A 121896-nucleotide genomic window follows, 5' to 3' on the forward strand; every position below is an offset into this window, starting at 1 on the left:
ATTGCGCAATATACGGGAGTCATATACTTTAACTACTGGTGGCCATAATAATTAAATAATACTCACGAACAGTGGAGCTTTTCAGTGCTTTTTTCGAAAATCTAAATCCGTCCTCCCTGCCTAGATTACCCTTCACAAATATAATTGAGACTTGTATAAAGTTCTACCATACATATTTACAAACAAATTGACCTATCCATAATATTAGATAGATGATAATTATAGATTACAACCCGACGATTAAATAATGGACGTGAAGTGCGGTTAAGAAGGAATTTACAGGTTTTGCTACGAAAATGTTTTTCTTGAAAGATATTTTACGGGGTTTTATTAAATATCGTTTACTGGTCGATTATTGAGTCATCTCCTATAATAACTGCTGGTCAAAACAAACCGTATCAAGACTAACGAGTCGCGCCGCACAGTGAGCAATGCCGTCGTCTCCATTCTGCAAGGCGATTATTTTTTTGCATAAGTGTTGATTGTAATAGTTATAAATGGTAATAATATAGCCATTATCATAAAGTACATTCGACGTTGATCTTCAAGTGTGATCATCCTTATTTATAGAATCATTTCTAAAGCATGTATTTCCGCCTTTTGTTTTTACTGGTAATGTTATAGTGCCTCAACAATCTGTACCGTTATCGTTTAAAGTCATTCTCACGTGAGAATGGAGATTTATTTAGTAATTTGCCAGACGAACACACGGTGAAAGAGTGCACTACATTTAGGTAATTTGTGGGGCTATAACATGAAAGTAAAGTTGGGCGGTACATAACTTTACAAAATATTTCAATCATTTTTAAAATATTATACATTGCATCTACATGGCCTTTAATATTAACTTAAATACCGCTTTTAATTTCAAACTGAATAATGAGGTCATTTATGATTGAAACAACATTTATCAGCGGAATCACTGAAGTTGAGGTCTCTACTCTACCAGATCTAGATTATACATTAAGTTCAATGAGTAATACAAAGCATTACGGTACATCTAGCAAAGCAAGAAATGGGTTAGTCTGGCTCTACAAGCACTATCACTTACCATTTAAACCTACTCTTACATTTACACCTTTTCTATGTTCTAATGATACACAATAACGATTGTTTACTGGCTACAGTTATATGTATCTGGTTGACAATTCTAGATATAGGTGCCATTGTTTTGTATGACTACGGAGTTTGGGCTGTCAGTTTTGACAGTTCGTGCTAGTTTTCCGCGTAGTTTATAAAACTTTTCCATGGTGCAGTGCTAGAGAAGTTAGAGAAGTGATGTGGGCCGGGGCTGGGCGATCGGATCGTGTTGGGTAACGGCACCCAGCTAATTACCTATTAGAGCCAACAATGGTCTCACGTCGTCGGTGGCGCGCGCGGTCACGTCGCACGCACCGCGCTGCGCGAGCGCAGACCGCTGCCCGATCGCGTCATTTTATGAATTTGCAACTACTGCTACTAAATGTTGTATACTTATCTATGATTACTGAAAATAAAACAAGTAAGAAATAAGATAATTCACTTTTATGCGATGGGTCAGATTAAAATTTTGACTGATGTAATTAAATGTAACTAATTACAGGTATCATTATGTTTTCTTAATAAGTACGATTGAGTCAACTGAAAATTATTTTGTTATTTAGAATACTATTGAGGTGACGTGTAATACTTTATGTATCTAAAAGCTCGTGATGTGCCTCCAGGTCACAATGTAATTATCAACATGTCAGTCGCAGCCGATCATTTTTCCATGTCACCAATGGCCATTATAAAAAGAATCAATCAAACTCATATTAGATGTCAACCGTCGACGCTCGTAGGTCTGGTTATTCTTGTTTATACTTCGATACATCGGCTCATTGCATCGTTATAAGGTGCTAAGTATGCGAAAAGTGTGGTAAGTACATATGTATCGAATGTGAAGTTTAAAATTGTAATGTATATTAATTTATTATAATAATGTCCTAACTGGTTGTGATTGGCTACAAGATTTGCAGTGGTGGGAACGAGGAGTGGAAATAGTCACTAACGTACGAGTATTTTACAATTATGCAGATGTACCGAGTATATTAATAAAATCATATAAAAACGTGTTTCATGTTATTATCCAACAAATAGCTTTGGTACAGTCAACCGCATATATCAAACTATCAATTTTCATCAGAAATATTTTTTGCAATGCAGCGCTTAATACAACAGTATGAGATGCCACGGTGTAGTTTTATGTGCGGTCATCCGTACAAAAATATCTTCTATATTATCATCTATTAATAAGTACAATAAACATTCACACAGTATAGGTACTTACTTACAATTTAAATGGTAAGCCAAGCAACAAAAAGTAGACCGCGACTCCCACAAAAGTATTCAGCATTCGTTATAAGTTGATAAATAGATAGGTTCGAATGATAGTAAGTGTATCCGTGGCGGCCGCAGCCGTACAAAAAGCAATTTGGCCAATCATCCGTGCCAACAATGAAGCCATCAGCATACTAGATCAGTCTTTCTATTGCCATTCGCGGAATTAAAAAGAATATTTTATGTGGAGTAATTTTATTCCTATCTATGTAAATCGGTGCCCGCATAGTTTTTAAAATGCATGACTTTATTCGTAGTTGCAAAGCGTTGCGCGTAAAAATGCTAAGGTTTTCCCTGGGTAAATGAGAGCACTATCTGAGTTGCTATTCCCAGGCTACATAAACAAATTCTGATCACAAGCGCGGCGCCGCGGCTTCGGCAGCCGGCCGGCCGTCCGGTTCTCAGCCGGCTCTGGGTAACTGTTACATGTGCTCGGACTGTATCCGGGCCGGGCGTGCTGGTCCGGATTAGGCAGAGTCCCTTGGAGTCCGTGCTGGTACACAAAACAATAGAACGCTAATAACAAGTCACATAATCTATGAGAAGTTATTATTAGGTATCTTTAGGTAGAGGTCCAAAGTTTTATTGAAGATAGTACTCATATAGCTCTTACACGAGTATAAACTTTTAAAATTATCGAGCCTGACACAGCGGCGATAAACTCTTCACACGATATTATAAACTTATCAAACGCTCACAAAATCACCGAAGTGGAAAACTACTCTTACATCACTCTTACGCTCTTACACAAAATTGGTCATGCTCACATAAAATAAACGAGACAATTTCACACTTGATGATTTTAGACGTTGGCGTCTTTTGATACATGCGACTCAATTTTGTGTCGTTTACACCCTTGTTGATTATAGCTATTGAAACGAAACCAATCCGTATGGGTATATCTTACACAGGAGTACAAACGTATTATGCCAAGCTTATAATTCCACAAAATACACACGACTCTACATTATCACCACACCCGCACCTTTTCGCCAAGTCACTTCGGCGTTGCCGAGCCTTTTGCCAAGGAAGCACCGCTATGAATGAATGAGATGATCTTTGTGTGAATTCACACTTCACAATGCATTGTTAAGCAGTTTAATTACTGGAACAAAATTCTCAGAACATTAAATAATAAGTATCGAAGACAATCATATTCAAGTTGATCATAAGACGACTAATGGAAGCATAGAATAGATAATGTAGTTTTTAGAGCTAAATGCTAATATTGCATTTATTTACCAACCAGTTTGACTTACAGAATTTAAATTAAGGCATTATTTAGTGAGTATCCTTATCTATCGATTGCAAGATGGAAGATGTGACATTATGAGACTACTGCTGATATCGGCGAGTGGGCTTGAGATTCAGGCGCTGCTAACGGGACCTCGTTGGCGGCTCTGCACACAAATTAATAGTTGCCGCTCAAGGCCGCCTACAAGCAATCGACATAGATACATCGGTTTGTCGACTATGAGAGCACGGCGCCTTCCGACTCACGGTCAAGAATGAGGCCGAGAAAGCGGTCTCAGCGGACCACTCGACGGCCGAAGCAGTCCCGGCCACCACGAAATTGCCTTTAATTGTTTGAACACTCCAAAGAAAGCTGAATATTTCCCACTCATCACAAAAAATATTGTCAAATAGATACACTCGTTAATTAAATAGAGCTTTGTCATTCATATTCAATCTACGTAGAACTTTCTCCGTTGACAAAAAAATGTGCGAAATCATCGCGCACCAGTGAACGTTCAGCTGGTACACGATAACTAATTGAATCCTTATCGCTGCGAGTATATGGGACACGATATTTGCACTCCATTCACAAGTGTAAAGTAATTAATTTGAATGGCTGCAGCACAAAGGTGGCGTCCGCGGTGGCAGTCGGCCTGGGTGCGCGGTTTTTGTGTCGCCTGTGGGTGTACTGTTACTGTTAGCCGAGTTTCGGCCGCCCCGCCAACGGCTAACCTTGATACTTTCAGTTACGACGTCCATTTTGCACTCCTCTTGTTGCCGCTGTCATCTTATTGTGGCCGAGTTAACTGACAAAAAATATCAATCAAAATTCTAGCACAAGAGCCCGCGGCGCTCGCGCTGTCTCTTGCCCAACAGATAAATGAGAAGAACATAGCTGCGTCGCTTTTACGTTATAAGACATGCCGTGATCACCACAAATTGAGGGCTTTATTTGGATTTATGGTACACACGTATTTTTTGCTACATTGCGTGACTGTAATGCATACATTTCTAGTTACATTAATTGCATTTTGAGTACTCTCTGCGTACTTACACGCACTTGAACTTCGGACATTAGAATTAGAAAGTGTGTTTCTTGATACCAAGTCTTAAGTAAATTGTATACCTACTTAGGTACTTATTAATTTCTCACATGGAACAATATAAAATATCACTAAAGGAAAACTCGGAAAAGAAAGGGAAAAGAAAACGAAAATTCTGTTTATTTTTAAATCCCAATCAAATAGGACCTACATTCAGACGAAACATTTTCCGGAATAAACGATTTATTTAATAAATCCAACAATGTATACGTTATTTATTACTACACCTACTTGCATTACCAATAACAATATGTTATGGAAATATCTCTAAAATGGCTATTTAGTTTATATTCAAACAAAAAGTTTATTTATTACCCCTAAGTAGAGGGGTAATAAATGGTCCAGTCAACCGTGTTAAGATCAATCGGTATTCAGGAAAAATATTTAGAGTAATAAAGAATCTTTACTGATGCACTAATGTTTTAATCATGATAGCACTAATTATTGTCCATTCAGATATAATTATTGCCATCCTTGTGCTAAATAGTGTCTCGTTATTACATATGGTTCTTTAATAATATTATATTATTATTAATTCTTAGATTTAAACGGCTGGATATTAAAAAACATACTTATAAAACACAGTGGATTATGAAGTAGGTACTTCTCAGAGTGTTAGGATACTTACGGTAAATGTTTAATTCACTTAAACTTCACAATGGAGTCAAAGGTGATTTTCCCAAAGTTACCATCAGAAACAATTTAAAACTGTCTCATCAAACTTTATAATTAGCGATCGCAAAATATTAGCTCTACATTATTAGATGCGGACAAACCTTGGTCGAAACCGGACAAAAAGAACTTGGTCAAAATCTTGGACAAAAAGAATTTTTGAAACCATATTGTCATACACCGTTATAGTACAGTAAATAAATCACCTAGCACATTATGTTTCTGAAAAAAACGTCATGAAATGCAAAATAATCCCAAGACAAGTTTGATAGAGATCAGTCGGTCACCGCTATTTTCCAAAAAAAAGTATGCGTCTACTCGCATCTAACTTCTCCATTAAAAAGCTCGTTAGTAAACTCCAAAGGATAGATATTATTACAAGTAAGAAATTCTCCAAATGCTATTACTTCATAAAACCCAACTTTATAATAACAGCATCTCACAAAGAGTAATTTTACAATCACAAGAACTATGAGGTAAGGAACGAGATATAGCTTGCGAAGTGCAAGTTCAGTGACTTTAACTTCCCTTCAGTGTTGGCAAGAAGCTGCATTCGCTCGAAACCTGTTTGTGCATCCCAATATCGCTGGAGAGAAGATTTTGGTGGCTTGTTGGGCAATTAAATGTACTTGTGGGTTGTAAGATGGGAAATTGGCATGTATTGGGTATTTTGGTGCCTCGCAGGAGGGTTCGCCGTGTGTTACATAAGGATAAGAGCGCGGGGGGAGGCGCGCGGGCGGCGGTGCGCGGGGTCATTGGCAACGCGGCCGCGAGCTGCCACTTAGGTTCAAGGGTATGGCGGGAAGGCTCACATCAAACTGCACTTGCAATAATACCTCCCACAGACTAGTAGAAACAGCAGTTTCACAGACGCTTATAAACAAAGTTTGGGAGAGCATTGAAGCGAAGAGTCGCTAGAGTAGAGACACGAATTTACAAACTACAAAATCAGATCATGTAGAATTCACAATAAAATCCACTTTCAACTGTTTATCGTGTCTTAATGTTAACTAAGACAGTTTCACTCAAGCGGTTCCCCGTTTAAGCTTTGTGTGAGCTTTTTGTGTCATAATAGGTACTCCATGTGTTTATTAGTTATGACAGTAATTAACGATATTATATCAATCAGTTAATAATACACACGTTCTTTCTTTGCTATACTACAATATCAGTATCATTATTACAAAATATTGAGTCATGTTATAGCATTTGCAAAATAATATTTGGCGGCATGTAACCCCTCCGCGGCTTCACAGTTCTGTCATTAGCGGGCCCCTTGCGTCTAGTGCATTGGCTAATTTGTCATCACTCGGAGAGGCGCACGCTGCACTCAGAAACTAGCTAATCGGCTTTGCATCATTACGCACTGCGCCTTAATTGCACCTTCTTCTAATACATATTTCAAAAATATTATCAAAAAAAAATCTTCAAAGCTTCGAGGACAATCATTAAAAGTTTTATTTCACCGAATATTTAACTACTGCGCAGCATTAATATGCTCACATGAATATTTATCACAAACAAAAATATATTACCTAATTAGATCTTAAAATAACTTTTCCGTGTTGATAAAAATATTACATCTCAGTATTACTGGCATTACAGTCATTCTTAAGATGATTTAGATTAAAACTTGAAGGATCAATTGTTTTTTTCGTGGGAAATTAATCTACGCAAAATTTTGTTTCTTTATCTTTAAATGCTTCATTCAAGTCGTTTGAGTGTTTATTCTGCAATTAAAATTCTCAAAAAACATTAAATTTACCTAATCTTTGATAACCTGTACCATTTTGTAATATCACATGTACAATATTTAATTATCGTATTTGAAAATTATACCTATTTCATCAGTAAAGAAGAATAGGTATCTAATAAAGTTATGTATTTTAAATAAATACCCGGAAATTCTTATCAAATTAAATTAATACTAGCTTTTGAGCGCGACTTCGTCTGTGTGAATTTTGATAAAAAATATCAGAGAAATCTTGCTATTTTGAAGAATAAGCTTTAAAAGCACATTTAAAAACTTCATTCAGCCCAGTAGTTTTTCGTTATGTAGGTAATTAACAAACATCCTTACCTACTTTTCGCGTGTATAATGCTAATACGTATTATTCTTATGTAACAACAAAAATAAGTGATACCATCATTCTTATATTAGAAACAAGCGTCAGTATAAATAAATCATCGTATTTTTTTCGCCAATTAATTTATTTACAAAAAGCAATCGCTAACGCTTCTATAATTGTCCATAAAATTCGAAATTACAAAAATGGTAACATTATGCAAATTAAAATGCTTTTCGTATTCCAAATGCTATAAGTTTTGTGTGCCTTGACGCCTGTGGTCTGAATTAATTTATGTATATAAAAATATGTATAAGAATAATATTCGAGTTGCTTGGTTAAACGAGTGAACATAAATGCCTATACATTTTCCAGCTTACAAGTTCTCTAAAGAATTAGAGAAGCTCGAAAGCTTTCCTCGGCTTCCTGCGTGCCTGGCTGGGTGCGCATAACAGCCTTAGATATTTACGATATACTTTATAGTTGTGTAAAGTACGTTTATAATAATTATATAATTTAATCTCAGTTGGTAGGTTGTTTAATAAATTACCTTCGCGGAGCGTTGTATCTTTGACAGTCGTTTTATTGCAATATGTGTGAACCTTTTGACGATCAGGTTGTACGTGTGTTACCTACTTGCATGATGCAGATGAAGACCTGTCTGTCACGATGCCATAGGTTTTAAAATTTATCAAAACCAAACTAGTTAAATTGTATATTTATCAAGTTAACCTGTAAGATACGATGTTAATCTGAATTAAAAACTACATCACGTAAAATAATAATTTTATACAAAAATATGACTTGATAATGTCGCACTGTATAATTAATATAACTATGCAATGAGGAAATAAATGAAACGTTGAATTGGCTATAAAATCAATAATATTAAAATTAATCGTGAATTAACTGCAAAATCAGGGAATTAATTGCTGCTGCACGTTTTGTTTTTATGGCTTGTTTCTAAACAACGAATGCAGTTGCTAAAAAAAACGTAGACAGACGTATTGAACTACACAAAATTTGAGGCTTAAAGTCTGGTAGTGGAAGGTAACCCTAAAAGCACGAGCCATACTCGTGCGGCGCGATTCTTTGTTTCACCTATAAATAACTATTAATAGACGCCGCCCGCGAAAAGCAATCTCGCTGGATGGCAGCTAAGGACCCTCGACTTACTTTATAACGAAGCTCATTAATGCGCAGTACTTAGGAAAAACGCATCCCGCGCCAGCAGGGAACTATAAAACAGGAACGCATAGAAAGCTCGCCTGTGTACGCCCTAAACTAAATTATGAGTGCATCAAGCAATTCCAGAATGTATAGAGCAAAAATCATGGTGGCATGAGAACAGAGTAGACCTACCCAAGATATATTTTTTTATCAAAATATGCGACGCCCAAAATCTAGGCATAAAAGGATTTGTCACACTGGATGCTATCAGCGGTCAGGTTAAATCAAAGTGAACGCAGCCCGCATCATGTACGTATGATTACTTTGACCTGACTGCAGACCACATCCAGTGTGACAAAGTCCTTAAACAAAGTAAATGACCTTACTACGCCATATACATACCGTAGCATTAATGTTGCACTAGTCGTCAATTTCACGTCAAAATTTTCACGTCGTAGTTTATTTATATCTACTTACGCTCTGAAACAGAGATGTAGTAAACTTGCTTATGGTTTATTTGGCAATGAACCTACTGTTCCTACTGGATCATAAGCAGGGGTACCTTGCACGCTCGCCACAGCAACATTGTATAATTACTACTTAATTGTATAATCGATTGTAATAACAGAGTAGACAATTCATTTAGCGTTGCTGAATAGCTTCTTACTCTGCATCGACAGTCGACGACTGTTATTAGCAACAATAAACGCCGGTAGCGTAATCGCTGATATCAATAAAGCCGAGTAAATACATGAATTGTATCTTCAGCAGTACATAATTGAACGTGCTTATTGGCTCGTTAAGCTTCTTAATATTATACCTATGGTTACGGGCGTACGGCGTCTTTATCGTTATAACATAATTAAAACTCTGTCGTTTACTTTTCTGGTCTTTTATTTTTTTCTTAAAAATGAATCGTTAATAATAAGTTAAAACGTTATCACGTCATGAAGTGAAGTGAAGATAGGTACTCTACCTAGTACTGAAATGGAAAATTACCTACTATAATATAATTATTACATTAGTACATTTACAGGACAGAATTGCGATAGAAGACATAAACGTTGAAGAATACATTTTGCCTTGACTTAATCAAGAGTATTATGCTATATCTATAAATAGGAACACAGTCATCTGATGAGTTTTTGTTGATAAAAATTAATACTTTACAACGAATGGACTGAAAGAACGCGTAGTAACCACGCGACGCGTAACGAGCGGCTGCGCAAGCGTTGATGTCTAATACAAAGCGCGTCGCGCGTGCGCGTCATTCAGACACATGTATGAATGAATTTTAACTGTCACAAAAACAATCTTCAATGGGCTCCGCTAATATTATGTTTGACTAACATTTGACAGTGTTGAGAAACTCTATCAAAATAAACGTAAACACAGATCGAGTACGTTTTTGTAGCCGTTAAAATATACACAATACAGTTTTTATACGTAACGGATGTTTTTCCCGCTTCGAAAAAAGGCTATAAGTGAGTTTTTTATTGCCCTCTGTTTGTTTATAATATAATTCAAGATGAATATGAAACAATATTAATAAAACTGTATTTTAATGATATGTGGTTATAATTTGAAATATAAACTTTTATGGTGTAATTCATACGTTCATCTTTAGTAGATATCACTAGTCTTCAGTTCCATGATTGAATTGAATTTTAATTACAGTTGCATACAAGAGTAATATTCAATTTGCTACTATTATAGGCCACCTTTCACTTCTCATCAGATTCAACGTTTAGTACCGACTTGGGCTACATAAAGCATGCAAGTAAATATATTTTTCTATGTATTAAGTACATAGAATGTTAATGTTACCAATGTTAATTTGACCCGCCTTCGTAAGTGCAGGTTCGCAATTGACTCGTAATTAGACTGGCATATAATTTTACTGCAATTAGACTTCCGGGTTAATCTTTATCGATTTTTCGATCTCATCTCAATTCGCCATAGAAAGTACTGTTATTGGAGTTTAAACACCGTCCATTAATAATTTGAATGAAGGCCGAATTAAATAATATACAGGTTTGTTCATTAAAGTTGGCACAGATCGATCGAACGAGTATACATATAAGACACATTGTATAAATGCGAGCTTTCGTTATTTCATTCATAATGAACACCGTTAAGTGTCTTCTATCCAAAGCATATCCTGCGACGATATAATTTCACAATTTATTGCAAAATGGGTATGATTTCCAGAACACAATAAATTAATCTTCATAAACTGAAATATTCTGAGTAAATCTTAATTAAAATATCTTCCTATAACGTGTTACATTGTATTCTTCTGTATAAAAATATTTGCGTAATTTAAAATTCAAAGCATGTTATTTGCTTAATTTATGATGACTTTTATGAATGTGTAAAAAACCTAGGTTTGTGTAAAATAGCGCTTAAAGGGAAAAGCTGAACGTTACTGGTCGGTGGAGCATGCCGTCATTTGTTGGAGTCGTGTCCGCCGGGGCCTTCTCGTGCGCCGGCGCAGCAAAAACTACCAAAATACTTGGAGGATGAGCTAACCCGCCCGTCCTACCGCACGACTCATTGATTAACTATAAAAAAATCAATCATCATCTAAAATTAATATTTCCAACGAAATTACCAAAACTTTTAACCGCTTTGTCTTGGCGCGTAATGGTGCCTCCGCGGAACTAATAGCAGGTAGCAAAACTGCGCAGTTTGCGAACATCCTAGACGTGTTATTAGTACTTATCTGTCTAACTGTTTCCGTATAGCACGAGCCACGAACCCGTCGCACACTCGCCTGCACGTATGGATTATCTCGCGAATGCAAAACAAACGAACAAAATTGTTCGCCAACTTTCGTAGATTCGTGATTAACTTTACAAAAAGTATGCAAAGACTGTAGACGCTGGCCCTTAACAGGTTTTAATTACACAATATTTGCCTGCAGAAATAAACGCATGAGTTGAGTGTGTTACGTAACACAAAGGGGAGAAGGATTTATTCACTTGTAGAAATGAGATGATTTATCTAGAATAAAAATAATTATTTTAGTTTTTTTACTACTTACTTATTTATTACATTTTCGTTATTCTAGTTATATAACTGACTTAATAAGGTACCGGCGCGGTGGCCATCAATCACGTCCAATATTTCCCGTCAATTGGCAAGTTCTTCCAAGAACAACGTTCAATTCTAATCTAACTTCCGATCAAAAGCTCGGAACTCCTAATTTCTTTTATAATTTTCTTTTATAACCAACTGCCTCACGCTGTGAAGTTTGCAAAACAAATCAAAAGTTAATAAATCGCGATCTTAGCTATTCATTCATACATGTAACTACCTTGTTCTCAATCAATCAGCCTTTGAGCTGTTCAGTAAACCAGTCACACAGGCGTTGCTTGGAAGACATATTTCCAATTTATAATACCACGTTACTAGAAAAAATAAGAATTGCGTTATTATATACTTACTCATAAAACTATAAAAAATAAGCCGATGGTGATTCAGATATCAGCATACAGGCATCGGATTGAACACAAACCGGATGCTCTTCGTAATGCCGCTTGGTAATGTCAACGAGATGACGTATCCAGCTTAATCTGCGATAAAAACTGCTAGAGGCATGATGCGCGTGAATTTCAAGCGCTGTAGTAAAGTCTAACTCAGTTGTAAACTGCATCTAAAGAATTCTGGTCAAATCTTGACAATAACGTGATAAGCTAGCGACGCGGGGTGCCTCGATTTTCTATTGGGTCTGAAAACATTGCAAAACAGAAATAATATCTTTCATAGGTTAGTGTTGATCAATATATTTTACAGGAGTAATCTTTACAAAAAAAAAAGTTTCTTTACAAAAAAGATTATACTAAATATATTCCATTCAATAATACTTAATTAATACAATGCTAATTATGAATAAGTATTTGTTAAAGATAAACCAGAAAAATATCAAGTTACAAAAAAAATCCATCAAGTTAGTTTTATTAATTATACACTTCTTGTACTAAAGATAAAAAACTGATTAGTAGTAAACTGTTCACGTAATCGAGAAGAACATATCATGATTAACTTCAAACCCCAACATAAGAAAAAATACAGCTAGCTAACAGTATTTTGTCTGACAACAGTGATAATAAGCCTCAGGAAAATCACTGTGGGATATCGTGCTAAAGCTTGGATCGTCTCACGTTCGAGGTGTCAAAGGTTCATAATTGTTATGGTATTGTTCTGAATCTATTTGATTTATTCAGTGTACTGAGCGTACATGATGCTATAGTAACACAGCAATCTAGGACTTTGGCTTTCTCGCTTCTCAAACTTTTGTTCATAGAGCTAGTTACTCGTAAGTTCATTTCATTCTAAAACGGATTCTATTTTAGAAGCGGAATGAATGAACACAATTTTAACGGTTCGCATTCATGATAGATACTGGGTGTATTTAAAGACATACTTTCCAGTTGAAAGTCCCACCATTTTATCGTGCAATCGTTTTTACATGCAACCTTCAATTAAACATTTACTAGATTTTCTTATTGCCATTTTCAATAAGTTGCGAACGGAATGAATATGATGAGCCAACTCAGACTCCCATTATAGCACATAGTGGCAAGGGCAAAATCAAACCTGTTTGTTCAACATTACCTGTATGTAATACCTACGTAATGGTTATATTAATCTTTACGTACATGAAATATTTAATCAATGTTTTCATACATGATGGCCAATATAAAATAGTAGGTAATAGTGCAGCTATTAATTTCATTACAACTAGTTAGGTAAATCCAAATCCAAATAATATTATTGCACGTCACATGGGTAGTTAAGTACCTAAGTATGTAAATCAATAAATAGTTCAGCATCATGTGTAAAGATTAATGAAATATTCACATTTAAATAATAATTATTCACCTTCAATTATTTTAATTGGAAAACTAACTATAAAATACCAGATATTTCATTAAAACACCTCTATATTAAAAAAAACAGCTTTGTCAACCTGCACAATTCTCTGCAGCTCAAACGGTAGATACGCCTCGTTATTGTCGCATTCATTATTCATATCGAAAATATATCTTGATTGATGAGCAGATATTCATAATAACCAATAGATATCGACTCAATTAAAGTCTAAAGACATTTTTTTCTTCTCCTACCTACGTATGTTGGCGTCGCTATTAAAATTTAAATCAAACAACTTTAGTCAAATGACTTAATAACAGAACTCGGACAATCCAGTTACAATGTCAATTGGTCATATAATGGATTAACAGCTTAACATGCCGTTATGTGCTGTAAAATTTACTTAATTAATGCACACGTAGTAGCTTATATTCGGCTGAATTTCATCAACGTTAATTAGCCAGTTTGCGTTCTAACTTTTCTTGGGCGGTTGACATTAAAATCATCGTAAATAGTTAATACTTAGGCCATCACAATGTTGTCTAGGGCAACGGACTCGAGCCAGCAGAGGACATAAGGTAGGAAAACCATAAATTCCTAGTGGTTAGAGTAGAAGAAGCCTCTTAAGGTTTAGTAGACCAGTGGCTGAGACCGGCTGAGTAGATACTCTCAATAACGTATTTTGTCTACTACTTGATAAAAATTCAAAATAAAATAACGAGGAAAGCTCTAAAATGATTCATAAACATTGCTACTTGCATTGCTAACTGTCTGAACACACGGCAGACTAAAAAAGGTGAACTATTTACAAATGAAGTCTGCACAGGCGGAGTATTTATGAGTCGTATGAATTCTAAAAAATGAAGCTCTCGAGCTTAACTCGAAGAATGTCTGCAGCACATTAAAAACTTCGGCCGGGTCAGGTTTAAACACGAATATCTTGCTAATAGACTTGCTAATTTTACGCAGACTTAAAACCATCGATGAATATTGAGGCATGAAGTGTGTTACCTACTTCGTTTATTGGATAATAAAATGGCAGTTTAAGCGAATTTAATAACTAAATAACGTATAACAATCGACGATCGATTAAGCATAATTATCACAACCCACGCGTATAGTTCACACATCCGATTCTGGGGCAAAGACCTCTTCCATAATGCACCATTACATAATGGCATTTTAGGCCTTGGACTTCATGGATCCAGTCTCAGCTCGGATCATGCGGATCATTCACACGAAATTATGCTTAAACAACGATCGCGCGTTTCCTCCATGAAAGCCTTACAATATTTAACAATAAAACTATTAAATACTTATTAAAAATGTTTAAGCAGATAAAATTACTGTTAATAAAGTTTAGCTAATAGTGGTAATCATTTAATTAGTGAGTGAAAACATCCAAAAGCAAGTTCCTAAAGTAGGAATTCCATTAGGCAAGCTATTATTTAGCAGGATGAGAGCTCTTGGCCTACGAGAATAAGTGGAAATTATTTGAAAGCATCGCTCTACCTAATGAAGAAACAACAAAATGGCAGACATATCCCATTCTTAGCGTACCATCGTTCATCGTTATTACCTCTTCAGTGCTACGGGAAGGTTAATTAATAATGAATGTTTTGGGCCGAAATATGAGACTTGTAGGAGCCCTATTATATGTACATATTTATTAACTTATCTATTACCTATCTACTTTCTGACATGTTCCGTTGAGTTTAGCTATATTTACTTACTTATTACTTGAGCGTGGTCTACACTTATTCATTACAATCAAAAGTGTGGTGATCTCATCAGCATATTATACTAATTTAAGGAGATAACTAATTGCATACACTACATTTAACTTTTTTGTTTCTTTGGAAACGTTTTTAATAGGTAGGTACACAGAAAATACTTAACTGTTAAGAATGCTTAAATGCAAAACTAAATATCCAATTAATTATCCTCGGTTGATATAAAGCTAATTATTAATAACAATAATATTGACATTTACGTAGTGAGTCGTAACTTTACACGCGAGTAAACAGCGTACTATGCACGTTATTATTACTCCGATGGTCATGTGAAGAAGTCACTGCATAATATTCCGCCATTCATAAAAGGCAGTAGGTATTTCATTATGGTTCTGAAAAATTACGCAATTATAAAAGAATTTTGCTCGTGCAATCTTGTAGGACTGGCCAATGCAGAGATGACATTATGAATAGTAATATAACGCCATTTGATTTATTAATTACCTAAATAATCAAATTTTATTATTAAATCAGTCATCGCTTTGTATTTGTCCCATTAAAGCTTATGTTAGAAATACAGGCAAATATTATTCTAATATCTGTTTTCAATAATTATAAACATAATAAAATATGTGACTAGACTCATCTTCTGACATGACCTCATTCAATGCGAAGTATAACATGGCAGGCACGTTTAAATTTTCCATAATAATGTGTTGTTCGTGACGCCATCCTAGATATAAAATGCATTACCTGAATTGCTATAAACTATTTCATGTTACCAACTATTAATGGGTCATTCCATAAAAATGTGTATATTTTCGACGTCATTTTGTCCTAAACTTTTTAAAGATTCTTTTGAATACTTTATTAGTGTAAATTATAGTTTATTTATTAATTATGTTACACATTAATATACTTAATGTAGTTGTTTTGTTATTATCACTAGATAAAAAACGTCATTCCCTAACTAGTAACTTAGTCCCTAGCGCCGTTTAAAGCTAGGGCCTGACGGTCTAGGGACTGACGATTTGGAGTAAAACTTAACACAAATGCAGATTAACTTTATATTATAAGATGCTTAATACGATGTGCCGAAAATAGCCGAAAAACCACACGTAAATACTATTAAATTATATACAATTTCCTATTGTAATCAATAAAGCTACTCAACTAGGGACTGACGAAGTGACTGAATCAACACATGTTTCTGCAACAACTGTCACGTTTGCACTAATTCAAAAACGGTTGCCGCAAAGCCAGTATGGTCTGAGGATAACTTCGTATCGTACTTTAAACTCAACTAAATGTCATTCACTCTAAATACATATTAAAGCGCAAAATTATAAAATCTGTGCGTGGTGAGGGAATGACGCTAAAAGCTGTGGACTCTTTTTCAACTAAAGAAAATCAAATTATTGTTTATTGAAACCGCTAAATATTAACAGAATTTGGTGTAATATACGTTTAAATAGATTATTCGTTAAGTAAAACAAAGGATCAAGTTGATGTTTCTATAAATATGGGTTTCAAAACACAAACTTTTGGAGTACGGACATGCCTAGGGAATGACGTTTTGGGTAATTTAAAAGGAATTTAAGATGAAAATAGTTTAAGAAAATATAAATGGGTGATAAATAAAACACATTGCGAGCTGTTATTTAACAATTTTGGAATAAAATATTAACAAATATTCCATGTGAAATGTGGCGCGGACTAAGAGTTGACATATTTTTGTGGAATGACCCTAATACATACAAAAATATGCTGTTCACAACTAAGTACTTACTACTATATGTATTTATTTATAACACGAGTAGGAATAACTCGGTTTTCTAAGATACTAAGTAAATTCGTTAGCCCGATTTGGGGTTGATTTCCCGGTAGGATGCTATTTTTTTTTAAACAAACATTTCAGTAATTTCGCAGTTTCGAATTTATTGTGTAAACGTGATAGTAATACATATTAAGTATATATTCTATGTAGGAAATACAATCATCGTCAATCAATTCATAATATTTTCCGATGTTCCTCTAACAGTGTAAGTTCCTCCGATGTAACTCCAATTTAAAATTTAATTATGCGAAGATTCAAGACTTGTAATATGCTCTATGAATGTTAAGTAATGCCCCTCTTAGGATGGTAAAGTGCAATAAAACTTAACACTGGTCATTATTGAGTAAATGCTGAGTATAGCGTAAATAGAATAAGCAAGCCGTTAACTATGACTGGAAACTTTATAAATGCCACTGCTATTTATGCTCGTTATTATTAACAATTTGTTAATTAATATCGCTTATTTTCTCACGACCTTATGCAATAATAATAACGAAGAGTAGACGTGCCTGCATTCTTAAATTGCATTTTTTCTTCAGCTGCCAACAACGCATTGCCTGGTATGCATCTTCTTACCCAAAGTTAACATGATAAATATTCATTATGGTTCATACCCATGATGTATTTTTCTTGTGACTTTCATCCAATATAAAATGTAGTTTCTTTTTGTTTTATATAAAACATGAAATAAAATAGAAAAGGCTATCTAGGAGGTAATATTTATGGCAAAAATTTGCATAACCCATATTTATATCAAACACAAAAAGAGCAATTTGTAAAAAGGCAAGTTACTGGAAAACGTACTATTACTAGGAACGAGCGTTTCATATAAAATATTGCAAGTAAATGTCAGTATCAATTACATTCTATTGCACAGATGGCAGCTTGAAAAACTGAGCAGACAGCATTCCAAAGACGCGGTAAGATAACAGGCGACTTTTATTCAAGTACCAATTACTTACACCTACCACAGTCGTAAAGGTCTAACACTGTACGATTACCTACTCTATCAAGTTGCCGATTTCCTTATTAGCCACCAATTGATTTATGTTTATAAGCTTTTCCCAGTCAGAATTGTGATAATGTTTCATTCATTGCAAGTTTATGGGGTAGTTCCATTTTCAAAGTCGGTTTTATGAAGGTGGAATCCGTTGGTAACCATACTCCATGCATTTTCACAATGGATGGCGATCCGTGTTCAGGCCACCTGAGCGGCCCTTCAGGCACAAGCCAAGCCAAGCAGTAGAACCTTATTGCTACGATCACGATGTTACTGATGACGCGCATGAAAATCAAAACGTGACGGAAACTGAAAAGAAAATTGTGAAGTTAAAAACATTTCTTGCATAGCAATCGTTAGTACCAAAATATAAACCGCCATCACGGAACCACTAGCGCCATCTGTCCAACATCTTTTAAATTTCAAATAGAAATATCGATGACCTTTCACATGCAGATTGCACCAAATTAACATTTATTCACTAGATTTATCAGTCATTTATTACTCGATCGTCTGTTGTAACTACTACAATGATGTTAAATAAATAAATAAATTAATTACCATTTTATCAAAATGTCTCATCCAATTGATAGATAAACACATAATCCAACGGGTTATAAGTTTAAATCAATCATTATAATTATTTAATAGTAAACAAATGGGAGTTGTCCAGTAAGCGTTTTCCTCTCAAAGGTAAATTGGTAAATAAGCTAACGCAGCGCCTAAAGCGAGATGCGCTACACGGCAAATAAGTATAACGGGACTTTTACAGCCTCCGAAGCGGTGCGCCCGGTCGCGCCTCGGAACTTTGCCAATTCCCATTGCCCAAGTCTTAACGTCGGAATTTCTCACTTGTGTGACCGTTAATAGATTTACCATTCATACGTGTATAATGCTTATTCAATATAGCAAAGCATCTGAAACAACCTTAGCCTCATTGCTTTGCGGATTACCCTCTCGCCCGTGGTGAATATCCTCAACTAACGATAATTCGATACACACTTTGTAATCAATACACGAACGATTTTAGTCAATGCAAAAAATTTGGCCTTCTATAAATTATTATGATTTATTTTTAATTAGGAGTAGAAATCATAACATGATTGTCATCATATTTCTAAATAAATAAAAACAGTTTCGAAGTAATTCAATGTTTATTAAAACGTCATGATTAAGACAAAAGTAACAGCATCAAATTCGTTCCAAAAATTAAAATAAAAACTCGTTATAATTATTAATAATTATAATAGGAGTCTATATTTATTATATTCTGTTTTATACAACACCCTTTTTTTCTACAATAACCTGTTTTAGAAATTTAAACACGATGATGTGTGAACACAAGTAGGTCGAATAACATGTAATTTTTATTTATATAACTCTGTACTTACTCAGCATTATAGTTTTATCTTGTTAGTTAATGTTTGTTGTACTAAAATTCAGAAATACTCTGGTCATGCTCGCGATACATGTAATTTTAAGCAATAACACACTGCTAATCGTAAAGTAATTATGTATACAAAACTAAAATTAGTTTCCAAAAGTAAAATTGGTTCTGCTGTTTGATATAACTACTTTTTAATCTTAACTATACAAACGCAAATCTGTGAAATGTATATTATTTCATTAAATGTATAACTTTTATATAAAAAAAATCACGTAGTGTAATTGTTATGATAAACTATAGTTTTTAATAGCACACGATGATCAACGAGATGTAGTTTCCCAATGCATGTATAAAAGATATTAGGTGAACGAAGTCTAAGTCATGCTAAAGTTGATGATTGAATATAATTAATTGAAGTATTCTTACACTAAACATTGCATTCAATAATTCACGCTAAATAAATTTAAGATGGGCGAATGGCACAAGACACATCGCTGCACACATGCAAATTCATTAATAACATTATTTGCTTTAAAATATTTGCGTCTAAAATTTATTAAAAATAACTTCATTAGATAATGATGATTTAATCTTATTAAAGTGCAGTCGATTTATTCTGTACGAGTAATAATAGTCGATTGACAATAATCTATAAGTGAAAAAGATTCTACGCAAGCTGTACTTGACGTTATAGATAGGTAATACAGTATATTTTATTACTATTACCTAACTACAAATTAATAAAAATATACTTAACTTGTAAAAAAAAGTTAATATAAAATAATAGCTCAGCAACTCTAAATTTACGATTTATCTAATACCTCGAAAATATATTGAAAAAAGTAAAGATAACAAAGTAAATGTAGCCTAGAAAGAGGAATCCTAAGGCTCTTAACAAAAGATTATTAACATTTAAACCGTCTATTGGTGTGTTCATTTTACTTAATCTATTCAATTCCTATTCTATTACAGAGCGCCGCACGGGGCGTCACAGCTAGCTACTGACTGTTGGCGGCGTGCTTGTAGATCTTATAATTATCACTTTCCACAAAATTAAGTCCCGCATTATCATTATCAATTAAGTTCATTATACAGTATGATCTAGTAAGTTATCGGCTTGCGCGTCAGTTATGTTCGCCATTTTTCTCATCGGTTGTCGGAGCCTGTGGGTTATTCTGTAACAATAGATAATACTTATTTTTACAATCGACGTTATCGAAAAAGGTTTTGAAGAAGTATGTTCCAGATTTGTAATAATCTAATGAGTACTTCGAAATCAAATGAAGCGATGGTATAACACCGTCCACTCAATAAACAATTTACCACTTTTGCCTTTAATCTGTCATTATATGACGTCACGGCTGCTACGGCCCGTTACGGAGTAATCCAGCGTAGGAGCGAAACAGTTTACACGTGCCATTCGCTACGTCACGCTTCGCGAATACGTAACATTGGTAATATGATCATTATAGTTTTCTCATTACGTGACGAATAACGTAAACAGACGTGTCATTTTGAACACAATACATTATTTATAGCCTCGCTAATATAAAACTTTGTAAATAACATACATTGAAATTGAAAGTAAATGAGTATTGGTTTGTATAGAGATAATAACAGTTATTAATTTAAAATGACAATAAAATCACAGCTTAGTAAATATTAAGGGAAGTTTTTCTCTCTATTTAATATTTCTAGCCGCAAAGGGAAAATAATTAATCGTTGATATAGTATTAATAATTCAGTTCATAAGTGCTCCTGCATAAAAAAAGAAAAGTATTCCAAATAGTTTCCGGTGCCATCAAGAGATGGCGCTGCCTGTAATAAAAATCACAGTAACGGATCACCAAAAAAATCCATCTTTAACTCTGAGCAGTGGAATTTGTCTTAATGTTTAGGTTGATTATAAATCGCCTCTGTGTCCAAGCTAAGTCACCCAATGATGCACACGACAGCTCAAAGTAAATACTGAGTCATGTAATTGCAATAAGTGTAAGGGCTCTTTAGTGCCATGCGGATTTGCTCAAACGGTATAAAAATACACATTTATGGTGCAGTCCTGTTGTCCCCCCAGCTTGGCCCCCCTGGGGGAGCCAACAGGATTTCGAAATCCTGTTGTCCCCCCTGATTAGGGGAGACAACAGGACTGGATTTTTAATCAAAGATTTGAGGAATGTTGGCCCCCCTGGCAAACATTATTTAAAAGCCATATATTTTTATAAAATTTAAGGACTGGAGTACCTGAATGAATGCCAAATTGCCAAACTGAATACCTAAACGTATGTCATTTTGATAACGAAAAAAATATAAGTTCTTGGTACCGGCCTACTATTTTTTGAATATTTCAAAATCTGCTTTACTTGCTTTTAACAGATCGTTATGAATTATCCCTATTAAATAATATTATAAATGCGAAAGTAACTTTACTTATCTGTCTGTTTGTTACGAATTCACGGCTAAACCATTGAACCGATTTTGATATTTGGTTAAGAGATAGTTTTGACTCCTGGGAAAGGGATGCGCTCTATATTTTTTTCTGTGACACAAAATTTTAAGCGGACAAAGCCGTGGGCAAAAGCTAAGTAAAAAAGCTTAATATGCTATTCTCATGTATAAAAAATATTATCTACTGTAAAGTTAATCAACTGTAATTAAAAATACGTTTAGTAGTTTTTACGTGAAAGAGTATCAAACATCCATACAAAGTTCCGCATTTATAGCATTAGTAGGTAGGATGCTAAAACTGCATTATTTTAAATTAATCATAATATTCAACAAATTACTTGCTCAGTGATTCAAGTAGCGGCCGCTCGCGACTTCGTACGCATGGAGTCCGTTTTACACCCTTAACATCCTTCGTATTATTTCCTATCCTTAAATAAATAAATTCTGTTCTTAGCGGATGTCTACACCCTATAAGGAACCTACCTGCCAAAAGGTGTTAATGCCGGCACCAACACCTATCAAAATAGTAATTATTATTTGACAAACGTTTAGGTACCTATTCAGTTTGGCAATTTGGCATTCAGTCAAGTAGTTAGGTACTTCTGTTTTTCATAAAATTATGCTATAAAATTAATTTGCTTTTAAATAATACTTGCCAGGGGGGACGACAGTCCTCAAAACATTTGAATAAAATTCCAGTCCTTGGGGGACAACAGGACTGCACCACATTTAGTAACATTGTTCTTTGCAAGTACAACGCATGCCATTCCCGCGTGCGTGATCAAATCCACATGGGACTAAATTTGGAATAAAATTATAGATTTTGATGTCGACTGTTCATTTGTTATTACTACTACTTACTTAGTACTTTCCCCCGGGACAAACTTGACCTTCAACGGTTTGGTTTTAATTGGCGGTCAAGCTGTAGATCCTGGCTACACAGGAGTTGCAGCGGTGGGAACGAGAGGTGGGAATGGTCCCGTGTTCAATTGTTATTAGCTTACCGGGGGTGTAGCGTGGGTGACGCCGGCCCACTGCACAAAGGATGGCAGGTCTCGCGCGGGCATGTCGGCCGCTAACGCCTTTACTCGCAAGTTGCGGTCGTCCGTCAGTAGCACCACCTCCCTCACGCGGCGCACGCACTTCGTCTCGCCGTTGTCTTCGTTCCGAGCGTCTGTAACGTAGGAGTTGGTTAAAGAAAGCTTCCTTGTTGTTCTCTTGTGTGGTCACCTAACCTGCTCTGGGGAAACGAACTCAACAATTATTCTTCATGCCAATGGCGAATCAAGGGATCACATGGAAGTTTAAGTGAGCAAATAACACCCGTGGGTTGATTGTCATTCGTCAAATGGTCCCACATAACTTGCAGCCCCCAGCACAGCAGGCATGCTTTTAACGCGTATTGCTCCCTTCAAACTCTGATGCGCTTTAGTCCACCACAGCACAGAACCAGTCACCAGTTAATAGCGTCAGCGGCGATATTCTCATGCTGACTGAGCGAAATAGCTAGTAGTAAGCGATCATTATTGGTAGCTGGTAGTTGATCTCCCTCGGCGGAAAACGCGCGTAATGTGAGCAGCGAGTCGCGCGTGGTTGCCAACCAGAGCAGCTCCTAAACCAAACATGCTACTCTTTTTTTCTTTAGACACTTACTGGCCTCAGCGGCGAGGTTCTTTATGCAGACTGAGCGCAGTGGCCAGCACGCGGTCATCATTGGTCGCTCGTGATTGGTCACGTTCAGCAGTGAAAGCCAGCAGCGAGCCTCTAGAGGTGGCCAGCCAGAGGAACTTCTAAATTAAACCTACTATTCATTTTTTCTTTAGATACTTACCGGCTTCAGCGGCAAAGTTTTCATGCAGACTGAGCGCAGTGGCCAGCACGCGATCATCATTTGTCGCTCGTGATTGGTCACGTTCAGCAGTGAAAGCCAGCAGCGAGCCTCTAGAGGTGGCCAGCCAGAGGTACTCCTAAACCAAACCTACTTTTCTTTTTTTCCTTAGACACTCACCGGCTTCAGCGGCGAGATTCTCGTGTAGACTGAGCGCAGTGGCCAGCACGCGATCGTCATTGGTCGCTCGTGGTTGATCGCGCTCGGCAGTAAACGCGCGCGAAGCCAGCAAGGAGCCTCGCGTGGTGGCCAACCGAACCGCAGCGGCCGAGGCGTCTTCGCGCACCCACGTCAGCGCCGCCAGTGCGTGTGCACCGACGCGGGAACACTTCTTCAGGCCTTCTAACTCCGTCATCACTGATAAGGGAGACTTTATATTAGTGTATGTAGCATTCAGTCGAGCTTATTTATAACCCAAACAGCTGCACTGCTATTAAGCTTAATTCGTACTAAAATGCAGCCTCCGGCCAGTCGATGTCCATTCACAAAGATGTCAGTCACGACGTAATGTCAAAGATACAAAATATAATAACGTTTTTTTTTTTCGTTTTGTTCAGTTCAATTTATTTACTGTAAAATAAACAAACGATATATAAGCCCTAGAAGAGTGACTCAAATCAATACACCCCAATTTTGCCAAAATACTGGGTACACCAAGAACTCACCCACTAAAGGTACCGCCAGGGTATAGGGCTGCGCGGGCGCGGCGGCCACGGCCTGCAGCAGCGGCAGGTGGTCGATGAAGCAGTTGGTGTCCGGCACCAGCCAGCGCGGCCGGATCTCCACCTCCACGCTCACCCAGCCGCCGCGGAGTATCTCCTAAGGACAAACAACCCATATAATCAATTATGGTCTAAAGCCCGGTCTGTGAGCACGTAGAATTTTGTCCAATGACCCCTAGCTACCCATCCTTATCGCTCGCGCGTAATTATATTGCTGTCGCGACTGTGCGACTGGCACCCGCAGTAATTGTGCGAGCGCGATAGCAACATAATTACGCGCGCGCGAGCGATAAGGTTGGGTAGCTTGGGGTCATCCAGACAAAATTCTACGTGCTCACAGACCAGACTATAGTTGTTGCAGTTCACGAAGGCGAGTGAGCTTTACATGTTCTGACATGGCTCACTACTGTTAGTTTTTCAAAAGTTTTGATAGACATTACACTTATTATGTGCATGTACACGTACACACACAAGTAAAGCTCACTCGCCTTTGTGAGTTGCAAGAACTATACCGACACTTGAATTATTCTCGTAAGAATAACAAGTCTGCAACTTAAAATAGATAACTTTTTTTTACGCCTAGTTAGCCTAGATATGGACTTCAAAACTAGTACAGGGACATTACTGCTCCATCGATTATGCACTAATGTATCTACTGACTCATGCCTTTGGTACACAGTCGACTTGACAATACAATTTGACAAGCCTCGCTGCAAGTCGAACCATCCTACTACATACACGCATAGCTTACAATACGTTCAATTTGTATGAAAATGTCACACCGTGTTCACATTGCATCGCGCTAGTTATATCACCTGTGTGGCAGAGGCATTAATGCAATTCTCACCCTTTCAACGTCAATACCATGCAATCTTAATGATAAGACAATTATAATTATTACAAGTTCCCATATTTATAATAATTATATTTTTTATACTACAGTAGTAAATAACTATGTTAGTGGATCCTCAAGTTTCTGTAATGGCTTTTTTAAATGAAAAGTAACAACCCGTTAATACATGTGAACCACTTTAAAGACCATTGAACCAAAACTCAGACATTAAAAATATAAGATATGGAAAGATATTCCAAAAATCTGCTAAGCAATTCAAACATTAAGGTGTAAGGAGCAAGCTCCGTATATTTAATAACTTTTTAATAGCTTTAAGTGCGATCCGTTTGTACAGTCTCGCAATCGGCGCGTGTGAAATGCAAACATGAATACCATTTGACGGTCCAACGCGCGCCTAATGCGAGCGATATTAATAACACCAAATTATCAGACGCTTCAATCAAATACGCTTATTATAACAAACGCTTTTGATTTATTAAATAATTGAAGCTTTTGAATCCAATGGGCACCGGCGCATGAAATGAAAACTTAACGTCTAAAAAAAGCAAAATAATTGTATGATTGAACCATTTAAATTAAACGCCGTGCATTGAAGAATTGATACCGACTGCCATAAGAAGCTTCTATATTTTTATTTTTATTTTCATTGATTGCGCGTAATTTGTCTGCAGTCTGAGAATTTTCTCAGACGTATAAATAACTTTAACTACTTTATTATTTGTTGGTAGGCATCATAAAATTATAGAAACAAAATATTAAAAACGAAACCAATGGATTAATTCTGCTTGAATTTGACGCGACTTTTGTTTTATATTTTTAAAGTTCTAAAATACACCTGTAATACCTAATTGGTTAAAGCTAGACTAGTCTCGACTCGAGTATTGACATAGACCGATTACGAATTCCTTTAACATAGACATAATACTATGGTTCACATTCTAATGATTGATGACATGCAAATATTTTAAAAGATATTTTGAGTTACGTTTCTGATAATATATTTAACCGTAATAACGGTATTCCTGGAGCTATGATATGAAAAAGGACCGCGGTGTCCTGTGTGTAAAAAAAATATTGTAAGCGTACAAACCTGCATTCGCTCTCTGCGGCGTTCGAAATTAGCTTTCCTAGACTCCAGCTGTTCCTTGCGGCGCAGGAGTTTCTTGGTCGCCTCGTCAGCGCCTTCAGGACTCGTCTCCACCCCTTCCACCAGGCTCGTCGGCCCACTTGCTGTGCCGCTCACACTTTCTTCATCTTCTGAATCTTCCGACTGGAATAATAACCAAGGTAAAAAATACGTTCCATACTTAAAATCTGATTTTCCTTGCGAGTAGATTGGTGGGAGACTTGGCTGTCAACAAATTGTTTACATCATTACAGATAAACTCGCAACACGACGCGTGTTTTCACTTTATATGCATGGCTGCCATTTGTCGATGTTGTATGCAGCGATGTTTGGTGATAAGAAAAACGCGGTGAGCGTCATGTTATGTGGTTAAAGCTAACTCAGCTGTGTAAAAAATATTCACATGTTCATAGTGACTGTTATAAATTAAATCATAAAATGTAAAGCAATTCCGTTTAACTTATTAAATCTCTGGTTGTTTCAAAGGTTGAAATAGGCAATAATAAATATCTCGCACGTGTATAAGTGTAATTCAGAAGTGTAAGAGGCTCGGGGTCAAGCTCGCTGCTCGCCACTGCGCAGCGACGGGTTAAATTCCTCTTAAATTACAAGACACGACCACGACAACGCTTTATCTAATGTTAAAGCTTATAAAACCGAATCTTATGTAATTACCGGACAGTTGCATAAATTTATTCTACGCCATAGCTAATTCTGTTGATTTTGCATTAAATTCAAAACGTTCATATCGCATTAAACCTTCCATTAAACCCGATGAGAGTCGAAGTAACTACGTTTTATGCCTTTATACTAGCAGCATAAATCTCGACGTAAAGTTCATCTTTACATACAATTAAACGATTCAGCTCGGTAGGAGACTTAAAACGTTAACGGCGGAAAATAATTTCAGTGCGAGCGAGGCACTCACGCCGTAATTAGTATATAAAATAGGAAGGAGAAATATGTGCCATAAAATCTTAGTGCGATAGTGCAACGATTTTCATGTGTTGTTAACAACCGATATAGCTTAGCATAAAGATGAGCTCCCATGATACCTTATTCATGCATAAACTCGTTATGTGGAAGAGGAAATCAGGCATTTAGGGAAATAGACAAACGAGTATTATTTGCCCTATTAGCCAGGTGCTGGTAATACTCGGCACACATGGGTGATAATGGGTATTCCGCATTTAATAAACAAAAAAATAAATAGTTCACTTCCTACATAGAAAATTATAGCAAGAAGGTTCATTGTAATGGTGCATGTATAGAATATATTATCTATTCAGATTGATGAGCCATAAACGCAATATTATTGACTATTGTAAAAAAATCGCCAACATTCCTGTGACCATAACATAGAAAATAAATTAAGCCTAGCATTATTCCTTATAAATACTTAAACATACGTTTATTTGCATATCAATTACTAGAAACTGCTAAAAGAGAGGCTTATCTGCAAACGATTCACGTAAGATTAAAATTAACATAGAAACGGTTCAAAAGCCAGGATTAACACATAGGATCTATTTTAATGCTAAAGTGATGAGAGTGAACCGCCGCAGGGCGCTGTACTAGTCTGACTAGTTTAAACACAAGTTGCACCTAGAACCGATTAGAGTGGTTAATTTTAGTTACAAATCATTTTTCTGCCTTTATTTATGAGTTACACAGTAAGCGTCGGTGACAACACGCTACTACACTTTCGTAGCATCACTCTAACAACATGATTATCGAGTACGTAAACTGTGTTCATTACATGAACTATTTATACGTAACCAGATTATTGTTGTCAAAGTAGTGAACTCGTGAGGTTATTTTAGTCATAATAATCATATTATATTTGAGTACCGGCCAATTATGAGTGTCAGATTACAATCAGGTTATGTTATTTACTAAGGACTTGGGGCTATGTACCTTTACAAAGTAACTTTATCGCGTGTTAATTAATAATGATGGTGAGCCAAGTCTGTTTAGTTAGCCTGAAATGTGGATAGTATAGTTATAAAAGAAAACATTAAGAACATGTCTTGATTTTTTAACGATTAAGAGATTGATAAAGGTGACTGAGTTTCTTCCGCCAATTCTTTTCAGCACCAGCCAAAATATTATCCCGAAATGACGGTATGATAAGTAATAGTACGTGTTCCGAAATGGGGTTAATTAATAGTAACAAAGAATTTGAATTTAAAATTATTAATTACAATATTTAAATAAACAAACTAAAAAGTTAATTGACTTGACACTGGCTATCCGTAAGCCAAGTCATAATGAAAAGAAAAAATAACAAATGAGTGCGAACTCATTTGGTCTTAACCTAGCTGTAGACTACCGACTTTCAGTTGGCCGATAGTTAGGTGGAGCTGCAATGTTAATCAGTGCGCGCATTACACCGATTTGGTATCATACAAATTCGAAACCGATGTAACTATCGGCCAACTAATAACGCCCGTTTTCCATGTAGGAATTGAATATTCAATCTTTGTCCAAATCCGGATTTCAACTGTCAAAATTAAATTTAATTCAGTTTTAGATTGAATATCCACAATTTTCGATGCGTTTACGCTTTAATATTGTTTAAATAGTCTTATAAACAATATGAAAATGTAAAAACATCGAAAAACGAACATATTTTGACTAAAAAACATATTGAAATTTGACAGTCAACTGCCGTTGACGGATTTGGATTAGGATTGAAAGAAATCCAGCATAAAAGTCTATAGTTTGCGGGATGTCATATCGGTAAAAAAGTGAGTGCATCATACCAAGTGCTGCAGCGGGGGGTGTAGCGGCTGCGCGCGCTGCACGGCGCTCACGTAGCGCGGCGCGGCGCCCGCGGGGTACTCCAGCCGCAGCACGGCCGGCTCCACGCCCACCAGGTACCTGCGCCCAAACCATACCATACAATCGCTGACCCATTGCACGTGATTTACACCGCTCCGATGTTGCCGATTGCCGATGGTGTTACGTCTTTGTTACGTGTACAGGGTGATTTATATCTATGAGAATGTGATACTTTTGTTGCAACAACCTTTCGTCAAAATTGACGCTCCACCAGCATTGAAAAACCAATTGTATTTTTACTTACAAAAATTTGACATTGAAAGTGTGGGTGGGGCACACTAATGCCCGTTTTCACCATCAATCTCTAATTTTTAAGTGACCCTTTTAGACAAAATTCCTGTTATGTGTTTCCTGGTTTGATGGTGAAAACGGGCGTTGATAACACACACTTTTTAAGTGTAGAATCCAAATGTGTATCATGTTACCTGATAAATTTGCGTTATGGTGGTAGATGTGCAAATACCACAGAAAACTTTTCTGCGTATTTCATATTTGCGTCATAGACGACGCTCATGATGATGCTAATGTCCTCTAGGTATAGTCGAGTTGTGATAAGTGCAAACATAAAAAAGACCACACCCACCTCACTCTTAATACCATTCTAAATATACATTTATTCATAAATAGCTTTATTCGCAAGAAAATTAATAGCTAGAGCTATCTTTTTGCAAAACAATATTCAAGTACACGCACAACCTTCCCATTATGAAAATAAATACATACAGATTACAGGTATTTAATAAGTTTTTATGAAACACAATTCATTATTAATGGGTTGGGAGGATGAGAAAATAATTAGATACGATCATTACTGGTCGGCATATCATCATTCAAGAATTTACTTTCGTTTAAATGGATAAACGTACAGGCTAAGTTAGCACATAATGCAGTCGGGCAGCAACAAAAGTACTTAGTAAGCTTAATTTATAGTATTCAACGAGTTAACTGACTGCAGCAGTATTTAATGGTGAGTACACACCGGGCAGACGTGTACAGCCTAATAAAGGTAGGATCAAATATTCATTGGCTCGCTGTGTGTGTACGCGGGGTAAGATTTGCAAGCGACAGTTATGTATCAGCGTGGACGCGCAACGGTCTCATGTCGCACGACTGAGTAACGTGCTGTGTTTAACCAACATGCTCTCCCTCTATGTGAATGTTACGCTCATTCACACATGTCTTAATAGATTTCTGTTAACTGGGTGGAACAACGGGACACGGCGCTCTGAAGACTATTATTATATTCTCACATACTATTACGGTTATTAGTCTATAAAGGTATTATTATATTTATTAAAATCAAATATAATTAATTAATACAAAATACTGTATCGTTGTGAAGCAGTGTTCGAGTCTTTTTGTCGCCAATTAAAAGTTTTAACGAGTGTGTAATACCTGGCATACCTACGGTGTCGAGACGAGAACACTCACGGTACATCTAGTAATACATCAATTTCAAACAAGAAATAAAGTTACCACTGCAGGTAGCGTTGCGTCATCCTCCGATCCCGACTCACTTAGTCACAAAGAACAGCAAACTGCTGGTTCTCAGCGAGTCATCATAAGGCATAATTAGACCAGCTGGCTATAAATCAGAAAAACAGGACTTGCTTGTCAATCGCGTGCACTATGCAGCGGGGCGCGACAAAGACAGCTATACTGGTAGCGACAGCTAGTTAAACATGGCGTCCTAAAATGCCTACGGTCTTCTTCCAGTGGTCCTAAAAGCCCTACGGATCGGAACCTGACTCACTCAGTGCTGAAGAACAGCAGCTTGTTGGTCCTTAGCGCGAGCTCGGGGCGTGGTGCGACAAAGACGGCTATACATCACGTCTTCTTCCATCCAGTGGTCCTAAAAGCCCTACGGATCTGAACCTGACTCACTCAGTGCCGAAGAACAGCAGCTTGTTGGTCCTTAGTGCGTGCTCGGCAGCGTAGTGCGACTAAAAGTGACATTATGTTCTATCACCAGCGAGGGGCTACACAATCTTGCGTCCTTCCTCACTGTTCCTAAAAGCCCTACGGATCTGAACCTGACTCACTCAGTGCCGAATAACAGTAACTTGCTGGTCCTTAGCGCGTGCTCGGCAGCGTGGTGTGACAAAAACTGACATGCTTCATCACCAGGGAGGGCCTGCTCAGTCTTGTGTCTTTCCTCAGTGTTCCTAAAAGCCCTACGGATCGGAACCTGACTCACTCAGTGCTGAAGAACAGCAGCTTGTTGGTCCTTAGTACGTGCTCGGCAGCGTAGTGCGACAAAAAGTGATCACCAGCGAGGGGCTACACAATCTTGCATCTTTCCTCAGTGTTCCTAAAAGGCCTACGGATCTGAACCTGACTCACTCAGTGCCGAAGAACAGCAGCTTGTTGGTCCTTAGTGCGTGCTCGGCAGCGTAGTGCGACTAAAAGTGACATTATGTTCTATCACCAGCGAGGGGCTACACAATCTTGCGTCCTTCCTCACTGTTCCTAAAAGCTCTACGGATCTGAACCTGACTCACTCAGTGCCGAAGAATAGTAACTTGCTGGTCCTTAGCGCGTGCTCGGCAGCGTGGTGTGACAAAAACTGACATGCTTCATCACCAGGGAGGGCCTGCCCAGTCTTGCGTCTTTCCTCAGTGTTCCTAAAAGCCCTACGGATCTGAACCTGACTCACTCAGTGCCGAAGAACAGCAGCTTGCTGGTCCTTAGCGCGTGCTCGGCGGCGTGGTGCGAGGCGTTCGGGTCGGCGCGCACCCACGCCGTCGCCGCCTCCATATACATCAGCGGCGTGAAACCGCCCAACGAAGCGTCTTCAGGTAGACGTACAGATACGTATCCTACACAAAGAGAATTAAAAAGCTTGTTAGATACAAACTAGCTAATAAATAAACATATTTTATGTAATAAAGCATAATCTTGGAAAAAGAGCTTTTATTAGGTAATGTCATGTTTTCGATTAAGGCTGCGCGAGAATCCAACTTCTTGGCGAAGTCGTGCACATAACGCACAGATTTTTTTTTGGTATGATTTACGAGAAGTAACTTCAGAATCATAATCGAGGATAACGCTAAACAACAATATGAAAATGTTAGTACTTTACTACATCGGTTCCCAGTAATGGACCCATGGAGGTGCAATGAATCAGACCCGATGTAAAATACCTATGCCAATGTCAGGAGTGGAATTCCTGATCATCGTTTGCAACGCAAATAATGAGTCAGGCTCATCGGATTCAGTTGAAAAACCACAATTTATCTGATGCAATCCTTATCTTTTTACTGCTAATATCTGTTATTTTTATTCTTCCAATCACCATTTTTCATTAAATGAAAATATTGCAACAGATATGAAATGTGATCATATTAATGAGTCGATTTAAAAAATATAATTCTCACATATAATAAAACATAAATTTTAACATTGCATACAAATGAATCAATCAACGATCGTGTGTAGTAAAGTCTATCATATGTATTATCATTGTGTAGATGTGAAATTAGATCCCCGCCAGGTTTGGATGGGCGTTAAGCAAAAAGCAGTGAGACGACTTTAAATGATGGGATATTTAGCGTCGGAATCAAACCGCGCGGCCTTCAAGGTCGCATAACGGGCGGGCGAGATCACTGCGAAACGTGATAATTTACGAATTCCATGGGCATCTGCTACAGTTACCTAATTATTTATTTATTAAGAGATAACGGTTTTTTCTAAGACAACACTACATCACAAAGCTTTTGGTACCGAAATGTTAGACGGCATAAATTGTATCGTGTTCTTTATTGGTGTACCTCTCAAATTAATTAATTAAACATTAGTATTCATAAATCGAGAGTGTTAATAATGATCGAGTCTTTACTGGCCACCTCGGTGATTTTTTGCGAGGTCTTCCCATAAAATTGTAACTTGATATACAAATGAACACAACACAGATTCCTGCTGTTAACACTGTTTAATAATATCGGCTCGAATACTGGTTTGTTTGTTACATTTATAAAATACTAGCTTTCCGCCCGCGGCTTCGCGCGCGTGGACTACATTATCTACATATTTTACGGAACCCTATTTTTTTCCAAAATAAAATTTAACCTATGTTACTCGTGGATAATGTAGCTTTCGAATGGTGAAAGAATTTTTAAAAACGGTCCAGTAGTTTTTGAGCCTATTCATTACAACCAAACAAACGAAAGTTTTCCTCTTTATAATATTAGTGTAGAAATATGGACTAACCTTCTTTTGGTTCGTTTTCAAGTTCTATTGACTTGTCATCTAGAGCTTCAAGGATGTTCATGAGCTTTGCAAGCCAATCCCAAGGGTCGTTGTCGCTTCTGAAAATAAAAACACGTACAGGTACACGCTCCAAACGACATAATAACGCGCGTTCCGATAAAAACCGCATACTTACTCCATCTCGAAATTGTCGAAAGTTGGTGGTGGATTCCATATACTGCTGTGGCATAACATCCAGTCGGACCACACCTGGGAATAAACATTTTTATTAAATACAATTGTAGAGGAAATTCAAACTTCAGATTTTCAGATTTCGTAATAGAATAGCTGGCAAGCATGATCGAGGTTCGATATCTTCATTTAACATTAAGCTAGATTAAAATGAGCTAATCATGATTAAAGTTTCATTTGGACTTTTTGAACTGACAATATCACTTTTTGATATTCTCGACATTTTTGTTAAAAGATTTTTTTGTTTTAAAATAAACGGCAGGTTAATAAAAGGCATAGATAGAAGCCAAAAAGTACAGTCAAATTACACGTCCGTACAAAGCCGGAAAAAAAATATTCCGATTATGTCCGGAAAATTCAGGACAGTTGGTAACCCCAATCACGATAACACACGCTCGCTTATTGAGCTTACTACCTATACCCCTACCTTTCCATGATCTTTATTGCTGTAATACCTTTATCGCAGGCAAGAGCAGTAACGCGTCGGCGTGTTGCTGCGTGTGCGGAGGCTCCGGTAGCAGCGCACAGCAGCGCTCCAGCAGCGCGCCGAACATCAGCAGCGACACCCCCAGTGAGCATTCCAGCCACGCTGTGCGCTCGCCGTTGTTGCCCCCATCTGATGCCAAATAATATACGCTTCAGCAAATAGTTTAATACACAGAAACATTGTAGTAACATTGTATAACAGGGGGCAGTAGCGCTCCAGCAGCGACACTCCCAGTGAGTACTCTAGCCACGCAGTGCGCTCGCCATTGTTACTCACAACCGTTGCTGCCAAACATTAGAGGGCTCAGCAAATAGTTTAATACATAAACAAAGACACAGATTTAGGTGAAAAATGTTTCACTAAGCACACCTTTTTTAGGCGTCGCAAACGCTAGGCGCCACAATAAAATTTTGCCCCGGTTAAAAAAATCGTAGATCCGAGGCTGCTTATACGCACTACAGATATATCCTATAGATTACGTAGTTAAATTGGTTAGTCAGGTTGTGGGGACGTTTTATGATATTGCGTTTATAACAATCAACTCCCAAGCAGAAACCGAACTCACGACCCTCCGCTATTCTATTAGCTATAGAAAATTATATGGCATTTTTAGCTGAGTGGCGTTCAAGCATTTGTATTGCCAAAAATATTGAAAAAGACACGCCACGTTGCGTCAGGTCTCCATTACATTCGTTTACGATATCATGTTGTATTATGTACAGACACTTGATCTGTAATCACAGCAATTGAACCCGGTGCGTCATACATTAATATAAATATTATTGAGGTATAAAAATCTTATAGCTTTACCGGTAGCAGTGTTTGGCTGTTAAATATTTGCACAGATCGCGTGATGCCAGATTTCTCACCAAGAGTGGTGGCAATAATCAACAAACAATAAGTACGATGGCCGCAACACATCCTCCTGAATTATTAATTACTCGGCTTCACATGATTATGTAAACTATACTGTATAATCGAGCATGTATTCACAATGTTAACTTTTGATAATGAAAAGTGTATTCCCTTCAAAGTTTGAAAAAAAACTGTTGATGAACTGACAATTATTTTTTTGCATGCATTGAATACGATTCGTCACGTGTAGTTACTAAGAATTTTTTACCCTCATTTGTTATTCAAATGGTGCTTTACATTAAACTTGAGAGTATTAAGCAACATACGCAAGGCGTGGCGGGGATGCTAAGTGAATAGCGATGGGGATCCACGGTCACCTTCGGTGGATGATGACCGACACGTAAGTCCTGCTAAGCCGGTCGGGTATAAATAGAGTGGGCTAAAAATATACAGCACGGATTGCACTGACAAAGCTACTACGCTGGCATATTCAACATAATACATGTACACCTATCTTTTTATCCATGAGCATGACGATGACGATAATAACAAAATTGATTGAATAAAAACAATTATTTATTTTAAAGCAGAATATTGAAATGTTAATCTCAAGATCTTTAAAGTACCTGTCGTTACTTCAAAAAATCTTGTCCTGTACTTTTACACAACCGAAAAATACTTATCGCAGAATCTTTCCTGGAACTTCCCGAACAACACGCTCCGCCAAAGGGCATCGCCTTGCCGAACGGCGTAATTAAGGTGGTCGTCCACCATAATTTTTCTATAATAATTCAAAACATCATTACAAGTAATGGCGTAAAAGAGCGGCCGTCACAGTGCCGTCGCCAAGTCAGTTTGTTGAACCTGTCGCCGTCAAATGTGTGCATTTGTGCGGTGCGCGGGCGCAGGCGGCCGCGACGGGAGCGCAGTGCATCAACCTCCGATAACTTGTAATTTGTAATTACAAACCTTTACTGCGCCCGGACGGAGCCGCAGGAAATAGCCGCATTTACAAGCCCACGTTATATATTAATTTCGTAAATCGAATACGTGGGGGTTATTACAATTCAATTACAAAACGGTTTTATCTTACTCCCTCAGCGCGGAGTCGTCGATGAAACGCAACGTGCAATAAATCGTGTTTAAAAAATAGAATATAAAGATAATGTGTCGCGTATCATGTAGAACACAAACTGGTCCCCACTCATAATAACCGTAACACTTAACATTAATATTTTATGATCATATAATAAAGTACATAAAGTTTATTTTAAGCCGAAATGCCGCTTATTATTTTTCTATTATAATAATAAGCACTAGTTTGGTATCCTATTATATTAATGCAAAAATTACATGATTCAATTATAGGTACGTGTAGAGAGTTAGAGAATCAGTTGGTTAGCTTGGCAATAAATGGATGCATTATTATCTTATATTTGGTAATACAGATTATGTATTAGTTATGTGTGTTTCGACATCGTGGGAATGAAATAATGTGCAGTGAAATAAGCAAAAGCACGTATACAAGCTACGCCTGATTTAGGCGTTGAGGTGAGCAGAGGCTGAGCAGCTTTGTTTTTGTTTTAGGCAGCTGTCATAAAGGAACGAGTTTTAATTATATTTTATTGCGGTTTACAATACTTAAGTTTTTATATGAATTTATTTGATATTGTTCTAAACGAAAATAAACTTAGGTACACGTAGCTAAAAATTAAGTAATAAATATGGTACTAACGGTTTTAAATATGCAAACGTTCGTAAAATCCATGTGGCTTAAAATGATCTATTCTAGTTATTATTAAAGGCGGTATTCAGTTCAGCGAGTTATTCATAAATGGGAACGCCTCCATCAAGTCCAATACAAATCCCGCAGCTGTAACATTTCTCTTAAATAATTTCGGTGTGCAAAAGAATAAGAGCTTTTTGCATCTTGACATTCGGCTAATTCAGAAGAACTATTATACGTTAAGTATGTGTTTAAGTGTTAACTGGCAAGGTCTCTAAAATGTTCGAAACTTTTAAAGGAAATTATACTCATTTAAAATAAACCAAGGTTGGTTAACCAAGTCCAAAGACTTGGCTGTTCCTGTGTAGAGCTCATATTAAGGCGCAATTAGAATTATTGGAGCTATTAAAGGGAGAAATAACGTACAATATAAATGCGTAAACAATTAAGTATGTTATGTTAGGAATTTACGAGGAAGCCAACCATCTAAAGAAACCTGGCATAATAATAGATTAATTTTACACTATCTATTAAAACTGTCTACCGCCTAGCTCTATGCGTCCAGCTATAAAGTGTATAATCAATCATTCCGTTTGACAGACTGATTGTCGACTGGTCGACTGGGCTCCCGTTTAAGTAGCTGCTTGTTGACACAACTAATACATGTTCTTTGCACGCATGCACTGTTACATTGTAACTCGTAAGCGTATCGATAAAATAAATAAATCGACACTATCAAGCAAAATCTTAATAAAATGGATTGAATGGAAATTCTATATGGGTAATATAAATAGTATCAATGAAGTTTATGAATAAACAGTTAATTATTATTGTTGCTTTTATTATTTACTCAGGACAAGCAACATTACACATAAGATATTAGGTGGCCTAGAATTGGTTTGACCAATAGACACGTTTTAGAGGATCAGTAGGATCGCGGCCTACTGTTCAAAATGAAGTGATCTCCATTCTGCGCTCTTCACTTGGAACATAACAAGAGTAACTGCATTCAGCATATTATGTATAATCTATGGAGCAACGGTTACACGGCCGTAGTCTCCATTTCCTTGTATCATCGTGAATTGGCTACACAAGTAGTAGGCATACGTTCCACCATCTTACTATAACTATAACAAACGGCAAAAGCCTGTCAAATTCCATACAAATAATACAAAAACACCGGTTATAGTTACGGTTAAAGTTTAGATGGTGCAATTGAGGCTTAATTCTCCATTACCCATTTACGGACCTAGTCTCATTTTCCAGTCTATATCGAGCGAGGTGGCTGTATCACAACAGGTGCTATAAAGGATATGTGGTCTAATTTAGAGCGTGGTGTCTGTGGTCAAACATTTTTCAGTCGATTTAGCTGTGTGTGTGGAACTATTCTGCACTCTCCTCTATGAGACTCGCTGCATTTTATCAGGAGATGTAAGATATCTGGGGTTACCTTTGAGCGAGGCGGCCGTGGTTTCTACGGCGAACATGTTGAGAGCTGTCAGTTGCAGCAGCCTCGCAGCAGGCGTGGGCAGCGGCTGACGGTTCAAAAGCGCGCGGAACTGTCGCAGCATAGCCGATGCGCATTCGTGGAACGTCTCCATGCTAGGGCAAAGAAACAATGTAAAATTGTTGATATGGTTTACCTTGGAACGGAAACACGGAATATTTTTGTCTTATAGGAACATCCGGTTAAAAGACTGTAAGTAATTTAACTAAATTGAGAAATATAAGTCGCTAAGTATTGATACAGTACGCCTGTCTAACCACAGGACCATGGTAATTCTCATTGTCAGAGTTCGAAAGATTATTTTTATAATGGAATATTAAGTGATGTATGTAATTAATGTATTATTCAACTTACCCAATTTTAGTGATAAGCTTTCCATGGACGTGCAAGTAACTGGTGATGAAGCTTTTATTCAACTGAAACAAACATATAAACTTAATAAAATTAACTTGAGGTAAACTTGATTAAACCTTACATGCCGAAAATGCTTGGTTTTAAAATTACAGAGAGAGCCGAGCCATCTACCGCTGCCGAGATGGTGACGTCATCACTCGGTATGATATTAAATTAATAACAAAAGATCAGCACCAAAAATAAAACAGGAAGAATACGATGCTTCGCACAGCTATAAAGAAAAAATATGAAATATTGATTTGGACGATGCGATGGTGGTGCGATAGCCACGTGTTGCTACACTGTCCTGCGTCACTGGTCTCTAAGTTGTGAGCACCTTCTTGGACTTTCTTCAACCACTTTATACTTCTAGGGCCTGAAGGTTTCTTCCTGAACTCGACCGATGTCATGGTGGCCAGGTGCTCGTCTTATTTGCGAGCGCCTTCCAACGCTGAGCGCCGCTTTCTTTCAGCTGCTTTATACTTTTAAGAACACTAGAGTCCATTTTTTACCTCGACCGAAGTCATGGTGGCCAGGTGCTCGTCTCTGGTGTCGTGCTGGACGGTGGTGGTGCGGTGTCCGCTCGGCCGCACCCACACCTCGCGCCGCAGCCCGTGGCCCGAGTTGCCGCATTGTCCCGCGTCGCTGGTCTCGCCGATCCGAGCGCCTTCTAATGCTGCGCGCCGCTTTCGTTCTGCCGCTTCGTACTTTTAGGAATAGAAAAAAAAGACAATCGTTCAGCTGAATCGTATGACATGGATCCTTAAATAGCTCTCATGCCCGTCACAGGCAGGCGTCAAGATTTTTTGTACACATGTTTCGAAGTCAATATCGCGACTTCCATACTATTTTTGCAAAGATAGCGTGCACCAAATGAACGACAGTTTAGTTGGTAAGTACAATTATATCGCAATAAAATATTTCAATTAAACCAATCCCAATGACCTCCCACAAAATCTTTGCATCTTCAGAAACATCTTAATACATGTATTAAGTGACTGAAATTAGAATTAATAATGGAAAGCGGCTATCAAATGTCAAATTACTGACTGAAAAATTTTGTTCCTAATAAAATGATTGAGAAGATTTATGTACTTACTTTTTTCCTATTCTCGTCAAATAGTGATAACAAACTTTCACGTGCCGAATGAAACGGGTTTGATGACATTAAACTTCGCATATAATAATATACTGCGTCTAATTTTCTCCTCTAAAATAAAAATAAATCATTAGTAGTTAAAGATATTTTTAACCATTTTGAAAAATTATGAATTTGATTAAACTTACAGCGTAAATGGCTAATATTGCCAATTGGTTATATGGCCGTCCGTTCTTAGGGTTGATTTGTTGTGCTTTTGTATACCAAAACTTGCTTTTAGCAAAATTATTTGTCTCATTTACTTGCTCTTTATACCTTGCTAAATCTCCGAGGAATACATATAATTTTTGAACTGAGATCAAGGCTAAACCCACATAACCAAGTCCTTTGGGGGGCACCACATGATTGTCGTTTATGTAATCATCTACATTGAATTTGTAACACTTTTCTAACATCTGAATCAGACTTTCAAAGAAACTATTGCCTTCTTCAATTATTATATTGATTAACTTCACTATCTTAGGCTTATCATCAGGTGAGACTTGTGGAAAACTTTTCCTTAATAATTCTATAAAATTATAGTACAATATTTTCCAGAAGTGGTGTTCAATGTTATCAGCTTGGCAATATTTGAGATCAGACATTAATAGTCGCTGTAGGGCACTTTGTAGGAATTTTCTGTAAAAGAAGATAAAACATAATCATTAAAAATATGACTATGATCATGTTGCAGTTGTTTTCTTATGACTTGAACATCAATTGACATAAATTGAATAACAAAGTTTTAATCGAAACATGCTCAAAACACGTGAATCACAATGTTGAATCACCTGGTTTCGGTGACGTCATCCCAATGGGCGGCCAAACCAAGCGGGCCGCGTACTATGCGCGCCTGTAATAAGGCGTCCGCTCTGTCTACCTCCTGCAATAGTGCGCGGTGGCGCGCCGCTCGCGCCGCGTCTCCTGCTTCGTATCCCGACGCCACGCGGGTAGATGTGTCTTTCATTGCTGGAATAATCACAGCGAATTAATGGATGTATGAAGCAAAATTTAACACACAAAAGTACTGTCCTAGTAGTACCTACGTTTGGATATCTATGTATTTGACTTTGATAACAAATTAATGAAGATCATCTCTAGTAAAATTAAGGAAAGGATAAGAGCATAAATTGTTTTACCTCGCTCCATTCTGGTGTCCACTTTGGAGGGACTATTTTGAACAATAATTGGTCTGGATGGATTATGGTGATCATACAATGTTTTTTGGGGTTCCATGGAGCCTCCTCGTCTGCAAAAATGTAATTTCATTATGGGTATGATTATACCAAATCATAATTTATGATTGATTCATGAGTACAGATACACATATGTACATCGTCAGTGGAAAGGAAAAAATGCTAAAGCGCCATTTTGGCCAAAATGAGTTATATACATTGTTGGATAGGATTTTTTTTTCTGCGTCGATCTATCGAGGTTTCAACTCAATCCCATGACTTTTTTGGCGCTTTAGCACTTTGAAAATTTTAAGTATTTCTAAAATCACCGCCCTCGTCGCTGCTAAAACGACGTGTTTTCAGTGTTTTTGCAACAAGTGTCGCGTAAGGGTTTTTTTGCTGGCAAAATATTTTTGCTTTCACAACATTAAGTATTTTTTTGTTATTTAAGAACTCGAATGACTTGTTACTTTAGCAATTCGAGCTCAAAAGTTTTATAGTTCATTGGTATATTAGTAGTTATTCATGGTTGTAGTTCAAAATGATTTGGCGTGTAAGCAAAAGTAAGTGAACAAGATTCGATTAATTTTGGCGCTTTAGCAAAAAGTAGCCTTTTTTTAATAAGCTTTAAAGTATTTTAGCGAAAATGAGAGCATTAATCAAAGCAAAAACTATAGTCGTTAAGTATTATTAACAAAGACATCTCAAACACACTTGTGACTATAAGCACACACTACGCACTCGGGTCACTCACAAGTGCCTGCAAAGATGCAAGATTGTTGCAACTATCCAAATAAATAATTTGCTCCCTGGGCACACATTTATGCCGGTGGATTCAATGCACTCAGTCATTGAAAAAAAGTGTTCGTTCGTTTCAGCCCGAACGATATCCACTGCTGGATCCCCCAAGGCCAGGCCTCCCCCAAGGATTTTCACAAAGACCGGGCCCGCGCTCGCATCCAGGCACCTCCTGCAACCACCACCTCCAGATCGTCGGTCCACCTAGTGGGAGGCCTCCTGCCCACACCACGTCTACCGGCTCGTGGTTGCTACTCTTTTTCCAGAAATTTTCTACCCCTGCAGCCATCAGCTCTGCAAGCTATGTGCCCCGCCCACTGCCACTAGATTTTAGCGATTCTGCGGGCTATGTCAGTCACATGTGGTCTAAACTGAATAAATATTTTTGATTTGATTTGATTTGATTCACTTTAGTTCCCCTGCGGATCTCCTCATTTCTGATTCGATCACCCAGGGAAACTCCGAGCATAGCACACTCCATCGCTCTTTGGGCGACCTTGAGCCTTCTTATGAGGCCCATATAAGCGACCACGTCTCAGATCCACAAGCCAAGAGAAAAGGGTAGGTAACAAACACTATTGTATGGGCGCCGCGCCGTCTAATTGGCCTGCCTGCAGTATATGCTGCTCTATCAAGAAAAGTTTCCAAACTAATGGCAAGATAAGTCTTTCCCTGGCTTCTTGAGGATGAAGTGAGCCGTCTTCCATTGTTTGGGGAAATACGCTATAGATAGGCATTTGTTTGCAATTTCCATGAATATCTCCCTTTCGCTACGAATAGCTCTGGTACATAAATATCGGCGGGAAACCATCCGGTCCCGGGGCTTTCTTTGGATTTTGCACGTTAAGCACGGCCTCCACTCCTGCCTCGGTAAAAGGGGGATCGTTTGCTGTTTGCTCTTCTAAAGTTTCGCTCTCTATCAGTTGTCGGAGACGCGTGTGGTGTGGTTTATCTATTGTCACGGAATCATCTGGATCAGCCGATTGTTCTGGGCACTCTGCCCAGTCTTGCCGTTAAAACCATTCAGGAGCATGTCCTCTTGTCTCTGGAGCTTTCCCGATGACTCCATAGATTCCATCCCACATGTTTTCTCTCTAAGTGTGTCGAGCAGAACTCATTCCAACTCTTTGTTTGCGCCTCGCTGGTCTTCTGTGCGTATTCTTGTTGCCGCACTTTCACCCAGACAGAGAGAATAGGTTATGGCGTTGTGGTCTGAAGTGACTAGCGTTCTGTCCACTTTCTCTTTAATCCTACCCAGTAGTGGCTTACTGCACGCTGACACATCCACTTTGCTTGTGCGCAATCTGCCCTGTCGATATTTTTTGAAAGAAGAAACTGTAAGCTTCACCTAAGCTTTCGGAAACGCTGCCCCACCATTGGTTCTAGGCGTTCACGTCTCCCCCTATAATGATGTTTTGGGTGTTTAGCTTTTTCATACCGCTTTGTGCGTTATATCTAAAGCTCAATTGGATTGTCTCCCTCATAATACACGGACAAAATTCCTAGTTTTAGCCTGCCTGCCTCCAGTGTTACCGCGGCCTCCGTGACCAGTTAGGGGTCGTGAATGACTCAATCGGTCACCGAAGACTGAGTGAATGGTTTCTGCCGATTGAGTGCTAAGGTTATGTCCTTGTCCTCGGCTGCTTGCAGCAGTTCGGCAGTGGCTGGCTTGGAGCGTCTCAGGTTAGCTCAGATGATGTTGAGCTTTCACAAATCAAATCAAATCTCCCAAAAGACCACGGACACGGTCTTTTAGGAGATTTGAACTCTGCATGTTTAGGGTGTTCTTAGCAGTATGCTGTTCTGGAAAGGGCTAAGTAAGTAGTCCTACTTTTGTTTTTCTGGGCATTCATCACTTTATCACTGAATGCCATGTAGTGGTGGATGTTGGATGTGTCAGTTCTCGCCCTCGCATTTTTTCCACGATAGTGGTGTGCCTTATTTTCAGGCTGGACAATTTAGCCATGAGTAAGTTCCTCTGCAGTTCCTCTTCCTCTTTGCATAGGGCTTTTGTATGTCCAAAACAGAGGCATTTGGCGCATTTCACTAGTGGGGTCTTCTACCGGTCTTATCTGCAGACCTATGTGGACTGCCCCCGCCTCGAACAAGCGTTTGTAGAGAATGGGCGACACTTCCATCCATAGCATTGTAGAGTTTCTTATTTTGGGCCTTTAGATTGTCATCCTTTTCCACCTTTAGACCTTTGATTTTGAAGTGAAAAGTGGTTCTGAAGGTCTTATGACATTGTCGCCGGTTATGCTCGAGTCCGTCGATGAGACTATCAGTGTGTGGTTTGGCTTTTTTGGTGGGATGGACATGGTGGTGGCCGCGTAAGTCACCACCCACCATGTCCATCCCACCAAAGGTTCCCACCAGTGGTTAGTGGTGGTCATTAAAATTGTTAAGTGTCCCTACGTTTGTTCACTATAATTCAAAACCTACCACTCCCGTACCCGGTTAGAAGTAATGACAATCAATTATGCATGATGTTAGGATAAATTAAGCATTTTTTGTCATAAAAAATAATACCTATTCAAGCTTTAAGCATTACTTTTGCTTAAAACGTTTAATGTAGTAAGAGTTTAGTAACATTTGCTTATATTCGTTCTATAGGGTCTGCGTAAGTAAGCAAATATTTATGTAAGCTCCATTCCAGATAATATCGCTTTTACGCATTTTTTCGCTGGCGCATGCGACTATCTTATTTTGTAGTTTAGTAATTTATCTTCGACTTACTTATTAAGCTGTATCTCACTAAGTATTTTTTCTCTTTTATCAAAAAGGTTGTTCAAACTATTTAGCACTTATTGGTTGCTGGATATTTGATTATAAATGGAGGTTAGCAGTTTTACCCTGACTAACATTTAATGAATTTTCATAACTCTTTTTCTAAAGCGACACCTATTTTACGATCTAAAAGAGCTACAAACCTGGTATTTTCATTAAAATATAGGCAAAAAATCAAGAACACGATTGCATTTTAAAAGAACTGTTTAACATTAATATCAAAAGAGATACGAATTTTTTTCGTAAAAAAAAAACTTTGATCCTCATTTCCCACAAGTACGGTTTTGGCGCTTTAGTCTTTTTTCCTTTCCACTGACGACATATTTATGAACTACACTTACCCTTGGTTATTTTGCATGTGTGATATAGAACTTTGTGGCAGTATAATTAAGCCTGGTTGAGATGTCGAAGACTCCGAAACTGATTTGTCTGACATTGTACTATTCTTTCTAACACGTTGATTATTTTCAGCAGGTCTAAAAAATTAAACAAATAGATAGCTTTTCAATCAATATACACTTTTTAAGTAGAAGTAAATATGCAATTGTTTATATTGATCCGATCTTTTGAAACAGTCCCATCATAGAACTAAGCTCTGTATAAAGATACGAGCAATTAGTTAAAATAGTACTATGCCTATTCAGGGTGACAGTCAAACTCGGCTTATTCCTTGAAAGGGGTTATAATACAAGAGGTCATTAGCAACAAAAGTACCCCCCCTTTCAAAGAATAGGTCTATTTTCTTTATCATCCTCATCACCCAAAAACATGTTAAGAATCAAACTTACTTGTCATGAGAATTGTGCTTTTTAGATTCGAGGATCTCCTCCCTCCAGTTGAGAGTGCCGGAAGAGGAGACAGGGGCAGCGGGCGCTGCGGCGTGATGCGCCGCTTGAGCCGCCTCCGCGTTCCTGCCGCGGCCGCGGGAAGACCGCTTGCGGGACCTACGGCTCCCTCCGCCACCCTCGCCATTCTTCCCGCTGGCACTCGCCACACTGGGCGCGGGCGAATGGCGACCGGCTTCGATGCTCGGCGCTCGACCGCTCGCCCACGATCCGTTGTTTCTCTTCTAGGGATAAATTGAATATTGTTATCTATCTTTAGGCAATCTAAATATTTAAAAAAAACTTAAATATGCAACTGAATTCTTAAATTATAATAATTATTTTTTTGTAGATATCAAAACTAAGACACACTCAAGACTAAAGAAAATTAAAAAAAAATTACAGTCATCAAGTAAAACTGAAAACTTGTAGCATTTTTCAGTGCAAGTATTTAGATCAGTAATATTTTTTTTATTAGGTACTAGAGGATTTTGTAAATTATGGAAGTGGAAGAAATGAGTGGCAAAGCCTACCTGGTTATTAGATGTTGATTTGGAAACGGGACATGGAACTCTAAAGCCGTCATTATCCCTGGGACTTAATGCTCGATTTCCTGAAGTGTCTCTACTATTACACTGTGACACGATCCTCCTAGAAGAAAAAAGTTTTTGATTATCAGCACAATATTTCTAAAGGCAAGAAATATAAAAGCATTATAAAAATAATCCACACACCCGTCTGTACTTTGTTCCCTGCTATAGGACCGTAATGATCTCCAGCGATCTAAGTCATCTCCGCTATTTCCAATTGTAGAAGAGCGATTACTCTTGTGGCTGTCTCTTCTTTCTCTGTCTCGGTGTTTCAGGTTTGTGAATATCGATTCATGTTGCACGCTCACGTTGCTGTCTCTTCTGTTTCTGTCTGAGTCATGCTGTATACTTGCATTACTATCCTTCCTGACACGTTCTTGTTTCTTTTCAGAATTTTTTTGGCCTCTGCTTGAACTTCTACATGATTAAAAAATACTTTTAAATGAAAAAGTTAATAAAAGTTCAATGAAGTAAAGGATTTCAACAATGACTCATTTACATTGAAATGTAACTAATAATTATTGTGAATGAATGAGTAACAAAGAGGCATTTTTGAAAAAATATCTAAACTACTGAGGAAAAATTTTATGTCTGTATTACCTTCGGTCCTTGCGTTTAGACCTTCCACTTCTTTTAGATTCACGGGGCTCTACTGGTTTATTTTCTTGTGAAACAGCAGATTTCATATTTTGTGAGAAACTAGTAGAAGTATCACATACTTCATCTAATTTAATATTTTTTTCTACTTCTTCTGTCCAGTCCTGCAAAACATGATTTAGAATTAAATATCAATAAGCTAAATGTGGATTTTGTGTGAAGTGGAAAATATGACTAAGCTTAAGCTAATCTATAGTGTGCCTGAATGCAAAACAAAGATTAAAAGTAAATATGAAGTATGATTTTTTTTAATAAACTTAATAAAAAGGAAGTCAATCAGATACCTTCCTTTTCATTAAGTTTATTAAAAGGCAGCATTGTGTAACCACAATTCATTATGAGAATTATCATAATAATAATGTTTCCTGTGATAATAATGTATCCTGATATTAACTGATGCAATATTGTAATTACAAGTACTTTAACTTACAAGATTAGTCATATCCTGAAGACTTGTTGTTATTTGTGATATTGTCTCATTCTCATGTTCAATATCATTTTCCAGTGTTTGGGGTTCTATGTGGTTATTGGACACATCATTTAGTTTATTCATGCCATTCTTAGATGCTGAAACATTATAATCACTATTATAATTAAGTTCATACATTTCTTTACTCACAGTAACTGCCCACAACTCCATTACTAAAAGTCAGTTAAGCCTTTTTCTTTCCTTAGAAAATGAAAAAGTTTATTTGATCACTGCCATTAAATAAATCTCACATAATATTAAATTAAGGTGAAAATCAGTGGTTTGATATTCTTATGTACCTATACTAACTACTTTGTTAATGTAATGTCTGCCACTACTGGTTTGTCCTGAATATTTTCATTTACTAAAAATACAGGGATGACTGACTTTTTGTCTAGAGATAGTGGACAGAGTATTTGATTCATATTCAGTTACATGGCATTATTAGCCTGCAAATTATGACTATTTTTTGTTACTTACTACTATCATAAAAGTCTTTCTCAGTTTCAACACTGCTAGTCATATCTGGCGGGTCACTTTTATTATCTAAAGTATTTGGATCATACAAGTTCATGTATGAGTTGCTGGGGGTAGATCGCCTAGAGTTTTGTACTTCATAGTTTTTCAAATATGAATTTATAAACTTTTCTCTATCAAAAGTTTCATTATCTCGGAGGCGACCTCTACCTCTTGAAGGTAAAGTTTGCGACCAGTTCAAATTAGAATTATAAAATTGACTTTGATTATAAGTAGGTGCAATAGAACTATTGGAACCATGTCTGTCTCTGTTTAAATGATCCATGCTTTCAAAACTGTGGTGCCCAGATTGCTCCAAAAATCTTTTCCTAAATCTTGGGGGTATATTGTCTAAATTCACCATGTACTTAGGTCTTGATGAGTCAGAGCTATAGCCAGCAGAATTTCTACGACCTGAGGGAGGCTTACCTCCAGCACCAGTCAAATGTCGACCTGTAGAAGTTTCCATACTTCGACTGTCACGGTTTCTATCAACATGATTTTTTTCTTGGACACAATGTGTGGGAGATATTGACCTTGTTTCTGAGGCCTGTCTATGCTGTCTATTAGAATTGATATCATTATTCGATCCTTCTTTGTATTGGTCACCATATGACCTGTCCCTTCTTGGACCCCCTCTTGAATAGGATCCTGCACCACTATTAAATCCTGATTTGTCTTGTCTTTTGTACATTTTTCTATTGAACTGACTAGAATTATCAGACCTCATAGATGCTTTAGCTTGTCTATCAACATCGGAATTTGAATCTCCAGATCTTGGTACGTACAATAGTTGTTCAGGTTTCTTGTTACGTGAATTAAATTGCTCCTTAGAAGGTTCACTTAAATCATCGTTTACAGAATTCTGCGACCCGTAATGGTCAACTTTAGCATCCAAACCATAGCCAGATCGCCTTAGAGGCCCACTGCCAGGTTTGTAGAACTTTTGTTGTGGTTTGTTTCTTCTTTGATCTCTGCAGTCATCATCCATAGTATTTATTCACTATATCGGGCAAAGTATTTAAGAAAATAACATATTGTTGAGATGGCAATCTATTTACGATTTCTTCAAAAATAATATGCGATAAAACACTTTAGGTTATGACAAAATTATCGCTTGATTTTACAAAATCTGCATATAATAAATAAATTCGGCTAAATTAATTCCACTTATTTTAGTATTGATAGCAAAATAAATTAATTCTTATCACAATTTATTGAGGACAAAATAATGTTGCATTTATTTTCAGTTTTCAATACATAGTTTTCATTTTATCTATCAGCCACAGCCACAGACAAATAAACATGAGCAATTTGCAAAAGTTTGACCAATTGGACCCTATAGTTTCGAATACTGTCAAATTTCTATTGGTTCATATGCCAAACAGCTGACCAATAAAATTCGTTCTCTGCACCGATGAAGGTTTGATTCTCTTTGGTTGTAATGGCGCAAGTACACTATGCGTGAAATTAGCCAAGACGTAATAGTGTGAACATCCATCTCGGTTACTTTTCTCCTCTCTCCTCGTGTGTGTCGCCCATACTTCGGTCTGTTCGACTTGGACATTTTCCCGCTTAACCACCTGACTGTGGCTGTACTTTCCACCATAATGTGCTCTCATAAGTGTGGCCAAGTGTGGCGGACAATGCAAAAAAAATCTCATCTGTGGCTACTACTAACTAGCTGTCAAAATGATACCGCGATACGAACAATGGATACGAATTTGTCAAAAAGCTGATTTTCGTTCGTCGCCCAATTGCGTTGCAGTTGATTTTCAGCGTAATCGGGGCACTAGTCCCATAATTTGTCATGTCTCCATTTCATTCGCAATAAGCTCTAATCCATATCTGTGGCAATATAGTTCCAAAATACTGGACTGTCCTGTCGATGACATTGACAGTGGGGCGCCACCGTCAATACCGGATCGCTGGTTCAGATTTTTGCCATGTTGGAAACCATATAGTTGAACGATGGTAGCGCCCCCCTGTCATTGAGTTTGGCGGGACAGTTCAGCGTGGGTCATCTATACCTAATTCGCATTTCATCTCTAGTCCACACTCCAATTATTATTACACTCCGTTTTCGTCTTAGCTGAATGGCAATTCGGTATCGCGGTTTCATGTGCAAACAAAGACGGAACCACGCATTTGAGCACATTCCATTAAAAGTCCGAATACCTTATTTTTTCACTAAAACATAGCAAACTTTCGTGTAGCGTTTGAATTGCGTTTAATATAAAGTAGCTTTTTGAAAGCTTTTACCGTTGCAGTTGCCGTTTACGTTTCAAGTTTCAACTTCGTTTGAGCTAGCTGTCAAAACGACACCGCGATACGGATTCGTCAAAACAGCTGATGTTCGTTCGTCCCTTCTATGCCCCAGGCTTAATACGCATAAGGCCTAAGCCGGGTCTCCAGCGCGTGTGTAGCCCTGGGTGGATCCGCCGATTTGATTCCGCGAGATTTATTTTACGTTTTTTGAAAAACTTTACAGGAATGCGTGCAAACTAGCTTAAACTGAAAGGTTAAGCAATGAGCTTTTTAGATCAGTGTGAGGCCCTTAGATTCAATCGTTATTTTAGAAGTAACAAGCGTCCAAATATTTTTTCACAAAATGGTAATGACGTTTTCCCAATGGTAATGATTTTATTAAAATGGTAATGATCTTATGTTAATGGTGATGACGAAATATAATTTTATAGTAATACATAAAATTAAAATAACTTGAAAACTAAAATTTAGATATAATTGTTCAGCTAAACACCAATTTTATCTATGTTATTTTCCTAGCTAAGCACGTACCTATTAAAGAATGGGTTGGAAATAAAAGTAAATGTATTCAATAATTTAATGAATTTATTGAATTTGGAACAATACGGACATTAGTTAAAAAATTTTTACGTTCCTAATATTATTCAGAATCAGAAAAAATATATATTTACACCAATGAGGATTTTGATTGAAAAATATGCCAAGCTACTCTTACTTAGACTTACACAATAGTCAACATACAAGAAATGAATAAAAAAACGTCTTTTCGTAAACTAATAAAAAACCTTCTCATTTAAAAACAAAGCTTAAAGAACAATGGGACAATACGTCCCCAGAACTGTAGCACTTTAATACCTACCTTATATGATAGACCATGCTAATACCCGACCGATCTCTCTAGCTACAATCACGGCAAAGGTCCTTGACAGTGTGCTTGACTCTCTACTAGATAAATATTTAAAATCACATGATGCTCAATTCGGGTTTAAGCCTGGACTGTCGACCGAGAGTGCCATCCTTAGTCTTAAGCACACTGTCAGGTACTACACGGATCAGGGGACTCTCATTTACGCATGCTTCCTCGACCTCTCCAAGGCGTTCGATCTTGTGTCTTATGACATCCTTTGGGATAAGATGAGGAGGCAGGGCATCCCGTCAGAAGTATCACAAATATTCCATTATTGGTATGCTAACCAGATTAACAGCGTAAGATGGGCTAACGTTTTTTCTGAGGAGTATGGGTTGCAGTGCGGGGTGAGACAGGGTGGGCTGACGTCTCCCAGGCTTTTCAACCTATACGTAAATGACCTCATTGTTGCCCTTAGCAGTATGCGTATCGGATGCTGGGTAGATGGTGTTTGTATCAACAACATATTAAGCTACGCTGATGATATGATACTGCTGGCGCCAACAATGGGGGCTCTCAGAAAGATGGTGGGTGTGTGTGAAGTGTATGCTAAATGCCATGGCTTATTGTATATTGTGAAGAAGAGCGAATACATGGTATTTAAGGCCACCAGTAAATGTCCAAACGTGGTACCCGACCTCTTGCTTAATGGGGTAAAGTTAAACAGAGCCACTAAATTTAAATATCTCGGACACTACGTTACTGATGACCTTAAAGATCATGTTGATATCGAGAGGGAACGAAGGGCGCTGGCAGTAAGGTGTAATATGTTGGCTCGCAGGTTTGCCCGATGTAATGACCATGTCAAGATCACTCTGTTTAAAGCATACTGTCAGAGTCTATACACGGGAAACCTGTGGACCACGTACTCGCAGAAATCGCTTAGCGTCCTTCGGGTCCAATATAACAACGGTTTCAGGATGCTGTTGGGCTTGCCTCGCTTCAAATGTTTGCTCAGTCGCACACTGACGGCTTCTTTGCTGTCCTATGCAAGAAGACTGCCTCGTTGCTCAGTAGGATACGGGCGAGCCCCAACAGTATCCTGAAGACCGTGGCGGAGAGGTACGACTCTCCTATTATCCGACATTTCCTTCGGCTACTTCTTACCGAACGGGTTGGATAATTAGTGGTATGTTATAATAAGTAAATTACTAACATAGTTGTATAAGGCACCCATTTACTAACCATGTGGATCATTGTTATCTTTAAATGAATAAATTGAATGGAATACTATAATTTTATTATAATTATGACAGCTCAAGTGTGACATGTCTCAGAAAAGTTATATCAAAAATAAAAATTCATAAGCAACCCTGAAAAAATACATACAAATCACTTTTGACCAACTTCAAAGGGCACGACAGCTTGACCCAGGGACAATTCGACCCCTGCTACAACTCAAACCCTGCGACAACTTGATTTTTTTCAAAACTCAACACTTTTAACTTACTTCAAATGGTTTCACGACTGCTGGACAGTGGCGGCGTAGCATGGGTTGGCACCCGGGGCATAGCACAGCACAGCACCCCCCGTCATAAGTCCTTAATGTAAGTAAGTTGGGTATACATATAGCGGGGAGGTAAGACACCCCAAAATGGTCCTCCCTTACGCCGCTGGTGGCTGGACCCTACGACTGCTTAACCCTACGACCACTCGAACCCTCCGACAACTTACACTTGTGACCCTGTGACAAGTCGAACACTGCGACACGTCAACCCCTGCGACTACTCTGAGCATTTATTGTAGATACAGTTCAGGCATTGATTGATGGAGCTAAATGGTTTACAATAAGTATCATAGTTGAATATTTTGGACTTGTCGTAGGGTTCGAGTTGTCCGGGTCAAGTTTTTGTAGGGTCGACCTTCGTTTAAAGTAGGTTAAAATTAATTTAATCGAGTTATCACAGGGGTCGAGTTGTCACAGAGGTCCAGTTGACCCCGATGACAACTATGATACTTATTGTAAACCATTTAGCTCCATCAATCAATGCCTGAACAGAATCTACAATAAATGCTCAGAGTAGTCGCAGGGGTTGACGTGTCGCAGTGTTCGACTTGTCACAGGGTCACAAGTATAAGTTGTCGGAGGGTTCGAGTGGTCGTAGGGTTAAGCAGTCGTAGGGTCCAGCCATCAGCGGCGTAAGGGAGGACCATTTTGGGGTGTCTTACCTCCCCGCTATATGTATACCCAACTTACTTACATTAAGGACTTATGACGGGGGGGTGCTGTGCTGTGCTATGCCCCGGGTGCCAACCCATGCTACGCCGCCACTGTCCAGCAGTCGTGAAACCATTTGAAGTAAGTCAAAAGTGTTGAGTGTTGAAAAAAATCAAGTTGTCGCAGGGTTTGAGTTGTCGCAGGGGTCGAGTTGTCACAGGAGTCGAATTGTCCCGGGGTTAAGCTGTCGTGATACCCATTGAAGTTGGTCAAAAGTGATTTTGTATGTATTTTTTCAGGGTTGCTTATGGATTTTTATTTTAGATATAACTTTTTCTGAGACACGCATGTCACACTTGAGCTGTCATATAATAAAATTATAGTATTATAAGGTAGGTATTAAAGTGCTACAGTTCTGGGGACGTTTTGTTACATTGTTCTTTTAGGAAACCATTCATAGTCATCATTACCATATACAAAGTGTCATCACCATAAGCCTAAATGATATGGTAATGATGTTAATGGTAATGACGAAAACGATTTTAAATTTTTTTAAAAATAATTGTCACCACTATTGGGACACCTCAATATCGCCATTTTTTTATTGTAATCACATGCTACAAAGTGCTAATTATTAGAAAAATATCGATATATTAAACTTACTAAATCGCACAAAATGGGAATGACGCGAGCCGATGACAAACTGCGAGTGTCTCTCGTTTTCGGAGTTTAAAAAGTCTCGGAGCTGCGTAAATTTTACGTGCATTCTGTTCTGTTACGAGCAACGAATTGAAGAGTGGGACGCGCGGACACAAGCGGGGATAAGTCGCGTCGCAGCCGCATTAAAGAACCTTTGATGCTGCCGCGATGGCTATAACGATTTCTCGTGACAATATTTCAATTCATGATTCCATTTTATTGGCTAATACGATTTCAATATAATTTTGTTATTTTGTCACGGTAAATATGTACATTTTAAATTTATAATCAAAATCTGGTCTGTGTATAGGTAAAGTAAAAAAAATTTAAAGACAACGGCAAAGGTCAGTACTTTTACTGTGATGGTAATGACGTTTAGTGCGTGTTTTCTTGATTATCGAAATAACTTGAAGTATTTAATCAATATGGATCATGGCGCCTTATGTGGAAACTTGTATGAATCGTTATTCAGAAGTTTAATTTACCAGAACTACAACAGTTTTTTTTTTATCGATCGGAACATAAGTTTTTTACTGTTTCGCGGATTTACCCCCCTACACAATGAATGTTGACATGTTTTTGTTGATTGTGTAGGGCAAAACCACTGTACACGAGCTACAGGGCGAACGCGGAGAGATGTGCGGGTAAGTGGGAGGGAGAGTCGCATTTCAGCGAGGTGCGTAACTCGAGGTTTTTTTTTAATAGTGTTTTATTTTCCGATTCCGGTTCCGGTTTTCATCATCATCCGCCTTCGAATTCGGTTCCGTTATTATAACCACTTCAATAACATCCTTTATAGGGTCTTTTTAACATTACCTCAATCCTTTCCTTTTCCTTGTAAATATTCAAATTAACGTGTTGGTTTAGCAACTATGCTCAAATCGGTGCTCACCCATTCTGGTGGGTGAAAACAAAAATAGCGTTTTTTTAAAGTGAGAAGTGGTATTTGTTGCTAAGGGGGCGTTCTAGTGTTACGTAATGCAATCTGGGGGGAGAGGAGGTCTTGAAAAACGTTACAATGCGTTACAGTGGCGGAAGGGCGGTCGAGTTCAAGTTTTTAAGCAGAAGTACTTTGTAGTTGGTGTTGTTACTTGTAACTTTATACCGTAATGTCATCAAAGAGAGAGTTTGGCATCTTTGGCATCCCCCCCTCCATGTCCTTGCCATGATCACAAATTATTGTGTTCCTACTAAATTTCTTTTAAATCGGTTCAACGATTCTTGAAATAACACCATTTTATAAAATAATTGGTCACATCATCATAACGTGATCAATTTTACGATTTGGCCACGATATAAATGCATATTAGTGTTAAATTTGACTTATTACTTATTAATCAATAAACTTAAATGAGAAAAATTCAATAAAAATAAAGAAAAGATACCAATTGAAATAATTATAAAATTATTTGTTTTCACCCGGTGTAAACACCCACGGGTGGAATGAAACGGGTTTTTATTGGGTTTTTACCCTCATGTGGGTTTTTACCCGGGTGGAAACCCATCTCTAGGTACCTAGTGCCTACACAAAAGAAAGATTTTATATCTATTCCTTCAAAAAATATTTCACTCACAAAGGACATCATCCATTTTGGTCCAAAATCAAAAGTGCCGGCCAAAAAATAAAAGTGCTGTATTCTGATAGAATACGTCCGCCTTAGCATTTATTACTATGGCACCAAAGCTGTAGCACCACTGTGCATCGTAGTATTTGAGTTCTAAAAATATATGAAAACGACTGACTTTGATCTCAAATACTACGACGCACAGTGGTGCTACAGCTTTGGTGTCATAGTAACAAATGCTAAGGCGGACGTATTCTGTCAGAATACAGCACTTTTTTTTTATTGGCCGACTTTTTTGATTTTGAACAAAAAATGTATGAATCGTCGATGAATTTTAGGTTTAGGTTTAGGTTTAAAGAACATTTATTTCTCATTAAAAACATTACAGTCACTTACATGAGAAATTAACAAATTTTATGTAGGTAGATAATTTACAAGTTGTCCAATAGCCAGAACAAGCAGATGTACTTCTGCGGGAACCGTCCTAACAAACCTGTACTTACTTGAACTTTGTTGTACATACGTTTACACTCAGTTTTCTAGGTTGACATTACTGTGAATAAAACTAAGTTGTACATTACTGTACATACATACAATGCGCGCGGCTGCCAGGCGGCGACTGGCACAGATTAGAGAGTATGTCTAAAGACAGATAGGAAACGGCCCTAGTATTGGTTAAACGATAAACAAACTGGTACCGAGCTAGATTGTCCAGTAGGTGGCGCTGAATACAATATGGCGTCTGCCGCCCACAGATTAAATATACCTGTCATACTTTTTTATGATCCGTTCCTTTTCATGTATTGCGGTTAAAAATAAAACTATTGAAGTATCAAATGAAACTTTATTGATGAAATATAACATGAAATATTTTGTTTACGAAAATCAATAAGCATTAAAACTATTGGATTTTAAAAGATTACAGTTACTGTTGTGATTACAGTAGGTACATTGTTTTAGTTTTTACATAATGTACTCACGGCTTGACATTTGTATGTAACTCATACAAAATAAGTTGCGTTATGACTTATAGTAAAATAGTTTTTAATGTTCTCCATAAATTCACATGTTCACTCTCACTTTGGTTCTGTCCAATCCAATAGCCACTGTAAGCAGGCCAGATCTACACGTTTCTCACCACCTGTAAAATATATGAAATATTTGTAAATTAAGAGCAAAAAGATGCGCATGTCACCGTAAGACTGTAATCTCCTACATCATCTACATTCTACACTAATATTATAAAGAGTACAGCAGATGAACAAGTGATCTGTCTTATCTACCATACCTATCTTACTGTCTGTTTTGTTTCTAGATTTGCACTACTTTGTTAAATAAAATTAATTTACCTTGTCAAATGTGTACTTGTCAATCAATTACATGTACATTCACAGAATCTGGATTCCACCAATCTGTAATTAAATAATTAACTTTTATTTGATCCTAGTCGAAAAGCGTCAGAGGATAGTGTTAGAATCATTTTGAGGGTGTTTTAAATTTTAAAGGTACTTACCAAATGTTCTTATCAACAGAAGTTAATATTCATCTAATACAAATCTTCCTAATTTAATGCATTTATGTCATGGCATAACTTGCAAATGAAATGAGTTCATCGTTTGTAATCAAGCATTCTTGGTCTGGTTTTATTGCTTATATAGGTTTCTTCTAAACTTATTTGAATAGGAAGTAAAGGTTGGTTCATCTGGATTTTAAGTAACAGTTGACAATAATGATCAGCACCGGTGATTCCATAGCAAGCACTTTTATTGTAATTGCAGCTTAACACCTTATAAGTTCGATATTAACCTGAAACAAATAGGTACTTAGATTCACTGTATAAAACACGTATCATCATTCACTGTGTCCTGCAAATCTATGCCTGCAATGTACCTACGTGTATTGTATTTTGGGTCCAAACTCCAAACTCCAAAGTATGTTGTTACTCCATGAAACGATCCATATTTAGTTTCCATTGATTTAAATGGAGTTATGAATGATATTGTAATGAAGATTTAATCCTTTGTGTGGTTCAATACTTGATAAAACATGATGTTGCTGCAAGCTGCAATAACCTTTCTATGAGTGGAGTGGATATCTTACTTGAGAGAAATTTCTTCTTAAAACAAACATCAATCCAACTGGCAATCCATGCACATGTAGTTCTAATTAATATTGATTGAGAAATTATTGATTTTAGATAAAATTTGTTTAAAGAAAAACACGTTTTTTCGATGAAAATTTTTGACGTTTTTTTTTTTTAATAATGTCACAGTTGTAGACTTGAGACGGAACTAAATTGATTAAAGTGAAAATTACGACTTTGAATTAATATACTTTTAAATAAACATTTCATTTATAGAATGCAAATAGATTCAATAAAATAATTTATAAATAAAAGTTGAAGTTGTAATTCGAAAATGTTTACTAACTTGATTCCAGACACGCAAAAGACCATTGCCATTGTCGCATAAAGGACAACTATAAAAAAAGTCACTTCCTCTCGGAACTGTCAAAAAAATTCACTCTCTATGGAGCTGTCAAACTCTATGGCGTTTCCACCCCGTGGCGACTGGCGCTCTGACTGCGCAGGAGCCGACGTCGACCGGCTAGCGTGATTTGGAAGGCCATTCCCGCAAAAGGACGTACATGAATTTTTCTAAATATAATTTATGTTAGTTTGTTTTACTTTTTAAAGAGCTTAATTTTTAAATATTTAAATAGATGTTTTATTAAGACACTAAAGGGGGGTAAAGAATGAAATTGCCATCTTTATTTTTGTTCAATATTCATTAGTTTTTTTCTTTTTTTTTTTTTTTCTAAGATATCTATATTTTAAATTTATTGAAAGTTAAACATAATCACAAAACATTATTTAAAGATAAAACTTTATAAAATTTGGTTTCTGTTTTCACAAAAAAAAAAAAAATTTTTTTCGTAATAAAGTTTGTAAGAAATGATTTTTTGTAATACTCACTCTCCAAAACGGCAATTTCATACTTCAACACCTGATATTATTATACCGGTCTTAGCGTGAGTGCATCCTCCAAAATATGGTCCCTGAGTCTATGTTTGAAAACGTTTAATGATTCTGATTTTTTTATAAGGTCGGGCAATTTATTAAATAATAGTGCTCCCTCAGAGGTCAAAACCTTCCGACCGTAATTTGTTCTTGAGCCCGGTATCAGGAAGAATTTTTTGGGTCTTCGTTGACTGTATTTTGGAGTTTCATGATTGATTTTTAGTTTTATTTTAGAATGTATTTTTTTATGTAGGATTTTGTAGATGAGTATGAGTGTTTGGAATCGATATAGTTGGCTTATGTTCATAAGTTTGGTTTCTTTGTAAATTTTGTCAGTATTTGTTCGATAATGAAAGTTATATAGACACTTAATTATTTTGTTCTGCAGGATTTCAAATACTCAGGATAGATAAGAATTTTAATAGATAAGAATTTTAGATCTCAAATACTCGACGCACAGTGGTGCTACAGCTTTGGTGCCATAGTAACAAATGCTAAGGCGGACGTATTCTGTCAGAATACAGCACTTTTTTTTTTATTGGCCTACACTTTTGATTTTGAACAAAAAATGTATGAATAGTCGATGACTTTTAGATCTCAAATACTCGACGCACAGTGGAGCTACGGCTTTGGTGCCATAGTAACAAATGCTAAGGCAGACGTATTCTGTCAGAATACAGCACTTTTTTTTGTTGGCCGGCACTTTTGATTTTGGACCAAAAATATATGAAACGTGGATGATGTCCTTTATTGTTCTTCCCCCTTAGATTAATTCCCCCGAAATACTCAATGATATGGATAAACGCGGAAAAACGTTTCATTTTTACACATTTTTATTTCATTTTATTTATTGACAAAGATCTACCAATTTGCTTATTTTATAGAAGAGAGAAATAAGCATTACCACTGCCACTAAATGTAAAAAATAATTTTCTGTTACTTACTTACTTTAGGACTGTGACCAATGTTAATAAATTTGAATTATGCTACCTAAATTTTTAAGTTCATCGCCTTTTAGGAGTAAACGAATATGAAACAAATAATCTTTTCTTAGAAAGATTACGTAATTCGGCATTTTTTAAGCTGCGTGGCGTTTTTTTTTTAACATAAATTAATTGGTAACCCTGATGATGTAAAATGTCAATTTTAGAAAGTTGTCTATTAATATAGTACGATCACATTTAATTGATACTTGGCGTCTAATAAAAATCTACAAAATCCCTGAAGAAAATGTATTAAGTCTAGTTGGTCATACTATGTTTTCAACCTGCAAAATTGCAATGGGTACATAACCCGTGGCTGACGTTTAATTTTATTTATTTATGATATGAAATAAAAATTGTACATTTGTATAGTGTTTTAAGAATAATATCCGTGTTTATTTTTATCGACTTTTAATAATTATATAGTTCATGAATAAGAAATAATGTCCTTCGAGTACTTGCCCGTGGCTGAAGACGAAAACGAAGAACCCATAGAATTGCCTATCGAAGAAGATGGAACATTAATGCTAACTACTGTGTCAGCACAGTTCCCTGGCTGCTGTGGTCTGAAGTATCGACACCCAGAAACGAAAAACATCAGAGGGATAAGGTTAAGAGATGGCAGATTGTATCCTCCCCCTGAAGGATGGGGCAACCAATTATACATTTGTAGCTTCCCTAAAGAAAATAAAAGAAAATCTGGTGAAAACTCCGAAACCTCTTTAAACAAGAATAAGAGGAATGATAATTTGTGTTCTGATTTGATTGTCCTTGGCCTACCTTGGAAAGCGACTGAGCAAACTGTACGTGAGTATTTTGAAAAATTTGGAGAAGTTTTAATGGCTCAACTGAAAAGAGATCCTAAAACTGGAATGTCTAAGGGTTTTGCTTTCATACGATTTGCCTCCTACACTTCCCAAATGAGAGTTTTAGCGCAGAGGCACATGATAGATGGTCGGTGGTGTGATGTTCGGATACCAAATTCTAAAGAAGGCTCAGTTGCATCAATGCCCTGTAAAGTGTTTGTGGGACGCTGTACAGAAGAACTGACTGCTAATGACTTGAGAGAATACTTTTCACAGTTTGGTGAAGTAACTGATGTATTTATTCCAAAGCCATTCAGAGCTTTTAGTTTTATAACATTTTTGGATCCAGAAGTAGCGCAAAGCTTGTGTGGGCAAGATCATATAATTAAAGGTGTATCTGTAAATGTTTCTAATGCATCACCCAAACAAAACAAGAGTGGTGCTAACCAAAGGAATTTACCAAGTAGAAATTATGAAGAGGGGCACCCGCACAGCGTGTCAAACAACAATTCTTGGAGCAGCCGTAATATGGATATGGTAAATATGCAAGCTCTTGGTATGTCAGGTCAACATGGACAGACAGCCGTGGCAGGTGGAGGTGGGCAGGCTCAAGGGGGCAGCATGCCGATAGGGATGGGTGGGTTGCCCGTGAACCAAGCTCTGGTTGCAGCAGCTCTAAACCAGGCAGGCTGGGGCCTCATTAACAACATACCGTCAGGTGGCTCCGAGCAAGGTGCCTTCGCTGGTCCCGCTTCATCTGCTCCTCCCGGTCCACCAAACTTCCTCTCCTGGATGCAACAAGGTACTTCAGCACAAGGACCTTCTAGTCAATGGGGACAAAGACACCAGTCCCAAGGCCACTCCGTTTGATCCAATATCTGATTCAACAAGCTCATGATAATCACTGTGATTGTAGCAACAATTAGATAAAATGTCATTTGTTTTTAAATACTTACTACAAATGGGTTGTTCTGTTGGTGAAGAGTGGTACCTTGCGTGCTACTGATGTTATTTATTTATTATGGATTTGCTTGTGTTTTGTTGATTTTCTTAAACCTATAAAATATAATACCTAAATAAGGTTGGTGTAGTAATACCCCACCCTTACTTTGAGTGGTAGATAAATTGTGTATGTTTATTAATTAATATTTAATATAAATGTTGGTGTGCTTTTATAATTTATCATATTCATTATTACTTGATGGCCTCTTTCACTTTGATTATAATTTTTTGCTTATCATGATCATTGCTGTTAGCCAGATTTATTTTTCTTCAAAATATGCAATGACTAATTCATAAAAGATAAATCATTGAATTTATTAGGTTTGTATGGAAACAAAAACTTCAAAAATGAAAAAATGCTTAGTTAAAAAAAATAGTTGCCACAATTCAAATACTTTTAATAAATAACTACCTACTTTTACTTGAAAGCAAGCAACAATGTGCTTGGAGTTGTACCATACAATACATAAAAAATTTGTTTGCTTGTTGAAAGATTTCAACTTCAAATAATGTAAAAAGGGGCTATTTCTAGGTGTATAATGTGCCTACCACACATAATAATTTATTTGTTTTTAATGAGTATCAGGTTTTTTTTCTCACAAATTGTGTAATTTAAATTATATTTTAATTTCACCAATTATATTCAATGAAGAATACAGGGTGGGCCAAAAACTTTTGCAAATAGCAACGCTTGATTTCTCGATAACGGTCCGAGGTTGGGAACTTGGGACGCGTGGCGTGGGTGATGTTAAACTGTGCATAATTTCATGAATTTTTAGTCACTATTATATGGAGCGTTTCACGGGACAACAGTGCTTTTTGTGTATTTTTTTTACCAATGTAATGATTCCTGTGGAACTGTTTAGAACTGGCAGAATACGCCGTGTGTTCAATTGTTAATTAATCAGAGCTTGGGTTGAGAAGTTCGAGCAAACGGGATCGATAACCAACATTAAAAAAACATTTTGGATACGGTATAATCTGTTTACTTAGGATGACAAAAAATTCATGAAATTGCAGTTTCCCTCCACCCACGCGTCCCTACCTCGAACCGTTTTCGAAAAATCAAGTGCATTGCTATTTGCAAAAAATTTTGGCCCACCCTGCACTTTCTTCTAACCTGCTAGTACTATTCACATTAATTGGATTGACAAGGTAGGGTCCTGTAATGGCTTAGAGTTAACAGAAAAAATAAGTAATGGCATTTTTATCAGTCGAAAGATTTATCATTAGTTTATTTTTTGCCCGATTGCGACGCGAATTATAAATTGGCATTAATTTTTATTATAGAGAGTGTCCCAAAATGGGTGACCCAAATTGCTATGGGATGGGATTACGTTTTATTTATTTTCTTAAGTTTAAGCTTATAATTAATCCGTTTTGAGTTTATTTGCACCCATTTTATGTTTATTTTCATACTAATAATAATTGAAAGTGATTGTTTTGTTTCACTGTAATAAAACTTTTAAAAATAATGACTAGACTGGGAGTTCAGAGCACTTTATTATTTTTTCTGTTCTATTATACAGTGTGAGTCACGTTAAAGTGTACATATGAAAATAGATGAAACTAGACCTATTTTTATCGACAATTTCGCGCCCGGAGAGGCTTAGTTCAAACGGTCATAGCAAATGTTGTGATAGGGATAGAGACATGCGATTTTTGGTTTTACAAAGATAATACGATAGAGAATAATACAAAGTAATAAAAACCACCTGTTATAGGGGCATTTTTTGGAGAAATTTATCAAATAACCAAAAAAACACGAATTTAAAAGCAGATTTTTTTCAAAAAGTATCATTTTTTATTATTTGTTGGCATTTTTTGTGTATTTTATGAATTTTTTTAGTATTGCCTATTATTTAGCATTATTACTGTTTTTATTTTATCAGGATATACCGCTTAGTTTAAAAGTTATTACGTTTTCTTTAAGTAATTGGAAGAAAAAAAATCTATAAAAAATTTAAAAAAATATCAAAAAAATTTTGACGTCTTTTTGTCGATAAAAATAGGTCTAGTTTCATCTATTTTCATATGTACACTTTAACGTGACTCACACTGTATTACGGGTAGAGATGTGCCGCTGAGAAAGTTCTCGTTCCCGGCAATATTCCCAGTGAGAATATTCTCGAGAACCGAGAACGCTCCCGGGAATATTCTCAGTGTTCTCGACAGAACACATTTAGTTTTATTTTTAATTTGTTGTTTATATGTGATATTATTTGTAATGTTTCGATGTTTTATTAACTGGGCGTTAAGACTAGTCGTTATAAACAAGGCATGAAACGAGTGAGTGAGATATTGCTGTCTTGCTCACTCTTTTCGTGGCGAACGCGTACCGTGGCTTTAGGACTCGGCTACGGTATTTGAACATCAGTGTGCCTCTGAGTTTTAAGGCCCTTGCCACCCTGGCGGATTGCAAGCGGATTCAAAGTGGATTTAAAGCGGAGTGGCGACGCGACGGAGAAACCGCGTGAAAATATCGTAAAGCTCTCCAAAGGCTCGGCCGTTTGGTGTAGTGGTTCGAAACGGACTACTATTCCGGAGGTAGCGGGTTCGATTCCCGCACAGTACAAACATTTGTGTGCATGAACATATTTGTTTGTATTGGACTGGGTGTTTTCTATGTATAATAAGTATGTATTTACAAAAAAAATATATTTAAGTATGTTTATATCCGTTGTCTAGTACCCATAGTACAAGCTTTGCTTAGTTTGGGACTAGAAGCGCAGTGTAAAATGTCTAAGGATATTTATATTATTTATAATTTATATAAAGGCTGCCCACCCGAGCTGGATTCGATGATTGACCTTTTTATCGAAGTTGGACCTACCTAACTGACTGTTTGTCCCAGGTATACATTATTGTTAACAACCTCGAGTGTAGAGTCTCAAACATTTAGAGGAGTGGGTGCAACACGGTCTTTAGACATGATTTTTAAATCTTGTCTATGTTCATTTTGAGACCCACTTGTTGAGAGACTATTGAGGCCATCGAGCATTGTGCCTAGATCTTCCACGATCTCAGCCATGACTACGATATCGTCTGCTGTCTGGGTGATGTACTCGCCGTTGATATTTATGCTGAATCTGCTCCAGCCCAGAAGCTTGAAAACATCTTCCAGGGCGGTGGTGATGACGTCTCCCTGTCTCACCCCTCGCTGCAACTGGATAGGTTTCGGGTCCTGATCTTAAAACGGACTGTCACTGTGGCGTGTTTGTACAAGCCTTTCAACACTTTAATGTATCAATAGTCAATTTGGCACAGTTGAAGAGACTGAAGCACTGCCCATGTTTCAAACGAATCGAAGGCTTTCTCATAGTTCACAAACGCAAAGTGGCTGATTATACTCCTTGATCTTCCGTATAATCTGCCGTTGCGTATATTATTATGGTATATGGTACTAAAGCCTTTTCGGAAACCGGCTTGTTCGGGGGGCTGAAAGTCGTCGAGCCTGCTAGCGTGACGTGAATCGAACAGCTTGTAGACATGGTTCAGAAGCGAAATGGGTCTATAATTCTTCAACAAGATTTTGTCACCTTTTTTGAAGAGGAGTATTACCATTCTTCTAAGGGCAGAAACTGCGTTAAGCGGGCCCCGACGCGGTTTCATACAAAGTGCTCCGTCGCGGGCACCCACGCGGGGGACTTTCGTATGAAACCGCGCCGGGGCCCGCTTAACGCAGTTTCGGGCTTAAGTGTCGGATCAATCTAGCTAGCACGTATTTTCTCTAAAAATGTGTCAAATGATCCGTCAGACAGGCTATCCACAACTTATCCAGAAGTGGCGAAACAGGCCCTTACTAAGCGATTGTGAAATATGCCCTTAATGTCAAATAAGAATAGTTTAAAAAACTAAAAACACGCTTTTAATTACTAACAGCACTAAAAAGCTAAAAATCATCAGGACCCTGGACATCATCTAGCATTAAAGTGCTCGAAAAGACAAATCCAACGAATCCAAACTCGATGAGTTTCCGCCGTTTCGTTTAGGAGTTCCTATGGCTACCTTCTGACTCCATCATTAGGACCCTGGACATTATCTAGCACTTAAAGATCTCGAAAAGACATCCAATGAACCCAAACTCGATATGATTCCGCCGTTTCGTTTAGGAGTTCTTTTGGCCACCTTCCAGTCCCATCATCAGACCAGCTGGTACCACAATATTGTATTGTCATTTCTAATCTACATATAATTGCCAAGTTTCATGATCATACAAGACTTAGAAGTGCGTGTAATTCAGATTCTAAGATTCCATTACATAGTTAGTTACGTACACGACGACCTAATAAGAGCGTGTTAAAAACGAAAAATGGACAGTTACATTATTTAATTACGTATAAAAAGAAATTTCTGCCATCTTACATATCATTAAAACGACATTTCACGACGAAAAAAATAAAATAAAATAAAGGTGCAGTTGCCAAGAATATTGCCGAGAAAGTTCCCGAGAATATTCTCGGGAACACTGAGAATATAGCCTTTCACTGCAAATAGAGTGTATTGTTTAATATACACTTATCTGTTGACTTCATTTAATACTATTTTACTTAAGAAAGTTTGTTTATTTCCATTTGATAAACATGATTCTCAACCTTTCTCACTTAGGAGAACGCTCCCGGGAACGCTCCCGAGAATATTCTCAGTTGAAAGAGCGTTCTCGGGAACGGCACATCAATAATTACGGGTAGATCAGAGGTCAAGCTGCCTCCCATGGCAATTTGATTCACCCATTCTGGGACACCCTGTATTTATAGAAAATGTGATTTTGTAATTTAAAAATGGGTACACTCGTCATTTGTTTTTGTATCGTATCGTACGTGATACACATCGCCTTGCATACACATCCATCGTTTCATCCCGAAAAATAGTGCTGATGCTTAATCTATTTGTAATTTTTTTCACCCTGTGTCTACAAATTAATGCATAACTTGTAAATTAGCTGATTGACTAAAAGATTCAAAATGCTTTCCTAAACGCCTTAACTTTTAAAGTACAATAAAAATATTTTATATCCCTCTGACAGGGCAAAAACGATTATTAAAAACTATTATACCTTTTTGTAGAAACAGAAAAATCTTTTGTTGACTTGACCTGACTTACTTTTTGGGTTAAAAGATTCAAAATCCCTTTTCTACTATTTATCGTATCAATATTGACTTAACTTTGTAATCTTTAGTTACCAATCCAATGTGTGTAGTGGTGAACGACCAACCGCGACAATACAAATAAAAAAAACATTAGGTGGACTTGGATTTGTGAATCATATTCTGACCAATCAAATCGGCAACCATACACAATCTGAATACACATATGTACTTATTTTATTCAATAAAACACAAATTTAAATTAGAAAATCAGGAATATGCCCCAAAAATCCATTTGAAACTTAATTAATAATACAGGGTGGCCCAGAAGAAAATTCACTTTTGAAAATTCAAGGAAACGAAAACTGTACATTTTTTGTAGAACTTTAACTATTGCAATTTAAAGGAAATTTAGTGCAATTTATTTTAAAATTTACTTTTAATTTTATAATTTTTATCGTACATGTGATTCCCTTGACGTTTACAACATTCGGTCAACATACATCAACATTTTGGAAAACTTTCGTTAGAGTTACCTCGAAATGGATTCAGGATGGATGAATGCTGCAGAGTTTTTGGATTATTAGAGTATACTCTGCTCATAAGGTAACCCCACAAAAAGAAGTCTGCTGGAATGAGATTAGCGCTTCTTAGAGGCAGTGAGATTTCACCCCTGCTTAATTGGTTTGTTGCATTGAAAGGATGATTAATTTTTGAGAGCGCTATGCTGGTAGGCTGAAAAGCTTTTTGATTTCAAAGCTGCAAGATTCGCATGGGGCTACGTGTCACACTTCAAATGAGAGCATTTAGATGGTAAGAGACATGTTCCCACAAAAAAATAATTTCAGGCAGGGGTGACATCTCCTGGCCACCAGGAAGCCCTGATCTCACTCCAGAAAATTCTTTTTTGTGGTGTTATATTAAGAATAGAATATACTTTTATAATCCAACAACCAGCAAGTGAAGCAACTGAAGCTGAGCATTCGGCAAAAAAAAATAGGTTTCGAGGTAATTCTAACGAACGCATTTCAAGATTTTGATGTATGTTGATCGAATGTTGTAAACGTCAAGGAAATCTCCTGGGCGATGTAATTTAAAAAAGGTAAATTCAAAAATAAATTGCTTTAAATTGCAATAGTTAAAGTTCTATAAAATGTACAGTTTTCGTTTCCTTGAATTTTCAAAAGTGAATTTTCTTCTGGGCCACCCTGTATTTCATACATGCCTACTTACTGGCTATTCTAAAAAGTGTTATTCTGTTGGGTTTTTTTTTCAATTAATATTATTTGATGACTATAATGAAAAATGTATAATAATGGTACGATTTTTTTGTTTTGCCATAACTATAATAGAATCAAACAATACTTCTAGAATTAGGGGAAACTGCTTTTGTACATTAATAGATAATATAATATGTTTTAACAACAGACTGTTGAAAGTTCATATGTACTTGTATAGTAAAAAAATAGAAATCTATTGAATTGTTATCATTGTTTATCAATAATGTTGATTATAATAAATTTATTGTGTGTTTCCTCATATGGATGTGGGTATGAAACTTGGGAGACAGATTGTCTATTTTTATCAAAGAATATTTTTGTGAATATGCAATGTGGTATTATTTATTGAATGGGTAGATAAATGTAAAATGTATGCAATGATACAATAGCCTGTGTATATTGTTAGAAAAGAAAAAGGTAAAAGAATGAGTTGTACAAATTTCAAGACTGTAAATATGGAAACAAAGAAGTCATACTTAGCTGTTATGCAATCAGTGGTATCCTAAAGGTGTCTATATATAGAATATATGTAGCGAGATTCTAGACGATAATACGCCTAGGTACCTACCTAGCTTACGTATTAAGACAAAATAATGTTGAACAGATTTATTGTAGGTACCTGATTGTCTGTCCAAGAATAATATAATAAAACCATGTTACTGAAATTCATTTTAAATTCTTTGAACACCGAATCACAGGGCAAATAATTAACCAGTCAAATATTACCAGTCATTTGCATCACTTGAATTTACTAGGTATGTACTTACCTACCATAATAGGTAGTATACCTATAAGTACGAGCATACCTATTACATTAGTCATCATTTGTAATATCAAAGTAAGCTTGTCTATAAGAATCATAATTATGTCCTAGATGCATTTGTAAAGTAAAAGGTACTTCGCACATTTTCTGATTATCGGAATGCCAGCATCTTGCTACGAAGGAAGGAAATGAAATGTAATTATGCTTGTATCCGAAATTATTAAAAATGTCTGAACAACCTTATACTTACATGCAAGACGGTAATCCTTTTTTTAGATTATGATAAAAGCATCCTTTCCACTGAAAAAAAGAAGAGTAGGTACAGAATTTCTGCAGGGTGACTTGTAAAGGCTAATAAATAATACACACAATTAAAAGTCTCAAGATTTCTCAATATAAAGTATATCATAATATCTCAAATGTTTGACTTTTACCTAGGCTTCGACATAACTAATGCTGCAAATGAACCGTATAGAAGGTTCACTCATTACAAGTCACCCTGTATATTCAGGTTAGACATAAATGATGGACTTGATTTTGTTTTTATTGTGTATCTTATTGTTTTGGCAAATTTTTGTTGTTTAACTTATTCACATAGCCATTTTATTGTTTGGTTCTAATTTATATGCATGTCGATTGTCGGTATTTAATAAGATTTTAAGTGTGTTTTACATAAGCGAAATAACGTTTCTATTTACAATTTTACATAGTTTTCGAGCCTGTAACTTACAAAAGTCAATTTCAGTGTAAAGTAGCTTAAGTTCTACCTATAATAAGTACTAATGTCTCAGCAGGACAGTCTTATTGTATTTAGAAGAAAGGGAGGTAGGCATTTTGGAAACCTCTTTAAAAGAGACATCCATTTACAAAATTTTATGTGCCTGGCGTTTAAATAATGAATTATTTATATACACAAAATATATTAATTAATGATTAATCGCTACGCGATAGTACTACTACGACACGAAAGCTAAAGATGTGTTGCCAACCTACCTTCTTAGTACTTATTACCTACACTTTTTCCTCACATTCGCTTGATTAGATGGATTTATATTTCCATAGTTAAAGTTTTCTGCCTACCTATACCTTGTTACCAGTTTAACTAAAGCGCTAGCCTCCATACATCTTGAATGCAAACCAAATCTTGATACATGAAGAACCTAAAGTGACTTAATTATTGTACGTTGGTCAATAATGTGACATTCATGTTTACTGTTATTTTTCAATAGAATCATGTTTGGGGATCTTTTATATTGTTTTATTTTCATAATACTTTCCTGTAAATACTTGTTTGGGTTTCGCGGTGTTATTAGTGTTCGTTCGGACTTCGTACTCTACAGGGTGTTAGGTAAATGGGTATATGAGCCGACACTAGCCCATGTTAACATGGGCATATAAATGGTATGGTGAAGTCAGAAATTTGATATCATCATTTTATTTTTTTTAATTTTCATACAAAATAAATTTTATAAAATCCGATTTGTATGAAAATTAAAATAAATAAAATGAAGATATCAATTTTCTGACTTCACCATACTATTTATATGCCCATACTAACATGGGCTAGTGTCGGCTCATATACCCATTTACCTAACACCCTGTATAGTCCTCATTCATGTAATTAATATTAGTTAGGTAGTAAGTGATAAAGATGTAAAGATGTAGGTTGCGCAAAACCGCACTGTTGCAACTGGATGTTTCAAATGAAGAAAATGTGTGTTAACCCTTTTCTTCTCATTTCCGATCCAGAATTTTGATTCTATTGAAAAAAGAAGATAAAATTATTCTTCTCGGTAATAAATCGGTGCAAAAGACAATAATTCTTAATCAGTACAAGTACTTATGTAAATCGGATAAACATGTTCTGTTTGAAAACCGCAAAGCCTAGCTTATCATCTAATTACTATGTAACAAATGAAACCAATATTAAGCTTTCAAATAAATATATTTTTAAAGCTCGTTAATATAATGATTATACTTTTCACCAATATAAAGGTACAAATTCATGTGCAACATAAGTCGCTAGATAGTCACCTCGTAGTCGAGAAGGATTAAGTCTTGAGGTGCTCCGCGTCATGGCTCTTGCATGGTTCACATTACGCCCGGTGGATAGCAAAAGTGACTGTGAAGGAGTTGATTGTAAATTAGTAATAGTCGTCTATTTATTGTCTGAGTGTGTTGTATTTATGTGGCGTAATATTGTAAATACCACTTAGAGTGAAATTATTGTGGTCATGTATGTACTATTTCACATAACTAACTTACTAAGTGCAGTAAACTACAAGGCACAGCGGGGATCATCCAACTCGGATAACTTTCGTCCATGCCATATTAATTTGTGAAATTTCCTCGCCACTAAATTCTTTATAATGTAATTTGTTATGTTAGCTAACACCATCATCACAGCATGGTTGCGTGAGATCCCAGGATACGCCGTGCTTAGTAGTCAGTTGTCAAAAGCAATAAAAGAAAAATTATACCAACCAAATTGAGAACCTCCTCCTTTTGTTGAAGTTGGTTAATAAATTATCTCAATCCGCCACGTGACGTCACAGTTTGTTATTATAGTCTGGTCGCCGAGCACGTAGAATTATGTCCAATGACCCCAAGCTACCCATCCTTAACTGCTGCCGCCGTTGCAGTCGCGACAGCAATATAATTACGCGCGAGCGATAAGGATAGGTAGCTTGGGGTCATTGGACAAAATTCTACGTGCTCGGCGACCAGACTTTATTAACAGGTACCACTTGCTACTACTGATTCCGCGCCAAAGGATTCTGCTTCCTGCACAACCATGCGGTGTTCTGGTGACAGACGTTAATGAAGCGTATCTTTTTATTTCGATTTATTACATGTTTAAAAGACAAGGTGCGCTCACTTGTTGTGACACTGAATGATTTATAGGCCATGACGCTGTAAAGCACGGTTTGAATTTTATGAGTGGAAAACGTTTAATTAAGCGTGTTATGTAATTACGATTTTATGCACTTGTAATATTAATGATTAATGCACATCCTCGTCATTTCTGCTCCGTGATATTAAAATTACTAAATACCAAGTGCTGGCAGATTTTGTTATTTATACATACCTAAACGATTGTACATTTTAATTTGAGTGTGGATAATGAATACTTATTGACATGAAATAAAATTTATTTAGCGTTGCAATTTTGTTTCATTTCATAATGCCATCCATTTTTAATTGAGGCTACTCTTGTTGCTGTGTGTACAAATGACAATATTTATAAAAACTAGAAGAATAGGAAAAATATCTGCTCGGTGTTTGTAACACACAGCAACATGAGATTGGCTTAAAATTGGTGATTTGAAAAAACATGAAAAAAAATAGTTTCCCTGAAATGGTGATACTTTTACTAAATCATCCATTAAGTTTGAGACGCCCTGTATAAGTACCTACATAATTACTTAGTAGAAAACAGTGTTTAATACTCGCTAGAAGAACGGTCATCTGTGACCCAGGCCCGACAGAATCGAGACATACCTCAGTTTTTTTGTCATGTCTTAATTAGTTAAATTATATATTTTTTATATTCGAAATCTATGTATAACACCAAAATATTACCCTTTGTTTTCGTTCAGGCGTTATACAAAAACTAATACGGAATGCCTATTTATCACCAAAATTGGTAAATGTATGTACCTAAATGTCTATTACAGCTGCTATGGAATGTATCTAGGTGACCTGGAGATACAGCCGGATTATACAGGGTGGAAACGAGAAGTTACAAAATCCAAAAATTCAATGTTACCAGCTTTCATAATCTGTAACCTATTATTGGTACCATTTGAAAGAGCTCGTGAAGCACTTTCAGAATCAGTAACTAGTTTTTCGATATCTTGTATAGTTTAGAAATAATCGAGTGAGACCACTTATCGTTCCATATTATGTATAACCACCCTGTATAATCCGGCTGTATCTCCAGGTCATCTAGACACATTCCATAGCAGCTGTAATAGACATTTAGGTACATACATTTACCAATTTTGGTGATAAATAGGCATTCTGTATTAGTTTTTGTATAACGCCTGAACGAAAACAAAGGTTAATATTTTGGTGTTATACCTACATAGATTTCGAATATAAAAAAAATATAATTTAACTAATTAAGACATGACAAAAAAACTGAGGTATAGCCTTACCAGGAACATAAAAACCCTCGCCATGTTGCGGAAAATTAATGGTACTAATTTCTTTTAATGGCAACAGTAACTGAAAACTTCATTGATATGTCACCTTGCATGTCAGTCTATTGCTGTCAAAGTGTAAACAAACTTTATTTTAAATGTGCGCAATTGATTTTGTGAATTAAATTGCTAAAATATTTTTATAGTCGTGAAAGAAAAGTGGTTCACAATGTGTTAAAGTATTTGTCGAAGAGAAATACTAAGGGTTCGGACAATATTTTCATTGAATAATGTTTCCGACAAAGGTTGTCAAATTGACTGACATGTTTATCGTATAGTACAGTCAACTATGAAAATTAGCTGTGGTTTGTTTCAACTACCTATTTTAAAGTTTTTTGTCACTTTGTAAGTATTGAATTTTATGGAATTGGGAAAGAAGTACCGAGTTTGAAGCGTTCATGAGCAGACATTGTAGTTGAATATTCAAGTTCAGAATTTGATTATTGATGAATAATAATAAAATCCTACTTGCTCGATTGATGGTTTCATTTAATTTATTTAAACCAGTTTACCTATAATATAATATGTTTGTGTTAATTTATGAAAATATTAAATAAGCCTATAATCCTGAATCCTGATACATAAAGTTAGCCTATTAATTTAATACAGGTACGACTGTACCCAGTGTTGCACTATCAAATGCAATTGAAGCGCCTCTATGCCAGGGTTTTTATGTTCCTGAGCCCCGATTACGGTAACTTTTATAACGTCTACAATCCAGACGCGTTTCTGATTCTGCGATACGATTGGTCAAAACAGCTGACGTACGCTGTTGAACGACCAATCGTATCGCAGAATCGAGAAGCGTGTCTGGATTGTTGACGTTGAAAATTACCGTAATCGGGGCTCAGGTCAGGCTATATGTCTCGTTTCTGTCGGGTCTGGGTTTTTTTTGTATGGGGCGTGACCGTTCTTCTTTGTCTTTGACTTTTATTACTTTGTTCGTCTTTGGTTACATTTTGACTTTCTAAGTCACATTTTAATGACGTCACAAAAAAAATTGTCAAAATTTTTGTTGTTGATAATGTGCAAAAAAATCATTGTAATTTTTATGTTTCGGAGAAATTTTATCTAAGACTTAACATGCAGAGTCATGGAACCACGGCGGAAGATTCAAGCAGGACCTATGGCTCCATCTAGCATGAAGTCTGCAAGGAAAAGCTTTGCAGTTACCAATACGTACATAAAAAGTAATGCTAGCGCGCCCCAAAAGGAAATTATAACCGTACATACGAGCACTCCTCATGTAGAGAAAAGATCATTTCACGCTGAACAAAATCAAGTATACCAGGGTGATGTAAATGTCCTTTCAATTATGTAAGTGAGATAAGGCCCCATAATGCTATTTGAAAATCTACTTCCTCCAAGGCTGGTGCGGATATGGGGGCTCGAACCCACGATTTTGGCGGTTGCCGGGCGCCTGATCTTTACCACTGAGCAATGGAGACATTGGTAAACCTGACGAAATTATCTTCTTTATCTCTAATTCTGATACTAATTGTTTATTATCGTATTTAGTCTGAGTAATATAGTGAAAGTCACGGGAAGCCCTTATATGCAGGCAGCGCAGCAGCTGAAACGAACGAAGTAGGTACGTTGTATCTATGTGATAACTAGGAAATTCAATTAACGTTTGCTATAATCAAAAATAGAGCGAATGCATAATATACTTAATTTAACACGTACTTACATACCTAAAACCTTCCGCAGAGATACCAACAAAGATATAATGTGTTGTAAATATACGGAAGATGTCAACGACATTGCTGCTGGCTTCACAGACGGCACCATCAGGCTTTTTGATTGCAATACCGGCAACTGCACACACACCCTGGTCGACGATGAGTGTCGAGCGTACCCAGGCCCTGTTACCGCCATCAAACATCGCCCAGTGAGCAAAGCTCATCCTATAACAAATATGCTGTTGTCATCGTGTTAGTACCTACTGTTCGTCATCTCTTTGGTAGAAATCCTATAATTATTTTTCAACGTCGCACTTAAAAAATCTATTTTTAGATGTAAATGGATGCATAAAGTGCTGGAAATATAAATATGATCAATGCCTTTACACAATACGAGAAAAGCGACAGACTTTGGGACTGTGTTACCACCCACATTATACGAAATTTATAACCTACGGAGACGATGCCAAGCTAAATATGTACGACGAGGAAGCACAGACGCAAGAAAGAGCATTTTATTCAAGGTGTCACTCACCTTCACTTTAGCTATAAAAAATAGAATTTAAGGAAAGTATTTATGAAAATAGATTCAGTACCTTGGCTTTTTATTTACAGTCAAAGAAAGAACATAGTAGACGGACACACATCAAGAATTTTTGCGTGTGCGTTCAATCCTAAATCTCATCACGAGTTGATATCGGGCGGCTGGGACAACACTGTTATGTGCTGGGATGATAGACAACCTTATGCGACTAGGTATTTTTTCGGTATACATATGTGCGGGGAGGGACTGGATTTTGATAAGCCAGGAAAACAGGTAATGCAGTAAAAGAGCTTGCTTTACGTAGGTAACTAGAAGTACTCTAATGCTCGTTTTCACCATCAATCCCTAATTTTTAAGTGACCCCTATGTAAACAAAATCCCTGTTATTTGTTACCATAGGGGTCACTCAAAAATTAGGGATTGATGGTGAAAACGGCCATAATTCCTTACATTAATGTAATTCAGTAGACACAATAAGTAAGTGGAACAAATACTTATAAGTAAAATGTTTTTGACGTTTTAGATATTGACCTGCTCTTGGCAAGACAAAGAAAGTATTCAACTTTGGGATTATGGGTCTTGTAAACTAATCGAAACAATAGTTCCTGACAATTACCAGTCAAAGCTGTATTGTGGCAAATTTGTCCCGAGAACCAATCTAATTGTGTGTGGAGGGTCTGACTCGAATATGATGAGAGTTGTAGATATTAATCTGAAGATAGTAAGTTCTTTCTTATTATTTGAACTTATTACGTAAATGTAAACGTAAATTTTTGGGTGTCTTATTGTATATGACATTGATGTTATGTTGCTGTCGCGCTCGCACAGTCGCGACAGCAACATAATTACGCGCGAGCGATAGGGATGGGTAGTTTGGGGTCATTGGACGGGATTCTACGTGCTCATGGACCAGGCTTTAGATAAAACAATGTATGTAATGCACATAGTTATGTGTAGATGTGTTATTGAAAAATCGTTTGTAGTTGTAATTGTTATTCGCGGAAAATCAAATCTAGAAGGCCGATTGAAAGAACTAAATAACGATGATGACAATTTTCAGACAGAATGTTCAATTCGAAATAATCCTGGAGGGATATATGCATTCGACTACGGCACAATTAGAAGGAAACCAAGAAAAGTGCCTGAAACATACAAAAGGATAAGCGAAATTGAAAATACTCCAAGAGTCGCCTTTGTTACTGGCAAAAGGCTGCAAACAGTTGATTTCGGATAATATTAAAAGTCTTAAAACTGTAAAAATCTATTTATATAATATTTATAGCGTCAGATGTGTCTATTTTACTTTAATTTATAATAAATCAATTTAATATGTATGTCACATTTTTATTCATCATTCATAAATTTTTCACACATGGTTTTAAAACCGATACTCTTACGGGATAAGGTGTATGTACAGAAACTCAAAACTTAAAAGTTGTACATCAGTTCTATTTTGAATTTATTCTCTCTTTAACATTTCGCTACGCACAAACAGCCGTTTAATACAATTTACGTGATAGACAAATACACTGTGATTTCATTTGTAAATAGTTATAAAACTCTAGAAAGATAAAATATCGAGTTTGGCAAGAATTCATAATAAATAAAAAACATAAATACTTCTACATAGTATTATACACAGGATTTGAACATCTATTACTCGACCGATTCAAGTTGAGCCTCGTCAACGGATGGGTCTTTCCGTGTTGCAATTGTTTTTTGTTTTGAGCTTTCGACATCACAGTTGAGACCACCACATCGGAGTAGTCGAGCGGCGCCAGCGACACCACGGTGGGCGCCGGCGGCGGCCGCTCCCCGCCCGCGCCCCGCACCGCGCCGCAGAACGAGTTGCGCACGCGCGCGCGCGTCTCCGGCCGCGACCGCCGCGCGCCGCCCGTCGGCTCGTACTGGTCCACCAGCAGCCGCACCGACAGGTCGCCCGCCGCCTCGCGCGGGGCCTTGCCGCGCCGCGCCGCCTCGGCCTCCGAGCGCGCCTCGAACTCCTTCTTGAGGTTGCTCACCAGGCCGGCGGCGGCGGGCGCGGCGCGCGCGGGGTGCGCGGGCGGCGGCGCGGGCGCGGCGCGCGGCAGGTCGCCGTGCGAGGCGCAGGCGGGCCGGCGGCGGCGCAGGCCGGCGCGCAGCCACGTGTCGGCGGGCGCGGACGCCGACAGCCGGCCGCTCCACGTGGAGGCGCCGCGCGCGCGCGAGCGCTCCATGCGCGCCGCGGCGCTCGCGAGCTCCTGCAGTATGGCACACGTCTCGTTGAATTTGCGCTCGTTGTCGGAGATGTCGGCGCGCGGGCGCAGGTCGGCCACCACGGCGCTGTCGCTGGAGCTCCAGGAGCTCTGGCGGCTGGGCGGGGGCGCGTCGTCGTCGCCGCGCGCCGGCGAGCCGTCGAGGTTGCGCTCGAACGAGTTCGAAAAAGCGTCACTCGGTTTCGTTTTCACGTCCACGATTCCACTGTCACTTTTCACTATATTGTCACTGTCGGGGGCGTTCCTGCCGTCCTCGCCTCGCGGCCAGGGCGCCTCCCCGGGGTCCCACGTGTGTATGCGGTCGGCCTCGGAGGGCGCGCACTTGAGGGCGGAGGTTCTCGCCGGCGAGAGCTGCGGCGGGCGGGCGATCGCGTCGGCGGCGGGCGCGTCGAAGTTGAGGCGCTGGTGGCGGCGGAAGTCGCGGCGCTCGGAGGCGGCGTTCTCGATCTCGCTGACGATGTGGCGCACGCAGGGCGCGCCGTCCTCCTTGAGGCGGATGATCTGGTTGGGCGAGACGCTGTAGGAGCCGTGCGCGCAGGGCATGAGCATGTGGCGCGTCTCGGAGGCCAGCGAGAGGTTCTCGAGCGAGACGGAGGTGGGCGCGCGCAGCTGGGCGGCGAGGCGCGTGTCGGGCGCCCAGGAGCGCGGCCGGCCGCAGTAGGAGCCGGTGAGCGCCAGCACGAGCGGCGTGGGCTCGGACGCCTTGTGCTCGGCCTTGGCCGACGCCTTGGGCGACTTCAGGTTGGTCTCGGACTTGGACCGCTGCAGCTTCTCCTTGTTCTTCATCGCGTCGAGGATGCCCTGGTACGTTTCGAGCTGGCTGAGGAAGTTGGCGTTCGGTTTGATGCAGTTCCTTTTCGCCTTCACGTGCTTCAGGGCTCTGTCGAAGTTCCAGTTGAACGCCTTCATGGCGTAGGCGATCACCACGGAAGCGGACCGGCTGATGCCCATTTTGCAATGAACGAGCACTTTCGAGCCCTCGTTCCTGGCTTTGTTGATGTACTTGAACGTGTTGTCCCAGTGTTTCAGTAGATCAGTCTTCTCGTCGTCGTACACTCTAATATTTAAATAGTCGAACATGCCAGGGAAAAAATTGTCAATTTCTCTCGTCACATTTAAAATATGTCTCACCCTGAAACAAACAAAACGGTAGTTTTGAATGAAGTGTAACATTTTTATTTTAAATCTCATGTGAAAATCAGTTCGGGTCCAATGCAAATTTCCGTTCCAATCGTCCGCCTGCGAAGTGTGGAATCGTGAATGTACGAGTGTGATGTTTACCCATTGCGTTGCAGCTCCTCGAGGTTGCTGGCGTTCCACTCGGAGCCGAGGTAGACGTGGTCGAAGACCTCGGTGGGCGCGTCCATCTGGCCGAGGATGGTGAGCATCTCCTGGTCGATGAAGGACTTGTACTCGGCCAGGTCCATGTCGAGCTCGTCCTCGAGGCGGCCGCGGATGGCCTTGCTGGTCACCTCGTCCAGGTCCACGCTCATCATGATCTCCTTCAGCGTGCAGCGGATCACGCGCTCCGTCTCGTCTCTCTCTCGTGGCCTGGAAACGATGCGATTATAACATTAGATACGTTGTTTATGTAAAACTAGTGTTAAAGATCTAAGCATAAAGTCGTCATGTATGGGTTAATATGAAATGGTAATAAAAATCACTCGTAATAATCGTAAAAAATAAGTACAGACAAAGGAAAGCGACTTTGTTTTATACTATGTAGTGATTATTTACAGTTATGGATGGATTTTATCATAACTTCTTCTACATAATAATGGACTGGAAAAATACACACACTTTTGAGGATGAGACCCTTCATTTTCATTACTTCAGGGAAAATTCTACCAAATTATCTAGTTTAGGATGTTGATATTACGTTTTAGCAGGGCCGTAGCTAGGGTCGAATTTGAGGTAGGGCAGCATTAGTTACAGGTAGGGCGGAAGTAAAAAAATTATCATAATTGATCTGCCGTCGAAACACGGGCTCCTAAATCAATCACCATGTATATCACCATCATGTGAATAGTTATTCGTAGACAAATAATTACTGTGACAGTGCATGAGCATGGATCTAAGAACTATTAAATCCTCAATGATGAAGAACAAGTGAATAAGATGGTTGAACTTCCAGATTTGGATGTAGAGATCCACGTCTGAGTGAGAGTGAGGTAATAATTAATTATTGGGTGGGGTGATACGAGTAAATAGAAACGACCAAAAATATCATTAAGATCACATTGTTTTTGCGTACTTATTATAATAATTAACTAACATAATAATAAAAAACATTTAAAACAGCTGAATTCTACGATTCGCCATGTTATTAAAAATGCGAAGAACTTCGTTCAGATCAACTGATTTTGTTCTTTTTTTTTCAAAGGCCAGAAATACCATACCAGCCATTCTCTCGTGACCCATTGACAGCCTTTGAGGCCTATTGATTGCAGTTAAAGTTGAAAACGTAGATTCACACACTGCAGTGCTACATCCTATGGTCGCCACAGACGCAAAAAGTTCATATGTATCTTTGAACGCCTCTCGTTGCCTGTACAAAACTTGCAATGTATTTTCCATTATATCCTCGTTACGACTCAAGTAAGCTTTAACCACACTAGCCTCTTCTCTTGATGGAATTTTCAGACCTGAAAAATTAGTTAAAATTGTAAATTGAACATGACAATTTTTTTGAATTATTTTTTTTTTTTAAACTTACCCAAATTTTTCAGTGGAACCATTTTATCTACATCCAACTCATCAAGACTTGCAATCGAATTAATTAAATCATCGTTGTCCGAAAACCTTCTTTGTAATTCAGCAATTAAAATGTCCAACGTTTCGAAATACTCAGACTTAAATGGCTCGTCGTTCTCATCTATATTTTGTCTGGCGGAGGAACAGGGGGTGTACGTCAAATAGTCATCCATCCGATTTGGTTTTTTTACTTGCCTCTTCGAGGTCTGTGTCCTATTTTCAGATTCGCCGCAGTCATTGCTTGTTAAAGACTTAGCTTCTTCCAGAATTTGATTATACATTTGATTTGATCTTAATTTAATAATTTCATCTTTGACACACTTTATGATTGTTATGGCATCTTTTAATCCTGCGCTTCGGGCTTGCAAAGCTGCGTCTGCAGGTTGTAGCGTGGATAAGATTTTTTTGGCCACAACCATGGCTATTCGGAATTCCAGATCAAGCATGACTTTTTTAATACCTATACTCTTGGCGACGTCATCACCGTTGAATCTGCCATTTTTAATTTCTTTCAAAGTCTGCAAAATCGATGAATAATTATCGTATACAACTTTTGTAACTGCTAAATGTCCAGACCAGCGTTGTTCGAGGAGTCGGCCAATCCTTTTTCCATCATATAAGGCAGCTATTTTGCCATGATGAAAGAATTCATGTAACATGATGCATTGGTCAAAAAATAAACGAATAAAAGTCATTTCTGAGATAGTCCTGATGACTATTAAGTGCAAGCGATGGTTATAGCAGTGGACGTAAGGAATTTTTCGGCCCAATTTATTTTCTATTCTAGTCGCAACTCCTGAAACTTTCCCACTCATTACACTTGCGCCATCATAGCATTGGCTAAGCATACAAGAGGGGTCAATGTTATTTTCCGTGAGAGTATTTAACGTTAATTCCGTGAAAGTGGCTGCATCAAGATTTTCAGTAGTCTTAACCATCAGCAACGACTCATTGACGACACCATCCTTGACGTAGCGTATTGCTAATGCAATATTTTCGCGGTTATTTTTATCTCTCGTCCCATCTTCCATTAGAGTAAACCATTTCACGTCAGATTCATTAATATCTTTGACAATGGAACTTCGTACCGCTTGAACCATTGCTTGAATTATTTGATTTTGAATTTCGGGTGAACGATATGTTGCGTTTTGTGGTATATGAGTGAGAACCTCGTTCAAATTTGGATCTTTCATACATGTGTATTCAAATAAATTCTGAAATAATCCTTGTTCTTTTTCTTCTTCCAAAATATAATTTCCACGCAAAGCTAATTCGTTGACAATTAGAAATTGTATTACTTCCATGATAGACTTTACATAATACCTATATTTTTCTAATACTTTTTGATTTATTAACGTTTCAACACTGCTAGATGTAGATATTCTTTGTAATTTCTCCTGCCACATCGACATAGCTTGAATATGAGAAATTGATTTTTCATGTTTTGGAAAACCAGTTTTAGAATCAGTGGCATTTTTCCAGTTTCTAAATCCTGTGGAAGTGTACGAAGTCTGTTTGCTTCCATGAGGTAAAAATTGCTGGCATGGATAGCAAAAAGCAGCATCTTTCTCGACAGAATACTGCAACCATTTATAACGCTTGAACCAATCGGAAACAAAGGCCCTGTTGTGTTGTTTTGGATATGTGTCTAAAACAACTTGTTCTATTGGTTCTCCGATTTGTGCAATATCAGACGGAATACCATAGCTAACGTTACCTGTTGCTACGGAACTAGGAGTAGCGATTGTATTTGGTGCTTCCACCTGTTTTGAACAGTTAGGTTTTTCGTGGTCAATTTGCTCCTCAAGTCTTCGTTTTTTTCCAAAGAAAGCCCGTATATCCATCGCGAAATAAATGAATCTTCAATTTATAGCAATACAAATAACAATTGTATCGATTTTTGTCTAAAGCACTCTTCACCGTACACTTCACTTAACCAAACTACAAACAATCATAATCAATCTTTAGGTCAGGTTTAAAAGGGGATTCCCCGACTAGCCCTATTCTAATTCTTTGTATAAACCCATCGCTTCATGAGATGGCGCTTCGAATGCCATCTATACACAGAACAAAGAATGTAACACTTTTTTTTGCATTCACTGATAAAACACCTGAAATTCAATAAAATATAAACAATATCCATTTGAGGTTGTTTTTGTTTTGACGTTTTGTTTTTATTCAGCAAAATGTCATCATGACATTTGTCATTGGTGCGTTCCGTTTCATCGGCTTTAGTTTGAACCAATACAAGAGTCTTACCATCACATTATAAATTTTGTTGCAAACTTAGATACCTATCGCTACATTTTTTTTCTCAAACTATGAACAAACAATTTAATTATAATAATTTATCTTAGTTTTAGATATTTTTAAGGTAGGGCATTGTGGTTTCAAGGTAGGGCATTGCCCCACAATGCCCCCCCCTAGCTACGGCCATGCGTTTTAGACAATAAAATATTAACGCTACGTGGAGGATTATTCTTTTTTGTTTGATATGTTTATCAAGACAATGTAAAAATAATAGATTTAGATCAGCACAAACAGTGTTATAGCCATCTCAGCTAGTCCTTATTTCAGATTTCTCACAAACATTGTATCGTTTTGCTATGTCCGTGTTACAAGGCAAATAATACTGAAACACTAACGATTCTGTTCCTCAAATTATCCTAATACTACAGAAATATGATAATTGATCTTTGCATGCAAGTAACGTATTTTAATTAACGCATCGGCCGACGTCCGATCCTTTTCGAGGCCGAGAAACGAGGTCTAGGCGCTCGTATGCGTGATCTGTTACGTACAAATACCGTTCTTTAATTATAGCCTTTTAGGTAATAAACATCGAATACTGTTATTCCATGTGTTTCCTTCCGCTGAATTTTCCTTATTGACGTGTGTGTGGGCCGAATATCAAAAGTATGCCGCTATGTTTTGATTTAGAACATTGTTCAAATGTTCAGTCAGTGACTCAGTGACTTATGGTGACTGAGAATATTAACTTCCGGGATTGATCCAGGAAAGTAACTCGTGGTTTTATCATTTTTGTAACCAACATGCGTCTTATATCAGCCGGGCAAGTTAACAGGACCAATCAAAGTTCGGAATACGTGTCACTGGAGTGCAGTCCAGATAGTCATCTGAGTCTCCGCGAGGCGAGTGAGGGCAAGAAGCGTTTAGCCAATACTTTTTGAGGTGTAAGCCCTGCAGACCATTGAGTCAAGACCATGGCACCGCTATAAGGTGTGGTCGCATTCGAGCGCTGCACGTTACTAATGCGCCTTGTCCTATCAATCCCCAAGCGGTCATATGACCGCGTAACAATTTATTGATTGTGTCTCGATTCACGGGGCTTGAAGGGCTACGGGGTCATACATCACAAAAGGTTCGTAAGAACATTTTGAGGCTTCATGCCGCGCCGCGCAGCACTGCTCAAGTGTGGACAGGCTTTAGGCCTCGTTCCCACTATGCCGGACCGGCAGATTTGTCGGAAGCCGGACCCTGGACGCCGGACAGAGTGTTCACATTATGTTTCTTGCGGGATCCGGATCCCGCAAGAAAATAGGACAGTTGACAAGTCTACTTTTATCAAAAAATGCGAGCCGAATGACGCGAGGGGGTATTGGACTGATACCAGACAAACTCGTTCACACTGCTCCGGTCCGGTAATTCTAGCATTTACCGAGGGATAATGTTAGCTTCATACAAATTGTACAGCCACTAGCCCTTCCGGGAGTTTTACCGGTCCGGCGTAGTGGCAGAGTAAATACAAATAAGTAGGTCATCTTCATAGAAACGCCCGAGCGCGGTTTGTATATGAGCGCGCCAATACGCACTGACAAAATACAGTGTGAGTCACGTTAAAGTGTACATATAAAAATAGATGAAACTAGAACTGTTTTTATCGACAAAAAAGAGGTCAAAAAATTTTTGAGATTTTTTTTTAATTTTTTATAGAATTTTTTTTCTTCCAATTACTTATTGTAAAGAAAACTTAATAACTTTTAAACTAAGCGGTATATCCTGATAAAATAAAAACAGTAATAATGCTTAATAACAGGCAATACTAAAAAAATATATAAAATACCTATCACAACGTTTGCAATGATCGTTTGAACTAAGCCTCTCCGGGTGCGCCATTCAACGCTTCGTTAACAACAAAACTGAAAATGGCTCTAGATTTGTAATTTTGATAAAGACAAGTTAGATTTCAAATAAAACAAAAGATTTCGAAGTAAAATAAGCATTTTAGTTAAAATTAAAATTGTCTCTACCTGTAGCGGAGAATAATGTTGTGGCAGGCCTTTGTTCAAACGATCATAGCAAATGTTGTGATAGGGATAGAGACATGCGATTTTTGGTTTTACAAAGACAATACGATAGAGAACAATACAAAGTAATAAAAACCACCGGTTATAGGGGCATTTTTTGGAGAAATTTATCAAATAACCAAAAAAACACGAATTTTTAAACAGATTTTTTTCAAAAAGTATCATTTTTTATTATTTGTTGGCCTTTTTTGAATATTTTATGTATTTTTTTAGTATCGCCTGTTATTAAGCATTATTACTGTTTTTATTTTATCAGGATATACCGCTTAGTTTAAAAGTTATTACGTTTTCTTTACAATAAGTAATTGGAAGAAAAAAAATTCTATAAAAAAATAAAAAAAAATCTCAAAAATTTTTTGACCTCTTTTTTGTCGATAAAAATAGGTCTAGTTTCATCTTTTTTCATATGTACACTTTAACGTGACTCACACTGTATAGCGTTGATTAGCGGTGAGGTGCGCTGAATTTTGTCAGTGTGTGCGTGCGCGCCGCATACGTATTGGCGCGCGCTCACATACAAACCGCGCTCGGTGCGTTTCTATGAAGATGACCTACTCATTTGTATTTACTCTGGTAGTGGGGACGGGCCTTACTCACTTGAGTCTCAGCGAGTCGGGCGAGGGCGGGCGGCGGGACTCGATGCAGTCCATGGCGTGCCACTCGTTGAGGCAGGAGCGGTCGGAGTCCACGTGGCCCTCGTAGTAGGCGCACCAGGCGTGCGACGTGCCGCCCGCGAAGTGGTTCAGCTCCCTGGCACGCCCGCTCGCGCGATGCAGGGTCTGTAGCGCCGACCTACAAAAAGGTAGAAACTGATTGTAAACAAAAGATTTTCTTATTTTTAAGGATATGTTCTTGTCAAGTATGCACGGAAACCTAGATGTTACACTTTAAGGCTCGCCGCAAATGGGTCGCCGTCGCTGGTCACCGGTGGCTGTGGTCGGTGGCCCATTTGCGCCGAGCCTAATGCGACTTGAAACTTGTTACGCTTGGGCAGGTTTTGGATTTTTATTTTGGTGTATCTGATACAAATAAGAAACATATAATAACAACAATAACAAGACTTTCATCGACGACATAAGACTATCATCGATGTCATTTGGAACTGTATTCAAACCACTTTGTTATATGTAGCTCTTTTAGTAATTTCAATACATAAAATGTGTAGATTTTTAGAAAAATTCGTTTTCGTGTTCCAAGGCAAAGTTCTCGCTATCTCTGTAGAGACCTCTTTCACATCCCTTTGTGCAAAACTAAGTTAGGCCAAAACTCGCCACTTAACCGGTTGTGTGCAACGTATAATAAAGCGGTGGCTGGCAACCCAGACACAGACACCGGTCTTGACGTTTTCGGTGACAGCCTCCCTAAATTTAAGTCAAAACTCAAGCCTGTATTCGGAACGACTTAGGCACCGAACAAAATGAACAATTACTAAATCCTTTATATTGTTCGGTGCTTAAACTCTAAACTCTATTCAATTGATTTTTGTTTTTACTAGTGTATAATTACCCTAACATTGTAAAAAGAAATGCTGTGTATACCTGTAATTGAGGTCATATACGTATCATGTGTTAAACCATGTTAAAATGTATGAACTGTATTATGTATGTGACTTTGTTGGTGTACCTAATAAATAAATAAATAAATAGATTTGAAACTGCCCCAGGTCACTAGTACATAATCTCGTAAGATTATCAAAGAGACAGTAACTCTTGGGCTGATTCTAACTGACATTGTCCTGAAGTAATGGTATTTAGTGGAAAAATGTTGGGATGTCTAAAATAGCATTCAATATTGTTACTGAGGATAAAATTATTTTTTATGACTTTTGTATACAGCGAGTATTGCGAGCGAGTAGACTATTTACCTAAGAAAATTCATACAAGCCTAGTTAGTATTCTCACATTACACCTAAACAGTTGACATAATACCAGTATCCTTTTTCGTGTTGTGCAAATAAATATTCTGGTTATCTATCAGTTATTTCTAGGACACATATACTGTACTAGAAAGCTCATCAAAATAGAACCGTTAATGCCCCGTAAAGTAGATAAAGTAAATGGTTAAAATTAAATAACGAGGATCATTACACACATGGAATGTGTAGATAAACAAAAGTATTTAGTTTTAGTGAGCACAATACGATTCCACTCACCACATGGCCTGCACCGACACCGGCTTGAATATGTGTTGTTGGTTGCACACACGCACGCTGAACCCTCTGTGGACAATGAATCCCTAATTAGTTATTGTTCTTAGCTCACTTAAATGTATGTGGACAAAATGGTTTCTTGTTATTATACAGCGGACTATCATGTTTGGTAGCGTTACTGTTACGTTTAACAGCATGGCTTTGTATTGGCATAATAAATTCACAAAAGAGTTATTACGAGGTTAGTAGGATAGAAATATCGTCATCAGTAGCGTCGCGTTTTAGATTTTCGTGACTCGTCTCCTCTTTGTATGCCATTTTACCGGAAATATGAATCATTTACTTGCATCTGTAATTCAGTCAGTATATTTTCATTAAATCTATAACTGATAACCGTGAAACATAAAAATATCTCACGCTTACCTAACGCCGTCAAGCTTGATCAACCTGTCAGCGAAGATCTACGGCACAAGGCAAACTGCGCCTGTGTCCTTTGCTTTGTTAATCTAAGCAGCTAGAAAATAAGCGCTCAACCATCGTGGTTAAGCTTAACCGAATTATCAGCGAAAACCCAGTTTAGGATACGTTCGCTTCAGTATAAACTGGAAGATAAAACGCTAACCTCGTTAAGCTTGATCGACGTATCGGCGAGGACCCGCAGCACGAAGCCGATGCTGGAGCGTTCGTTATTATTTACTAATGTAGCTAAGGAATATAAAGCGCTTACCCAAGCTTGTGTGAAGTGACGACAAGGACCCACAAGTTTTTAAAAAGGCTTTTTAAAATAATTTAAAGTGTTCTGTGCTCACCCATCGCCGTCAAGTTTGACCGAAATGGCGACAAGGATCGACTGGTCTGGCTTGTGACATCCCTAGACTTTCTTTAAGGAATTTAAAGCGCTCACCCATCGCCGTCAAGCTTGATCGACGTGTCGGCGAGGACCCGCAGCACGAGGCCGACGGTGGTGCGTTCGTTGCAGTCGATGCCGAGCAGCGCGGCCTCGTCGTCGCGGCACACCACCACCAGGTAGCGCGTGCGACCCGCGTGAGCGCTCTCCAGTTTCACCGCCTTTGGACAAATTCACACTTAGAATAGAACATAAAAATCTTTTTTCGACACAAAACAAACAAAAATAATAACAAACTTAAAATAAACAAATTAAATATTTTGTGCTAAAAAGGTGCACACGCGCGCCTCGATACTGGTTTTCAGCGGGTTCACTTTGGTAAACTAACCAAAAACATGCACTCTTTTGGAAAATAGCCATTATTCAGTTTCAGCGACAAGTTACGCATGCATTTTAATTTATTAAAATTAAAACTCGCCAATTAATATTACAGGAATTTTACATAATGTAAACTAGTTTTCTGGACAGCCAGACCTTTCAAAATTAGATTGATGAGTTGTGCAATAAGTTGATCAAGTTAAAACAGTAGTAGTTACAGTATCTAATTAAAAGCACATTGAATATTTTATAATATGACTGAGCATTATAACATCTCATTATGAGCATAAGGGCGCCTTCAAATTAGTTAGAAGTTAGTCGCGCCGCGCCAGCGTTTCCTCATGCCTCTTTACTTCTTATTTGAAAGTGTCATAAAGCTTCATGCCATTTAAGCTATTTACCATTTTGAGCGTCTCTTCAGGTCGCAAAAGATAAAACATGGATTGTAGGTGGTGCTGTATATCGGGCTGGGGGTGAGCGCGCGCGGGCGACGTGCGCTGGTCGGCACAGCCCCGCTCGGCGCCGCCCAGCACCAACGCCGCTCCTTTGTTCGCGAAGTAGCACTCATTGAGGCTGCAACAAAAACATTAACCCATCAACCACATGTAAATAAGACCACCTACTAAAATATCTATCGAAAGAAATTACACCTAAACGCACGCACATAATATACCGGCACGCGTAACACGTCGTCCTTCAATCGAGCAATACAATATTCGCATGAGGTACTCGGCAATAATTATTTTTTAAATATAATGCAACCGCGAAATGTATGAATGACGCCATTTTTAGTAAAGTTGCCGCAATCCGTCTTGCCGTAGCGTTTAACCTCCCTTTCACCGGCGCACGGTGGTCTGAAAATGAAGCTCCCATACCATAGAAACTTAATGTCAGAAATTAATAAATAAAAATATGCATTGTGTTTAGTATACCTCCCTTTGTTTTACTAATATAGTATGAAGGGTATGAGTAGCTCCATGTGTGAGAAAAAAAATATTTTATTTTTTTTTGTATGGAAAAAAACACTTAAAGTGGATTTTTTTAAACTGAATAGAACTGAAGGGCTGGTACTCACATGAGCTATTGCACCATACACGGCGATCAAGATGACATACAATTCTTGTGCCTTTGGGTGCCGCTTTGCATGTACCAAGCTTTGGAAATTTTGAATTTTCGGTAGGTGATTTTTCAAGTCTTTGATGTTATTTTATGAAGTTATTAACCGCTTTCAATACGAGAATAGTATGTAAATTAATACTCATATAACTAGGAATATACTAGGGATATTTTTAAATATTTTTTATTTTGAAAATATAAAAAAATAAAACGTTTAATCATTGAATGAAGTAACCAACCAGTCGGTAACTGACATTGTTAGTAGTTACTAACCTGCTAATGACTTTTAAAGAAAATAATAGAAATCAATATTGATTAAATAAACAACTTAAAAAATCGAACTGCCTAATAGGCCAGTAGAATTACATTTGAAATCGGAAATAATTCCTACAAAAGATTTTATTGTTTTAATGCCTTCATTTGTTACTCATTAAGACTATCCTAAATTTTCGACTTCGACGGAGTTGTGCTTAAGTGGTGGGGGCCCCCGAAAGGGGCGTTTTTCGGTTTTACGGTTATATCGCGTAAAGGACTTACCCTATCGAAAACTGGTCTTCATGACGGATGAAGAGCATTTAATCCTGCATTGAATAAGACCAAATTCATATATTTTGGATAAACTGTTCTCGTGCTTATCTTCGAAAAAGTACAAAATGTACGTATAATTAATGATCCTCTCCACGTCCAATGGCTCGATACCCGCAGGATTCCAAGTTTTGAAAAGGACCGCCTCAACCGAGGAAGAGGTGCAGTAACCGCAGTTAAGGAACGGCTAGGACGAACAAGGATAGGTGCATCCAGCTCTTAAGCCTTGACAGGGTTAAACTGGTTGAGTCGGCCCTTTACAAGGCTTGGGAGCCTGCGAGTGACGAGTCATTGGACGTAGAGAGGGTCAATAATTATACGTACATTTTGTACTTTTACGAAGATAAGCACGAGAACGGTTTGTCCAATACATAATATGTATTATGAATTATTATTTATTTATTAGTTTTAGATAGGGTAAGTCCTTTACGCGATATAACCGTAAAACCGAAAAAACGCCCCTTTCGGGGGCCCCACCACTTAAGCACAACTCCGTCGAAGTCGAAAATTTAGGATAGTCTTAATGGGTAACAAATGAAGCTATTAAAACAATAAAATCTTTTGTAGGAATTATTTCCGATTTCAAATGTAATTCTACTGGACTATTAGGCAGTTCGATTTTTTAAATTCTTTATTCAATCAATATTGATTTCTATTATTTTCATTAAAACGTCATTAGCAGGTTAGTAACTAATAACACTCCTGGAATGGAAAAGATTCGGCATAAACATTAATGGCGAGTACATCACTCACCTTCGGTTTGCCGACGATATTGTGGATATGGCAGAATCGTTGGAAGATCTTGGCACAATGCTCGAAGACCTTAATCGAGTTTCCCAACAGGTAGGTCTGAGGATGAACATGGACAAAACGAAGCTTATGTCGAATGTCCATGTTACGCCCTACCCAGTTTCAGTTGGGAGCTCAATTCTCGAGATTGTCGACAAGTATGTCTACCTCGGACAAACGATCCAGCTAGGTAGGTCCAATTTGAGAAGGAGGTCAATCGTCGAATCCAACTCGGCTGGGCAGCGTTCGGGAAACTAGGTACGCAACATCTTTTCGTCCAAAATACGTCAATGCCTGAAGACTAGTGTATAACCAATGTGTTTTACCAGTGATAACTTATGGCTCGGAAACGTGGCCTCTCACTATAGGCCTTATACAGAAGCTCAAAGTTGCACAGCGTGCTATGGAGAGGGCTATGCTTGGTGTTTCTTTGCGAAATCGAATCAGAAATGAGGAGATCCGTAAACGAATCAAAGTCGCTGACATAGCCCGACGGATTAGCAAGCTGAAGTGGCAATGGGCAGGGCACATAGTACGCAGAACTAACGCCCGATGGGGAGAAAGGTTCTGGAATGGAGACCGCGTACCGGAAAACGCAGCGTGGGACGTCGACATCATAAAGGTAGAAGGGAAGCGCTGGACGCAGGCCGCTGCCAATCGATCAACATGGAAAGCATTGGGGGAGGCCTATGTTCAGCAGTGGACGTCCTATGGCTGAAATGATGAACTAATAACAATGTCAGTTACCGACTGGTTGGTTACTTCATTCAATGATTAAACGTTTTATTTTTTTATATTTTCAAAATAAAAAATATTTAAAAATATCCCTAGTATATTCCTAGTTATATGAGTATTAATTTACATACTATTCTCGTATTGAAAGCGGTTAATAACTTCATAAAATAACATCAAAGACTTGAAAAATCACCTACCGAAAATTCAAAATTTCCAAAGCTTGGTACATGCAAAGCGGCACCCAAAGGCACAAGAATTGTATGTCATCTTGATCGCCGTGTATGGTGCAATAGCTCATGTGAGTACCAGCCCTTCAGTTCTATTCAGTTTAAAAAAAATACACTTTAAGTGTTTTTTTCCATACAAAAAAAATTAAAATATTTTTTTTCTCACACATGGAGCTACTCATACCCTTCATACTATATTAGTAAAACAAAGGGAGGTATACTAAACACAATACATATTTTTATTTATTAATTTCTGACATTAAGTTTCTATGGTATGGGAGCTTCATTTTCAGACCACTGTGCGGCGCGGGCGCAGGCCGGAGCTGGGCCCGCGGAGGGACGACGCGCTGGCTGGAGTGCACTCGACGCCGCACAGTAGTTTGATTTTAAAAATAGGTGGACATACGATCGAAAGTCATAATTTCATCGAAACAAAAATTGTTTTGGATAGCATTTTGAATGCTGATCAACATTTGTTATTATGCATTTTTCGTAAAAACGAGCCTTTCATGCTTAAAAAAAATATGACAAAAAAATTTGTATGGAGAAAAATCGTTTTTATTTTTTTTCTGGCCACTGTTGCAAACTGTAGCGGTCAAACCTTATGTAGTCGTAAGTACCTATGGTGCCTAATATTACTACATAAAAATTTTATGCGCGCACGCGCGGCGAAGCGAGTAATGGACATGCAAAATTTTAAATATTTTTATTTATGGATTATTGATTTTAATGCACTTAAAGTAATTATTAATAGGAAAATAGACTTAGTCTTACTTAGCACAGCCCCCTATTACCTCATTCCACACAAACCTTTCAAACTAGAACCTAAGTTTTTAGGTACTAGGTAGCCTAAGTCGATTATTGACATTATAATATTCACTACTGGTCTACTGGTTATGGTGTAAGGTGGATTAGGTAGATATGTACCCTTTTACCTAGGTATATACCTACTTCTTGGCACGTATAATACCGACAGACATGATTAAAAAAAGTCTTCAAGCAAGAACCCTTGACTGCAATGGTTATGAAATATTTTTTTAATTTCTAAAGTAGCCCTGAATAGATCTTTATATCATTTTGACTGTCATAATCGATTACAGTAGGTAGCGGGATAGTTTCAATTTTGATATAACTATAATTTCCAGTTTTCTGATAAGTTATATACTTATACTTTCGCAAAAAGTGATTCTTTTTTTGGCTCCTTTAAAGAGTTGTAAGTTCCTTTTCCTTCGTCTATCAAAAAAGATAACGTACATAACACCTTCATCAAGTAGCCTCAAACATAAGGTTTGAAATATAACACCTTTATCCAAGCATCGAACAGAGAAAAATCTGAAATCCGACATTTATCACCTTCTTCCCTTCATGTCTTCAATTATTATCTTCGTTCGAAAAACAATCAAAAAATTTATTTTAACCTATTCACTTATCTTGAACAGAGTGTTCAAAATAATCTAAGTCACTCACATACTTTTTCCGAAAGAATCCAATAGGCAGTTAGCCAGTACACCAAAATGTTATCACATTATCTGCACCATGTATCAGCAGTTTGTGTACGTTAGCTGGCATATAAAACTATAGGTAGAGGTGAACATAATGGATCTGCAATAATGTGTGGCTATACGGCTCGGAAACGTGGCCTCTCAATATAGGCCTTATAAATAAGCTCAAAATTGCACAGCGTGCTATGGAGAGGGCTATGCTCGGTGTTTCTTTGCGAGATCGAATCAGAAATGAGGAGGAGATCCGTAAACGAACTAAAGTCGCTGACATAGCCCAACGGATTAGCAAGCTAAAGTGGCAATGGGCAGGGCACATAGTACGCAGAACTAACGGCCGATGGGTCAGCAAGGTTCTGGAGTGGAGGCCACGTACCGGAAAGCGCAGCGTAAGACGTCCACCCACATGGTGACTGACGACCTCATACAGCAGGAAGGCGCTGGATGCAGGTCGCCACCAACCGGCCATTGTGGAAATGATGATGGATGATGAATAATGTGTGGAACAGGGTTGCGGGTATTCCCATTTATGCTAGAATTATTCGACTAACTTTAATAGAGAGTGATAAAAATGTATTGTTTACTATAACCGTTCAACCCTTACTGAACCCACTACCTACTGTAATCGATTATGACAGTCAAAATGATATAAAGATCTATTCAGGGCTACTTTAGAAAGTAAAAAAATATTTCATAACCATTGCAGTTAAGGGTTCTTGCTTGAAGACTTTTTAATCATGTCTGTCGGTATTATACGTGCCAAGAAGTAGGTATATACCTAGGTAAAAGGGTACATATCTACCTAATCCACCTTACACCATAACCAGTAGACCAGTAGTGAATATTATAATGTCAATAATCGACTTAGGCTACCTAGTACCTAAAAACTTAGGTTCTAGTTTGAAAGGTTTTAGAGTGAAATGAGGTAATAGGGGGCTGTACTAAGTTAGACTAAGTCTATTTTCCTATTAATAATTACTTTAAGTGCATTAAAATCAATAATCCATTAATAAAAATATTTAAAATTTTGCATGTCCATTACTCGCTTCGCCGCGCGTGCCCGCATAAAATTTTTATGTAGTAATATTAGGCACCATAGGTACTTACGACTACATAAGGTTTGACGGCTACAGTTTGCAACAGTGGCCAGAAAAAAAATAAAAACGATTTTTCTCCATACAAATTTTTTTGTCATATTTTTTTTAAGCATGAAAGGCTCGTTTTTACGAAAAATGCATAATAACAAATGTTGATCAGCATTCAAAATGCTATCCAAAACAATTTTTGTTTCGATGAAATTATGACTTTCGATCGTATGTCCACCTATTTTTAAAATCAAACTACTGTGCGCCGCGCCGCTCCACATAAACACGATTACTCATTGGGGACTCTACGCAACGCAACGATAAACTCGCAGATGGCATCAAACAATAACAAAAACAGAACACTCATCTTATGTTTATGATGAAACACTGAAATTAATTTTACAAGTTCTATGAAAAACCTTACACAATCATGTTATATCAATTGAGCGGGAAAAGTAAAGAAATAAAAAACAGCACATAAACAGGATAATTCTAATAAAATAACACTGTGTGCTATTTTAATCTACAGTATTTTCAAGGAAGCGAATGTGCTCATTAATTAATACGAAGAACGGTAATGGGAGCATCTTGCACCGTATAAAAATATTTTGCGTTTGTAAAATATTAATAAGAAGTTAATGTAGCTATATTTGAATGCTAATGAATTATACAGTACATTATATTTCCTATTTTTACTAATGTATGTGTATCCTGTAAAGATATGTAGGTAATGAAATATTTACTAGTATGTAGTACCTACCTATTCAAGGAAAACGGTAACAAAATGGTTAAATATTTGTATTATGTTGGTGGTGTGCCACACTGCATTACTACGATTAGGCACTCTTATTATGGCTAAAAATATAAAGACAAAGGTGCGATTACGGCCGCGCAGTGACATTTAACTTTATACGGCCCGTCGAGCGCCTTTCAAAAGAGGTATTTGTATCGGACGTAAAACGTATGATGAGGTCATCCGAAAATAGCGCTACGGGAAACATGTGGGATGAAGATAGTATAGCTATACAAGGGAAGGTGAGATGGGCGGTTAATAATAGAGTGAAAATAATAGATTTGTGGTGACGTTCGTGAGGATAGGCTGCAATTCCTAACGTTGCCTTGCATTAAACGGCAAGGGCGATTGTTCTCAAGGTTCATTAAAAATAGCGGCGGCGTTTTGCCAAAGCAAAGCGGTGTTGCCCACCCATACTAGTCACGGGAGCGCAGGCAAATCGCTCGCACGGCCAACGCAACTTTACCCGATTCGGGCAGATAATGGGCTCGGTGCAAGGCACGGCGCCCAGTAGCTAATCAGTGAATAGATTTAGATAATTAGACATCATATCTATTCTCCAGAAAGTGATCACATCACATTGCAGTACGTCAAGAAACCTAATAATCTTCTTTGGTTTAAATTACTCGTGTTTGTTGATTTAAGATTTGTATTATTAATTCAAACGAAATTGAATGTAAGCTGAATTTTATTTTTCTTTTGTTATTGGGATATTATAATCTTATTATTACATTATGCCCATGTTGAAAAGGACATTGTTAGAAACCGCCTAAAAACCGCCCAAAAACATTAACCCATCATAATTATTTTCTATTTTTTTAAATATATTAAGCACCCTTTCATTCTAATGGACACTTAAGCATTGAAAAATTAAACAAATAAGTCTTTAAACGTTTATTCTATAATACTATTACAACTTCCGGACTTTTTGGTGCGTGGCATGGTCTAAAACCTATCAAGTTCCATAATTTTTGCCGATAAAATCTGTACGAGGCATTACCGTACTTTATTGCTGGGAGTCCATGTATAGTGATGTTCCTGCGGCCATCATAGACAATAAAATATCGATTTTGAAAATAAAATAAATCGATTAAACTGATTTTAAGACTAGATTTGCGTTAAAAGCTAAAAAGATATTGACACTATTACAAGAAGCTATCTAAAGTGTCCAACTGGTCGAAGGTCGTAAATAAAATTAAAATAATTAGGACCATAAACTGATATTCATGGTATCATAACTGTAAAAGTGTCAGAATCCGATGTTGAATCCAATGCCAGTTGAAGTGTGAGAAACATATATCAACCTAGTATAGTTGCCAATCTCTCATAATCTATGCCAATGTACATTTTATAAATATTTTTAATCGATTATATCCTTGTGAATCGTTTTAATAAATTGTCATTTTACTTTTTCAATTAAAACTTTTTCAATCCCTAGTCTTGTCAAACTGTCATAATGTCAACAAATTATAAATGTCACGTCAGTTGACTCAATTTCAGTCTTCTGTGCGTTTATTGTATTTTTATTTCAATGAAATAGTGCTAAAGGGTTAGTACTAAAAGTGAAAGCCTTTTTTCAGAAAGAAAACCAATGTGGTGCCCTTATTATTCATACTGTTTGAAAGTTACAAGTCAGTGATACAGAGTTGCCGACATTATAACTCCGTAGTGATACCATACCAAAGAAGAAGTTTTCCTAAACACTTGTGTTGTTTTTATATGTGATCGAATAAAAAGGATTAATTCTACTGCTCAAATGGAATAACTTATCCCAAGAGACCGAATATAAAAAAAAAACCTCTCCATAGAAATTATCACCATCACGAGGATGTGAATTTTTTTGAGAATTTGATATTGGTCCTGTAAGAAAAGTAGTTGTATTTCAGTAGTAGAATCAACCCTTCTTGTTTCATCAGCAAGAGTAACTATAAAAACGCCCTGTAGGTAGGTATTATTAAGCTGAAGAGTTTGTTTAGTGTCAAAGACTGTCACACAGTGTAACTTAAATTGGCATATTATGATAATGAACATAAAAACTTAAATAAATATTTATGTTAATATTTTTTCTATTTATTTATTTTCCCAAAGCTTCACAGTGACAGCTGAAACAGCAATACTGTTGTAAAACTAAACTTGGAACAAACTGTTACAAATATTTTACAAATTAAAATAAAACCGCATGTTGCTTTACTTTCTCGTATAGGTAATAAATGTAATTAATGGCTAGATTATTAATGTTACTTTGTTACCCTCAATAGTGAGGAGATCTTATAAAATGGTAACCCTGATTTTCATTGTCATTCAAGTGCTCTTTCTTCGCATAGGCTTCTGTGATTTGGCCAAGGGCCACACACATTGCGATAACATTATGCGACATTGATTTGACAGCAGCGGAGTGAAGTCTTGCGACTATGCAAAATGATACCCTGTAATCGTAGCGCATATAGACATAGACGGGGCGGGGCACATAGCTCGTAGAGCTGATGGCCGCTGGGGCAGGAAAGTTCTTGAGTGGCGACCACGAGCCGAAAGACGTAGCGTGGGCAGGCCTCCCACTAGGTGGACCGACGATCTGGTGAAGGTCGCGGGAGGTGCCTGTATGCGAGCGGTGCAGGATCGGTCTTCGTGGAAATCCTTGGGGGAGGCCTTTGTCCAGCAGTGGACGTCTTTTCGGCTGAAACGAACGAACGAACGATACGTATTACCACTATTTACCAGACATTACTATTTATTGCATACTCGCCGGATTACACGTAGGAGCACGCGCGTAACAGCTTCGGCCTTGCATTATTATAAGATCTTGTTCCGCCCTTTTACGAACTTCCTCCGTGAGGATATCCCCGCCGAATTCTATGATGAACCTATCAAAAGTCATATTCTGCAATGTCAACCCACCACAAGGTGGACCGACGACCTGATAAAGGTAGCGGGAAGGCGCTGGATGCAGGCCGCTACCAACCGTGCGATGTGGAAGTCATTGGGGGAGGCCTATGTTCAGTAGTGGACGTCCTGTGGCTGAAATGATGATGATGATGATGAAATGAATGAAAATGACAAATCTTCGAACGTCTATAATACCGTGCCAAAGTAATCATATAATTTTGGCACCTTAATAACTATTGCCGTTTTTGTTGTAAAGATCATGCAGCGCTACTTGCGGATATTATTGGAAAGAAAACTATGTGGGCTCTAGATCTGAAGCCGCTTTAACGAACACGAAGTGCTCATACAATGCGGCGTATTTTCTTCCAGTCTTTAGTCAGGACTTTAGTCGAATTAAAACCCCGGTTGAACGTGATATAGCCGCACTAGAATACGATGTTTTTTTGCATAATCGCAAGACTTCGTTCCGGTGTCGACCGAATGTTATCATGATGTATGTGGCCCAGGGGTTACCGCCGCTAAGGTTTGAAACTTCTTGCTTAAAATATTGTAGTCTTTGGCATAGACTACGATGGTAGTCATGGAGATAGGAGTTTGTTATCTCGTGTCAGATGTAAATGGTGAAAAGAAAACTCATGATTCGTGTTATTTTTATGCAATATGTAGGTATTTTATAAAAGTGGAACCCCGAGTGATCTCCAAAACCCATTCTATTATTATATACGATTCGGCTTCGATATCTATAATACAATAGGAGTTTATTTCATGTGTCAGATGACAAGGGTGGAAACAACCTACGATTCATGTTGTTTATTTACGTGCAATATGTGGGCATATTATAAAAGTGGAATGCCGAGTTGTATTTCTAAAACTTGTTCTATTATTTTATACTATTTGGCTGCGACTCGGCGTGACGACAATACAAAACATTTTTCGCGAATCGGTGTTCATACATTCACACAATACATTAGACGCCATGTTGTCATAAACGACATATTATAAAATCGCTGTGATTTAATATTCTTAATCATTAATTTTATGGCAAGTGTCCATCAGGCATCATTGTTCTTACACACAGAATCGTATTATTTCGCTTTTGGGTAGTAATATGTCAAAATTGTTGGTTTTTAGGCGAACAATGTATGGAGAACGAACATTGTCCTTTGTTTCTGAAATTCTGATCAATCAAAAAGATGCCTCTCAGTTTATTGCAAATCATAAATCTAAATTCGTTGCTAAGTTGTATACTGAATGGAATAATTAACTTGATTACTGCAAACTAATATTATTTCAGAACTTCTATAATTTGCAAAAGAAAGGTCGGATCCATATTTGAATGATTGTGTAACATTATTAATTTATAAAAGAAGCTAAAGATCTTAATATTTCTTCCTATAAAAAGTAGTTAAGGTAATTAATTTGTAATCAGTTGTCACATACCGACATTACTTTATGAAATTTCTTGATACAGAACATACTTTACATTAGTATGTTATTTACACTAATACGATACGACCAACAACAAATATGTAATGAAAATAAATGGATTATTTAATACACATTTACTAAATAATATTTGGTCATAAAGTGTAATCTTAATCATGTACTCGGACGAGACCACTCCTTTAAAGATAAGATCTTATCTAAGTCAGGTATACATTAAAATTAAATGTTCCCTTCTATCTCTGTAAGTTTAACAATGTCTGCAGACAATATAGTAGTTTTCAATTCGACATTGTGATCTCCATCCCAAATTATGTAAAAACACGAAAGGAAACCGAATTTCTCTCAGTTTTTATCGAATTCATTTTGAGCAAGATATTATGGACAATTAGTGGATACGTAAGAAACTTTATAAAGGCATTACATTTGTACTATTTTTTTCATTAGTCGTGGACTACATACTTAAGCAGCAACAACAACTTTTCGTCAGTCGTAGATCCCTACTCGATGACGCGAGAACCGCTCGAGCTCCTGGTTTTACCAGAGCTTCTTGTTATACGATAAAAAATCGAATCAGAAAATTTCCATAAAACATAAGGTTTATTGTGGATGCCAACGAGAGTGAATCTAAGAGTGATGAAAAGACTCTCCTTTTAGTATTTGAGGACTTATCAAGAGCTTTCACGTAATATTGATAACAAAATGTCACTCGTTTCCATGAGGTATAACTTGGTGATTTCTTTTTGAGAGATTAAGTTTAAAAAAATCCTGTAGAGGGTTATTAAAATAGTAGGGAAACATAATTCAAACCGCGAAGAGGCAGTAACATTCCGAAGCAAACCTGGTCCTCTAAATTACCAGATTGTAATGATCCTATTTCCATAACATTTAGAGTAACGATATCATAATACGGTTCAATAAAAGCTTTTAGGATATTAATGGGCAAGATCAAAATCTCATTACCACTGATTACATGGCGTCTAATTTATTGTGTTGATGATATTGGCAAACGTAGAAGTTGAAGGTACTTCTACTTTCTCTCATAGTTTAATTTATTATTTCAAGATAAATGTCGTACATAAAGTTTAATGCCATTCATCCTATCGCATTCCATGAAGTCAAAGTAAACAATGCAATGTGAGGTAGGTACTAGCTTGTCTATGTCTGTATTTTGGTTCAACTGGCGCGATTTATTTTGAACTAGGAAGGTATACCTATTAGTTTACTGTGTGTGCACTTGAATTAAAAAAAAAACCAACATGAATGCTTAAAAACAAAGTGATATTCTATTTAATGTTATGTGCCTCGAAAACATTGATAAACAGAATATAATAAATGGTTTACGACTTATTAAAAATATGTTTAAACAATATTTTTAAACTTATTTGCGTCAATTGTACTATAGATCAAGGTAGGTATATGAATACATAACAGTTTGTGGTAAGTTTAGTTTGCGAATTTTGTCATGAATAAAGTTCACTATTACCTGAAAGCGACCATGTTAAAAAAGAATCATTGCAATCCATCCGTCCAACGTTTAATAAATAGCACACATTTGTCACTGTTTAAAACACTTGCACAAAAACATAGCGACTTCGCGGTCGCAATTATCCGTACGTATGCAGTACACGTGTGTTGATGCGAGGCAGAGGCGCGTATGTCAACCAAGCATGGTCAGACAAGAGTCACGGTGCACCGCGCGCTGCGTCCCGACCGACAGTACGAAAACGATGCGTGCGCTATGGACGTAACTTGCTCGCTGAGCCCACCCGACGAGCGACATCATTACTTCCCTCCGAGCCGAGCACAAACTGCCGCGTAAATATAGAAACTGGACGCTGAACAGGAACACGAGGCGTTCAGGAGCACGCCCGCTATACACGCGCAATGTTATTGCTTGATGGCGAATATAAATAAAATAAAAGATGATGAAACGCCACAAATAACATGTAAGCTTTGTCTGCGCACTTTAATACGAATTAAACCGCAGACCACAACATATAATCTAGTCAATTATTATTGAGGTCAAACTCTGCGATCCGCTTTCAGATTTGAGTTTTCGTCCCTGATATTTTAATATTAAGTAACTTTTTAAAGGTGGAGTACTCGTGTCAGCTATAACAACGCGCTCGAACCTGCAAATTGAAAGGATCCCTTCTCCCAATAACCTTTAAGGATATCCGTTTGCAGTTTGTTTGTAACATTTACCTAACTCGGTTCTACAAGAGCATTGGCCATGACCAGCAAAGTGTTTTACTCGTAAGTGTGCAATCTGCCGCAATTCCGCCCAGCAGATACAATGCAAACGATACAATTATACTTCCAACAATACAAAATTTCACAAGTTAAAAGTTTAAATAGATAGGTTACTTACTTCGAGTAGTAAACGTGTTTGTTAAATAAATAGAGAATCGTACTTTCACTAAGGATACCGTACTGATTGAAATTCCCGATTTACTAATTGCAAATAATCGATAAATATGAGTACGAACACTGTCATTGACCAGTAAACTTTCAAGTTGACTTGGTTAAGTCCCCTTCATGCTAGAGTAAAATGACTGCCTTGATACCTTCAATTCCTCTGAAGGCCTTCTTCCATAGGTTTATGTAAAGACACTTGAAGAAAGTAAGTCCTTTATGATTTGGCAGATAATTAATATTTTAAGGGTCAGTGTAAGCCCAAAGCCAAATGGAAAATGGACAAGAGAGATCAGAAGTTTTGCAGTCGCCGATATCACCACGTCTCCGAGTCCCGACAGTCCCGGCACAGTGGTCAAAGTTATATTTGGACGTGTGTAAGTACTTTAAACTAGCTTACAATTGTTTTTAGGAAGAGGTGGCAAATAGGCTGGTAGATCACCGGTAAGCATTCATCATCGCCCACATAAACTACATCCGAATCAAGGAATCCTGTCCTGACTCTGTGTTGCCTGTATTTTTGCTAAATATCGTCTATATTGTTAATTTCTTCGTTATATTTTATGTAAGGAAATTACATGTGGTAAAGAATAAGAGGTTCTATAAAGAAACTAACTACCTATCTAATGAGATAAAATAACCGTCTGAGGATTTTTTAAGATGGAAGCTTGACAGGACGCGCTTTTAAGGTATTATTTTATGGATCAGAACTAGAACTTACATTATGAAACATCAATGTCGTCATTCAGACCCACTTTTGGCACTTTTGGTCAAAAGTGATTGATGACCAAACATAGTGAACTAATAGTGGAACCTAAATCTATGAATTAAGGTTCACAAGAATCACAGCTGATCACAGCGGCATTGCCTGTCCACAATTATGACGTGTTTACATTTTTATTAAATTTAAATTAAAACTCAAAGGTGTCTGACTGACTGACATAGTGATCTATCAACGCACAGCCCAAACCACTGGACGGATCGGCCTGAAAGGACAATGACCAAAAATGTATGGAGTGTGGTCTAAATGTCCACCACTAACGAGACCTATGTAATAAAATAGTCTACTAAATACTGATTCATTATAACCAAACCGCAATCAAAAATATGCTGTCAGTAAAAAGTTATGACTGAATGAAAAGTCATGTTTTTCACCTTTTCATCCGAAAAATGTTCTTGATATCATTCTATCCATCGCACATTTTGGACTAATCTATGCATGTTATGTCATGTCGCTTATCATCTCGCATGCCGTGTTAGGTTCTCGCTAAAAGAAAAAAAAATAAGCTCAGAAGAAGGACAACAATATTGGAATACTTGGAATAATGCGAAAGGGGTAAAATAGTCTTTTTTCCAACTGGTGCGGGGTTATAGATGAATTATACTAGCTGTGCCTACGACTTTGTACGCGTGAAAATAGTTTGAATAATATTTCCCATTTTTACAACATTTGTCTTTACTGCTCCGCCCCTATTGGTTGTAGGGTGATGTTATACTAGCTTTCCGCCCGCGGCTTCGCCCGCGTGGAATTTTGTCTGTCACAGAAAAACTATATCGCGCGCGTCCCTGTTTCAAAAACCGGGATAAAAACTATCCTATGTTCTTTCCCGGGACTCAAACTATCTCTATGCCAAATTTCATCAAAATCGGTTGCGAGGTTTAAGCGGGAAAGCGTAACAGACAGACAGACAGACAGACAGACAGACAGACAGAGTTACTTTCGCATTTATAATATTAGTGTTATATAATCTAAAACCATCCTTGATAAATGGGCTATCCATAACAAAAATAATTTTTCAAATCGGACCAGTAGTTCCTGAGATTAGCGCGTAAACTACTACAATTTTTCAAACAGTCATAACTTTTTACTGACAGCTTATTTTTTTTTCATCCCATACTGAAAGTTAATCTCTATTTAATGGACTATAAGCCAATATAGGTCTCATTAGTGGTGGACATTTGGACCACTTTTGGTCATTGTCCTTTGGCATGCAGATAGATGTTATGGCGTAGGCCTCTAAGAAAGGATTTTACGAAACTCCACCCCTAAGGGGGTAAAACGGGATCCACGCGTACGAAGTCGCGGGCGGCCGCTATGCGCTATTAGGAAATACAATTCTTAATCGATCAATCATCTTCACAAAACAATAACAGACCTGAAAAGATGCAGATGCGATGCGATAGGTAATTAGATGAAGCAAAACTTACTTAGAAAATGCCAATACACTCGTATCTTATGATCGAAGGAGTTATTTATACCGATACGAGCTCCTAGAATTCATTGCCCTGCATCTGGTTTAGGTAGTTTTCGGATATACCCTTTTAAACAAGGAAAAACTTGTGAATACAAAAGCATATTATCGTTCAAAATATACAAAATATAGGAGTGGAGACTCCCCTTGTGCCAATATGAGGTTAAAAAAAAGAAATAAAAAAATGCAGAACAACAAAATATGCAGAATTTACAATACAGTCGTGAGCATTTTTAAATTAGTGGTTCAACAAATTAACTAAAATGAATGGCCTAAATTATTAGGTACATAAAATTGACCATATTTTTTTCAGTGCATGCAATCGGAAATAAATGCTCCAAGGATTTTTTAACATGTTATTATTTTACTAAGAGAATAATTAAAAATAATAATTAATAAACATGGAGCTGACACAAAATTTATCAAAAGTTTTTAGAGCCATATCAAAGAAAAAATGTGTTGAATTCAAAATAAAATGTTTTTAAATATTTAGACATCTAAATCATATTAAAATAAAATGTAGGGAACAAATGGATAAAACACATTGAAACTAACTTTAAAATAAAAATAATGGAAATATGTAGCTCTATTAAACTACCAGTAAGTAGTCATAATTTTATTGATTGACACAAGAATCTGTGACATTTTCAACAAGTATTGGCACATTAATACATAACTAAACGATATTTATTTGGCTAGTAATGATAAGTTTATGAGAAATTGAAAGGGGTAAATAGAAATACTCGAATTGAAAATATTTATTTTAGATCACCAATGACCATAGCTACTCATAGGTTTAGGAAAACTTACTAGAACTTTTGAAAAAATAAGAAAAAAATGTTTTTTAATTTTTTTCTTATTTTTCCTAAATTAAACATGACCATGTCCATTGTCCACCCTACGGCGCTGGCTTATACTCCCAAAATTAAACTATAAGCACAGTAATAATACAGTGTGAGTCACGTTAAAGTGTACATATGAAAATAGATGAAACTAGACCTATTTTTATCGACAAAAAAGAGGTCAAAATTTTTTTAAGATTTTTTTTTAATTTTTTATAGATTTTTTTTTCTTCCAATTACTTATTGTAAAGAAAACGTAATAACTTTTAAACTAAGCGGTATATCCTGATAAAATAAAAACAGTAATAATGCTAAATAACAGGCAATACTAAAAAAATACATAAAATACATAAAAAAAGGCCAACAAATAATAAAAAATTTAATAATAATAATTAAATTGCTTTTAAATTCGTGTTTTTTTGGTTATTTGATAAATTTCTCCAAAAAATGCCCCTATAACCGTTGGTTAGGTGGTTTTTATTGCTTTGTATTATTCTCTATCGTATTACCTTCGTAAAACCAAAAATCGCATGTCTCTATCCCTATCACAACGTTTGCAATGATCGTTTGAACTAAGCCTCTCCGGGCGCGCCATTCAACGCTTCGTTAACAACGAAACTGAAAATGCCTCTAGATTTGTTATTTTGATAAAGACAAGTTTGATTTCAAATAAAAACAAAAGATTTCAAAGTAAAATAAGCATTTTAGTTAAAATTAAAATTGTCTCTAACTGTAGCGGAGAAATATGTTGTGGCAGGCCTTTGTTCAAACGATCATAGCAAATGTTGTAATAGGGATAGAGACATGCGATTTTTGGTTTTACGAAGGTAATACGATAGAGAATAATACAAAGTAATAAAAACCACCGGTTATAGGGGCATTTTTTGGAGAAATTCATCAAATAACAAAAAAAACACGAATTTAAAAGCAGATTTTTTTCAAAAAGTTTAATTTTTTATTATTTGTTGGCCTTTTTTATGTATTTTATGTATTTTTTTAGTATTGCCTGTTATTTAGCATTATTACTGTTTTTATTTTATCAGGATATACCGCTTAGTTCAAAAGTTATTACGTTTTCTTTACAATAAGTAGCTAATTGGAAGAAAAAAAATTCTATAAATAATTTAAAAAAAATCTCAAAAATTTTTTGACCTCTTTTTTGTCGATAAAAATAGGTCTACTTTCATCTATTTTCATATGTACACTTTAACGTGACTCACACTGTATAGATAGTATTACCGTGCTTATAGTTTTATTTACGGAGTACAATATTTAAATAATTTTAATAGGTGTGTCATCCTACTACAACAACATAATAAATCATTTTAACTTTTTTTTTTTTTTTTTTTTTTATGCTAGCCAAGGCAGGTATTTGACCGCAATCGCACCTGGTGTTAAGTGAGATGCAGTCTAGGATGGTACATATCTGCCCTGTAAGTGCCTATTCACTCTCGCCTTGAAAACGCCCGGATTATAGTGTTCAGGAAATACAGCAGCAGGCAGCGAATTCCAGTCCCTAGCTGTTCGCATTATAAAGGAGTCGTCGAAACGCTTAGTGCGAGCTGGTGGAATGTCGACAATGTAGGGATGGTACGCTAGCCTGCGTCTGGTTCCCCGGTGATGGAAAGGGGCTGGTGGAATTAAGTTGTATAATTCCTTCGCACATTCTCCGAAGTGTAGCCTGTACAAAACCGTTAGAGAAGCAACTTTACGGCGGTGGTCAAGTTCCTGGAGCGACGCTTCAACAAGGGTCGGGCTGTCGATTAGTCTCCTGGCACGCCTTTCCACCGAATCCAAAGCAGCCAAATATTTCTTGGCAGAGCCGTCCCAGAGGTGGCAGCAGTATTCCATGCAAGGTCGGATCTGTGCTTTATATAACTGCAGCCTTTGCTTATTGGAGAAGTACTGCCTTGCCCTCGAGAGGATACCAAGTTTTTTGGCAGCAGTTTTCGCTATGGATTCGATGTACTCGCCAAAGTTCAACTTGCTGGACATTTCGATACCCAAAAGTTGGAGTCGCTCGGTGATTTTAACAGGCACACCTCGGAATGTTGGAGCCAGACGAAATGGACTTCGTTTGGCGGAGAACAGACACGCCTGTGTTTTGGACGCGTTAAATTGGACCAGATTGGCATCGCCCCAATCAGAGACATCCTGAAGGGCTAAATTTAAGCGTTCGATAAGGGACTCACGACAAGACTCGACCTCACTCCCGCTGGCTTTTGCGCTGGAAAGATATTTGGCTGTCACTGTTGTGTCATCTGCATACCCAAAGGTACCGGGTTTGAGCAGATCATTGATGTGCAGTAGAAACAGTGTTGCAGACAGCACCGATCCTTGAGGGACGCCAGCGTCAATAGGTTGCTGACTAGAAGTGTAGCCCTCAAGGACTACTCTTATTGATCGTCCCACAAGGAAATCGGAGATCCATTTGCATAAGCCAGCAGGGATTCCAAAAGATGGAAGCTTGTTTATTAGGCTGCCGTGCCTGACTCTGTCAAACTTTATCTGAAACTATGTCTAGTTTTAAATGACTGGCAACAGCCATATGTTTAAAACATATCATGGAAAATAACTAAAGCCCGACCAGGAACATAAAAACCCTCGCCATGTTGCGGAAAACTAATGGTACTAATTTCTTTTAATGGCAACAGTAACTGAAAACTTCATTGATATGTCACCTTGCATGTCAGTCTATTGCTGTCAAAGTGTAAACAAAGTTTATTTTAAATGTGCGCAATTGGTTTTATGAATTAAATTGCTAAAATCTTTTTATAGTCGTGAAAGAAAAGTGGTTCACAATGTGTTAAAGTATTTGACGAAGAGAAATACTAAGGGTTCGGACAATATTTTCATTGAATAATGTTTCCGACAAAGGTTGTCAAATTGACTGACACATGTTTATCGTATAGTACAGTCCACTATGAATATTTGCTGTGGTTTGTTTCAACTACCTATTTTAAAAAAATTGTCACTCTCTAAGTGTTGAATTTTATGGAATTGGGAAAGAAGTACCGAGTTTGAAGCGTTCATGAGCAGACATTGCAGTTGAATATTCAAGTTCTGAATTTGATTATTGATGAATAATAAAATAAATTCTACTAGCTCGATTGATGGTTTCATTTAATTTATTTAAATCAGGTTACCTATAATAATATTTTTTCGTTAATTTATGAAAATATCAAATTAGCCCGTAATCCTGAATCCTGATACATAAAGTTAGCCTATTAATTTAACACAGGTACGACTGTACTCAGTGTTGCACTATCAAATGCAATTGACGCGCCTCTATGCCAGGGTTTTTATGTTCCTGGTCAGGCTATAAATAATTTACAGGTAACAAAAGAAGACCATAAATGATAAAAATTGTTTTATACTTAAATTTTTTAATCATGTCAGTAGTCGAATAAAATCAAAAAGGAAATTATCTAGTAAAAAATTTTTTGATTATATTTATAGTGATTCTTAACTATCCCTTTAACTAACCTTCATTATTTTTAATTTTATTTTACATTGTATTATAAAACTGCAGATAATGATATAAAGAAAAAATAATACCTACCTCTTGCTGACACGATTTCCTGCATCGTCTTCAATGTTTTCATTCGACTTTTCGATCTCATCCTGGAAACAAAGTAAGTGTTACACAAGTTATATTTAACTTGACAATACCAATGAAATGGAGCAATGGATATTGATAATAAAACAGATTTATAAAGACTATATTAAAGTGGGAACTACAGACAGAGCTAGGTACATCAATTAAGCTTTATGCTATTTTTCACATTTAATCTAAAAAACAATAGTATTGACAAACAATGATTGTTTTATTTTAATTGCATTATTTAAAAATCAAGTAAGCAAATGTGCATAAGTTTTAACAATTACGTTTTGATGGCTCTATATCTTTTACTTTGGATCAAGAAACCAAAGTTTGGTGCAACAAGAAGTGCTGTACGTGTAGCAAGGCAGGTATTGCTAGACGGACTCTTGCAAGTCCATCTGTCAATCTTTTGTGCTCCAAGTACTAAAACTTTTTGTGCATATAATGTCACTCACCGTTTTTCTAGGTGTCTGCACACTCGGTGATCGTCGAATTGTTACAAGGGCCATACCACATTCAAGCTAACGAAACATTTTAGAGTTAATGCACAATCACAAACAAAAAGTGAAATATTTGACTTAACAAATTCATATTCTATCTTCTGAATCATTAAATGTAAAACCTAAATTTGACACGAAGAAACTTTAACAGAAATATGGGCATAGCTTTTTTAAGCATTCACGAATTACTTTTATAATCGCCACAACTTAAAATGGATTTTTTTATTGAAATTCCTGAAAAATACGGATGATTACGAACAAGTAGGAGTTTGTAGGAGTTTTTACAGAGTAAAAAACAGACATTTTTCTTTTTTTATTAATTTCACGGTCCACAGATAAGCAAATTTTATTAAGAAGTCAAGGATCTTCTATTTAATGGAGTGAACGCTCTGCATGTTACGGCTAAAGATAGGTGTGAACATAAACTTAAGATTAGCCGGCTAAACTTAAGTTTATCTTCGACGAGGTGTTAATGTTAGTTTCTTCTATCTTTAGCCGGCTAAACTTAAGTGTAACCGCAGGCCCTTGGCTAAAATGTAGAAGGAAATGGAAAAGGAAACAATGTAATAATGTTTACTATTTTGACACGAAAACTTTATTAACACGTTCCGACGCTGTACTCCAGTCCACTATGACACTAACAATCTTAACATAAATGTTTCATACACCTATACCCGTACTGTTGTTCACAATAATTTTGCAACAACAAGTCTGCTCTCTATGAAACTCTAATGTAAAATCAACGGTTGTCGCCGTAGTGATTTTTAGATTGATTTTCGTGAAAACGGCGAGACCCGTACTGCCGTAATATGAATGAATTCCACCTTTACTGTATGTGCCGTTTCCGCGGCGGAACGTGTTAAAAAATAATCACTTTCATTACACATACTTTTATGTACCTATGTAGGTATTCAAAATTACAATTATTACAATAACAAAATATTAATCACTTAAAACAATATCTACCTAATCATTAAAATAAAATAATAAGGAACCATTTGGTCATTACAATTGAATCTTCTGTAGGTATTTAAAATTACAAAATAAAACAAAATAAAACTGCGCGCGCGTTGTCTCCCCACCGCCCCCTCAAACCCTCCACCGGCCTGGCGCGCCCATCGAATACATTTTTAGCCGTTTCGTTTTGGCTAATGTGCACATTAGCCGGCTAAAGATGGAATATCACGACGCAAACTAACATGCTATCGAACTTTAGCTGCTTCTCGAAGATAAACTTAAGTTTAGCCGGCTAATCTTAAGTTTATGTTCACAACTATCTTTAGCCGTAACATATGTATAAACAAAAATTATAATGTACTCGAAAATGTTATCAAGCACTAGTTTATTCTAGACTTAAATAAACTTTATTAAAGACTGATACTTGATAGCACAATATTCATGACCGATATAGATGACCCACGCTGAACTGTCCCGCCAAACTCAATGACAGGGGGGCGCTACCATCGTTCAACTATTATGGTTTTCAACATGGCAAAAATCGGAACCAGCGATCCGGTATTGACGGTGGCGCCCCACTGTCAATGTCATCGATAGGACAGTTCACTATTTTGGAACTATAGCAGACTATGCCGAAAGCACCGGGTTTTTAATAAATCCCAGACTAACAACACTGATATTAAGCCAATCCAAAAAAAAAATTTTGGAATTGTCTTTGGATGTTTAAACCACGATTTTAATGCCTACGATATTTATGGAAGCTTAAAATTCTGACCAATTAAAAATGTTTCTGATAACTTTTTAACCTATAAAAATCTCTAATTAAGTGACATTTGGTTTGGTTCTAAAAAACCATAGGCAATGAATGAAGTCCTTGTCTCTGTAATGAAGCCACATCCACTTTGTTTTCAGAATTCATTTTTCAGGAAATTGAAAAACTCGTCGCGCATTGAAATTTTAATTTAACATACCTTAATGTTTTGTGGATCTGTTAAATTAATACATAATGGTTCAAAAAGTGTTATGACATCAATTCAATTATATAAATATTTATTACGTCAATGTGAAAAGTTACCGCCTGACGCTTGTAAACATTATAAATTTGCTGTCAGACAGGTGCTCATTTGTTCAACAATTACAGTAAAAACCTTCAATTTTCGTAGCTTTTACCAGTTTTTATCGTTTGCAGAGCTATAAACAGCACAAGTTTGAACCAGACCCAGAGCGAGTAAAAGAGATAATCAGTAAAAGTGTAGAAGATGCAAAGTGGATTGTGAATAAGGTAATTTTTATTAAAAAATGTATTAATCTTGATTTGTATTTATGTTTGTTGTCGTTGGCACAAAAATGTTTACAAACATTATTTATTTTTTTCCAGTATACAAAAAAATAATGGATATGATTACGGGCAATATCAACACAAAGCATTATAAATATAATTTTATTCATGATAAACGAATACTGTAGTAAGAATGAGTATGTTTGGAGAAAAGATAGAAGAATATGAAATATTGGAACATCTAGGTAAAGGAGGATTCGCAAATGTATATAGAGCAAGATGTCGACGAACAGGATTGTTTGTGGCCATCAAAATGATAGACAAAGCTCTGATGGCAAGTGCAGGTATGATTGGGAGAGTACGACAAGAAGTCACCATTCATTCTCGCTTGAAACATCCTGCAATTTTAGAGCTATTTACATTTTTTGAAGATGCACATTATGTCTATTTAGTTTTAGAACTAGCACACAATGGTGAATTGGCAAAGCATTTTAAATTAGGAACTCGAGGCCTATCTGAAAAGGCTGCAGCTGATATATTTCGACAAGTCGTAAGTGGTGTGTTATATCTTCATACTCATAACATAATACACAGAGATTTGTCTCTAAACAATCTACTGCTTACCAAAGATCTTAATGTCAAAATTGCTGATTTTGGTTTAGCCACTCAGCTAAATGGCCCAGATGAGAAACATGTCACTATGTGTGGAACTCCAAATTATATATCTCCAGAAGTAGCATCAAGAGAGTTACATGGATTACCTGCAGATGTCTGGGGATTGGGCTGCATGTTATATACACTTTTAGTAGGAAGACCACCATTCCATACTCAGCATGTTAAAACTACTCTAAATAAAGTCATCAATGCAGACTATAAAATACCTCCAGAGCTATCACTGCCAGCTCAAGATTTATTACTAAAACTCTTGTGCAAAGATCCTATTAAAAGAATCACACTTAAGGAAATAATGGAACATCCATTTATAACAAGTTTGTGCTCAAATAATTCAAATGTAACAAAGCAAGATATTTCTAGAGATTCAGGGTTTCTCACCACTCTACATAGCACTCAGCACAGTGGCAAGATAAGGCATGAAGACAGAACTTCATCAGATTATCAATGCTCAAGTGGAAATGTTGAAGATTTAAAGCACAAAGGCTCAAAACTATCTTATAATGTATTTGCTGGAATGCAAGAAAACTGTACACAGTCATCTAATTGTCATAGTTATGATTATAAAATATGTATGAATAGTGAAAAAGGGTCAGAAATTATTGATTTCCAGGCCCAGTTACAACCCAGTAGTAGTATACTACCCCAAAAAAATGACAATAGTTCTGCACAAATGATTGATGATATAAAAAAAATGAATATTAACTGTATTACAACTGAAGGGAAAAGAATGATAAACTGTGGAGAAAATAAAGAAAATATCCCTAAAAGTTGCAATTCCACGTCAAATGCAATCGGTGTTCCACCATTATGTGCAGAAAGATTGCCAGTTATTTCACACAGAACTCGTAATGCTATATTAAAGATAGAACCTACTGCAGTTATTGTGGAATTTATAAAAAAGAAAGGGAAAGACAGAGAAGAGAAGGTTGTTGAGATATGCAAAATTACAAAAGATGGAATGAAAATAATAATCTACTCAGTTGATAACATTAAAGAAAAATGTATAACACCCTTTGCAGAACATAACCCAAGCCCTGATGAAGTTTTTTCCTATCATAATCTGCCACAGAAACATTGGAAAAAGTATTTATATGCATCTCGATTTGTAGAACTTGTAAAAGCTAAAACCCCTAAAATAACTTTATACTCTTCACTAGCCAAGTGCCAACTTATGGAAAATAATGTGGATATGGAAATATTTTTTTACAATGGAGAAAAGGTTGCATTTGTGTCGACAGAAGGTCTGAAAGTAATTGATAAGAATTTGAAAACTTATCACAACCCATATAATGTCCCAGAATTAAAATATTTGCTAGATCATTATGAAGAGTGTTCAAACCGCATAAAGAGAATACAATCAGCTCTTTCATGTATATCTGATGAATGTTTTCCTTTAATAATTGGTAAAAGGCCTGTGCAAACTTTGAGTAATACTCAAGCTAGTTCTCCATTACAAGGGTCAGTCAATGCTAATTATAATAGTCCTCTTTTTAATGTTGGATCTTTTCATCGAACAGCTGCTAGTTCTAGCCATGCACATAGTGATTTTAATAATATGTTTTAATTCACTCAATGATAACATTCAATTTGAATGTATAAAGTTGCTTTCAATCAACAAGATTTTAAAATCACATAATCACTGAAGATGGGACACATCCTTTAATGATCCAGTGTCCAGCTAAAATTGTAAATCCAGTAGGATACCATAAATACCAGGATGCGTATGTATTGTACGAAAAAAATATTGTTGCGACTAAACATTGTATACCTTACCTACCCTAAATATTTGGACAGGCATAGTTTTGTGTCATAGCATAGTAAAGAACATTTTTCTTGTATTAATTATTTTATAATTAGTTCATACAGTTAAGTATAAATATTTTATGATAAATTGACTTGTATCTATTAACTGTAGATAGATAGTTAAATAAAAGTATGTATTAAGAATTTGGGCATTTTCTTTGTTGTCTTATCTGCAAGAAATCAGGAATATTATTTAAGATCCCTGCCACCCAATCATAATAATTTATTTGCGAGTTATACAGGATGTGTCGTAAATAGTGGTCCAAAGCAAAGGGGTCGCGTCAAGTCGCGTGCACTGTACACACATCACATATACCAGTTTAAAAAAAAATAATGTTAACAAAGTATTCCAATCATTTTTTAATAAACAAGTTTGTTTCGAAATTCAATACTCACTACACTACTATACTAGCAAATCGGTTGACTTTACCTTTACTTTTTGAACACCCTTTAACGTATTTTTTTTTAAATACTGGTATGTGGTAGTACCTAAGTGTACAGTGTATCGACCCTTTTCTTTGGACCACTATTTACGCCATACTCTGTATAATCCTAGGCGCAGACCACCGATTTATTGAAGTGCGCAAATTACACCGATTGATTCTTCATACAAATTAGAATCGGGCTTAACTATCGGCCGAATAAAAATCGGTGGCCTGAGTCTAGACAAAGTGCACTTTTTGATCGAATCGAAAATCGAATCCGTCTAAACTCCATACAAAAAAGGCCTTACGACCACTTTTCGACTGGTTTGCGATTATAATGTGCATGCACACTTTGTCTAGACCTACTGATTAATAGGAGCTTAGTGCCTTTAGCAGAGATTTAATTATCTCTGGCCTAGCCAACGATGTAGGCTTATTGTCTTAGTTCAACGAGGTCGAATGAAAGGGAAGAAAAAAGCCCTAGAAATAAATAATGCTATGATGATCATCTTTCAGCAATACACCCTTATGCGAATATGACTGATCCATCTCACTGGGATTATTACATACATTTAAATGTATATTGCACGCCATCTGCTTGGCAAATTGTAGCTGAACAATTTTACGTTTAAATTTAAGATCCATCAATGTATGATATGTATCACATACTCTCTAATCTGTGATATGTATAGCCCGACCGGAACATAAAAACCCTCGCCATGTTGCGGAAAACTAATGGTACTAATTTCTTTTAATGGCAACAGTAACTGAAAACTTCATTGAAATGTCATCTTGCATGTCAGTCTATTGCTGTCAAAGTGTAAACAAACTTTATTTTAAATGTGCGCAATTGATTTTGTGAATTAAATTGCTAAAATCTTTTTATAGTCGTGAAAGAAAAGTGGTTCACAATGTGTTAAAGTATTTGTCGAAGAGAAATACTAAGGGTTCGGACAATATTTTCATTCAATAATGTTTCCGACAAAGGTTGTCAAATTGACTGACATGTTTATCGTATAGTACAGTCCACTATGAAAATTAGCTGTGGTTTGTTTCAACTACCTATTTTAAAAAAAATTGACACTTTCGTGTTGAATTTTATGGAATTGGGAAAGAAGTACCGAGTTTGAAGCGTTCATGAGCAGACATTGCAGTTGAATATTCAAGTTCTGAATTTGATTATTGATGAATAATAAAATAAATCCTACCAGCTCGATTGATGGTTTCATTTAATTTATTAAAACCAGGTTACCTATAATAATATTTTTTCGTTAATTTATGAAAATATCAAACTAGCCCGTTATCCTGAATCCTGATACATAAAGTTAGCCTATTAATTTAACACAGGTACGACTGTACTCAGTGTTGCACTATCAAATGCAATTGACGCGCCTCTATGCCAAGGTTTTTATGTTCCTGGTCAGGCTATACCTACAATTGCAATAAACTAATTTGATTTGGGATTAATTGAACTCGGGACCCACAGCTTCCGCCTGCTTCCGCTAATCCATCGGGCCATGTCCACCATGTCCCAACTTCCAGAGATCAAGTAAGGCCAGTATGGAGCTCTACTATGATTGAGTGCTGTCAAAGTAACATCCTAAAAATTAAATTATACAGTGTGTCCGGGCATGTAGTGATCAAACTTTAAGGGCGTAATCTATGGACAACTTTATCGGTGAAAATGCTTTAAATTTGGAGCTTGACCTATTTCTCGCATATTTACAAGGATTTAAGTTTTTAATTTTAAGTTTTCACCTCTTCCTTCAAAAACAAGTGATAGCGTGAGTAGTTTAACATTAAGAAGCAAAAATTTTATATCATGCGATAGCCAATAAAATTATCTATTAGTAAAAGTAGAAAACAGATACAAGTTTCATACATTTTAAGGGTGTAAGAATGGATTTAATTACAAATAAACATGATTTTTTTCACATCTTTTTCAGTTATTTCCCAACACAAGAAAAACCAGGTCGTTAAGGTATGTTTTATTTGCATTGTATTATTAGTATTTGAGCTATTCTACAAAACGAATGTAAATTTATTATTCTACGTCTATTAGTTTTGACGTAATTGTTGAACAAAGATACCCCTTCCCAGCGGTTTCCATAGCGCACGCGACATGCAAAAATGCACTGCCTGAAAGAATCACACAACCTATTCCGATTACTATGGAAACCGCTGGGAATGGGTATCTCTGTTCAACAATTACGTCGAAACTAATAGACGTAGACTAATAAATTTACATTGGTTTTGTAGAATGGCTCAAATACTAATAATACAATGCAAATAAAACATACCATAACGACCTGGTTTTTCTTGTGTTGGGAAATAACTGAAAAAGATGTGAAAAAAATCATGTTTATTTCTAATTAAATCCATTCTTACTCTCTTAAAATGTATGAAACTTGTGTCTGTTTTCTATTTCTACTAGTAGATAATTTTATTGGCTATCGCATGATATAAAATATTTGCTTATTAATGTTAAGTTACCCACGCTATCACTTGTTTTTGAAGGAAGAGGTGAAAACTTAAAATTAAAAACTTAAGTCCTTGTAAATATGCGAGAAATGGGTCAAGCCCCAAATTTAAAGTATTTTCATCGATAAAATTGTCCATAGATTACGCCCTTAAAGTTTGATCACTACATGCCCGGACACACTGTATATTTCGAACTCTCATTGTGTTCTTATGAACAAATTATTATTTCAGTCATATTTTAATTAATTTAAGGAAGAAATACGACAAAATTCATTACCCGAATACACGCGAGGCGGGCGAGCCTGAACGTCCCTAATTGGACCGCAATAGTTTTGACAAGTAATTCATTTTTATCGTATAGCAACACCAACAGTCCTCCATCTTTTTTGTCACGATGCCTCCCAAGAAGCAGCCCGAGAAATCCGGTATGTTTATCGTATTTTAATTTATTAATTTCATTTTTCACTCGTACTAAGGTGATTTTAAAATCTATTTCTACAGGTTTACTGTTAAATTATAATATACTAGTGGTTCTTTGCGAAAAAGTTGTTAACTTGTGTGACATTTTGTTAGCCACGCGGTACGGTGTTTGTACTCAAAATTTGAAATATTTTTCGTATCACAATTAACTTATTACTAGACGACTATGAAAGGCTGTTAGATTAATAGTTTTACATATATCATTCATTAAAATTTGTCGCTATGGAACGGACATTTTTTTTGAGGTTAGATTGTGTATTAACAAGTCTCTTTTTATTTTAGCTTCCGGGGCTAAGCCCGCGGAAAAGAAACCTGCCACTGCTAAAACTCCCGCAGCGGCACCTAAGGCTGCCTCTACCACGAGTGCACCTAAACCAGCATCCGCCAAAACACCCGCACCAGCACCTAAAGCTGCTGCTCCCAAGTCTGCCCCCGCTGCTGCCAAGCCCGCTGCAGCTAAGCCAGCGTCGGCTCCTGCTGCCAAGCCAGCGGAGAAGAAGGCTACTTCAGTACCTACAGCCAAGCCAGGTTCAGCTAAAGCTGCTGCACTCAAGGCCAAGTCAAGTGCGAAACCTTCAGTCAAGAAAGCGGCAGCGGCCTCTAAGCCCGCGAAGCCTAAACCTGCAGCTGCCAAGTTAAAGATAGCACCCAAGCCCAAAAAGACTGGCATCAAAGGACAGAAGAAGGTGGTCAAACCTGTTGTCAAGGCTTTGAAGGCACAGAGGAAGGTAAGTTGATCTTTAAAACTTTTTGTCATAAATAGGTAGGTACCTCCTATTTCAGTTTAAAATCAAACTTAAGTTGGCCATGAATTACAACAGATGTCCAAACAATTTATAGTACCTACCAGGGTTCGAGGATATATATCAAGGGATATATATCAAGATATATATCGGATATATATCCGATATATATCAAGCCGGTTTTGATGATATATATCAACTTTTAAAATTTGTTACTGTATTTGTACTTTTTGACATAAGATTTTTATTTTTTTAGTTGATTTTGCCGTATTTCAAAGATATTTTATGTTTTTGCTTTATTTGTCTGATTTTAAGTTTTAAAAACATTAAAAACATGTTTATGTAACACATATGCAATAGTATTCATGAATAATACAATAAAATAATACAATGGCTTTCATACAAAATTGATATATATCAAAGTTGATATATATCGGATATATATCATAAATATCCGATATTTTGATATTTATAATAAATATCGGATATTTTCGAACCCTGGTACCTACCAAATAAAATTTCACAATTTATCATATTATTATCATCTGGTCAAACAGCCTCTTGATTTTACATGCTTGTCCCTCGTCACCTTTCACAATATTCACAAGAAGAGTAGGGGATTGGCACAGAATTAGTACCGGTTAAATGATAAGTTTGTTAAAGTTTTTTTTTTTTTTCATTTCAGGTTGTCAAGGGAGAACATGGCAAGCGTGTGCGTAAAATCCGCACATCAGTGCATTTCCGTCGGCCCAAGACCTTTGAGCCCCCGAGACATCCTAAGTACCCTAGGAAATCATTGCCCAAGAGGAATCGGTATGTTTCACTGATTATATTTTACTAGTTACCGTTTTTGGAATAAGTTAATTTTCAATATTTTTAATTGAATTTAATTGTTTCATAATAAATTACATTTAAATGATGATAATCTTGTGGGAATCTCATTGATAAATAATGATATAAAAATATACACAACTCTGAATTAACAATTTAATATTTTTTACAAAGTAAATGATAAACATAATATTTTAAAATCAATACTTGTCTTTTTCAGTATGGATGCCTACAACATCATAAAGTTCCCATTGACCTCTGAAGCGGCAATGAAGAAAATTGAGGACAACAATACATTGGTGTTCATTGTCCACACCAGTTCCAACAAGCACCACATTAAGGCTGCTGTGAAGAAGCTATATGACATCAATGTTGCTAAAGTTAACACCCTGATCAGGTATGTTTTTTTTTTACCACCAAAATAAAAACTGTCACAATTTCAGTTTAATTCTGATGGTAGTCTATTACATTTGTTCTCTTGACCATTTTTGGCGTGTAATGTGAACACAACATTTAATTTTGATTTAGTTGAGTTTTCAGCTATCAATCATGGACTAATTTACAAGCATTTGTAGGCCTAACATCTAGTAATTAGTAGAATCCTAGTTACAATGTGACTAGGATTCTACAAATTCCTTTCATAAAAGTTAGCATGTGCAATCATTAATTTATTTAGCTTTCATCTGGGGGCGCATTTGCAACATTTGAGTTAGTTAACCCACTTGTTACTAGCATTCTTTTAACAGGTGCACCACTTTTACATAAATATTTTTACTAATGTAGGTAGTGTAAACAATTTTTATGTGCAACATTTGAAAGATGAGGTGTGTCGCAGTACTGTCAAAGTCTTATAAGTACACTGACATAAATAACTATAAAGTTTTGGAGCGATTGTTTTGAGATAAATTTATCATGACTGATTTAAGGTAAGTGATAGAAAAAGTTAATTCCGTAACAAGTGGGTTAAACTTTTGTGATATCTCTGCAGTATCTTGGAATAACTATGCATTATTTAATGTTATTATTGACTTGGTATATTTCTAAACCCTAGTAAAATCAGAATTATATGAAAAATTTTGTGATCATTAATTTTTTTCCTATTTTACAAATTAAATGATGATATTTTTGTGGGAATCTCATTGATAAATAATGATATAAAAATATACACAACTCTGAACTTACTTTTACGGTTATTATAATAAACTCCTCATCATGAACCTTTTTTAATGCTTTTCTTGCATTTTGTTGCAGGCCCGATGGTAAAAAGAAGGCGTACGTACGGCTTGCGAGGGACTACGACGCACTAGATGTCGCCAACAAGATCGGCATCATATAAACTGATGCTTTATTTTATAAGAATAAAAACTATGAAAAAATATACTCGTTTTGTTCAACCAACCATATCGTGGCTTATTACGTTAATCCCCCGTTGACAATCCCCGTCAACAGGGATTGGTGGAATTTTTGTTCATTAATCCCCGTTAATGCCAATTGGAGCTTATAATGGGGATTATTGTATTAAAAAGTTATTTAATCCCAATGAGGGTTTTCGCGAATGAAAAATTCGCCAGATGGCAATACGTAGACGCGAGGTCCAATATTAATGCTGCATGATTGGTTATTTTTGACATGACATGTCAAAATCCACCAATCACGCAGCAGTCGGACCCCACATCCACGACCCGCCATCTAGCGGATCTTTCATTCGCGAAAACCCTCATTACGTTAAAAATAAAACACTAAAGGCGGTTATCACATAAGGCGATTTTCATAAAAAAAATCACGTGCGCGGACGCGTTGTCAGATAACCGCCTAATATTATAAAGCCAGTCCGTGAGCACGCTCGCGCTCGCACCTCACTGCGGGCGCCCGTCGCACAGTCGCGACAGCGACATAATTACGCGCGAGCGATAGGGATGGGTAGCTTGGGGTCATTCTACGTGAGGTGCTCACGGACCAGGCTTTAGCATAGAACTTAGCACTCATTTAGATCTCCATTCTTTTTGCGGCGAAGCCCACGCCCACAGCCAAGCATAATTTTTGTATGGAACTTGGCTCTCCTTTTTGTTTACATTTATGTTTTTGGTGGGTTTTATTAACCTCTGAAACTTATTGAACACAAGAGATTACAAAAGGCGATCTTAAAGCCACGGTATTCTCATCCAGTCGACAACCATTTAAACACAGTGTTAAACTGTACGAGGCAGTGGCGTATCCGCGTATCTAAGTATACCATCCGAGCCGTGATCCGAGGCCCGTTGCAAATTCTGGGTTTTCATTCAGGGGGATTAGAATTTTGGGGGCCCGTGGCATTTTGCCAGCCCATAGATACGCCACTGGTACAAGGCCTCTTACATTCTTTATTTTGTATGGGAATACCAGGCACCACCACTGCTCTCTAGACGTGTCGTCAAACTGCTGGTACCTAAGTAGGTACCTACGTTTTACCCGCGGGGCACAGCTGTATGTGTAAGCCTACCTAATATCAGAAAGTCCGTAAAGGACGAATGACAAAAAGTAGGTAGGTAACGTGGAGGTATTTTTTCATCAATTGATTGTCGTATTCAATAGGTAGTACCTACTTGAAATAAAATTTAAATTAAATCAGATAATGAAAAGTGTGGGTTACGTAATACCTACTGACGTAGTACCTACCTAGTTTCCATAACGTCCAAAAATCGTTTAATTTTCTCTGTAGGTACCTAATATTTTACTACTTACCTAATTTAAATAGAAATTACTTCTTCAATTAAATTACTAAATTGTCAGACAGCTTACATTTCCGATAAACATTCTATACCTACCTAAAGATCGATTTGTGATGCGCCGACGAACTTTTTTGAGGGCAGAAATTTTAATATCCGCGCATGCTACTGGCACTTGGGTTTTAATTTTATTGATTTGATCACGTAAATAAATATGTTTACGATCATTAAATTTTAGCAGTCGCAGGCCGGATTGATGGCAATGGCGGGCCGGCTGGATATGGCCCGCGGGCCGTAGTTTGGAGACCCCTGCTAGCGACTCCAGTCTACTTACTCTGGTCGGCCTGTTAAGGCAAGCCAGAGGCACTCAGAGGTGAGTCCTGCAGACCCTCTTTGATTTCCACTTCGGCAAGCCGAAGACGAGGGTCTTGTTCGACTCTCGGGGCACGTTACTCGGATATTAATAACTGACCCTGTGGTGTGTGTGCGTCACTATAACTAACTCACCAACAGCTCGCCACAAAGCTGCCCTGTATCATTATTATTATTATTGAATAAAATAGGTCTCCTCGGTCGATTATATTTATTAAAAAAATTGGTGGAGAATTTTAATAAAAGAAAGAATCTTCTTAAATACAAGGAGTCTGCCAGTATGGATTAAACAAAAAGGATTGAGCAATGATATTATAGAACTTTTGTTTTTATATAATATCATTGGGATTGAGGAATTTTATTATCCCTTAGTTATAAGGCTTAGTTATACGCCTACCTACTTATTTTCCTTGGTCATGCACGGCAGCATCATGCGTGAACGGCTGGTAAAATTTCCTAATTAATTTACATATTTTTTGAAATAGGAATGACTTGTAAATATATATTTTTTTATTTTATGATAATGCCTCACTTATCTAAGTAATTTGTTTGATAACTATGTTTATCATTGATGAGTGTGTTTGTTGATATTACATTACTAAATATGGCAATTATAGGTATAGAGGTAGTACGAGTACGACCTAGGTATGTTGGTAGATACTACTACACACTTTAATTATGTCTAAAAATTACGCATCTATTAAGTAGGTAGGTAGGTACTGTAAAAACCGGCCAAACGCGTGTTTTTTTTTTTTAAATTCTAGTTATTTGTATGAAAGATCTGAAACGTGGCCTCACACTATATACCTTGATTTTTTAGAATCCAGCAGAGATGTAAACAAACACTTTCATACACAATTACACCATAATCACTTGCGTGTTCATAATATCATACACATTATTTAACAAGCCCATGAAACCAACTTTATTTTCACGTTTATACAAGTTTGAAATCAATCTCTGAAACAAATTATTTTAGCAAAATACGTGGACGATGAAAATTTGTGAGACTTGT

General features: G+C 37.1%; 6 protein-coding genes and 2 long non-coding RNA genes across 16 annotated transcripts; 4 read left to right on the forward strand and 4 right to left on the reverse strand.

The window, feature by feature from the left end:
- Positions 1-19188: 19188 nt before the first annotated feature.
- On the reverse strand, positions 19189-48978 carry LOC135071875 (telomerase-binding protein EST1A). Of its 3 annotated transcripts, none has more exons than XM_063965723.1 (24): positions 47645-48978; positions 47126-47262; positions 46639-46799; positions 46183-46455; positions 45982-46099; positions 45413-45690; positions 44966-45100; positions 41004-41113; positions 40656-40833; positions 40014-40503; positions 39826-39936; positions 39239-39433; positions 38688-38749; positions 38277-38428; positions 34214-34374; positions 33703-33776; positions 33528-33625; positions 31975-32137; positions 29240-29357; positions 26439-26618; positions 24439-24592; positions 23894-24130; positions 22890-23059; positions 19189-20615 (listed from the first exon to the last, which is right to left on the reverse strand). In XM_063965723.1, exons 1-24 carry the CDS (start codon positions 48669-48671, stop codon positions 20565-20567), a joined length of 4833 nt encoding a protein of 1610 aa, XP_063821793.1. In that variant the 5' UTR covers positions 48672-48978; the 3' UTR covers positions 19189-20564. The 3 variants fall into 3 exon arrangements, with proteins under 3 accessions (XP_063821793.1, XP_063821794.1, XP_063821791.1); XM_063965724.1 differs by having other exon boundaries at positions 45413-45693; positions 48110-48977; XM_063965721.1 differs by having other exon boundaries at positions 45413-45693; positions 47645-48977.
- Positions 48979-56107: 7129 nt separating this feature from the next.
- On the reverse strand, positions 56108-57529 carry LOC135072257 (uncharacterized). Of its 3 annotated transcripts, none has more exons than XR_010257384.1 (4): positions 57378-57529; positions 56791-57083; positions 56627-56689; positions 56108-56418 (listed from the first exon to the last, which is right to left on the reverse strand). It is a non-coding gene; the product is annotated as an uncharacterized LOC135072257 (long non-coding RNA). The 3 variants fall into 3 exon arrangements; XR_010257383.1 differs by having other exon boundaries at positions 57168-57529; XR_010257382.1 differs by having other exon boundaries at positions 57172-57528.
- A 2032-nt stretch (positions 57530-59561) lies between these two features.
- LOC135071876 (TAR DNA-binding protein 43-like) lies at positions 59562-71384 on the forward strand. The gene is made up of 2 exons (XM_063965725.1): positions 59562-63587; positions 63866-71384. The coding sequence occupies exon 1, from the start codon at positions 59723-59725 to the stop codon at positions 60953-60955; it is 1233 nt and encodes a 410-aa protein (XP_063821795.1). The 5' UTR covers positions 59562-59722; the 3' UTR covers positions 60956-63587; positions 63866-71384.
- Positions 71385-73405: 2021 nt separating this feature from the next.
- On the forward strand, positions 73406-75882 carry LOC135071891 (uncharacterized WD repeat-containing protein alr3466-like). 4 transcript variants are annotated; one of them, XR_010257343.1, is made up of 6 exons: positions 73406-73739; positions 74133-74356; positions 74439-74628; positions 74720-74860; positions 75172-75369; positions 75709-75816. XR_010257343.1 is itself a non-coding variant. In XM_063965748.1 (6 exons), the coding sequence occupies exons 1-6, from the start codon at positions 73516-73518 to the stop codon at positions 75880-75882; spliced, it is 1212 nt and encodes a 403-aa protein (XP_063821818.1). In that variant the 5' UTR covers positions 73406-73515. The 4 variants fall into 4 exon arrangements, 3 of the variants coding, with proteins under 3 accessions (XP_063821818.1, XP_063821819.1, XP_063821820.1); XM_063965748.1 differs by having other exon boundaries at positions 74720-74921; positions 75709-75882; XM_063965749.1 differs by lacking the exon at positions 73406-73739 and adding an exon at positions 73772-73874 and having other exon boundaries at positions 74720-74921; positions 75709-75882.
- A 194-nt stretch (positions 75883-76076) lies between these two features.
- LOC135071886 (uncharacterized) lies at positions 76077-108450 on the reverse strand. Its single transcript, XM_063965737.1, has 8 exons — positions 108086-108450; positions 107589-107650; positions 87761-87932; positions 87039-87202; positions 86138-86203; positions 84583-84777; positions 78185-78454; positions 76077-78035 (listed from the first exon to the last, which is right to left on the reverse strand). Exons 1-8 carry the CDS (start codon positions 108137-108139, stop codon positions 76271-76273), a joined length of 2748 nt encoding a protein of 915 aa, XP_063821807.1. The 5' UTR covers positions 108140-108450; the 3' UTR covers positions 76077-76270.
- On the reverse strand, positions 79128-82085 carry LOC135071877 (uncharacterized). The gene is made up of 2 exons (XR_010257340.1): positions 79620-82085; positions 79128-79548 (listed from the first exon to the last, which is right to left on the reverse strand). It is a non-coding gene; the product is annotated as an uncharacterized LOC135071877 (long non-coding RNA).
- Positions 108451-109952: 1502 nt separating the features above from the next.
- On the forward strand, positions 109953-113133 carry LOC135071889 (serine/threonine-protein kinase PLK4). 2 transcript variants are annotated; one of them, XR_010257342.1, is made up of 4 exons: positions 109953-110203; positions 110277-110369; positions 110466-112974; positions 113029-113133. XR_010257342.1 is itself a non-coding variant. In XM_063965745.1 (3 exons), the coding sequence occupies exon 3, from the start codon at positions 110560-110562 to the stop codon at positions 112603-112605; it is 2046 nt and encodes a 681-aa protein (XP_063821815.1). In that variant the 5' UTR covers positions 109953-110203; positions 110277-110369; positions 110466-110559; the 3' UTR covers positions 112606-112988. The 2 variants fall into 2 exon arrangements, 1 of the variants encoding a protein (XP_063821815.1); XM_063965745.1 differs by lacking the exon at positions 113029-113133 and having other exon boundaries at positions 110466-112988.
- Positions 113134-116068: 2935 nt separating this feature from the next.
- LOC135071893 (large ribosomal subunit protein uL23) lies at positions 116069-119185 on the forward strand. Its single transcript, XM_063965751.1, has 5 exons — positions 116069-116175; positions 116513-116958; positions 117659-117786; positions 118025-118201; positions 119056-119185. The coding sequence occupies exons 1-5, from the start codon at positions 116145-116147 to the stop codon at positions 119138-119140; spliced, it is 867 nt and encodes a 288-aa protein (XP_063821821.1). The 5' UTR covers positions 116069-116144; the 3' UTR covers positions 119141-119185.
- Positions 119186-121896: the final 2711 nt, after the last annotated feature.

The sequence above is a fragment of the Ostrinia nubilalis genome, chromosome 5 (genome assembly GCF_963855985.1).
Source record: "Ostrinia nubilalis chromosome 5, ilOstNubi1.1, whole genome shotgun sequence".
Taxonomy (NCBI): domain Eukaryota; kingdom Metazoa; phylum Arthropoda; class Insecta; order Lepidoptera; family Crambidae; genus Ostrinia; species Ostrinia nubilalis.

Coding starts and splice junctions, on each gene's coding strand:
- LOC135071876 (XM_063965725.1), top strand. CDS start 59,723: ATGTCCTTCGAGTACTTGCCCGTGGCTGAAGACGAAAACGAAGAACCC.
- LOC135071889 (XM_063965745.1), top strand. CDS start 110,560: ATGAGTATGTTTGGAGAAAAGATAGAAGAATATGAAATATTGGAACAT.
- LOC135071886 (XM_063965737.1), bottom strand. CDS start 108,139: ATGGCCCTTGTAACAATTCGACGATCACCGAGTGTGCAGACACCTAGA. Junction 107,651..108,085: donor TGCAGACACCTAGAAAAACG/GTGAGTGACATT, acceptor CTTTGTTTCCAG/GATGAGATCGAAAAGTCGAA. Junction 86,204..87,038: donor ATCAAGCTTGACGGCGATGG/GTGAGCGCTTTA, acceptor CATTGTCCACAG/AGGGTTCAGCGTGCGTGTGT.
- LOC135071893 (XM_063965751.1), top strand. CDS start 116,145: ATGCCTCCCAAGAAGCAGCCCGAGAAATCCG. Junction 116,176..116,512: donor GAAGCAGCCCGAGAAATCCG/GTATGTTTATCG, acceptor TTTTTATTTTAG/CTTCCGGGGCTAAGCCCGCG. Junction 117,787..118,024: donor TCATTGCCCAAGAGGAATCG/GTATGTTTCACT, acceptor TGTCTTTTTCAG/TATGGATGCCTACAACATCA.
- LOC135071875 (XM_063965721.1), bottom strand. CDS start 48,671: ATGGATGATGACTGCAGAGATCAAAGAAGAAACAAACCACAACAAAAG. Junction 39,937..40,013: donor CAATATTAGCCATTTACGCT/GTAAGTTTAATC, acceptor TTTTTATTTTAG/AGGAGAAAATTAGACGCAGT. Junction 23,060..23,893: donor GAATCTCGCCGCTGAAGCCG/GTGAGTGTCTAA, acceptor CCTACGTTACAG/ACGCTCGGAACGAAGACAAC.
- LOC135071891 (XM_063965748.1), top strand. CDS start 73,516: ATGGAACCACGGCGGAAGATTCAAGCAGGACCTATGGCTCCATCTAGC. Junction 74,922..75,171: donor TTGATAAGCCAGGAAAACAG/GTAATGCAGTAA, acceptor TTGACGTTTTAG/ATATTGACCTGCTCTTGGCA. Junction 75,370..75,708: donor TAGATATTAATCTGAAGATA/GTAAGTTCTTTC, acceptor GACAATTTTCAG/ACAGAATGTTCAATTCGAAA.